At 46.0% G+C, this 141363-nt stretch overlaps 7 protein-coding genes across 9 annotated transcripts in view; 3 read left to right on the top strand and 4 right to left on the bottom strand.

Annotated features, from left to right (window-relative positions):
- Nucleotides 1-1480: 1480 nt before the first annotated feature.
- Nucleotides 1481-10881, top strand: LOC308663034 (uncharacterized protein; the record flags this gene model as incomplete). Its single annotated transcript, XM_081319177.1, has 4 exons — nucleotides 1481-1894; nucleotides 5551-5661; nucleotides 6654-6780; nucleotides 7605-10881. The coding sequence occupies 4 exons, from the start codon at nucleotides 1481-1483 to the stop codon at nucleotides 9302-9304; spliced, it is 2352 nt and encodes a 783-aa protein (XP_081175303.1). The 3' UTR covers nucleotides 9305-10881.
- Nucleotides 10882-37305: 26424 nt separating this feature from the next.
- Nucleotides 37306-64836, bottom strand: TAP2 (transporter 2, ATP binding cassette subfamily B member). The gene is made up of 12 exons (XM_081316006.1): nucleotides 64649-64836; nucleotides 62764-63261; nucleotides 61775-61889; nucleotides 59663-59793; nucleotides 56884-57089; nucleotides 52787-52984; nucleotides 48426-48554; nucleotides 44823-45011; nucleotides 43526-43699; nucleotides 41151-41310; nucleotides 39312-39448; nucleotides 37306-37934 (listed from the first exon to the last, which is right to left on the bottom strand). Exons 2-12 carry the CDS (start codon nucleotides 63245-63247, stop codon nucleotides 37743-37745), a joined length of 2115 nt encoding a protein of 704 aa, XP_081172132.1. The 5' UTR covers nucleotides 63248-63261; nucleotides 64649-64836; the 3' UTR covers nucleotides 37306-37742.
- A 2500-nt stretch (nucleotides 64837-67336) lies between these two features.
- On the bottom strand, nucleotides 67337-74470 carry PSMB8 (proteasome 20S subunit beta 8). Its single transcript, XM_081316160.1, has 6 exons — nucleotides 74175-74470; nucleotides 73148-73289; nucleotides 71618-71729; nucleotides 69622-69751; nucleotides 67653-67857; nucleotides 67337-67543 (listed from the first exon to the last, which is right to left on the bottom strand). The coding sequence occupies exons 1-6, from the start codon at nucleotides 74322-74324 to the stop codon at nucleotides 67455-67457; spliced, it is 828 nt and encodes a 275-aa protein (XP_081172286.1). The 5' UTR covers nucleotides 74325-74470; the 3' UTR covers nucleotides 67337-67454.
- Nucleotides 74471-78023: 3553 nt separating this feature from the next.
- TAP1 (transporter 1, ATP binding cassette subfamily B member) lies at nucleotides 78024-106181 on the bottom strand. 2 transcript variants are annotated; one of them, XM_081316023.1, is made up of 11 exons: nucleotides 106018-106181; nucleotides 97901-98015; nucleotides 96464-96594; nucleotides 95434-95639; nucleotides 94002-94199; nucleotides 91934-92062; nucleotides 91614-91802; nucleotides 88772-88945; nucleotides 85813-85972; nucleotides 82704-82840; nucleotides 78024-80326 (listed from the first exon to the last, which is right to left on the bottom strand). In XM_081316023.1, the coding sequence occupies exons 1-11, from the start codon at nucleotides 106154-106156 to the stop codon at nucleotides 80081-80083; spliced, it is 1824 nt and encodes a 607-aa protein (XP_081172149.1). In that variant the 5' UTR covers nucleotides 106157-106181; the 3' UTR covers nucleotides 78024-80080. The 2 variants fall into 2 exon arrangements, with proteins under 2 accessions (XP_081172149.1, XP_081172148.1); XM_081316022.1 differs by lacking the exons at nucleotides 96464-96594; nucleotides 97901-98015; nucleotides 106018-106181 and having other exon boundaries at nucleotides 95434-96314.
- LOC308663033 (uncharacterized protein) lies at nucleotides 106156-107740 on the bottom strand (the record flags this gene model as incomplete). Its single annotated transcript, XM_081319176.1, has 4 exons — nucleotides 106156-106199; nucleotides 106265-106591; nucleotides 106698-106929; nucleotides 107669-107740. The coding sequence occupies 4 exons, from the start codon at nucleotides 107738-107740 to the stop codon at nucleotides 106156-106158; spliced, it is 675 nt and encodes a 224-aa protein (XP_081175302.1).
- A 1720-nt stretch (nucleotides 107741-109460) lies between these two features.
- PSMB9 (proteasome 20S subunit beta 9) lies at nucleotides 109461-131651 on the top strand. The gene is made up of 6 exons (XM_081316163.1): nucleotides 109461-109530; nucleotides 117804-117871; nucleotides 119173-119304; nucleotides 123311-123437; nucleotides 126659-126800; nucleotides 131502-131651. Exons 1-6 carry the CDS (start codon nucleotides 109495-109497, stop codon nucleotides 131627-131629), a joined length of 633 nt encoding a protein of 210 aa, XP_081172289.1. The 5' UTR covers nucleotides 109461-109494; the 3' UTR covers nucleotides 131630-131651.
- Nucleotides 131652-133519: 1868 nt separating this feature from the next.
- LOC308661228 (class I histocompatibility antigen, F10 alpha chain-like) overlaps nucleotides 133520-141363 on the top strand; it is an 11077-nt gene continuing 3233 nt past the window's right edge. Inside the window, exons 1-6 of one of the 2 annotated variants that reach the window (XM_081316127.1) lie at nucleotides 133520-133673; nucleotides 134969-135244; nucleotides 136835-137110; nucleotides 137488-137769; nucleotides 139370-139456; nucleotides 141211-141285. In XM_081316127.1, coding sequence (XP_081172253.1) covers nucleotides 133604-133673; nucleotides 134969-135244; nucleotides 136835-137110; nucleotides 137488-137769; nucleotides 139370-139456; nucleotides 141211-141285 — 1066 coding nt within the window. In that variant the 5' untranslated portion in view covers nucleotides 133520-133603. The remainder of the gene's footprint in view (nucleotides 133674-134968; nucleotides 135245-136834; nucleotides 137111-137487; nucleotides 137770-139369; nucleotides 139457-141210; nucleotides 141286-141363) is intronic. The other variant, XM_081316128.1, reaches the window with a different exon arrangement.

The following is a 141363-nucleotide window of genomic DNA, read 5'->3' as shown; positions in this document are numbered from 1 at the left end:
ACAAAATAGTGTTCGTGTTTCTCCCCTTTCTTTAGCTAAAGCAGGGCTCTTCAAACTTGGCCCTTTTATGACTTGTGGACTTCCAACTCCCAGAATTCCTCAGCTAGGCACTTTGGCTGAGGAATTCTGGGACTTGAAGTCCACAAGTAGTAAAAGGACCAGGTTTGAAGAGCCCTGAGCTAAAGAAATCTTGTCATTTCCTTTTGCTATCTTCTGACCAGGAGAAGTTGAAGGAGATCAGCCCCCAAAATGACTGCATACTTTTGAGCAGTTGCCAAGACAATTCTCCACCGCTTGAGATTCCCAACACATTTTGGAGAAGAAACTCTTTATACTCTTGGAACCTTATTAATAAACTCTTATGACGTGTAATTCTCCCGTCTCCTGTGTATCCTTAGAACCACTATCTGACCCAGTTGTTAACGGCCAACGATATGGAGGCCCATATTTGAGTCCACCTAAGAGGACAAACCCACTTCAGGAAGCCAATTTCTGGGATTTTTTTTAAGGTAATGCAGCTCCTTGAAACCAACTTTTTAAGAATCAGTCAGCCAGGAAAGATCAAGCAGAAAAGATGAATTAAAAAAAGTCAAGACTTCAACAGAACATAAATAGCAACTTAAAAGATGTGGAGCAGATTGTAGAAAAAAAAAGGGGGGGAGGGAATTCCTTCATTGAAGGTCACCACAGGAATACAGACAACAGAGCGGACAAATACACAGGCCTGAAGGAATCCCCATGCTTATATATTTAATAATATATAAATACATTTACCGTACTGGCTGGATGCCTACCATGGGGCTCTTTCCATTTCTCACATTTGCACTGCCCTTCCTCAAGTCTCCTCTCCTCCCCCTCCCCCATTTCTTCCACCTGTCCCAGGAACGCATCTACATTTTCCAAGAGGATTGCCGGGGGGGGGGTTTGGAGAAGAAAAATCCCGGGTGCCCAGAAGCAGCGATCAAACTAGGTTTCCTCCAAAGACGCTTTGTTCATTTGTGCCCAGCTCAATCCCCACCGCACCCATCATTCTAGGCCGCCTATTGCGCTTCTCCACACTCGCATCCCCCGCCACTCCCGACTGGATCCTCCCCCAGCAACTAAACTCGGGCGTCCTTTAAGCGGCATCAGGGAAACAGGGCATGCGCAGGGGATCTTAGCCAACCCTCGAAGCACAGGGCAGTTGCCGTAGGAGAAGCTCTAGGCGGGAGCAGTAAACGAAGGACGGGGGGGGGCGGGGCTACGGCCTTTCCCTTCTCTAGGATGCGGCACTCTCTGACTGAGATTCTGAGGGGATAGGAGGGCGCGGGAACCTGAGGCGGGAGCGACTCGCAGCTGCTTTTCTTCGCCTCAGAAGCTCTGAGGAAGCGGAGCCCCGCCCCTTCTCGCCCCCCCTAAAACCGCGAGAGGGGAGGGGTGGGCGGGGCCGCGGTGACCGAGGGCCGCCTCAGAGGGAGCTTCCCCCTTTTGGGCTTTGCCGATGGAGGCCCCGGGGTCTCCGTGGGCGGGAGCAGCAACAGCCCCCGCGGCTCTTCAGGCGGGGAGCGGCGGCGGCGGCCCGAAAGGCCTCCCCGAGGGGCCCCGCAACTCCGAGGCCGAGCGCCGGCGCTTCCGCAGCTGCCGCCCCCGGGAGGACGAGGGGCCCCGAGCGCTCTGCAGCCGCCTGCACCGGCTGTGCCGCGGGTGGCTGCGGCCCGAGCGGAGCGGCAAAGCCGAGATGCTGGACCGGGTGGTGCTGGAGCAGCTGCTGGCCCTGCTGCCCCCGGAGCTGGCGGGCTGGCTGCGGGAGTGCGGGGCGGAGAGCTGCGCCCAGGCGGTGGCCCTGGCCGAGGGCTTCCTGCTCAGCCCGCCGACCTCCTCCGCCCCCCGGGAGCCCCCCGGAGAGGCCCGGAAGGTGAGAGAGAATTTCAGCCTCTTTTACGCCTCTCTTTTCTTTACAGTCAGAAAAGGCATCCAGAGAACACGTGTTGGCAGGGTGCAATACCGGTAGTATGTGGAAATAACTTTGGGAGATGGGAATATGTCATCGACTGGACAGTAATAATTTTTAAAAGACATCTCAGTTTCCACATGGAGGTGGAGGGGTGAGGGAAGAAAACTCATAAAACTCTTCCTAGTTTTGCTGCAAGGAAAAGGGGAGGATGGGAACAATACTTTCAGAATTGCAATATTCTATTTAAAGTGGCTTTACAATAAAGGTAGAGCTCATATTCATTGTCATGGTTTTTGTCTGGACTACCTCTAAGGCAGAGGTCCACAACTTTTTGGGCACCAAGGTCCAGTTCTGTGGAGAAAGGTTTTTCCCACGGACTGGAGAGTTCATGGTTTTGTGTGCTGCCTGCTTTGCTTGTTTGTGGGGACACAGTTGCTGGCATGCTGCGGCCTGGTACCGGTTCACGGATAGGGGTGTGTGTGGGGGGAACCCTGATCTAAGGATTGGGAAATGGTTCCTCCAATCAGGATTCCCAGATCAGAAACACAGACCCCAATCCTGAATCTAAGAGGGCTCCTGTATCCAACAAAAGTTCTTCCACAAAAATCCCACCTTAAATGTATATATCAATTGGATCATCCCAGTTCTCTGGTTCTTTTAGAAATCTTGGTCAGTACCATTAGCAGTGAACTTAAGATAAGTGAATCCTCTTTCTCATAAACAGGACCTGTTAACCGATTTTGGAAACTTAATGTTTCTTCTTCTAGATGTAGATAATATGTTTGGTAAGAAGCAGGAAAACGAATTCCCATCGCCCAGTACGCTCACACAGAGAAGGCCGCCTCAGGGTACCATTGGCTAAACAATGTCGGCTGGCGACCCCCAGGGGGAGGGCCTTCTCTGTGGGAGCGCCAGCCCTGTGGAACCAGCTCCCCCATTAGCTTTGGATGGCCCAAGATCTCCGGTCCTTTTCCACCTGGCTGACCTGGACTGACAGGGATTTTATTTATTTATTTATTTATTTATTTATTTATTTATTTATTTATTTATTTATTAATGGGACTTATATCCCGCCCTATCTCCCGAAGGACTCAGGGCGGCTAACAACAATGACATATAACAGAAATTAAGATAAAATTAAAATTAAAGTCATATGTGCAATAAATTAAAATTAAAAATTAAAAATAAATTAAAAATTGTAAACATAATTAAAATGCCTGTCAGTCCAGGTCAGCCAGGTGGAAAAGGAGTGTTTTGAGGCCGCGGCGAAAGGACCGGAGATCTTGGGCCATCCTAAGCTCAGGGGGGAGCTGATTCCATAGGACTGGCTGAGAAGGCCCTTCCCCTGGGGTTCGCCAGCCGACATTGTCTAGCCGACGGTACCCTGAGGAGGCTTTCTCTGTGTGAGCGTACTGGGCGATGGGAATTCATTCCCGGTAGCAGATGGTCCTGCAAGTATCCCGGGCCTAAGCCATGTAGGGCTTTAAAGGTAAGTACCAGCACCTTAAATCTCACCCGGAGGGCAACCAGTAAACAATGCAGCTCATGGAGCAGAGGTGTTATATGGGAGTATCGGGGAGCTCCCATCACTACCCGTGCAGCCACATTCTGCACCAGCTGAAGCCTCCGGGTGGTTTTCAAGGGCAGCCCCATGTAGAGAGCATTGCAGTAGTCTATACGGGAGGTAACGAGAGCGTGGGTGACTGTACGTAGGGCATCTCGGTCCAGAAAGGGGCGCAATTGGTATATTAGGCGAATCTGGGCAAATGCCCCCCTAGCTACGACTCCAATATGATCTTCAAAACTGAGTCGTGAATCTAGGAGGATGCCCAGATTGCGTGCTCTATCAACGGGAGGTAACATCTCTCCTCCTATAATCAAAGATGGAACCTCTTGGACTAAACGAGATGACGGTATGTAAAGCCACTCAGTCTTGGCCGGGTTGAGCCGAAGCCTGTTCTTTCCCATCCAAATCTGTACCACTTCCAGGCAACGGGACATCACATCGAGGGCATCACTGGGTTGGTTCGGGGTGGAGATGAAAAGCTGGGTATCATCAGCATATTGATGATACTTCACCTCGAAGCCACGGATGATCTCTCCCAGCGGCTTCATATAGATGTTGAACAGGAGGGGCGAGAGCACCGACCCCTGAGGCACTCCACAACTAAGGGGCCTAGGGCTAACACCGTCTGCGAACGGCCCGAGAGGTAGGAGGAGAACCACCGCAGAACGGTGCCTCCCACTCCCAACCCCTCAAGACGACGCAGTAAGATACCGTGGTCGATGGTATCAAAAGCCGCTGAGAGATCTAATAGGACCAGGACAGAGGAATAACCTCTATCTCGGGCCCGCCAGAGATCATTCACCAGTGCGACCAATGCCGTCTCCGTGCTATACCCGGGTCTGAAACCCGATTGGTACGGATCCAGATACCTATTATATTTTTAATTTTTAACTCTATCTTTTAATTTATTTTAATTTTAATTTTAATTTATTGTACAGAGGCCTTTAATTTTAATTTTTATCTTAACTTCTGTATTTATTATATGTTACTGTTGTTAGCCGCCCTGAGTCCTTCGGGAGATAGGGCGGCATATAAGTCCCAATAATAAATAAATAAATAAATAAATTAAAATAAAAGCAAAGAGATTTCACACGGCTGCAAATTAGTACGAGGAGTGGACAGAGGATTATAAAAAGTTATGAAATAAAACATGAAAATTGTGTGGACCAAACAGCGCTTAGGTTGCATATCTCAAACCCTATGTTTGCTGTTAGAAGGCAGAAGTACAGGAACCACTTTTCCCCTCTCCCCAAGCTTTTTTGCTGTAATGAGCACAATCACCCTTGAAAGCAGTGGTATTCAGTAAAATAATTTACCAAATCAGTATGAGTATAATTACCATTTTTACATTGCTTAGTTTCAGCAAAAATAAGTAGAGATGCAGATCCCAAACCTACATGTTTTCCCCAATTAATGTAAGTGGAAAGATTGTGTGGGCAGGTTTTGGTTATGAAAGTTCCTGTCATGATTTTTATTACTAATTCTAGTATGATCTATTCCCAGTTTGTGGCATATCATTCTTTTAGTCCATTTTGGGATATTATTGCTCTCTGTATATCTCTGTGCTTTGATATGGAGAACATATTCATTAAAGTTGAATACCCTTCAAAATCATATTGCAAAAATGGTTTATTGGGCAAATCTGCCAGAAGGTTACATTCCATTCCAACAGAGATTCTCCCTAGTTCAGCTTTTGTTTTCTATATTTTGTCTTAATTGTCTTAATTCTTAATTTCTCATTACAAGTTAGACCTGACTAGGAATTGGTGGTGAGAAAGAATGAATTATTCAAATTTCTTTTTAATGGCAGTCAGTGTTTTCAGGGGGTGCATTTTACCCCTGAAAGCATCTCTATTTTTATTCCAAGGTCTATTCCTGAACTGCTTGATTGGTGGTCTTCCTACTGGAAGGAGAACACCATAGAGCTGGAGTTTTCAAGTTTGATGACTTGGATTGGGGATGTACAAGTGAAGAGAAAAAAAGTAAAGCATGTGAACTAATATGGTTACAGTCATTTGAAAATGGATCATAAACCAGGTTGTTCTTTCAGTTGCAGGAGCCATTCATGGGAGATATCTCAGCAGAGCTTCAGGGAACAGGAGATCCATCCAGTCCTTCTAAAGAGCTTTTCAGAAGAATCCAAATGGGACCACCTTGCCAAGTAAGTGTGGGTTTCTTGTGAAAAGTTTAAATTCCTTCCATTCATGAGCTGCTATTACAACCAAATGCTGAGTCTGTGTGCATTTGAACATGGGGTCTCCCCAGAATGGCCTGTGTCTGTGCAGGCAGCCAACTCTCCGTCTAGTTGACCACCTCCCCCCATGCCTGAGGGACCCAGGATAGCATCATCCTCAGCCCCTGGCATGCCTCCCCTGACGTCCGGTCCCAGCTCCAACTCTTCCTCCTCCAAACGGGCCTCTGAAGGCCCATGACATTAAGGAGAAATTTCCTAGCATTGAGAACAATTAACCAGTGAAGAACTTGCCTTCAGAAGTTGTGGGTGCTCCATCATTGGAGACTTGAGAAGAGACTGGACAGCCACTTGTCTGGAATTATATTGTGTCTCCTGTTTGAGCAGGTGGTTGGATTAGAAGATCTCCTTCCAACTCTGTTATTAAGAAATGTAATAGGAATAGGAAATATAATAGGAAATGTAATTTATGAGTTGGAAGAGTTTCATCTTTCTTAATGGTCTTCAAAACACTTTTCAAAACAAGTTAAAAAATAAAAACCATGAAATGAAACAATATCAATTAGATTAAAACTGCTGCAGAGATATATCCATTAAAAATGTGTTATAGTCCCCTATCCTATTTTCTAAGGAATCTGCTGAACTAGACAGGTGAGGCCAGGGATACTCTCTCCCCAACCTCCTTGTTGAATTATTTTGTACTAGGGAGAGGCTGCCCAGTGAGAGCAATGTTGTCATTATATTACTTAGATACACTTAAGCCAAGATTGTTGCAGCCAAAGCAACAGCCTGAACTTGGAGCTTCACAGCGACAAGGATTATGGGGAGAAGTAGACTTAAGCCTGCTTTTCCATAAAATCTCCATTTGGTGTTTTGCAAATCTCTGTTTTCTGGTTTGTGCCCAAAACATACAAGTGTTTCCTGGGATTGTCTACTAATGAATATGTTGTTTCTCTTTCTAGAGCTCTGCTCCTTTTGAGGAGGTGGCTGTGGACTTCACAGAGGAGGAGTGGGCACTGCTGGATTCTGGCCAGAAGGCCTTGTGCAGGGAGGTCATGCTGGATGTTTCCAGTAATATGGCTACTCTTGGTAAGGACCCTCTTTGCTCTGGGTTCCATTCATTGGGAAAGGTGTTTTCACTGGGAGGTAAACAGGGAAGATGCCTTCACTCATTTGCTTAGGGTGGTGAGGACTCTACCTGGCCACCATCTGAATAATAGCACATCTTTGAAACCTTTCCTAATTTCAAGAAAACAATCAGGGTGACATGTTTCATAATTAGCAAATATCCATGGAAAAGCAACTGCAGGAAATAGCCATATCCACTTCTCCTTTATTCCCTTCAACTGCCAGGATGCTGCTGGATAACAATTCAAGGGCAAAGACAAATCAGGGTTAATTTTGTCCAAGGTTCTCGTCACAGCCAAGGCCTTGGCAGAAACGCTGACCATAGTTTTGGGAAAGGCCTTAGATACTCCATGGAAATGCCTGGGCAGAATAACAGGTCAGATGGACTCCCAACTAAAAATTCCTTGGATTCCATTAAAATTCCTAGATAACATCTTCCACTCAACATCTCCAAACTAGCAAACCATGTTTTTGAGAAAAGGAATTGCCTGTCCTTAACATTTGTAATGTAGCAGAGGACCAGGCTGTGCCCAAGGGAGGGATCAAACGTGTCATCAGTCATGAGTCCCCTTGAGCCCACAAGAGACTTAAGTCCAGGTCATCTTGAATTCCTTCAACTGTTATCTACTGCCAATTTGCTTTAGTCGTTAGTAGTTCAGGTTCTTGTAGAGAGCTTAAGTTTGCAAGAAATCTTTATACCCATTTGAACTGCCTGGATCTTCTGATTTCCCTGGTGCTTGACATTTAAATTCTAATAGGAATTTCTATTTTCTTTTCTTCACCAGGTGATGGGCTGGAGAATGAGAATGACAAGCAGCCAAGGTTAATGCCAATGCAAAGAACAAAGCATGAAGTGGAAGAAATGATGTTTGGCCATCAAGGGGACCCACAAATGCATGCAAGAAGCCCCTCAGAAGATGGAGAGGAGATGTCCTCCATTTCTCTCCCTATTGAATTCCATGGATTCCTTACTCAGCCCGGTCAGAGAGAGAAGAGAAAAGGAAAATATGGCAAAATAGAGCAAAATGAATTTGATTTAGAGGAATCTGGCAGAAGTCAGACTACAGGAAAAGAGTATGTCTCCAAACAGTGTGAAAAATATGTTAACCAGTTCTTCTCTCTTGCTTTACATACAAAACTCTATGGGAAACACAAAGCACATACCTTTGTCAAATTTGGGAGAGATTTTGTATTGAGCAGAAAGATAAAACTATGCATGAGGTGTGGAAAGAGCTTCAGTAGCAAGAGTAATCTCAATCGCCATCAGAGGGTCCACACCGGTGATAAACCACATAAATGCACAGAGTGTGGAAAGCAGTTCAGTCAGAAAGGACACCTTACTCATCACAGAAGGATTCACACAGGGGAGAAGCCCTATACGTGCACAGAATGCGGAAAGAGCTTTGCTCAAAAAGGGCAACTTAGCTCTCATAGAAGGATCCACACAGGCGAGAGATTATATAAATGCATAGAGTGTGGAAAGAGGTTTATTGAGAACAGAGACCTTACTTGCCGTGAAAGGATCAATATAGACCGGAGTCGATATAGGTGCGTCGAGTGTGAAAAAAACTTTACTGACAATTTTACCCTTCATGAAAGGATCCTCCCTATAGAGACTCCATACAAATGCATATTGTGTGGAAAAGGATTTACTCAGAAAGGACATCTGACTCGTCATGAACGAATCCATACAGGGGAGAGACCATATAAATGCAGAGAATGTGGAAAGAGCTTTGCTGAGGAAGGACGACTTAATTCTCATAAAAGGATCCACACAGGTGAAAGACCATACAAATGCATAGAGTGTGGAAAGAGCTTTACTCAGAAAGAGCATCTTACTTGTCATGAAAGGGTCCACACAGGAGAGAAACCTTACAAGTGCACAGAGTGTGGAAAGGGCTTCAGTAGAAATTCTTATCTGAACCGTCATCAGAGGATCCACACAGGTGAAAAGCCATACAGCTGCAGGGAATGTGGAAAAAGATTCATTGAGAATAGAGAGCTAACTTCCCATCAAAGGGTCCACACAGGAAAGAGATCGTATACATGCCTGGAGTGCGGAAAGAGCTTTTTCGGCAACAAAGATCTTATTCGTCACCAAATGACTCACACAGAGGATAAGCCCTACAAATGCCTGGAGTGTGGAAAGAGCTTTACTGAGAAAGGAAAACTTATTTCTCATAAAAGTATCCATTCAGGAGAGAGACCATATAAGTGCCCGGAGTGTGGAAAGAGCTTTACTCAAAAAGGAAAACTTAATTCTCATAAAAGGATCCATAAGGGGGAGGGACCATATAAATGTATGGCGTGCGAAGACAGCTTTATTGACAACAAAGACCTCATTCGGCACCAAAGGATCCACACAGGAGAGAATCCTTATAAATGCAGTGAGGATGAGAAAACCTTTTTAATGACTACGGGACCTTTATTTGTCATGAAGAGATCTACACAGGAGGAAATTATAAATGCATGGAATGTGGAATAAACTTCATTGAGAATAGTGCACTTCTCACACAAAAAGAGGTATATGGTAAAAACCATATACAGATAGTTCTCGACTTTCAACAGTTCATTTAGCGATTGTTCAAAGTTACAATGGCACTGAAAAAAGTGAGTTATGACCAGTTTTCACACAACCATTGTTGCATCCCTGCAGTTATGTGATCAAGTCAGACATTTGGTAATTAACTCATATTTATGATGGATGTAGTCAGTGCTTTTTTTGTAAAAGAAAAAGGTGCCGGAACTCACACATGTCATACAACCCACCTTGCCTACCCTACAAGGTTCCATCCAAAAAAGGTGCCGGAACTCCGTTCTGAGTGTTCTATGAGAAAAAGAGCCCTGGATGTAGTGTCCTGGGGTCATGTGATCCCCTTTTGTGACCTGGCAACGTCAGGGGAAACCAGATTCACTTAACAGTTTGACTAATTTTAACACCTACAGCGATTCATTTAACTGTGGCAAGAAAGGTCATAAAATGGGGCAAACTCACTTAATAAATGTTTCATTTTAGCAACAGAAATTTTGGGCTCAATAGTGGTTAGTTGAGGACTACCTGCAACTCCATGAAATGTCAATTTTTTCATCAAAGAATGCAGACATAGGAGGAATTTTTTTATCGCATGGAACCAGCAGAGACTTTTTGTTTGTATAAATTATATAAATTAATTTGTTCCATGATTTCTCAAACGCATTCAGGTACTTCCTCTATCCTTGGTAGTTGATTAGAAAAAGAATCAGGAATTCAGATTGGAAGAGAAAGGAGATATTAACTATCTCTAGGAATAAGGATAGGATGGGATAGAAAATAGAACAGAAAATAGGAGTTGGAAGGGATCTTGGAGGTCTTCTAGTCCAGCCCCCCGCTCAAGCACAAAAATTATTCTATACCATCTCAGACAAGTGACTGTTCAGTCTCTTCTTAAAAACCTCCAGTGATGGAGCACCCATGGTTTCTGAAGGCAAGCTGTTCCACTGGTTAATTGTCCTCACTGTTAGGAACTCTCCTTAATTCCAGGTTGCTTCTCTCTCTGATCAGTTTCCAACCATTGTTTCTTGTCCTGCCCTCTGGTGCTTTGGACAATAATTTGACCCCCCTCTTCTTTGTGGCTGTCTCAAATATTGGAATACTGCTATCATATCACCCCTATTCATTTCTTTAGACAAGCCAAACCCAAGTCCTGCAGCCATTCTTCATGTTTTCGTTTCCAGGCCTTTGATCATCTTAGTTGCTCTTCTCTGAACTTTTTCCAAGGTCTCAACATTTTTGTAGTATGGTGACCAAAATTGGTTGCAGTATTCCAGGTGGGGTTTTATAAAGTGGTACTAATTCTTCACGTGATCTTGATTCTATGCCTGTTTATGGAACCCAGGATTGTATTAGATTTTTTGGCTGCTGCTGCACACTGCTGGCTCATAGTCAAGTGATCGTCCACTAGGACTCCAAGGTCCCTCTCACAGTTACTGTTTTTCAGCCAGGTCTCGCCCAATCTGTATTTGTACCTGATTTTTCCTGCCTAAATGTAAAACACTGCATTTCTCCATATTAAAACTCGTTTTATTGAATAGGGCCCATTGTTCCAGTTTGTCAAGAACTTTTTGAATCCTGAGCTTGTCTCCTGGGGTGTTGGCTGTTTCTGCCAGTTTAGTGTCATCTGCAAATTTGATGAGTTCCCCTTCTATTCTCTCATCTAAGTCATTCTAGCAAGGTTTTCTCCATGCAATCACTGGATGCTCCCTGGAAAGCCTCTAACCCAGACATGTCAAACTCACGACGTCACGTGACACGCGACGTATCGGAGCTTTTTCCCCATTGCCGACGATGGGGTGGGCGCGGTTTTGTTGTGATGCGTCCGGCCCATGGGCCGGCAGTTTGACATCCCTGCTCTAACCTGCAGCCCCATAAAGTTCAAACTGCACACAGACTGGGGATTAAGCAAGACAATCCCCATCTGAACCGCTGTGCTAAGCAAACCTTGCCAGAACACAAGGTAAAAACATTTGTGCTTGGGTGTTGATACTCCTAAGCTCAGAGAATTCCAAATAGGGTCTTGTCAAGGAGACTTTCTTCTGTTTTTTCTTATTTTCCTCTTTTTTTGGCCCCATCTTTTTCTGTTTCTCCTGCCTTCCTTTCTGTGCAGATGCCTTCCGAGTTACTCAATCTAATTTTGAGGGGTTGCACAACCTGGACCAAAATTTGCTGCTGAGCTGGGTTTGCCCATTAGTTGCACTTAAACATGGTTAGTTGGGATCTTTGGAAAGAATATGAGGTTTCATAGATCAAAAAGCAAGTCTGAGATTGGGAAATAAAAGATGTATAGTGCAGTGTAGGAAGTTCAGATAAATTCTCTGCATGATAAAACAAGAACCCAAATGAGAGATCCATAAGAATTGATTACGGAAGATTTTAGGTGGAGATCCATCAGAATTGAATGTGGAAGATTCTAGGTGTGTAACACATATCAGTCTAGATAAAATACACACCTGTAATTGTTAGTGGATTCTCACCAAAGGGCTTTGAGGAGGGGAAGAAAAGAAGCAGGAACAAAAGGGAGAAGGCAGAGATTTCCATGCTGTCAGCTTCTCACACAGACAATTGATGGGAAAGCCAGCAGAAAATCCAAAATTGCTTTCTCCCATTGATATGCTGACTTCCACTGGCCCATTCTTTCTCCGTTTACCGTTTAGGTAAAGAAATATCTTTGATATTTAACCCAAAGCTTCACAGGCTGTCTAGTTTAATAATAAACAAATCTACTGCCTGGGTGCCTGCTCTTCTCTCTCTCCATTTGTCACATTAGCGGCGTCCTCCGTCAGATCAACCCATATTTCTTCCACCTGTCCCAAGATCATATACACATTCCCAAGATGACTTCGAGACACAGAAATCCCAGGTGTAGAACAAGCTGTAATTAAACCAATTTCCACCTAAGGCCGCTTTCTTCATTCCAGACCCCGATCGGCCTCCGTCGGGTCCATCATCCCCGCCCTCCCACCTTCTGCCGTCCACCGCCCGTTCAGGAATAGTTCCAACGGCCGGCAACGAACGGAGCACGCGCAGAAAATCCCTGACAGCACTCGCTGCCCCGGAGAGGCGGTGGCTTGCAACGCAGCGGCTCTCTCGCCAAGGGCAGGAGACGAGGGTCGCGTGCAGCGTTGTGCCTCTCTAGGGATCAGCGCTCTGTGACCCCGGCTCCGGAGGGGGCCGTCAAGGCGCTGGAAGTTTTGGCGGGAACGATTTGTAGCTGAGGCGCAAAAGCCCTGAGGAAGCGGAGCTCCCCCTGAAACCAGGAAAGGGGCGGGGCAAAGGGAGGCGGGGGAGGGTCCGCCGTGACCAAGGGCTGCTTCGAAGGGAGCTTTACCCCGTTCGGGCTGCGCTGAAGTGGGAGACCGAATGGAGGCCCCGGGGGCGGCAGCAGCAGCAGCACCCGCGGCCCTTCAGGCGGGGAGCGGTGGCTGCGCAAGAGGCCTCCCCGAGGGGCCCCGCAGCTCCGAGCGCCGGCTCTTCCGCAGCTGTCGCCCCCGGGAGGTCGAGGGGCCACGGGCCCTCTGCAGCCGCCTGCACCGGCTGTGCCGCGGGTGGTTGAAGCCTGAGCGGAGCAGCAAAGCCGAAATGGTGGACCGGGTGGTGCTGGAGCAGCTGCTGGCCCTGCTGCCCCCGGAGCTGGCGGGCTGGCTGCGGGAGTGCGGGGCGGAGAGCAGAAGAGGGCCGGCAGGTGAGGCAAGTTGACCGTGTGGGATGCCTGGGGGGGCGCCGATGGATTGCGCATCCTCTCTAAGAAATCACAGATATGAAGGAAGAGTCAGCACAAGGTTTTCAGCAGCTCCTGATATTTTGGAACTCGTATCCTCTTGAGGCAAATCCTTCTGTTTCACAGTGCTAAAAATTCCATGGGAGGAATTAGTTCCGATGTCCTCTAGTTTTTTTTTTAAGAAGCAGGAAACGAGGTAGCACAGATATATTAATTACACAGCTGCTATATTGCACAAAGACATAATAACCAATGAGAAAAAAGTTATTAAGTAAAAGATAAAAAGTTATATTTAGATGGTCAAGGAGGAAACCCAGCCCCTTGCTCGACCGGTTAAGTGTGTAGGGCTGGGTCATAAATTCTTGCTTCTCTGTTGTGTCTCAGCCACCTCACGCAAAAGCAGCAGAAAAGTTCACAAGAACTTTTGGAAGGGACCCATCTTCATTCTGGTGCACCTTCTCCTCTTCGCAAAGACGCCAACGGCATATTGGAAAGCACGCTGCACCCCTCTTCATGGATTTATTAGATTCTTTTTAACCCGGATTTATTCGTTTATAAGTAATACAAAGTGGCAAACATGCCTAATATTCCTTCTTCCTTCCCCCCTCCATGACCAACAACCCTGTGAGGTGGGATAGGCTGGGAGACAGACGGACTAGCTCAAAGTCTCCCAATTGGCTTTCATATGTTCTAAGGCAGGACTAGAACTCACCATCTCCTGGTGACTGGCCCAAAGTCACCCAGCCGGCTTCCATGCCTAAGGCGGGGCTAGAACTCACAGTCTCCCAATTGATAGACCAGCAACTTAACCACTAGACCAGACTCCTATGCCCAAAGCACCTTTAAGGAGCCACTCCTGGGTCGGAGTCTTCTGCTGAGCCAGCTCTCCCGTTTTTCCAATGCTTCTTCCCACGGTCAGAATTCTCAAATATTTGAAATATTGGATTGCTGGTTTTAGAGCCTGCCTTGTTATGGAGACGGCAGAAACGTTGAAGCCGGTTTTTTTTCCATCCGGCGTGTCCTTCTGTCCCGAGAGAACGTTCCAGGTTGCCTGGTTTCCCAATCCGAAGAAAGGAGCGAAGGTCGGGCGCCATCCGGAGCTCAACCGGTAGCTGATTCCATAGCTCCGGGGCGCCCACAGAGAAGGATCTCCCCCTGGGGGCCACCAGTCGACATTCTCTGACCGGTGGCACCCTGAGGAGGCCCTCTCTGGGAACGCACAGGGCGGAGGGAAGTCGATGCCGGCAGCAGGTGTTCCCTAAGGTACTCTGGACCCCTGCCATGTAGGGCTTTGAACACCATTACTAGTACCTTGAATCTCACCCGGAAGGCAACTGGCAACCAATGCAGCTCACGGAGCAAAGGTGTAACGTGGGAGTATCGGGAGACTCCCAACACAACTCTCGCGGCTGCATTCTGTACCAGTTGGAGCTTCCGGGTGGTCCTCAAGGGCAGCTCCATGTAGAGAGCGTTGCAGTAGTCTAGTCGAGAGGTCACGAGCGCATGAGTGACCGTGCATAGATCATCCCGGCTTAGATAGGGCCGCAACTGGCGCACCAGGCGAACCTGGGCGAAAGCCCCCTTAGTCACAGCTCCTATGTGGTCTTCCAGGGTGAGCCGTGAATCTAGGAGGACTCCCAAGTTGCGAGCCCTATCTACGGGGGGTAAAAATTCACCCCCCATAGAAAGAAGTGGAATATTCTGAATATCCCGGGATGAAGGTATGCAAAGCCACTTGGTCTTGTCGGGGTTGAGTTGAAGTCTGTTCCTCCCCATCCAGACCCGAACCGCCTCCAGGCAACGGGACATCACGTTGAGGGCATCACTGGGGTGGTTTGGGGTCGAAAGGAAAAGCTGGGTATCATCAGCATACTGATGATACCCAACTCCAAAACCACGAATGATCTCACCCAGCGGTTTCATATAGATGTTGAACAGGAGAGGCGAGAGGACCGACCCCTGAGGAACTCCACAAACGAGAGACCTCGCGGTCGACCTCTGCCCTCCTGCCAACACCGACTGCGAACGTCCCTGGAGATAGGAGGAGAACCACTGTAAGACCGTGCCTCCCACTCCCAATCCCCTGAGACGCCGCAGTAAGATACCATGGTCGATGGTATCGAAAGCCGCTGAGAGGTCTAATAGGACCAGAACAGAGGAATGCCCCCTGTCTCGAGCCCTCCAGAGATCATTCACCAGCGCGACCAATGCCGTCTCCGTGCTGTGCCCGGGCCTGAAACCTGATTGGTACGGGTCTAGATAATCCGCTTCATCCAGGACCAGAGGGAGCTGATGTGCCACCACGCTCTCAACAACCTTCGCCAGAAAGCGAAGGTTGGAGACAGGATGAAAGTTGTTCAATACAGCTGGGTCCAAGGCAGGCTTCTTGAGGAGAGGCCTCACCACCGCCTCTTTCAAGACGGCGGGGAAGCTACCCTCACTCAGAGAAGCCGATATAACTGCCTGGAACCAGCTGCGTGTCCTCTCCCGGGCTGCATAGACCAGCCAGGAAGGGCACGGGTCCAATAAACATGTGGTGGTGCTCAGCCTCCCCATGATCCTGTCCACTTCCTCCGGAGTCACAGAATCAAACTCCTCCCAGGTGATATCGACAAGACCGCCCGCGTCCTGCTCGACAGACTCTGCCCAGTCAGAGTCCAAACCGGTCCGAATCCGAGCAATTTTATCCGACAGATGCTGGTTAAACTCCTCGGCACGACCCTGCAAGGGTTCCTCCCTCACCTCCTGATTCAGGAGGGAGCGAGTCACCCTAAACAGGGCGGCCGGGCGATTATCTGCGGACGCGATAAGGGTGGCGAAGTGGTTAGACCTCGCCTCCCTTATCGCAGCGAGATAAGACCTAGTATAGGTTCTTAGTCGCAATCGGTCGGATTCGGATCGGCTGGATCTCCAACCGCTCTCTAGGCCCCGTCTCCGACGCTTCATCTCCCGGAGCTCCGCGGAGAACCATGGAGCTCGACGGGATCTGCACCGGGTCAGGGGCCGCAGGGGTACAACTCGGTCAAGAGCCTCAGTGGCTGCCCTTTCCCAGGCTTCCACTAAGGCGTCTGCCGAGCTGTGAGCAAGGGAGGCAGGTGGGGACCCCAGCGATGCCTGGAACCTCTGGGGATCCATTAAGCGTCTGGGGTGGTACCATTTAATTGGTTTCACGCACCCACGGCGGGGGGTGGCAAAATGGAAGACCAGCCGCAGGAGATGATGATCGGTCCATGACAGGGGCATAACAATTGGGGAGCCCCCACCAAGATCACCTAACCACCGTCCAGATAAGAAAAGAAAACTAAGTCAAGGGTGTGGCCTCCCTCATGAGTCGGTCCCGAAATTACTTGTGTCAGGTCCATGGCCGTCATGGAAGCCATGAACTCCCGAGCCAACTCAGATGATCCTCCCAGCGATGGTAGATTGAAGTCCCCCAAAACTATAAGTTTCGGGAACTAAATCACCAACCCAGAGAGGACATCGAGAAGCTCAGGCAGGGCTGCTGCTATGTGACTAGGCGAAAGGTACACCAGCAGCAAGCCCAACTGCGCACCAGGGCCGCATCTCAAAAAGAGAGACTCACACCCGACTATCTGGGGAACGGTGGCCTCCCGCGGACCCAAGGTCTCCCTCATGACAACAGCCACACCCCCACCCCTACCCTGAGCCCGAGGCCGGTGTAGCACCCGGAAACCTGGTGGGCAAAGGTCGACCAGAGGAATCCCTCCCTCTGGGCCCAACCAAGTCTCCGTGATGCAAGCCAGGTCCGCCTGCTCACCCTCGACCAAGTCACGGACGAGAGGAGCTTTATTAGCGACAGACCTGGCATTCAAGTACACCAGCTGCACATCCTCACTCCCAGAGCCTCAGGGCAGAGCCAGAGGGTCGGAGTGCCCCACCGCTTTTAAGCAGCGGAGAGGCCTTCCCTGAGAACGATACGGCCCTCTGCTCCTGCACCTGCTGCCATTCCCTAACGTCGTGGGAATAGGTATTCCCACGACCAGCCCTGGAGCCCCGGAGGCAACCGACCCCCGCTCCTCCCCCCCGCGATCTACCTTGGCACTGGCCTGAACAGAGGTTGTTGGACTGCCCCCCTTGTCCAAACAACCAAAAAGAGTACCCTCCCCCCTCCCTAGCCCCCTAAAAAATTTAGAAAGAAAACTAACCAGGGGCCTCCTATTGGGTTTCCGTCGAAGGCCCCTACCCGTGCCCAGCCATCTCTCGGGGTCCCAATAGATGGGCCCCTCCTCGAGATTGTAAGCGGCTAGAAAGGCGGGTCGCACCCAGGAAGGGGGAGCACCCCTGAGGGCGAGCAAGTCCGTGCAAGAATATTTAAGGAAAGGCATAAGGAGTAGTCCAAATAGAAGGCAGTCCATAGTTGATGATCAGTCAGTAAGGAGGATCTAACAGAGGATAAATAGGTGTCCCAGACCTCCGCCCAGCTGCTGCCACTCAGCTGGGTAAACCCCCCGGGCAGGCCGACCACCGTCCTCTCACGACGGCCGCAGAGCCAATTCCCGGGGGGGGAGGTGGTGGTCTGAAACAACCACTCCGGATATAGCATGCCCCCTAGAGCTCTCACCTCTAGGGGCAGCAGGTGTAAGTTCAAGCCACCCTCTCACGGTGGCTAATACCCAGGATCCTCTGAGTCCTTTGGGGATGATGTGTAAAAGGCAAGCCATCATAGTCATGTCAGCTAACGACGAGGTCCCCCGCTGCTCCGCCATTCCAGAAGGATGTACCTGACCACAACTCCATGGGCCCTCAGTTCTATAGTCATTGGGGCCTTCCAGAGTGTGATCAATAAAGTCTGATTCCCCCACGTCTACTGATTTCCCCAGAGCCCCCTCAAAATCCAGCAGCACCAACCAGATCCCAACAGGTGCGATGGAGAGCATAGATCTTCCAGGATCCTCCGGACTAACCAGGATCCACTGGGCTCCACTGGGCTCCACCGGGGTTAACCGGCTAACCCAGGAGCTTTCGGGGCCACCAGGAACGATGGGGATGCCAGGCCATCTGGAGCATGCGGAACAGACAGAGGAGAAGGCAGGTCGGCCAGCACCCCCGCCGAGCCATCGGGGCCGCTGCCATTGCCGGAGCGCCGCTACAGACGCCACCGCCACCATCACGGCTACCACCAGGGCGCTGCCAAGCCACAAGCGATCTAGAAGAGGCCATCGCCGCCGCGGATGGAAAACGGGCCGAAAAGGCCCAGGCGGCCGAGGGACAAACGGCCCAAGCAAAGCCGGCCAGACCGCAACAGTCGATGACAAAGTGGCCCAGAACGGCCCGGGAGCAATGCTGCCGCCGCCGGCGTCGCCATCGCCATCAAAATGGGCCGAAGCGCCGTCGCCGACAAAGTCAAGAGCAGAGCCAGGCCGGTCCAAGGAACGGCCCAAAACAACTCGCAAATGCCTCCGTCGAAGCCAGCAACAGTCGGGAGCCATCCAAAGACGCCAGCTCCGTCGCCGCCGAAAAACACCGCCGCCGGCTGCCGAGAACGCCAAACGCCGCTGAAAAAAGCTCGGAGGCCGCCGACGCAGCGGAGAAATGCCGCGAGTATCCAGCCCGGCTTGTAGCAGGCCAGCAGCCCAGCGGAACGCCGACCAGGTTAGTAGGTTAGTTAGTTCGGTCTCATGTCTCTCATCTTTCTCTTGGCAATGCCCCATAGATTCTCTATGGCAGACATGTCAAACACAAGGCCCGTGGGCCACAAACGGCCCGCCATATGATTGAATCTGGCCTGCACAACTCTCCTGGAAATTACAAAGGTCTGGCCCCCACCACCTTGGAGCCACCTTGGCGCTGCCAAGGGTGAGCGGAGGCACCCGGCCCGGATCCTGCAACGCCCCGGCTGAGATGCACCCCCAGCAGCGGAGCCGCTCCGTCTTTTCTGCTGGGCGCTGCTGAGGGCGAGCGGAGGTGCCTGGCCCGGATCCTGCAACGCCCTGGCCGAGACACGCCCCCAGCAGCGGAGCCGCTCTGTCTCCTCTGCCAGGCGCTGCCAAGGGTGGGCGGAGGCACCCGGCCCGGATCCTGCAACGCCCTGGCTGAGATGCACCCCCAGGAGCAGAGCCACTCTGTCTCCTGTGCCGGGCGAGGGTGAGCGGAGGCGCTCGGCTGGCCCAGATCCTGCAATGCTTTGGCGCAAGATCCAGGTTGAGTGGCACTGCCTGCTTCAAGTGCACCTACCTACGAGGGTAACCCTGGTGTGATTGCTTGATTTGCTGGTATAGTAGAGCTGAGCGCTAAAAACTATTTTTGCCACCCTGCCTGCCCCTCAGGGGCACTGCTGCCAACTTTCAGCAGGAGTCACACTGGGGAATCCCCAGATGCTCCTTTGTTCCCCAACTGTTCCAGAGTAGGTGCCACCCTTGGCTCTGTGAACACCACAGCCCTGGGCCTTGGTGGGCTGGGAATGTCTCCAGATTTGTGTGGAGGAGAAAACCTGCTGACCTGGGGCTGCGGAGGGTTGGGAGGGGGTGAGGCAGAATGCTGGGCAGCCCTTTGGGGCCACAAGAGTGAAGCAGCAGCCGCCCTCCTGCAATCTTGGGCAGTGCCCAGACTGGCTCCATCCCTCTGTCCTGGAGTTGCTTCCTCCCCTCCCCCGCATGTTCCCAGCCTGAATCACATGCTGCTGGCCTCCTTTTCTGCGGGCCATCCCTGCCAGTGCCCCCAGGAGCCCCATGCCCTTGCCCCCTGGGTCCTCAAACCTCATTATGCTCAGTCTGATTCTTGGTGGAAAATATGTTGAAATCAATGGAGAGGTGCTTTGGGTCTCCCCCAAAGGACAGACTGACAGACCTTGAGAGAACTAACCAGCATTGCTTGCAAAAGCTAAATTTTGGGTGGATATTTCAGGGATTTTGAACTCTATTTCTGGCCTTCATGGACTTAGAAGAGTTGTTGGGGAAAAATGGAGCAAGGGCTTCCTTGTTTCCTATTTGGGAAAGCAGGATGTGTCTTGATTCCCCCCCCTTGCAATCAGAGACTGGAAGGCAGCCCTGAAAATATCAGAATCTGATCAGAAGTGGAGGCTGAGTAGTCCTTGTGGCTGTTAGACCAGCTTCTGAGTGATGGTGGATTGCTGATTTTTTCCTCCATCCATACAGGATCTCTCCTGCATAAAACATAATTTCAATTGTATCAAAGAGGGCTGCTTTCTTGCTTTCTCTCCACAGATACTGTTATGTTGCTAAACCTACTCCAAACATCTGGACTTGCAGCATCCTACTGAGCCAGCAGAGTGGATACCTAGTGTGCTCACAACTGTTTGCCTCACACAGTACCTGAGACTTTGAGCTTTCTGTTCAGTCTCATCCATATATACATCTGCAGGGAAGAAGACCTGTGTGCCGATATTTAAACCCCCCAAAATGGCCAAACGGAAAGTGGACTTTGAAAAAAGATGCTTTCAAAAGAGGTGGGAGCCAGAGTACCTGTTTGTGGACATTGAAGATAAGGCTGTGTGCCTTGTTTGTGGAGCTACTGTGGCTGTATTTAAAGAGTATAACTTGAGACGGCACTATGAGACAAAGCATCAGGACAAGTACAAAAATTTGAACATGGAGCAGAAAGCACAGAAGGTGGAAGACTTGAAAAAGAGCCTGATGTCACGGCAGCATATGTTCAGAAAAGCAAAATCACAAAGTGAAGCTGCTGGGAAAGCTAGTTTTATAGTGGCAGAAGAGATAGCCAAATCAGCCCGGCCATTTACAGAGAGGGAGTTTTTGAAGCGTTGCATGATTAAAGTGTGAGAAATCATGTGTCCAGACCAAAAGCAAGCTTTTTCGAACATAAGCCTAAGCAGAAATACTGTTGTTGATCGGATATGTGAGCTTGCCACTGATTTGAAAGTACAATTGGTTGAAAAGGGAAAAGAATTTATTGCTTATTCCCTTGCTGTGGATGAGAGCACTGATGTCTCTGACACAGCACAGCTGACAATCTTCATCCGTGGAGTGGACTCAGGTTTATGCATTACGGAGGAGCTTCTGGATATAAAATCACTGCATGGCACTACCACGGGGAAGGACATATTTGAAGCAGTATCCAAAAGCATACATGACATGAAACTACCCTGCGACAAACTTATAGGACTCCCAACAGATGGAGCACCTTCAATGTGCGGGGGAAAGAGTGGACTAGTAGGAAGGATGCGAGACAAAATGAAGAGTGAGAATTGCACAGGTGAGCTGACAGCATATCACTGCATTATACATTAAGAAACACTGTGGCAAACCCCTGAAAATGGACCATGTGATGCACACTGTAACAAAGACAGTTAACTTTATAAGAGCCAAAAGTAAATCACCGTCAATTTAAGACTTTGGCTAAGTCGACGGAAAGTGCTCAATAGATTTTTTGAATTACGCATGGAAATTTGTCAGTTTATTGAAAGCAAAGGAAAAGACTGCACGGAATTGAAGGATGAAAAGTGGCTGTGTGAATTAGCATTTTTATGTGACATTACTAATTATCTCAGTGGATTAAACCTACAGCTTCAGGGACGGGACCGTGTGATCACAGACATGTACAATGCTGTGAAAGCTTTTCAAGTAAAGCTGCGACTGTGGGAGACTCGCAGCAAGGAAACTTGAGTCACTTTCCCAGTTGCCAAACAATAAAAAACCAAGTATCCAATGTAATAGCACGCTGAAGGGAAAGTACGAATCTGTAGGACCTGCACAGTTCACCAGGTTCATCCCTGAAACAATGCTCCAACTCCACCTTCAAGCTGCTCAAATGCTCTCCATGTTTGGGAGTACATACCTCTGTGAGCAACTTCTCCGTCATGAGGGTGAACAAAAGCGCACACAGAAGTCAGCTCACGGATGCACACCTCCACTCTATCCTGAGAGTATCCACCACTCAAAACCTATCCCCAAACATGGATGAACTTGTAAAGATGCCAAACATCCAGTTCGGACAAAATGGCATGAGAACTAAAAAGCTTGTGTTTGTTTTAAATGTGTTTTTGCAGATTTATTTGAAATAAATAATTTATTTGTTCATATTTGAAATTTTACTCCTTTTTTCCCCACTCTTAGACATAATACACTTCTGAACTAATATGATACAATAGTTCTACATGCAACTGGCCCTTTGAAGGCAACCATAATGCTGATGTGGTGAAAATTTCCAGGAAGCAGTTTCCTCCAACTTCTTCTGTGAGATGATCTCATGAGGTCGATGGATCGTTAAGGTGCTTCCAAGTAAAAGGCATCACGCAGAGATGCAATCATATGAAGTTTATTCAATGATAGATTAAAGAGAAAGAATTACTTGGCATGAAGGCATTCATGCCTGCATGTGGGAGAGAACAAAAGAAAAGAAAGCAAGCTAGCATAGCATAACTGGAACAGAAGAAGAACAAAACTGAAGAGAGACTAGAACAAAGAGCAGCCCCTTGTGCAGAGGTATTTATGGGGGGTCTGGGCCCCTCCCTAACCATAAAACTCTCTCGCCAATGGGGCTGTAGGGGTCTGAGACCCCTGACTCATCAGTGGAAGCAAAGAAGCCTCTTTGCCTCCATCTGATGACCCTTTTGGGGAACTGCCATGGCTGGCACTAAACATCTAACAATTCCCCTTCTTGCCAGCCAATGACAGGGACCAGTGAATGTGTGTGAGGGGGCAAGCGGGTGTCATAGACATGCATAAAAACATTCAGAAGGCCAAACACAAACGCTTACACAGAAGGTTGTGCCGGTCAATGGGAACAGGTTTGGTGAACAGATCAGGTATCTGGTCAGCTGTGTTACAGTGCTCTACATGTATGAAACCCTCTTTGGCAAGCTGCCTGACATTTTTATAGCGTATGTCTATGTGGCGAGACCTAGATCCCACAGCATGTGCCCCCGAGATTGTAATCGCGGCCGTGTTGTCCTCTAGAATTTGGATGGGCAGAGGAGGAGAGGCCCAGATGCTTGTTATCAGAATATTGAACCAAATCAAATTATTGGCCGTGTCTGACAGGCTGGCATATTCAACCTCGGCCGTGGAGCAAGAAATAAATTTTTGCTGCCTAACATGCCAATGTATTGGACAGCCATTTAGCAATATGAGGAAACCAGAGGTGCTCCGTCTACTCTCGGTGTTGCCAGCCCAGTCTGTGTCTGAGTAAGCGGAGAGCTGGGCCGTCTTCCCCTTCTCTGGTTCCAGCACAAGGAGGGCATCAGCCGTGCCCCTAAGGTATCTAAGTACCCTTTTAACAGCAGTCCAGTGGAATTCCTTTGGGTGTTCCACGTGCCTGGACAATAGATTCACAGCTAAAGCTATGTCAGGCCTGCTCCAATTGCTGATGTATAGCAAGGAGCCAATCACAGATCTGTAAAGCGTGTTATCTGTGAACTCAGGACCATCCTTGTGGGTGTGGTTGTAAAAGTCGCTTTGCATTGGGCTATGCGTAGGGTTAGATTCTGCCAGTTTGCATTTGGCCAATAACTCCTCTATCTTTTCTTTTTGAGATAGAGCGAACCCCCCCCCTTAGTGGCCAAAATATGCACACCCAAGTACTTGTCAACCCGCCCCAAAGACTTCAGAGTAAACTTTTCTTCCAGGGCCTTGGCAAATTCATCACACCCTTCCTTGTCAGGTCCTACATACAGTAGGTCGTCCACATAAACTAACACCTGTTCTGTGGTACCCTTGGAGTTGCGTGTGAAGACACATTCATCTGCATGGGATGCAGTGAAACCAACTCGTTCTAAACCTTTTCTAAGACAGTCATACCATAATTTCCCTGACTGTTTGAGGCCATATAACCCTTTGTGGAGCAACCATGTATTTCCCCCTTCTTGCTGGTAGCCAGGAGGAGCCCTCACGTAGATCTGCCGGTCCAAGTTGGCGTGGAGGTAAGCCGTCTGAATGTCGAACTGGAAGACTTCCTCTCCCAGAGCGGCTGCAGTCACGAGGGCGGCCTTGACGCTCTCTGCCCGGACGGTTGGAGAGTAGGTCTCCGAGTAGTCTTCCATGTAGCGCTGAGCGAAGCCCTGGGCTACCAAACGGGCCTTATACAGGTAGAGGCCATTGGCAAGTGGTTTGGCCTTGTAAACCCACCTTGTGCCAATGACTTTCCTCTCCTTTGGTGGTTGCTGGGGGGTGAAGACTTTGAGTTTCTTTAAGCTCTGCATCTCCTTCTCCATCGCGAGCTGCCATTTCTCCTGTTCTTCGATGGGCAGCTCCTGGATGTCAGAGAAGGATTTTGGGTTGACCACAACGCTGTTGACGGACGCGATGTGGCCAATGTCAATTCTCTTTGGTGGGATTCCTTTGTTGGACCGCTTTGACCTCCTTACCTTCTGCCACTCACCGCCCTTTTCTTCCGCGGGTCTCTGAGGCGTCGCTGGGAGTGAGGACGGCGTGTCTTCCTCCATGGGACTGGACGCATCTTCGTCTTGTTTCTCACTTTCGTCGGTGGCAGGGTATGTGGTCGTCTCAGGTGATGTTGTGATCGGTGTGTCCTTGCTGGGTCGGTTGGCATATGGGCTCAGATCATTCGAGTGGATCTGGGTCCAATTGGAGTCCTCTTCGAAAGAGGCAGATTGGGAAGTCACAGGCCTGCCCCCTTCTCCCAGGAAACGATAGGCCTTGGAGCCAGGAGCATAGCCCAAGAACCTTAGTCTCTGGGAGACAGATCTCCCCTTCTTCCGCAGCTGCTTGGGGATGTGCACCCATGCGTAGGAACCAAACACACGTAAATGTCCCAGATTTGGTTTCCTACCGTGAACCAGGAAATATGGGGTCTGGTTCACAACACTGCTCCAGGTGCGGTTTAAGGTGTAATTGGCATAGTGCACTGCTTCTGCCCAGTATGATTCTGCGACTCCAGCGTCTGCAATCAGACTACGCATCATGGTTTGCAGGATTCCATTTCTTTTCTCAGCTACGCCATTCTGAGAGGGGGTGAATGGTGCAGTAAGAAAATGGCGGATGCCCTTACGCCTTACCCAGTCCTGGAACTTTTGGGACATGAACTCAGCCCCGCGATCACTCTGCAGTTGTGCGATCTTGGTCTTATACTGGGTCTCTACAAAGTTGTACAGTGACTTTATGGCGTCAAAGGCTTCGGATTTTTCTGTGAGGGTAATACACGTGGCCGTATCGTGAAAAATCATCAACGGCAGTGAGAAAATACTGTCTTTTCCCTAGGGATGGTGTGAACGGCCCAACCAAATCAACATGTACTAGTTGGTACGGGTATTGAGCCTTACGCAATGACACCTTTGGGATAGGGGCAGCCTTCCTCTTTGTTTTTTTGCAAATGGCACAGTCCAGAAACACCTCACAGTCCTTGAGCTGGACTCCCTCAGCAAACTCTCCCATCTTTTTAACTACAGGGAAGCTTGCATGACCTAATCTTCTGTGTAAGAGATGGGCAGACTTATCGTGGAGCGGCTTCCCCACTGACACCCTTTTGGCTCTAGTTGTTTTGAGTGGTGCTGTAGGTGCCTGCTGAGATTCAGGCTTCTTGCCCACACTGCCTTTGGAAAGCCTTGGGGCAGGCTGTGGGGGCTTGGGTGCAACTGCTTCAGCCTTGCGCTCTTTAAACAGCCTTGGGGCTGGCTGTGGGGCCCCTTCTGAGGTGGGTGGGCTCTCAGGGGAGAAATATGGCAAACCATTTATGATGGCAATATTTCCAATGACCCTCTGGTTCCGGGTGACATGACCTCCCCCTTTGCGAAATAAAACTTCCACCTTGTCATCGTCACATAATTTGATAATGCTTAATAGGTTGTTGGCAATGGAGGGAGCGTGTAACACCCCTTCAACTTTTCCAAGTCCAGGTACAGAAACAATGCCCTCAACAACAACTAAAGCTTTATCACCATTGGTCACTTTGACAGATGAGTTAATTTTCTTTAACCTTTTAAAACCTTGACTCATATTAGTAATGTGAGATGAGGCTCCAGAGTCCAGTAACCATAAGTCAGTGGAGTTATCAGCCTTTGTTATGGGGGTGAGGGAACAAGTATGCAGAAAATTGCCCTTGGTATTTCCTTTGCCCCCGCCATGCCCCCTTCCTTGCCCCTTGCCCCTTACTTGATTGGGACCACGTTTAGGGGCTTGTTGATGAGGGCAGTCTTTCTTGAGGTGCTCCTCAGAGCCACAGATGAAACACTTAAGTAGTGCATTAATTTGCTCTGAGTTGTGGCGCCCCCTTCTGGCTTGCTGAGTGGTGACTCTGGCGTATTCTCCTGCATCTCTTCTCCTCCTATCTTCCTCGATGAGTCTCCCTGTGAGGTAGGACAGATTTATGTCTTCCCTCCTGGCCCCTTCCAGTGAAACAATGAAATTGCTCCAACTCCTGTCCAGGGAAGCCAGAATGACAGCGACCATGTTCGCATCAGTTACTGGGTAGTTTCTGGACATCAGTTCTGCCCTGAGTGCCTTTAATTTTGCAAGATGTTCAGGCATGCTGGCACCAAACCTCAGTCTGGTTGTGTAAAACTCAGTTGTGTGTCTGGTGATTGAACCAATGGTGTCGCTGTTGAATAAATTGTATAATAACTGCCAAAGCTCACCAGCTTTGAGTCCATCTGGAATGCTGGAGTACAAGTTGCCATCCAGTGAGGTCAGCAGAGTAGTGTACGCTTGCCTGTGATGCCACTCTTCTCGGGGTCCCCAGGGTAAAGGGGGTGTTTTCAGAACCATCTCTAGAGTCCCATTCCTTAAGAGACATACCTGCACGCCTCTATTCCAACTGTCGTAATTCTCCCCCCCAAGTTGTAGTTTTTTAAAGTCGCTTGGAAGATTAGATGCTGGGGAAAAATCCTTTTCAGTTCCGTTAGCATACATTTCAGAGCTGTCCATTGAGATAAAAGGGAAAGGGATCCCTCTAGTGGTCGAGGAGGGAATTTTTCCTTGATTATTTGTTAAATCCATCTGGGCATGCTCGGGATTCTTCTCTTCCCATGAGGCATGGGGGGGGGTGGAGCCCAGATTTGCCGGCCTGCTGGGGCTCCAAAGATTTTTCCTGAGGATTGCAAAATGCCTCCCGGCAGGATGGAGGCTGGATGGCACGTGGATTGCCTGGATTGCCTGATTTGCCTTGAGAAGCCCATCGCTGGTCCTGAAGACTTGAAGAGAAGGTGGGAGGCCGTGGGGGTTGATTGTTAGGAGGCTCCAGGCTGGACCCCTCCTGGCAGTTGGGCCCTGGGGAGAGGGTAGGAGGCCTTGGAGGGGGGCTGGCTATCCCCGACGCTAGAGCTGCTGTCTTTGGCCTCTAGGGTTGCAGCCAGGACCTGGATGGCTGTCTCAAGTGCTGCTGTATCAGCCTCGGCTGGACAGGCCTCATTGCCATCATAGGACTTTAGGCTTTGTGGTGGGGAGGACCCAGGAGATTGCATGCTGCTTCGGCTGAATGTCAGGGATTGCATGCTAGTTTGGCTGTATGCCAGGGATTGCTGGGCCTCCAGGCTTAGTTGAGGCCTGTCTTTATTAGACCATGTGGGGTTACTGGGGGCCGCCATCTTGTTTCCTGTGCCAGGCCATGTGGACGCTCTGGGGGGGCCATCTTGTTTCCGGTTGCCCCAGGAAGCTGTAGCTCACAGTTAGGCGGGGAACTTCGTGCCAAAAGCCCTGGGGTCCCGGGGTCGCTAAGGGTGGCGGGCGCCATATTTGGGGGCCTCATGGTCGCTTGGGAAACACTCACCAGGTGTTCAGAGGCTTCCTGCGCGGCTTCCTGGGCTGGGGTCCCCCTCTTTTGCATTGTAAGGAGCTTTACAAGCAGCTCTTCACGTTCCTGTGCAGTCATCTCGCTCATGCGGCGTTTGGCTTCAGCCAGGTCTGTTTCTGCAGCATCTGAGCAGTCTTGGGCAGTCTGCAAGCCTTCCATGCTTTCCTCTGTGGCGTTCAGGGGTGGGGAGACATGCGAAGCTCTGCTGGATCCTCTGAGGGAATGGAGGTCATCTGTGCTCTCACCTGCAGCGGAGTTTGCTTCAGGGGCTGGAGGCTTGGCTGTAGGCAGGGATGCCGTCTTTGATTGAAGACTTCTGGTCACAATCGGAATTTCCTGCCATCTTTTTTAAATGGATTTGTGCTGGATCTTCCAGACATCTTGTAGTATAGCCGCTGGCTGGCTTGGAAGCGTTCCCTTAAACCATTCTCTTGCTTCCAACTTGTGAGATGATCTCATGAGGTCGATGGATTGTTAAGGTGCTTCCAAGTAAAAGGCATCACGCAGAGATGCAATCATATGAAGTTTATTCAATGATAGATTAAAGAGAAAGAATTACTTGGCATGAAGGCATTCATGCCTGCATGTGGGAGAGAACAAAAGAAAAGAAAGCAAGCTAGCATAGCATAACTGGAACAGAAGAAGAACAAAACTGAAGAGAGACTAGAACAAAGAGCAGCCCCTTGTGCAGAGGTATTTATGGGGGGTCTGGGCCCCTCCCTAACCATAAAACTCTCTCGCCAATGGGGCTGTAGGGGTCTGAGACCCCTGACTCATCAGTGGAAGCAAAGAAGCCTCTTTGCCTCCATCTGATGACCCTTTTGGGGAACTGCCATGGCTGGCACTAAACATATAACATCTTCTGCCTTGAAAGATCTCTGGAGAGGAGCAGAAGGTGGCAGGGAAGCCGCATGAGGGAAGGCTGCTCCAACAAGCCAGCATCCTTACCATGCATAATTAGAAATGGGGATTCCCTTTCAAGAAGGGCCAGCCTCCCTCATGCAGGACTGGGAAGTGCTGCTCCCCTGCCTCCTCTTGCTCTCCAGAGATCTGTCAAGGCAGAAGAAGGAAACCACACACACACACAGACACTCCAAGCTTGGAGACTAGGAGGCTATCTACATCTGAGCTAACAAACTACCAATCATGCCTGGGCTTGGGAAGAAGGCCCTTTCCATCCTCTGTGGATAAAAGCCCCTAAACGTGGAATATTGTGCATGTGCACATGCTTGGCTGCAGAAGTTTGGGGAGGTGAAGAGCTTGTGGGGCAATGAGATGTCCCCACATCAAATTAGCCGGTGCAACTTGTTTTCTCCTGACACAGGTATCTCGAGTCAGCTGCGCTGAGTGAGCAGCATTGAGCTGGCCACGCCCAACCAGCCATGCCCACTTGGCCACGCCTACCCGGCCACACCCACCAGCCCCCCCCAAGGGCAACCATAATGCTGATGTGGCCCTCAATGAAATTGAATTTGGCACCCCTTCTCTATGGGGTTCAGGTCAGGCGAGTTTGCTGGCCAATCAAGCACAGTAATCCCACGGTCATTGAACCAGGTTTTGGTGCTTTTGGCAGCGTGGGCAGGTGCCAAGTCCTGCTGGAAAATGAAGTCAGCATCCCCATAAAGCTCCTCTGTGGAAGGAAGCATGAAGTGCTCCAAAATCTCCTGGTAGACGGATGCGTTGACCCTGGACTTAATGAAGCACAGTGGACCAACACCAGCAGATGACATGGCTCCCCAAATGAACACAGACTGTGAAAACTTCAGACTGGACTTCAAGCATCTTGCAGTGTGTGCCTCTCCATTCTTCCTACAGACTCTGGGTCCTTGGTTTCCAAATGAGATGCAAAAGTTGCTCTCTTCAGAAAAGAGGACTTTGGACTACTGAGCAACAGACCAGGTCTGTTTTTCTTTAGCCCAGGTAAGATGCTTCTGATGTTGGTTGTTGTTCAGGAGCGGCTTGAGAAGAGGAATCCGACATTGGAAGCCCATGTCCAGGATCCGTCTGTGTGTCGTGGCTGTTGATGCACTGACTCCAGCCTCAGTCCACTCCTTGTGAAAGTCCCCAACACTTTTGAATGGCCTTTTCCTGACAATCCTCTCCAGGCTCCATCTCTGCTGCTTGTGCATCTTTTTCTTCCACACTTTTCCCTTCCACATAACTTTCTATTAATGTGCTTTGATACGGCACTTTGGGAACATCCAACTTCTTTTGCAATTACCTTTTGAGGCTTTCCCTCCTTATGGAGGTTGTCAATGATGGTTTTCTGCACAACTGTCAGGTCAGCAATCTTCCCCATGATTGTGATTCCTACTGAACCAGACTGAGAGACCATTTAAAGGCTCAGGAACCCTTTGCAGGTGTTATGGCTTAATTAGCTGATTAGAGTGGGACACTTTGAGCCTAGAATATTGCACCTTTTCACAATATTCTAATTTTCTGAGATTGTGGATTTGGGGTTTTCATGAGCTGTACACTATAATCATCACAATTATGACAAATCACGGCTTGAACTATCTTGCTTTGCATGTAATGAGTCTATCTCATATATTAGTTTCCCCTTTTAAGTCGCATTACTGAAATAAATGAACTTTTGCACAATATTCTAATTTTTCGAGTTTTACCTGTACATGTATTATGTGTGAAAAAAGCTTTAGTGTGTACAGGTCCTTTTCTTGTCTTAAAGGGATCCACTAAGGAAAACATAATTCATAGAATGTCGAACAAGCTTCATTCAGTATAATCTACTTCTTATAATAAGCTGTATGCAGGAAAATCTGTATAAATCCATGGAATGAGCTTAATTCAGAACAATCAATTTACTCATCAGAAGAGATCCAAACATGGGAGGATGCTTATCATTTCGTGGAATGTGTAAAGTTCTTTGGTTTGAGCTGGAATCTTATTTACCATCCAAACATCTACATAGGAAAAATCCTATTAGCACTCAAGTGTGTAAAAAGCTTAAGGGAGTAGTAGCCTTATCTGTCATACAATGATAGACATGGAGTTACCATAGAAATGTAAGATATTGGGCAAGTCAATACACCAGTATCTGACTCATCATACATTTTTATCACATTTTTGCAGACACTGGGAACATAGCATCTCTTTGGAAGATTGAAAGCAGAGGGTCTTACTTGCCACCATATCAATATGTGCAATTTGTAAAAGCTTCACTGAGTATAATTCGCTTAAAAGGATGCACAGAGGAGAAACTATATATATTTGGAATGACCTTAGTTTGAAACATTCAAGTTACTCATCAAAAGATCCAGACATGGCAAGAAGCTTATTAATGTATGCAATGGGCAAAGATGTTTGGTTTTATTTTATTTATTAAATTTATATGCTGCCTATCTCACCGATAAACTGAGTCTGCTTAAGGTGGAATTGACCATCCATACAGGAGAAATGTTTCAATTGTTCAAATATGGAAAGAATTGAAGGTGGATCTGTGACCTTACTTGTCATAGGATGACCCATACAGGTAAGTTGCCTTCAAAGTGTATGAGACAATGGGCTAATCAGTAAAATGCATCATTGTCTCAGTCATCTGACACTTGATGCATATACTATATATCCCAGATATGGGTGAACATATCTCTTTGAAAGGTAGTTACCTCAGTAGGGCTTAAACACCAGGTTTGTGATCAAAGGAAGTTAGGACAGAACACAATCTGTCAGCTGTGGAAGGTAGAAAAAGAAAAGGAGAAGTAATTGATCAGTTAAAGAAAGAAGGGAGGTGAAAAGGGGATACATTATTTTTTTTGCATTCATCATGCAAAAGGCAGGTATTTTTTGCATTTATCATGCTAAAAGGCAGATTCAGGTGATTGTTTAGGAGTTATTTCTGACAAAATATGGCTTGGGCTGCAATGTAAAAACAGGTTTGTACATTGTAAAAATGTATGTTTAACCCCAAGTTGCATTGTCCAAACCGTAGTCCCACTGATTTTACACTTTTACTTACTATATAAATGAATTTTTCCCCATAACTTCTCAAAACTCTCAGTTTTGGGCAATCCCCAATCAAAGAAAAGGAATAGTTATTAGAAAATAAATGACTTCCTTGAGTTCCCTCTTAATTTACCTAAAAACTATATGAAACAGATACCAAATTTTTAAAGTTTATAAAGCATTTGAATCTGAAGAGTTAATTTCTATCATAGATGGGAACTATGGGAAGACCATGTAAGTTGTGGAAAGAATGTAATTAGAACCAGTAGGTTTACTCCAGCAGCTCCCAACCTTTTCTATACATCGCACCCCTAAAACACTTGTGATATATTCTCGCATCCCTTACAAACATTCAAAATAATGGCAACAAATTATGCATCTACACTATAATTTTGAAAACTCAAGTTTTCACACCCCCTGGAATATTATCTCGCACCCCTGGTTGGGAACCCCTGGTTTACTCACAAGCAAAGATGAGAAACCATGCAAATACTCTTTCGTTCCAAGAATAACTTACCCTACTGCTGAAAGACTTTCTGTGCAATCTGGGGTACTCTTAGATTCCCAACTCCTGCTCAAAGCTCAAGTGGCAGATGTGTCTAAGAGAGTTTTTGCACAGCTAGTTCGTGTGTGTCAGTTTGCCCATTCTTGGATCAGCAGGCTCTGCTTACAGTCTAATACTTTGGACACCTCCCAGATGAAATACTGTAATGTGCTCTACATGAGGCTGCCCTTGAGTAAATGAAAACTTCAGCTGATACAAAAGGCAGGAATGTGTCAGTTATGTGAAGTCGAAAAGCATATGTTATACCTTGATTGAATCCCTCTGTTAATGCAATTTAGGACTGCTTTGACTTTTTTGGCTGCCACCACACAGTTTGCTCATATTGATTGTCCACTAAGACTCCAAGATCCCTCTCACAGTTACTGCTATTAAGCCTGGTTTCACCCAATCTATGTCTGTACTTTTGGTTTTTCTTGCCTAAGTGTAATGCTTTCCTTTTCTTTACATTGAATTTCACTTTGTTGGATAGGACCCAGCATTCAAGTTGGTCAAGATCCATCTGGATCTTGAGCCTATGTGTTGGCTATTCCTGCCAGCTTAGTATCATCTGCAAATTTGACAAGTTCCCCTTCTATTCCCTCATCTAAGTCGTTTATGAAGATGTTGAAGATAGAACCTTGTGGTACCCTCCTGCTTACTTCCCTTCATGTAGACATAATACCATTAAGGATTACTCATCGAGTGCGGTTTGTCAACCAGTTAAAAATCCATTTGATGGTGATGCTATCTATCCCACCTCTACTCTGTAAGCTGCATTGATTAACAGTTTGCTCCCAGATCCAGTTCAAGATGGTGCTTTTGATTTTTAAAGCCCTTAATGGTATGGAGTTAAGTAATTTGAAGGATTATCTCTTCCTAATTGCATCTGTCCATCACATCAGTTCTGGCAGGAAAGGTATATTGTGGGTCCTGCCTGTTGAGTTATATTTGGTGAGATGTACATGACTGGCCTTTTCTGCTGTGGCACCCATACTTGATACCCTTCTGGGAATCCCTCAAAGCTTCGCTGTGTTGGAGTTCAAGAAAGCTCAAGCAAGTAGTGAACTAGTGAGGGGTTGAACTGTTTACAATATTGAATCTTTTCTCCTAACATGAATGATTTTTTTAAAATCATAGAATGTTTTTAATATTGTTAATTGCTCTTTTTTATTGTATGCTATCTAAAGCAGGTCTTCAATCCTTCCAGGCTTTTGGCACTAATGGCCCCATTCACACATGCAGCATGCACTAGCTCTGTACGCATGCATAAACAGCTGCATACCCCCATGGCGACTAGCACCCTGTTCACACAAGCGCAAACAAGCTGTGCAACCCACCTGGGCTATCGGCCCTGTTCATGCATGTGCGTACAGGCTGCAGACACCTGCCCTGTGCTACAGTCTTCATTCACACCTGCACGCATGTGCAAATGGGTCCATGGGGTGCGAGTGGGGGTGAGTGCGTGCCCATTCGTGCGCACACCAGCCAGCCATTTCCATGGTGTTGGGGACCCCTGGTCTAGAGATGTTTTGGGAGCTGGGTAGCCCTATAAATATAAGGAATAAATAAATTATAAATTCACAGAGGAGAAGCCTTGTATATGCAGAGAATATGGGTGGAGCTTTCTTTTCAAGAATTGCTAGATTAAAACCTCAGGAAGCCTTGTTGCTGATGGTCCCATGCAGGAAAAGAAAATCCAAAGCAGAATTATAGTGGGAACCTAGAACATTTGAAGTGTCAACATAGAAAAGCTCAATCTGTAAAATATGAAATGGCTAACATTGACATCTTTGGCACCAGTGAATTGAGATGGACTGGGGTTGGACTCCTTTGCTTGCATGATTCCACCTTTTTATTAGGATGTGATAAAGAACCGTCATTGCTTTCATAGCCGAGAAGGTATGTTATCTCCCACCTCACACTTATCTTCTCAACTAAGAATCCACCAAGTGCTGCCCCTTTCCATCTTGGAAGAGTCACCACTGATTAATATTTTTACTGTTATTAGTTTTAAGGATAGGCTCCTTTGAGTATCCTAAAGTGATCCACAATTTAATGAACACCTCAAAAAGAGGACTGGTTACACAAAGAGTTCTACCCTTTGCTTGTCAAGTGCAGCTATTGAATGATCTGAGAAGCACCCCAGCCAGACCTTAAGGTGTTAACTGCAGATTGCTTTTGGCCCTCCAGGGGCTTAGCAAGGTTAAAAAAAACTTGTCATTTCCTTTTGTTACCTTCCTATGGGGTGGGAGGAGGAGGGAGGGAATAGAAGATCAGCCCCATAAAGGCAATAACGTTTTGTTTGAGCAGTTGCCCTGGCAATTGTTCCTTATCACTTCTGCTTAAGAGGACATTTCAAGGAACAAAATCCTCAAACTTGCAATCTTGGGAGTTTATTAATAAATTATTAACTGTAATCCTGGTTTGCTTTGTGTATTCCCTTTCTGGTATCTGAACCCAACCACCATGGTCAGCCCAGCCAGGGGGACAAACAGCTCAGGGGGTCAACATCTGGAAGGGGTTTTTTAGGTTGTGCAGCCTCTTGAAACCCAATCAACTCTTAAAAGACTCAACCAAGCACAAAAGGCAAAGAAAAAGTTAAGAGGATCAACATAGGGGAGAAATGTGATAGATGCAGCGTGGAAAGGGCTTCAGTGCAAACTTCTCACTTGCCATCAAAGGATCCATACAGGGAAGAAATGGTATAAATGTCTGGAATGTGGGAAGAACTTTACTCAGAAAGGACAACTTAATTTTCCTAAAAGGAATCCATACTGGAGAGTGACCATATAAATGTATGAATACTGGGAAGTTAACTTACAGGTGATGAAATGGATCCATGCAGGAGAAACCATGTAAATCCATGCAATTAACTTAATTCAAAACAAGTTAACTCATCTTTAAAGGATTCAAACATGAGGAAAAGCTTATTGTGTGGACCAAAGATTTACGGTTTGAGCTGGAATTTTATTTACCATCCAAGTATTAATTACTCGAGACATGGTTAATGATAAGTTGGGATCTTTAGAAAGTAAATATTTGAGTCTGATTAGATTAGATAGCAAGTCGGTAAAAGACTATAGTTAACTGATGTAGAAAAATCAGATAAATTCTCCCTGCTTGTTTTATAAAACAAGAACCCAAATGAGGGATCCACTCGAATTAAATGTGGAAGATCCTTGACACTCATTTACTTGTCAAAACACAGTTACATTAAAATGGGTTTGGCTGACTAATACCATAGCAGCTGCCAGAATTGAAGATTTGCCGTATTCTCTGGCAGGGACAGAATGAAGCTGAAAGATGCAGACAACCATATTTTGCTGTGTTTCTTATTTTTTACTCCAATGCAGGTTTCAGTTATTTTGTAGCCTTGCTTGCAACTACTGTATTTTCTTGATGAGTACAGTGTGTAATTAAAAGTAATTTATTGCTTTGCTCAATGTATTATTTCAACTATCCATTGTTTCATTGCCTTTGAATCCATGAATCCCTTCCTTGCTCATGGTTTGCTGCCTCAAAACTGAGCTTGACTGGTAAGCTGAAAACCTCTGCAAGGGGTAATGGTTACCCCATTTTCATGTTGCTGAGAAAAACTGCTGTTTAGATTATCTATTCTATTGTAGAGATGTTTGACTGATGACTGAGTGCCCTCAAGTCAGTGTCAAGTCTTAGCATCCAAGTATCTACCCCAGACATGTCAAACACAAGGCCCGGGGGCCAGATCCGGCCCACGAAGTGGTTTCATGTGGCCCACGAAGCCATCCTGGAAACAGTGAGGGAACGGCCCCCACTGCCTTGGCCCTGGCCCAGAGACTCTCCTTCTGCCAGAGACCCTCAGATCTGTCCCACTCCTGCCCAGGCCCCCATAGGCACCCTTGATGCAAATGATGTAGAGCTGGCCACACCCACCCAGTAGGCCATACACACTCTAGCCACGCCCACCCTGGCCACGCCCACCCTGGCCACGCCCACCCGGCCCCCTGAGGGCAACCGCAATGCTGATGCGGCCCTCAATGAAATTGAGTTTGACACCCCTGATCTACCCGGATCTTTAGGATTTCCCATCACTTCAGTAACTGAATCCATTCGCCTTGCTTTGGTCATCCACTTCTCTTGCCTTCTGCCTTTCTTTCCCAGCATTAGATCCTTCTCTAGAGAGCTGGCTCTTTGCGTAATATGTTCAATATCACTTCCAGTAGTACAAATTCAAATATTGCAGCCATTTTGTGGGATTCTCTAACCCAGGTGGCACCTGGCAGGTGGTACTCAACCATCCTAGAATAGTGGTGGGGGAGGGGAATGAGCTGAACCGGTGGCAGCACCGCACAAGCCTGAGCGAGAGATGACTGGAACTGCAGGGCTGTCGGCTCAGCGGAAGCGCCAGGATCAACGCTTCTTCAGGACTGTCAGGGCTCAGTGGAAGCGCCAGAATCAACACCAGGCTCCAGCTGGAGCTTGGCGCTAATCCTGGCACTTCTGAGCTCAGAAGCGCCGATCAGTTGGAATGTTGCAGCATCTCCAAGGTCTTGTGATTTACATTCAGATGCTTGGCAACTCATTCATATTTGATGGTCACAGTGTCCCAGGGTCATGTGAAGTGACCAAAACCTGCTACAACCACCCAGCAGATTGGGGGAATAAAAACCAAACACCCCCTGCACCCCACCCCCGTTGCCAATCCTCAACAGAAATGCTCACAACAATGAAAACCTCGGACAGGAGGAAGACTGCTGCCAGGCAGGCAGGTAGGTGTCTTGCTCGGCTGTGGCTTGCGGGCCACTTTTCAGTGCCATTGTAACTTCGAACAGTCACTAAGTGAACTGTTGTAAGTTGAAGACTACCTGTGCTTCATCACTTTTTTCCTTTTTTTTGGATCATCAAGTTTTTGACACCTTGCTAGGCGACTGGTGGTACTCGGACGTTGCCATATCCTAAAAGTGGTACAATGGGTGAAAAGGTTAAAAAGCCCTCCTATAACCATACTAATTGAGACCTACTTATATGACTTCCATCCACAAGCAGATTTGCCAGAACTAAAAGGGATCACATGCAGGCTTTATTTTGTTAAATAAACAAGAAGTCAAATTATGCAACCAATATTAAAAAGTGTGGCAAAAAAAGCAGGTTGTACAAAAAAAAAGTCTTGCACGCTAAATTTAAACAGGAAATACGGGTATTGTATGTTTGCTAAACAAAACAGTTGTTTGAAACAGGATTAGGCATCTTTCATCACAGAGTTTCCGGGGTCCATGTTGCTACTTAACACCACATGAATTGTGTCCAGATGAGAAAGACAACCTCCTCTTCCAAATGGCTGCAGTTCGTCAACTCTTGACTAGTCAAGAGCTGATGGGCAGGCCGCCTTCTGGGTCACTTTCCGTAGGAGGGCGCTGTTGTCTATCTCCCTGGCCAATCATGCATTTGGCATCTACAAAAGCAGTGGATCCTGTGGCCGAGCATCTCCGTTGCAATGCCGGAAGTCACTCCGCCAGGGTCCTTTCCACCAGTCTGTAGTAGTGGCCTTTCCGGTTCATCAGTTCCGTGTGAGTCCCCTGCTCCACAACCTCCCCGCCTTCCAGCACCACAATCTTGTCTGCCTTTTCCACCGTCTGCATCCTGTGAGCAATCACCAGAATGGTCCGGGCTCCACTTTTCTTCAGAGATTGCTGAATCTGGAAAAGGAAGCAGTGATCCAAAAGAAATCCTTAGTTCCTTAGAATCACTAGATAGAATCTCTCTCACATTTCCACTGAAAAGGGTTTCTCCAGCTCTGGAATAAGAGTTCAACCCCAAATATTTTGCACTCTGGAAAACAATAAAAGCCACCTGAATGAAGGCAAATATGTGTGTCCCAGGATAATGTTGCAAGACCCAATCTAGGTCGGTTGCCAGGACCAGAGGTTTAGTCTTATGAGCTTTCAGACTCATGTTGGAGCCCATCCTGAGGGAACTTCTCTCTCACCAGAATGTAAGTAGCACAGAGGAGAAGTTGCCCACCATTTTCACTTCCCTTCCTAGCATCACAATCCAGCGAGAATCACTGGTGCAAATTAATTCAAACATTTTATTTTCTCCTGTAATACCTGTGCTCATTTGTCATAGCACTGGCCTTTTAAATACCTTTTTGTATAATGTAAATTGTGTGGGTGTTATTTGTCCGGATGTTGCTGAGTAATGGTCTGATCGGGGCAAAATCCAGACAAACAGCATCCACACCAATTTACATTACACAAAAAGGTATTGAAAGGTCAGTGCTCTGACAGATGAGCACAATTCATAATGCACTGAAGTTGCCTCTCCAAATGGAGACGAAACGTTTGCAGCCAAGCTCGGGGATCAAACCAACAGCCCAACTACCAACCCAAGCTACTAATATTCAAACACAACTCAAACATTTAGATCCATATAGCAATAGCACTTACGCTTATATACCCGCTTCACAGTGCTTTACAGCCCTCTCTAAATGGTTTACAGAGTCAGCATATTGCCCCCAACAATTTTACCAACCTCCGAAGGATGGATGGTTGAGTCAACTGCGAGCCAGTGAGAATAGAACTGCCAAACTGCCAGCAGCCAGGTGTCAGCAGAAGTAGCCTGCAGTACTGCATGCGGTACTGCGTTCTAACCACTGCACCATGGCTCATATCTGCTTAAACTTCTATTGTTAAATATACTGCTCACAAAAATAAAGGGAACACTTAAACAACACAATGGATATGTTTGTGTTCCCTTTATTTTTTTGAGCAGTATAGTTTTCACAGTACATAAGCCAGCAGCCCTCTCAGGACTTAAGATTCGAATCATAATAACCCCCAGAAGACAAGCTGATAAAAGAGAAGACAATGTAAAACTCTAAATTTATCATATTGGGATGGCACCAGATTTTTTATCACCTAAATAAACTAGGAAGAAATTATGACACTTCCAGGCAAATAAGCCCAGTTTTCCTATGCTGTCACCACAAAAAATTCAGATTAAGCCCTACAGGGTCCCTGAACTAATCCAGCCAAGGTCCACCCCCAGCCCCCTCACAGATCCCTTGCACTCACTGCATCTTCACTCGTGGGATCCAGGGCACTCGTAGCTTCATCCAGTACCAATACCTTCGGATTACGGATCAGGGCCCGGGCGATGGCCAATCGTTGCTTCTGCCCAATGGAGAGCTGCCCTCCCTTCTCCCCCACCTCTGCAGGAAGACAAGAAAGACAGAGGCAATCAAGAGCAAAGTCAAGGTTGACCAAAGATTGTAATCATGATTTATCACTCGTTGCTTGTATGTACACCAAAAGCTTATGCACTGGAGACAAATTCCTTGAGTGTCCAATCACACTTGGCCAATAAAGAATTCTACTCTACTCTACTCTACTCTACTCTACTCTACTCTACTCTACTCTACACTACACTCCTCTTTCTCTACTCCACTCCATACACTCTACTCTATCTGCACTCCACACACCACATCTTCGCTCCTTTCGTCGCGATCTCAAGACGTTTTTGTTTGTACAAGCCGGCCTAGCCTGATGGGGGATTGGTGGGGTTTTTTATTCTTGTATTCTTAATATTATCTTTGGGGTTTTATAATTGTAATATATTAATTGTTTTAAAATCGGGCAATTATTTAATTTTCTTTTAATATTTGTAACTTTGTATTTTATTCTTGCCCTGTGAACCGCCCTGAGTCCTCAGGGAGAAGGGCGGTATAGAAATATTATTAAATTAAATTAAATTAAATCATTCCTACTCCTATTCATCTTTTGCCCCAAGGGGTGGCAAAGCAATGAGCTGCAGAACAAGGCAAACCCTGAAGCCTGACATTCTCTGAAGTGGGAGGGGGAAACTGCAATCCAGACAGCTGGCTCTCTTATGGTATTTTCAGTGTAAAAGGCCCCCTGCACTTTTAACAACGGCAAAAGGGATTTTGGGACTCGCGATTTTGGATGCGGCACAAGAGTGCAATCAGCTCTTGGAACGCTCTTTCCTATCTTAGTCTTTCAATTACATTGTTACAATTGGAGCCGTCCATGTAACCCGGAGCTTTACAAGTAGGTCTCAGGTTACACAAGCGGGACTGGGGTTTCTGTTACTAAGCAAGTGACAAATGCAGCATCACATGACCGCCTTGCTTGGTGAAGGCAATCCATGCATTCAGTCCGAATTGCCATTAACTTAACCCCACTGGTCATTAGGCTAGGATCCCCCTGCCATTACTTGCTGGCTTCTCACAAGCAAAGTCAGGGGGTGTTGGCTACAGGAATTTGAAAATCCCAGGAGGCTCACAAGAAGGCTGGCAGGCAATAAGTGACTGATGTCAGGAGACAAGGGTGTGTGGGTGAGGCTTTTTGGATGCGGGGGTTGGTGTGGGAAGGTACATAGGCAGCCTCAGAGATGTGCTACATTTTTTGGGTCCCAGAGTGTCAAGAGAGAGTGGGTGTCGGAGCAGAACATGCCTATCTTTGCAGATACTGGCTACTGGAGTAGCTCCTGCCAGGTGGGAGAGACTTATCCCAGCGACTCGTCACCTAGTTTGCGGGTTCCCCACTGGCTTTGCTTGTGGGAAGCTGGCAAGGAAGGTTGCAAATGGCACTCACTTGACTGTGGGGCACTGCAGGTGTTCTAAGTGCAATGGTGGCCAAGCACCCAGATTGCGATCCCATGCCTGCAGGAGAGGGGCAAAGTCAAGGACTAGTGGTCGCACTCTCGGTTTTTTTCCCCAGCATCACTGTAATTTGGAACAATGGAATGGTCCTAACACAAGGACTACTATATATATTGCGGCAAAGTAAGGCAGATTTCACTTTACAAAAGCCAATAATCAGGACCGGTGGGTTTTCTGGGAGGAAAGTGGGGTTTTCTGGGATGAATTGAAGGGGGGAGTGAATTTTGCTCACCTGCAGTGAAACCTCCTTCCAGCTCATGGATGAATCCCAGGGCATCAGCTTCTTTCGCTGCTCTGCTCACGTCTTCTTCACTGCAGCCTTGCAGGCCGTAGGTGATATTGTCCCAGATGGATCCAGAGAATAGGACGGGCTCCTGGCCCACCAGGGCCACCTGCAATTGGACAGGGAGGCCTATCAGGACAGGGCTGGGCTGAAGGAGAAACTATTGATTTTCCTCATCAAGCACCTTTCCAGGTGGGGCTGATTGATGCTCAAGGTTGATGCTCAATGTGCAGAATTCAGAATAACAGAGTCCAACCCCCTGCTCAGGCAGGAAGCCTCTATTGCCATTTCAGACAAATGGTTTCCCAATCTCTTCCTAAAAACTTCCAGTGTTGGAACATGCACAACTTCTGGAGGCATGTTGTTCCACTGATTAACTGCTCTCACTGTCAGGAAATTTCTCCTTAATTCTAGGTTGGTTCTCTTCTTGGCTAGTTTCCATCCATTGTTTCTTGTCCTGCCTTCAGATGCTTTGGAGAAAAGCTTGACCACCTCTTCTTTGTGGCAGCCCCTGAGGTATTGGAACACTGCTATCATGTCACTCCAAGTCTTTCTTGTAGTGAATCTTACGTGCAGATGTATGATTCAATACATCTCCCAACTGTAGACCTTGTGCTGTTCTCTACTCTTTTTAATTTGGAGGCAAAGTGACGGCACCCAGCCAACCTCACCTGATTTTGAAAAGCTAAGTAGAATCAAACTGTGTTGGCACCTGGATGAATTCCAGGTCACCAAAACATATCACAACCTTTACACTGTTGCCAGAGCAATGGTGCAGCCACAATCATAGATCAAAGGAGATTCTAATCTTTTATCTCAGGATATGAACCACATGTGCAGAATTTCCTGAATGCAGCACCTTTTTACCTATCGAGGAACATAAGAAATCAAAAGCCTTTCATTCCAGGCATCTTTTACTATCTTCTGCACTAGAGCAGATCTGAGCAACTTTGCACATTCCAAGCCCCAATTTTGTGGCTTCCAAAATTGCCTTACTGGCACTGCATTCATTTTTCTCTATGGGAATTGTAGATGTCAGTCACACAATTTCTGAAAATCAGAGTCTCTTCCCACTTTTTTGAGGAAGAAACGGCATAAAAATGCTGTGTATGCTATAAAAATTAGCATTTTAAAACAAGCACACAAAGAAAATATGCAATGCATGTGATGAGATAGATGACTCTATCTATCTATCTATCTATCTATCATCTATCTATCTATCTATCTATCTATCTATCTATCTATCTATCTATCTATCTATCTATCTATCTATCATCTATCAGCTGTCTATCTAGCAATAGCAATAGTACTTATATAACGCTTCCCAGTGCTTTACAGCCCTCTCTAAGCAGTTTACAGAGCCAGCATATTGCCCCCACAATCTGGGTCCTCATTTTACCAACCTCAGAAGGATGGAAGGCTGAATCAACCATGAGCCAGTGAGACTCGAACTGCTGACAGCCGGGAGTTAGCAGAAGTAGCCTGCAGTACTGCGTTCTAACCACTGCTTTTAGCTTATCTATCTATCTATCTATCTATCTATCTATCTATCTATCTATCTATCTATCTATCTATCTATCTATCTATCTATCTATCTATCATCTATCTATCATCTATCTATCTATCTATCTATCTATCTATCTATCTATCTATCATCTATCTATCTATCTATCTATCCATCCATCTATCTATCTATCTATCTATCTATCTATCTATCTATCTATCTATCTATCTATCTATCTATCTATCTATCTATCTATCTACCTACCTACCTACCTACCTACCTATCCACCTATCATTATCCACATCTATCATCTATCTATCTGTCTGTCTGTCTGTCTGTCTATCTATATCTATATCCAGTGCTTTTTTTGTAAAAGAAAAAGGTGCTGGAACTCACACATGTCGTACAACCCGCCTTGCCTACCCTACAAGGTTCCATCCAAAAAAGGTGCTGGAACTATCATATCCAGTGGAACAACCTGCCTCCAGAAGCGGTGAATGCTCCAGCACTGGAAGTTTTTAAGAAGAGACTGGACAGTCATTTGCCTGAAATGGTATAGGGTTTCCTGCCTGAGCAGGGGGTTGGACTAGATGACCTCCAAGGTCCCTTCCAACTTTATATCATCATCATCATCATCATTAGACAATAGATGAATGGATATAGATGTTCTTAAAGCCCAGACAATTCCAACCATATCATCCTAATATCATGTGGTCCTGCCCATTCTGCATCATCCCCCTTCCCAAAGCCTCTCCAACTGTAACCCTTCAACCACCAAAGAGACCTAGGCCTCTTCCTGCAGGTGATAGTCCTATCTCACCTGCTTATGGAGATACTTGTGTTCATATTTCCCAACTGGGTCTTCGTCCAGCAGGACCACCCCAGTCTGGGGTTCATAGAAGTGCTCCAGGAGGGCGACACAGCTGCTCTTTCCGCTGCCATTCGCGCCCACCAGCGCCGTCACTTTCCCAGGGGGGAGCTCAAAGGAGACATTCTAGGGCAAAGAGATGCAAATGTATGTGAAATGAAGCAGGAATATGCAGTATTAATGAATGTTATACTTAGATCCCATAGTTTCAGTCTTGTATAGTACAGGTAGTCCTCAGCTTACAATCAGAGTTGAGCCCCAAATATTTGCCAGTAAGTGAGCCTATTGTTAAGTGACTTTTGCACTATTTTACGACCTTTCTTGCCACAGTTATTAAGTGAGTCACTGCAGCTGTTCAGTTAATAACATGGTTGTTAAGTGAATCTTGCTTCCCCATTGACTTTTCTCGGAAGGCTGCAAAAGGGGATCACATGAGCCCGGGATGCTACAACCGTCATAAATATGAGCTGGTCACCAAGTGTCTGAACACCTGACTATAGGGAATGCTGAAACGGTCGTAAGCATGATAAATTGTCTCAAGTCCCCTTTTTCACTGCTGTTATAACTCTGAACAGTCACGAAGCAAGCTCTTGTAAGTTAAGGGGTACCCATAGAGAAACTTGCTTTGTCTTCCTAAAGACCTTTAAAGTCTCAACAATCTTCTTTCCAATGTTCTTAATGTCAATGCTGCTAACATTGGATGTTTTTGCTTTAACAACAGATAGAGATGCAACCATTTCTTCTTTTACTTTTGCTCTTAGATTTAGAGTTAAAGTTAGATGATGCTGGGGGGAGGAATGTACATGAGAGTTTAGCTAGACATAACAATACTGAACCTAGTGTGAGAACCAAGGTTATTGAAATAAGGGATGATAAGAATTGGCAGGCTGGAGAGCTGTAGGGAAAGCCTGTATTTCAAACTAAATTGGGGAATGTGATTTATGACTGTTAATTGGGGGAGGGAATTGTGCTTTGTGCTTTGATACTATGTGCTCAGGGGAGGGGAACTCAGTTTTTGGCTTTGATTATGTTAGGGCCGATGCTGTGCTACTCAAATAAAGATTCTTTAAGGTAAACAATGCCTCGAAGTTCTTTGAAGAGTTTCATCTGATTTAATTTCATCAAAATTATAGAACACGCAACCAACTTAACTGAGTTACTTAAAGCTTTAGCAACTGCATTTGAGCAATGTACTGTTAGGGTGGTCATGCAAAGCAACCCGGCTGCTTTCCAGCTTCCCATAAGGTACCTTCAGGACCTGGATCTCGGGGCGGGAAGGATAGCAGAAGGAAACATTTTGGAAGGAGACTCGTCCGGAGGTGGATTCTGGAGTCAGTGTCCCTTCTGTGCTGACAGATGGTTTCCGATCAAGGTATTCAAAGACTTTCTCCGCAGCGCCCACATTGCTCAGGGCATCCCCATAAGTGTAAATCAGAGTCTGTGGAAAGAAAAGGAAGGGGCAACAATGTTAAGACATAAGAACATCTGCAAAGGGAGGAATAGAGCTGGCTACTGTGTTTTGAGCATCGATAATAGGATTCCCGTATTTGAGGGGCTGCCACAAAGAGGAGGAGGTCAACTTATTTTCCATAGCATTGTTGTGATCCCTCACCAGTGCTTCATCTCTGGAGGTTTTTAAGAAGAGTCTGAACAGCCATTTGTCTGAAATGATATAGGGCAGGAGTGTCAAACTCACTAAGTCCCATGACAGGTCACAACATATCACAACTTTTTTTCCATTGCCGGCAATGGGGTGAGTGCGGTTTCGCTATGATGCATCCGGCCCTTGGGTCGACAGATTGACACCCCTGATATAGGGTCTCCTTCTTGAGCAGGGGGCTGGACTAGCAGACCTCCAAGGTCCATTCCAGCTCTATTCTGACTGGTTGTCTAAAGCAACACTCAAAAAGTCCAGTTTAGTGGGAGGTTTGTAGGACTTCCCAGTCCAGTTCACTACCTCGGGATCCCTAGGTGGTCTCCTATCCAACTAACCAGGCCAGCCCCTGCTTTCTGAACCCACAGAGCACATGCAGCCTCCTGCTGGGTGAGAAAGTCCAGGAAGAAAAGAGGGGGGAGGAAAAAAGTTTTTTTTTTCCATAGTGTATCTCATGGCTGTTTCAAGCACTTTCTGAAAGCAACCAAATTGTACAAAATAATTGCTTTGCTGCTGTTTTCAGCTTGCAACTTTGTGCAAATTACTGGTTTCTGTTCCCAATGGCTTAAAGTGGCAATAAATTCCTTTTAAAAGAAATCTGATTTGAAATTTGGAACGTCTTCCACAACTTATAGAGATTCCAAAAACAATTAATCCCCATGTAGGTGCCCCCCCCACCCCCAAAGTGCTATTTTTGGAAAAACAGCATTTCTGAGGACAAGTAACTTAAAGGGATGGAAATAATTTGGGCAAGACTAATAATTTAGGCCAGAGTTCCCCAACCAGTCAGGGTTGGTGGCCCGGGAGGGGGGGGGAAGGGGGGGTGATTTTGTGGAAGGGGCAGGCGCGTGTGCGTGACGCACCCATGAAGCTTGTGCGACTGAGGCCCCAAGTGCCCACAACGCTCATGAGTGGGGCTGCGCATGCACATGCACCAGCCAGCTGCTCACGTGGCCCAGTTGCAGATAGGTCACAGACCGGTAGTGGGCTGTGGCCCACAGATTGGGGACCCCTGATGTAGGCAGTCATTTTCTCAAAGAAAAAGCAAAAAAATGTTTCTAAATGCGGTCGTTTGTTTTTTTTTGTTTCCACTTATTTGCCACTTGTTGATTTCTGCATAATGCAAAGCTTTCTGCAAAAAAAGGAGGAGCGGGACTCAGTTGGTAAAACAGAAACAGAGATCTGTGCTAATTGTGGCAACCTTGGAAGTTCCTATCCTCAGTAAGCTTTATCAAAATTCCTACGGCAGTGTTACTGATCTGTTTCTATTTTAGACAATTATTCTTTCTTGAAGACCGTGGCAGGAGAAGGACAGGAAGTAACATGGGTTTCCTAATTATGAACACCTACGCTCATATCATCCTTTACTGAAGAAGATGTCTATTATTTTCTCCTTCTTTTCTGAAATCTATAAACACGAGCACATCCTTTTGACTGTAGGATTTTTCCCATTTGCAATAGGGGTGAATATCTGTAGCTCGGGGGTAGGATGAGGGGGAAGGCTTGTTCCCTGAGCTTGTGAAATGGTTTTTGAGCATTTTGTTACCAGGATAGGTAACACCTTCAGAATCCAAATCAACCACAGCCAGCCAGAGACAGCACCGACCCTCAACCAAGCCAGCAAACCCTCTCCCCCCAACAGTTCATCTCTCAATGACCCTGACCTGATGTAACCTCCCCATCACAAGCCCCATGACAAGCCCCTCACTCGACACACCCACACCTGAAACCCTTATAAACAGAACACTGACATAGACATCCCCTAAACCACAGGCCCCCAACCTTTTAAGCACCAGGGACTGGCTCTGCGTGGAGAGGTTTTTCCACGGACCATATCCTGCCTGCATCCCATAGATGGGGCTTCGCTTGTTTGCACGGCCCAGTTTCTGTCATGCCATGGCCCGGTGCTGGTCCAAAGACTGGAGGTTGGGGACCTCTGCCCTAATTGCTGCTGAACATGTTTCCTAACCCGGTAATGAAACGTTTGGAAAGCAACCCACAAACTTAGAGAATGAGCTTCACCCTTATTCCTCCCATTATTCTCTGGGGGGAATTCCTCCATTGCCCACTGTTTAATAATGATAATGATGATGATGATGATGATGATGATGATAATTTGGAAGGGACCTTGGAGGTCATCTAGTCCAATCCCCTGCTCAGGCAGGAAACCCTATACCAGGGATGTCAGACAAGCAAGTCACATGACATGCCGCGATGTATCACGACTTTTTCTCCATTGCTGGAGCTGGGATGGGCACAGTTTCGGCATGATGCATCTGGTCCATGGGCCGGCAGTTTGACACTCCTGCCCTATACCATTTCAGACAAATGGCTGTCCATTCTGTTCTTAAAAACTTCCAGTGTTGGAGCATTCACAGCTTCTGGAGGCAGGTTGTTCTACTGGTTAATTGTTCTCACTGTCAGGAAATGTCTCGTTAGTTCTAGGTTGCTTCTCTCTCTGATTAATTTCCATCCGTTGCTTCTTGTCCTGCCCTCAGATGCTTTGGGGAATAGTTTGACTTCCTCTTCTTTGGGGGCAGCCCCTGAGATATTGGAACACTGCTATCATGTCACCCCTCGTCCTTCTCTTCATTAAATTAGACATACCCAATTCCAGCAATCGTTCCTTATATGTTTTAGCCTCCAGTCCCCTAGTCGACAATTAAATAAATTCTAAAGAGAGTATTGATGACTAGTGGCTTTTGTGTTCTGCATTTGATGGGGACTGGAGGCTAAAACATATAAGGAACAGCAACCTGGAACTAAGGAGAAACTTCCTGACAGTTAGAACAATTAACCAGTGGAACAACCTGCCTCCAGAAGTGGTGAATGCTCCAACACTGGAAGTTTTTAAGAAGAGACTGGACAGCCATTTGCCTGAAATGGTATAGGGTTTCCTGCCTGAGCATGGGGGGTTGGCTTCCTTCCAACTTTATCATCATCATCGTTGTTATTATTGTTGTTGTTGTTGTTGTTGTTGTTGGCTTCCTTCCAACTTTATCATCATCATCGTTGTTATTATTGTTGTTGTTGTTGTTGTTGTTGTTGTTGTTGTTATTATTATTATTATTATTATTATTATTATTATTATTATTATTATTATTATTATTATTATTATTATTATTATTTTCATAAAAGCCACCAAAGAACCCAAAGTGCGACAGAGGAAAAAAATTTCAAATCTGTATGTTTACCAACCTGCACGTACCACCCCACATTTGCCTGGTAGAGGATGAAGGACACCAGGTTTCCTCTGGTCATGAGGCCGTTGCAGATCTGCTGGTAGCCACAGTAAAGCAGGATCAGCTTCAGGCTCAACTGGAGGACCTGGAGTGGGAGAAACGGTAGCGCAGCCATGAATGGAAAAGGTATTCAAATGCCATGGTGCCTTTAGACGTATGAAGATTGTGAAGGCTTAGTATTCCCTGTGATGCTCTATGGAAGTGAAAGTTGGATTTTAAAGAGGAAGAATAGGAAGAGTATTGACAATTTGTAACTTTGGGGTTACAGAAGACTTCTGTGAATATCACAGTCAAGAAAACAAACCGATGGGTCACTGAATAAATGAAACCAGTGTTCTCACTCAAGGCACAAATGACAGATGCAAATTATCCTACTTCAGACAAATTATGTGGGCACCCTGCTTCCTGACAAAGGCTCCAATGCCAGGAAAGGTGGAAGAGGATGACCAGCAGCAAGGTAAATGGATTCAGTTACAGAATAGTGAATAAAATAGAAATAGAAATAATAGAAATGGAAATGGAAATGGAAATAGAATAGAATAGAATAGGTCATAACTAGCAGCCAGCACAGGTTTGTTAAAAACAGATCATGGCAGACCAATCTAATCTCATTCTTTGATAAAGTAACTAAGCTAGTAGACCAGCGAAATGCAGTGGATGTAGTATATCTAGATTTCAGCAAGGCATTTGATAAGGTAGACCACAACCTACTCCTTGGTAAACTAGAAAAAGGTGGAATAGACAACATCACCACCAGATAGATCTGTAGCTGGCTGACAAACCATACTCAATGAATAGTCCTCAATAGCACTACATCCACATGGAGAAAAGTTAGCAGTGGGGTACCACAAGGTTCAGTCTTAGGCCCAGGACTCTTCAATATCTTCATAAATGACTTAGATGAGGGAATTGAAGGGGAACTGATCAAATTCGCAGATGACACCAAACTGTCAAGAGTAGCCAACACCCCAGAAGACAAACTCAGGATCCAAAAAAATCTTGATAAACTCAAACAATGGGCCCTATCCAAGAAAATGAGTTTCAATGTGGAGAAAAGCAAAGTCTTACACTTAGGCAGGAAAAACCAAAGGAACAAATACAGATTGGGCGAGGCCTGGCTTGGAGGTAGTAACTGTGAGAGGGACCTTGGAGTCCTGGTGGACGATCAGTTAACTATGAGCCAGCAGTTTGCGGTGGCAAGCTAATACAATCTTGGGTTGTATAAACAGAGGCATAGAATTAAGATCATGTGAAGTATTAGTGTTGTTGTTAGTTGCGAAGTCGTGTCCGACCCATCGCGACCCTATGGACAATGTTCCTCCAGGCCTTCCTGTCCTCTACCATCTTCTGGAGTCCATCTAAGCTCACGCCTACTGCTTCAGTGACTCCATCCAGCCACCTCATTCTCTGTCATCCCCTTCTTCTATTGCCCTCAATCTTTCCCAGCATTAGGCTCTTCTCCAGTGAGTCCTTCCTTCTCATTAGGTGGCCAAAGTATTTGAGTTTTAGCTTCAGGATCTGGCCTTCTAAAGAGCAGTCAGGGTTGATCTCCTCTAGGACTGACCGGTTTGATCGCCTTGCAGTCCAAGGAACTCGCAGGAGTCTTCTCCAGCACCATAGTTCAAAGGCTTCAATTCTTTGGCGCTCAGCCTTTCTTATGGTCCAGCTTTCACTGCCATACATTGCAACTGGGAAGACCATAGCCTTGACTATACGGATTTTTGTTGACAGGGTGATGTCTCTACTTTTTAGTGTGCTGTCTAGATTTGCCATGGCTTTCCTCCCAAGGAGCAAGCGTCTTTTAATTTCTTGGCTACAGTCCCCATCTGCAGTGATCTTGGAGCCAAGGAAAATAAAATCTGTCACTACCTCCATTTCTTCCCCATCTATTTGCCAGGAATTGAGAAGGCCAGATGCCATGATCTTGGTTTTCTTAATGTTTAGTTTCAACCCAAGTTTTGCACTCTCCTTCTTCACCCACAACACCAGGCTCTTTAGTTCTTCTTCACTTTCTGCCATTAGAGTGGTATCATCTGCATATCTTAGGTTGTTGATGTTTCTTCCGGCAATCTTAATTCCAACTTTTGATTCATCTAGCCCTGCCTTTCTCATGATGTGCTCTGCATATAAGTTAAATAGGCAAGGCGACAGTATACAGCCTTGCCGGACTCCTTTCCCAATTTTGAACCAATCAGTGGTTCCGTGTCCAGTTCTCACTGTTGCTTCTTGGCCCGCATATAGATTTCTCAAGAGACAAATAAGATGGTCTGGTATGCCCATCTCTTTAAGGACTTGCCACAGTTTGTTATGATCCACACAATCAAAGGCTTTAGCATAGTCAATGAAGCAGAAGTAGATGTTTTTCTGGAACTCTCTAGCTTTCTCCATGATCCAGCGTATGTTAGCAATTTGATCTCTAGTTCCTCTGCCTCTTCGAAATCCTGCCTGTACTTCTGGTAGTTCTCGATCCACATACTGCTGGAGTCTAGCTTGTAGAATTTTAAGCATAACTTTACTAGCATGAGAAATGAGTGCAATGGTGTGATAGTTTGAACATTCTTTGGCACTGCCTTTCTTTGGAATTGGAATGTAAACTGATCTTTTCCAATCCTGTGGCCACTGTTGAGTTTTCCAAATTTGCTGGCAAATTGAGTGTAGCACTTTTACTGCATCATCTTTTAAGATTTTGAATAGCTCAGCTGGAATACTGTCACCTCCACTAGCTTTGTTGTTGCTCAGCTTTTCTAAGGCCCACTTCACTTCACATTCTAGGATGTCTGGCTCGAGGTCAGTGACCACCTCATTGTGATTATCAGGGACGTTAAGCTCATTCTTGTATAATTCTTCTGTGTAATTTTGCCACCTCTTCTTAATCTCTTCTGCCTCTGTTAGGTCCCTGCCATTTTGGTCCTTTATCATGCCCATTTTTGCATGAAACGTTCCTTTCATCTCTCCAATTTTCTTGAAAAGATCTCTGGTCCTCCCTATTCTATTGTTTTCTTCTATTTCTTTGCATTGTTCATTTAAGAAGGCATTCTTATCTCTTCTAGCTATTCTTTGGAATTCTGCATTCAATTGGGCATATCTTTCTTTTTCTCCCTTGCCTTTCGCTTCCCTCCTTTCCTCAGCTATTTGCAAAGCTTCCTCAGACAGCCATTTTGCTTTCTTGCATTTCTTTTTCTTTGGGATGGTTTTGGTTGCTACCTGTTGTACAATGTTGCGAACCTCTGTCCATAGTTCTTCAGGCACTCTGTCTATCAGATCTAATTCCTTAAATCTATTTGTCACCTCTACTGTATATTCAACAGGGATATGATTTAATTCATACCTGACTGGCCTAGCGCTTTTCCCTACTTTCTTTAATTTAAGCCTAAACTTTGCAACAAGAAGCTCATGGTCTGAGCCACAGTCAGCTCCTGGTCTTGTTTTTACTGACTGTATAGAGCTTCTCCATCTTTGGCTGCAGAGCATATAGTCAATCTGATTTCTGTGTTGACCACTTCTGTGGTCAACACAGAAGTATTAGTACCACTTTATAAAACCCTAGTAAGACCACACCTCGAATACTGCAGCCAATTTTGGTCACCATATCACAAAAAAGATGTTGAGAGTCTGGGAAAAAATCAGAGAAGAACAACTAAGATGATCAAAGATCTGAAGACCAAAACGTATGAAGATCGGCTGCAGAACTTGGGTATGGCCAGTCTAAAGAAAAGAAGAAATAGGGGAGACATGATAACAGTATTCTGGTATCTGAGGGGCTGCCACAAAGAAAAGGGGGCCAGGTTATTCACCAGAGCACCAGAGGGAAGGAGGAGAAACAATGTTTGGAAGCTGATCAAAAAGAGAAGCAACATGTGATTAAGGAGAAACTTCCTGACAGTGAGGACAATCAACCAGTGGAACAGCTTGCCTCCAGAAATCCTGGGCGCTCCATAGCTGGAAGTTTTTAAAAAGAGACTGGACAATCACCCGTCTGAGATGGTATAGGTCCTCCTGCTTGAGCAGGGGGCTGGACTAGAAGACCTCCAACATCCCTTCCAGTTCTATTCATAGAATAGAATAGAAATAGAAATAGAAATGGAAATGGAAATGGTACCATTTCAGACAAATGGTGATGAATGCACCATTAGGAGACTTGAAAGAACAGGCTAGAGATAGATCATCCTGGAGAAACTTTATGTGGTTGCTAGGATTCAAAAAAACCTTGGCAACATTAAGACTTGACTGCAACTCCCAGAATTCTTCAGTCAACCATACAGTCCACAAGTCTTAAAGCTGCCACAGTTGGAGACCTCTGAGTCCTAGAGAACTTACCCGTACAGCAAAAAAGTAAATGATCCTTTCCAAGTCCCTTTGCTTCTTCAGCCGGCAGGTGTCTTCCAAGGATGCCTCGTAGCGCTGCGACTCCTTCTCCTCAGTGGCAAAGCTGCGCACGGTCTGCACGGACGAGATTACCTCATGCACTACCTCCTCTGAGCGGGCCACCGAGTCCTGGATCGCCTTCAGTAAAGCCTGGATGGACCATGAAGGAAGCGGCAAAGTGAGCCTCCTGAAAGCTACCTTGGATCAGGCATCTTGCTGCTGGTGGGATACCCAAACCAAAATCTAGTGTCCTCATTTGGAGGGGAGAGACACCAAAAATGCTTTGCTCCACTTCCTTCTATTTTATTTCAATTATTTCTCACTTGCAGGCAACTGGATGCCAGAGTGCAAGCCAGAATGTCAAGGTTCCAACTGATGAACCCAACAGAGTATGCACCGATGAGACAATCCAATCTCTTAGTGCAAAACTTTATTGAGTACAACGTTTCGGCACAAATGAAAGCAAAACCAGCTCTGGTTACTTCGCGCGCAAACCACTATAAGTAGAATATAGAATTCTGCCTCCCCCTATTTGTGCAGCTCATACTGTCCAAGCAATTGTGAAAATATTGTTATGAGAAAGTGTCCTTGTGGGTTGGCCAACACCTGCTGAAATGTCCGTGATTCACACAGCTTGACTTCTTGTCTGGAGCCTGCATTGCATACCCCCTCTCCTCCCCCCTAGTGCATTGGCAAGCTGAGAAGCAGTAATGATAGCAATATCACACACATGCTTCAGGCTTGACACAGAGAAGGAAGTATACCCTCCCATTATTATTTCTGGAGAGGGGTGATTTCATTTATTCTAATTAAAAGTTGGGTTGTCTGTGGAGATTCTCAATCATCCAGGTGACAGCTGTCTCAAAGGTGCTTTTTTCGAAAAGGCAACTGGACTTTCTTGTGGTGTTTTTTTCCTTTGAAAATATTTCATTTCTCATCTAAAGAGCTAAAAAAACGCAAGAAAGTCCAATCGCCTTTTGGAAAAAGCATCTCCGAGATAAGAGTTGGGTTGAACCAAGAGTCAAACAAATTAAGCATCATCAATTTTCCCCACTTTGTGTCCCTTCAGCAAGAGGAAAATTTTTATTACAATTTATTAGTTATATATTATTTATTGCCTTTACAAATAAAAAAAATGCAGTCCTGCTCATTTTACAGCCCTGTCTATTTCTAAGAAACTTTGTTCTACATCTTATTTCTGGATCCCTATAATTCATCTATTTAAGCAACTCTTGTCCTATGACTCAATTTTAAGCTTCCCTGGTTTCACCACAGAGCTAACATTCGATCTTTCTTTCGTGACTATTTTCTCAGAACTATTTATGTAATCCTACTGTAGGTAGCCCTCAACTTAACACCCATCGGTTAATGATTGGTCAAAGCCATAGTAGCTTTGGAAACGGTGCTTCCTGCCTTTAAAGCAGGGATCTCCAACCTTGGCAAGTTGACAACTTGTGGACTTCAACCCCCAAAATTCCTCAGCCACCGTGGCTGACTGAGGAATTCTGGGAGCTGAAGTCCACAAGTTGTCAAGTTGCCAAGGTTGGAGACCCCTGCTTTAAAGAATTTCTGGCTGTCATAAAACATTGCTCCCCACCTCTGATCACATGACTACATTTGTGGCAGGTGTCAACCAGCTCACATTTACAACTGGTTGTCAAAGTTCCCATGATCGTGTGTGTAATGTATTGGGCTTTGTCTTGCTAAGGAATATCACATGGGGTTAATTGTTGGTAGGTTGCTCAAGCAGAGAAGCTGGCTGAAGACTCCCAGCTCCTCAGACAACCTATCTCCAGCGCCGCCATTGGCTGCCTCTAGGGTGGCAATAGGTTGCTTTAAACCTATTGGCCGCCACCTAGAGGCCAGGGTATAAATTGCTGCATTTGCAGCCCTGTTTCTCAGTTCAGTTCCTGCAACCAAATTCATAATAATCATAATCATAATCATAATCATAATCACAATCATAACAATAACAATAACAATAACAAGAAGAAGAAGAAGAAGAAGAAGAAGAAGAAGAAGAAGAAGAAGAAGAAGAAGAAGAAGAAGAAGAAGAAGAAGAAGAAGAAGAAGAAGAAGAAGAAGAAGAAGTTGGAAGGGACCTTGGAGGTCATCTAGTCCAACCCCCTGCTAAGGCAGGAAACCCTATACCATTTCAGACAAATGGCTGTCCAGTCTCTTCTTAAAAACTTCCAGTGTTGGAGCATTCACCACTTCTGGAGGCAGATTGTTCCACTGGTTAGTTGTTCTAACTGTCAGGAAGTTTCTCCTTAGTTCTAGGTTGCTTCTCTCCTTAACTAGTTTCCATCCATTGCTTCTTGTCCTGCTTTCAGGGGCTTTGGAGAATAGCTTGGCTCCCTCTTCTTTGTGGCAGCCCCTGAGATATTGGAACACTGCTATCATGTCACCCCTCACCCTTCTGTTCATTAAACTACACATACCCAATTCCAGCAACCGTTCCCTATATGTTTTAGCCTCCAGTCCCCCAATCATCTTTGTTGCTCTTCTCTGTACTCTTTCTAGAGTCTCGACATCTTTTTTACATCGTGGTGACCAAAACTGGATGCAGTATTCCAGGTGTGGCCTTACCAAGGCATTGTAAAGTGCTATTAGTACTTCACGTGATCTTGATTCTATCCCTCTGTTAATGCAGCCTAGCACTGTGTTGGCTTTTTTGGCAGCTGCAGCACACTGCTGGCTCATATTTAAGTGATTGTCCATTAGGACTCCAAGATCTCTCTCACAGTTACTACTATCGAGCAAGGTACCACCTATACTATACCTATGCATTTGATTTTTCCTGCCTAAATGTAGAACCTTACTTTTTTCACCATTGAATTTCATTTTGTTAGATAGCGCCCAGTGTTCGAGTCTGTCCAGATCCTCCTGTATCTTAAGCCTATCTTCTGGAGTATTGGCTATTCCTGCCAGCTTGGTGTCATCTGCAAATTTTATGAGTTCCCCATCTATCCCCTCATCCAAATCGTTGATGAAGATGTTGAAGAGTACTGGGCCCAGAACAGAGCCCTGGGGCACCCCACTACACACTTCCCAAGAATGATTCTTGCTGAACTCACTCGCCTCGTCTCGTCAATCACGCAACGAACCCAGTATCTAATAGTGTGATCACCATTTGAGAACTTCTCTGCCAACTTTGGCAGAAAACTGCAAAAATGGGGAACCAGCAAGAAAGGTTGCAAGTGAAATCCTAAAGATTTCAGTTCTGTTCCTGCAGGCCACTGAAGAAATTTCCCCTCCATGCATGGAGGGCAGCTGAAATTCTTCAGTGGGCTGCAGGAGCATGTGAGAATGAAAGGGCTGCCTGCCAGGAAGATTTCAGCTCCGCACAAAGGTCTGCACACATTTCAGCTACAGTATGCAGCATTTTTGCTCCGTCCTCTTAATGACCTGGGAAATCGCTTAATGACCACAACCGGGAATGCCAGGATTGCAGACATAATCAAAAATAATCATGTGGGCATCTTGCTTAAAGACCACTTCACTCAATGACCAAGATTCTAGTCCCAACTGTGATCACAAGTTGAGGATAAATTGCAGGATTTCCCTCTGCTTTTTCTCTGTATTTTTGTCTCAGCCTTCTTTCTCTTTGTCTTTCCCCAACTCCTTCTCTGTCTGTCCTTGTAGCTGCCAGCAGGTGGTGCTCTCATCCTCCCTCTTTTCACCTGAAGACAAGGCCAGGGACACACAAACACACACAATCTCTTCTCTTTCAGCCCAGGAAAAGAGGAAACCAGGCCACACAACCAACAACCAATCCTTCTGTATAAGCCACACAGACAATGGATTTTGATTACATGGCTGCCATCTTGCCTTTTCTGACCCTCTGGAAACAGCACTGTGTTCTACACTGCTCAGCTCCCTTGAAGTTTTTTCCTTCCCCTCTCTGGCTTGTTTTTCCTTTCTCTGAGCTGGCCTATTCCCTCCTCCCTCACCCAAGTTGGGATTCCTTCCCCACATGCAATTGGTCTCAGAAACCCAGAAGTGACCGCCATTCCTTCTAGGACACCATCTGCCTCCATGATCCCTACCTGATGACGGACATTGTAGATCTTCTGGACGGCCATCATGAGCGGGGTCTCAATCAGCATTAGCAGCGTCAGGCGCCAGGACAGGCCAATCATGAATGCGTAGAGCCCAACGGCCTTGATCACAGTGCGCAGGAAGACGTTGATGTTGAGTGGCACCGAGCGGCTCATCATAGTTGTGTCTTTGGAAAGGCGGGAGGCCAGAGCTCCTGTGGGCAAAGAGATTATCACTTGGCAAATGCCACTGGCAACAGGCACTCTAAATGGCTAGAAGTTATACCAACTGCAAACATGACTACTGCTAGGACCATCCAGGTGCTTAGGAAACTCTTTGCCATACACGGGCTGCCAGACGTCATAGTGTCCGATAATGGGGCCCAATTTACTGTGGCAGAATTTCAGGCGTTCCTGAGAGCAAATCTCATTAGGCATGCGACCTCAGCCCCCTTTCACCCATCTACTAATGGTCAAGCCGAACGCATGATCTGCACCACAAAAGAGTCACTGAGGCGTATAGTGACTGGGGACTGGCACCACAGACTGGCCGTTTTTTTACTTTGCCAACATTCCACGCCATGCACAGCGACTGGAAAAAGCCCAGCAGAGCTGTGCTGGGGGAGGTGATTGATCACGAAACTGGACAGGTTGCACCCAGACTGGGTGGCAGCAGAAGCCTCTCACCCAAAACCCCCGAGGGGGCTGCAAGTGGGTGACGGGGTGTGGGCCAGAAACTATGGGCATGGGAACTTGTGGGTGCCAGGAAAAATCACTAAAACGTCAGGTCCTCTCTCATACGAAGTGGGCCTAGAGGGTGGGTGAATTGTCCATCACCATATCGATCAGCTTAGGAAGCATTTCCAAGAACGGCCACAAAGCAAGGACTTCGTCATAAGTCCTTACCAAGGGTCGCAAACCGGCAGCCAGGCCGATCCATGCATAGACTCTGAAGGCTCAAACAGCCAAAGCAACAGGGAGCTAGTCATAGGGGAGGGAAGCCCAGAAGTGCAACATGGGTCCCCTGATGGAGAAAGCCAACTGGAGTTCTACAGCCACTGTGCTAACTCTGCTGAACAAACTGACTCTGGGGTGGGCCAACCTGGAAAGGCCAGCCAAAGTGCGCCGAGCCATCCTGAATCGCTTGAACTAAGAGACACTGGCCTACCCAGCCCGGCGGGCAAGCTAGTAGGCCAGGAAGTGCCTGGGTTCCCCAGGCGTTCCACAAGGGCTCGCAAACCTCCTGCTTATCTGCAAGATTTTGTCCTGAAATAATAAAGCTATAATGTTGTATGTACCTTATTGTACTGCCTGCTTATCTGCAAGATTGTTTTAAATAATGAAGCAATACTGTGTAAGTACCTTATTGAGCTGCTAGTCAGGAAACACCTGTATTAGCTAAGAGGAAACCTGTTTTCTCACACCATTGTTAGACCTTTTGTAAATTTATATTGCTGTAATTACTTTCTGTTGTTGCTATGTTTGTTCATTCTAGGGGGGACGGGTGTAATGTATTTGGCTTGCTTTTGTTAAGGGAACACCACGTGGTAATTGCTGGAAGGCTGCTTGAGCAGGGAAGCTAGCTAACAGCTCCCAGCTCTTCAGACAACCCGTCTCCAGCGGGGCTATTGGTTGCTTCTAGGGCGGCAATAGGTTGCTTTAAACTTATTGGCCGCCGCCTAGGGGCCAGGGTATAAATTGCTGCATCTGCGGCCCTGTTCAGATCCTGCAAGCAATAAACCATGATCTTTGCTGAACTCACTCGCCTCGTCTTCATTCCTGCGCAACGAACCCAGTACACAACACCCACCATCACCATTCTCTCAGAATTTATCATCCCCCCACACTATTAATCTCAACTGTCAATCACTGTCCTTCCATCTCCAACAACATTCCATACATCTAATGAAGCTTCCAGGATAGGAAGTGAAACCTCTCGTTTTTCCTCAAAACAAACAAAAAACAACAACACCCCAGTCCAGTTGCCTTTTCCAAATAATAACAGAGTTGGAAGGGACCTTGGAGGTCTTCTAGTCCAACCCCCTGCTCAGGCAGAAAACCCTATACCATTTCAGACAAATCCATTTCAGTCCACTCTCTTCTCACACACCTCCAGTGTTGGAGCACCCACAACTTCCGGAGGTAAGTTGTCCCACTGACAACTGAGCTTCGGTGTTTGTTTGTTTTTAAAATCAGCCAAAGGTTGCATTCTCTTGATAGGTTAAAAACTCCCTCCCAGCCAACTTCTGCCAATCTTAAAAAAAGCTGATGAAGCCTAAATCTGATTAGTACTTGAATGGGAGGCCACTAGGAGAGCAGACTGAATTGAAAAGGTAGGAGAAAAAAAGAATACCCCAGAAGAAAGTCAAATGGCCTGCAAAGAAAAAAACACGGTTGCAACCATGTTGTCCCCAGGAGCAGAGCTTATCCCAAAGCAAAGCCCAGCTATGGCATTAGTTCTGCTTGAAAAGCTAAGATGAGACCTGACTGATAAATGGATGGGAGGCCACCAGCAAATCCCAAGTGTGTGTGTGTGTGTGTGTGTGTGTGTGTGTGTGTGTGTGTGAGAGAGAGAGAGAGAGAGAGAGAGAGAGAGAGAGAGAGAGAGAGAGAGAGAGAGAGAGAGAGAGAGAGAGAGAGAGAAGAAAGTGGCACTGGTAAAGCACTTCCATCTTTTCCCCCAAAATATTAAATTAATGGTCTAACTAGTCATCAGTCAACCTTCACTTGAGAGACTCTTTCCCTTTAGACAGTTCCAGAAACAGCGGCTGCCTGTTTGGGCCCTCACCTGTTTTCACCTCCTGGAAGAAGGCCAGGTCTTGCCACACCAGAGAAGAGAAGAGTAAGTTGCGAGTCCGGATAATCATCCGTGAGATCGTGAACATGAAGAGCCCCCCACGGCAGCTGGCAAACGCGGAGCTAGAAAAGAAAATCAGCAAGCGGGGTTGGCTCCTGCTTCACCCATGGAAACTGAGTCACAGCTCCACGCATGAGCACGTACCGGATTTGACCCGGGTGGGTGCAAAGAGAACGAAATGTTCCCATGGACAAACCTATCCCACTGTTGTGAGATTAAATTACTTCGGACTGATGCTCTTCCCCCCATTTTGAAACTGCTTTCATTTTCCTGTTGAATTTAAATCAGCAACAAGATCCCTTATACCAGCCAAGAACGGATGTTCCTTTAGAAAGCTTTTTTTCCCCCCAGATTTGTATTCAAGTGAAAGCTAGGGATACATCACAAGTTTTAACTGGTTTGACTTCTGCCAGGTTGCAAAACAAGCAGCTAAGAGGAAAACAAGGACTAAGGTTTGCTTCAGGAGGACTCCAGAGAGTAACCTAATTTTCAGATCTTTCTTGAAGAAGTAATAATAATAATAATAATAATAATAATAATAATAATAATAATAATAATAATAATAATAATAATATGGAAGGGACCTTGGAGGTCATCTAGTCCAACCCCCTGCTCAGGCAGGAAACCTTATACCATTTCAGACAAATGAGTGTCCAGTCTCTTCTTAAAAACGTCCAGTGTTGGAGCATTCCCCACTTCTGGAGGCAGGTTGTTAATAATAATAATAATAATAATGTTGGAAGGGACCTTGGAGGTCATCTAGTCCAACCCCCTGCTCAGGCAGGAAACCCTATACCATTTCAGACAAATGGCTGTCCAGTCTCTTCTTAAAAACTTCCAGTGTTGGACCATTCACCGCCTCTGGAGGCAGGTGGTTCCACTGGTTAATTGTTCTAACTGTCAGGAAGTTTCTCCTTAGTTCTAGGTTGCTTCTCTCCTTGACTAGTTTCCATCCGTTGCTTCTTGTCCTGCTTTCAGGTGCTTTGGAGAGTAGCTTGACTCCCTCTTCTTTGTGGCAGCCCCTGAGATATTGGAACACTGCTATCATGTCACACCTCATCCTTCTCTTCGTTAAACTACACATACCCAATTCCAGCAACTGTTCCCTATATGTTTTAGCCTCCAGCCCCCTAATCATCTTTGTTGCTCTTCTCTGTACCCTTTCTAGAGTCTCAACATCTTTTTTACATCGTGGTGATCAAAACTGGATGCAGTATTCCAGGTGTGGCCTTACCAAAGCATTGTAAAGTGGTATTAGTACTTCACTTGATCTTGATTCTATCCCTCTGTTAATGCAGCCTAGCACTGTGTTGGCTTTTTTGGCCGCTGCAGCACACTGCTGGCTCATATTGAAGTGATTGTCTACTAGGACTCAGAGATCCCTCTCACAGTTACTACTGTTGAGCAAGGTACCACCTATACTATACCTGTGCATTTGATTTTTCCTGCCTAAATGTAGAACCTTACTTTTTTCACCATTGAATTTCATTTTGTTAGATAGCGCCCAGTGTTCAAGTCTGTCCAGATCCTCCTGTATCTTAAGCCTATCTTGTGGAGTATTGGCTATTCCTGCCATTGAGTGGGTTCAGTTCTTTTAGGTCTCACTCAGCTTTTCACTGGCAGGCCAGAAGGAAAAAGGCACGTCCCCTGGAGTAAGCGGTTCTGGGACCAAAAAACTGCCGAAGCCAAGATCAAAACCACATTTGTAGCAGGGATCTGGCTGACCTCAGCTGATCTCAAAAAGACAAGCGGCATCAAAGCTGGCTGGCATTTGGACAGGAAGCAAATGGAAATCCCAGAGCAGAGGTTACACTAGGAAGTTTAAAAAAAATCCCCAAAGAAAGCAACAGTCAACAGCTTCCTTACAGCTGGCAAGAGGGGAAAAAATGCCCCGGTATCTCCACGAAGGCAACCTCATCCAACGTGATCGCCCCTTGTACTGCCTTGTGAACAAGATGCTGGGCGACAACAGAACCATAATCCTGGGTATGTATTTCAGGGCAGCTGCAGCAAAAGTGCTGGTGGGGCCTGGAATAAGCTCACCTTCCAAACGAAACCAGGAAGAGTAGAGAGATTGCTGTGGAAAAGGCTTCTGCGTCATATTTGGTGCCCAGGATGTCAATCAAACGCCCGGTGTAATGGGGCAGGAACATTTCACCTGCAAAGGGGGGGGGGGAGCAAGAGCAGAGGAGGTGATGTAGGACCTCTGTCAGGAAAGGCACCCCACACACACACACATACACAAACACAGTAAATTGTATGTCTGTTTTGTGAAATGGAAGGAAACTTGAGCTTTTTGCTCCAGGGTTCCTGCCCCAACTATGGAAAGAATGGGGCAGCCCGTCAGGATGGGAGAAAAGATGCTCAAATTGGACACCGAAAGGGCTGAATGGAGAGTTTGGAAGATCCTGTCTGTATCGCTTTTCATCCTGGAAAACAGGACACAAACCCTGGTGAAAGCAAGTCCAGAGCCAACGGCCGAAGCCTGCAGAATTCCACATTTTATCTGGGCAGGAACTGCTCCGTGTCATGAGGCAACCAAGAAGGGAATCAAGAGGGATTCAGGGAGAACGTCAAAAGGAGCAGCAGAACTTCAAAGACTGAGGCCAGGTCTATTGGTGACCATCTTGCAACTGAGTTACTTTATTTTCTTTAGTGTACGGTGTGATTGCAGTCCTGGTGTCTCACAAGATTCGTGTTTCTCGCCATGCACATGTAGACATAACCCAAACTAGGCTGTTGTTTCCCTGTGTCATATAATATATGTGGGTCTATGCATAATTCTTCCTTCCTTCCTTCCTTCCTTCCTTCCTTCCTTCCTTCCTTCCTTCCTTCCTTCCTTCCTTCCTTCCTTCCTTCATGGCATATTTATGTAGTGTATATCAGAGGTGTGACTCTTTGAGAGCTGTATACAATGAAATTTCATTTTAATGATTGCCGATTAGTGTACACTCAAGGTGACAATAAAGGTATTATTCTGTTCTATCCATTTACCCTGCAACAGAGAATGATTTCATCCAGTACCAACTCACCAATCACCGCCAGGATGAGGAACAAGAAAGCGCCAGCGAGATACAGCTTGTCTGGGCGGAAAAGCTGGAGCATCTTCCAAAGGGTGGCCTTGTCTTCTTTCCGGGACTCCTTTGTGTTGGGCCCTTCTGCCAGGATCCCCCAGAGGAGCTGGGAGAAGCCCACCGCCCCGTAGATTGCCAGCCACCAAGACCAGGCAGCGGAAGAGACCAGGAGGGGAGGGTCCCCAAACCAGTGTCCCACCAATAGGTACAAAGGGGGCAGGATGCTGACTGTGGCCACCGTGGAAAAGGACATCGGGGAGGTCCGACCCATGGAGAGCAGCCCCCTGACCGCACAGAGAACCAGCAGTCGGAGAGCGGCCTCCAGCCAAGCCGCTGAGACCCCCAGGGGGACCAAGGAGGGGCTCCATCCATTCAGCAAGGAGAGCAGGATCCGGTCGCAGAGAAGCAGGAGAACTGCCTGAAACACGACAAGGACCGGCATCTTGCTGATGGGCTCTGGGGGGAGAGAGGGAAGGGTTACTGCTTATGGGAATCAGGAGGTTATGGATTTAAGAGGAGGATCACTGCAGAAGACCTTTGAGGGGGAAAGGGGGAAGGAGGAGGAGGAGGAAAAGAAGAGGAGGAGGAGGAGGCAGAGGTGGAGGAGGAGGGAAAGAAGAGGAGGAGGGAATGAGGAGGAGGAGAAGGAGAAAGAGAACTAAACTGTCTCCCAATAGCGTACCACCCAAGATCTTGCATCTAATCAGCTGACTTCCCAGCAACAGATTCCTTGGCCTAAATATTTATTGAGTGCAGCAGGTCACGTGGCAACTTTGGGAAAGATCAAATTCACAATCATTCAGGTTTCTTTGGTTACGTGACACTGTTCCGCTCTGCCCCACGTGCTCCGTTCCCACGGGCACCCCAGCACTGCTCATGAAGGCTGAAATCAGAATAACAGAGTTGGAAGGGACCTCGGAGGCCATCTAGTCCAACCCCCTGCTCAAGCAGGACACCCTATACACCAGACATGTCAAACACAAGGCCCCGGGGCCGAATTCGGCCCACAAAGTGGTTTCATGTGGCCCACGAAGCCATCCTGGAAACAGTGAGGGAATGGCCCCCTCTGCCTTGGCCCTGGCCCAGAGACCCTCCTTTTGCCAGAGACCCTCAGATCTGTCCCACTCCTGCCCAGGCCCCCATAGGCACCCTTGATGCCAACGATGTAGAGCTGGCCACGCCCACCTAGTAGGCCATACGCACTCTAGACACGCCCACCCAGTAGGCCACGCCCACCCTGGCCATACCCACCCGGCTCCTTGAGGGCAACCGCAATGCTGATGCGGCCCTCAATGAAATTGAGTTTGACACCCCTGCTATACACCATTCCAGGCAAGTGACTGCCCAGTCTCTTCTTAAAAACCTCCCGTGATGATGGAGCACCCACAACTTCCGAAGGCAAGCCATTCCGTTAGGTTAATTGTTCCCACCGTTAGGAAAATTCTCCATAATTCTAGATTGCTTCTTTGTTCAGTTTCCTTGGCAAGAAACCCAGAACTGTAAGAGAAGCGTTTGAATATCCATCCAGGTCGGTTCGTTTAGGCTAGTAAGGATCTGAATCCCGCTCCCATCCTCCGGAGTAGAGGCGCGACGCAACAGAAGACCCCCAAATGTTTAGCTTCCCGAGCAAAGCAGGACGAAACGCGGCCGGGTTAGTTCTTAAGAAGGAAGGAAATCGGAGGTGACTACGCAGCTACTTAAGTGGACTGCGTCCCCCGTAACCCGAAGCCAACAATGAGCAGCCGTGCTGGATGGGAACAATGGGGAGTGGAGTCCCCCGCACCTTCGCAACCGCTCAGTCGTCCAGATCAATGCAACCCTCCGCTTTTTCCCAGCCTCTCACCTTCCTGCCGTGGCCGGGAAAGCCCTTCCGTCGCGGGCGTTTGGTCCTTCTCGATCCGAAGCCTCGTTTCAGCCGAGCCGGGCTGAACTTCTCTCTCTGTGTCCCCAAAATTCGCCGGACCCGCCGCCGCCTCCGCAGAGCAGAAAATCCCCCAACGCGGCGCTTTTGCTTTCGATTTCGAAAGGGAAATCCACTTTCCTCCCCGCTTCTTCCAGCCCGGTGACCGCCAGATGGCGCCCGCGTTCCGCTGTGCAGGCCTAGTAAACGCCCGATCTGTCTCGCTTCGATTTTATTTTACAGTAACTGAACGATAAGTTCCCTCCTTCCCACTCGTGATTTGTTGAATCGGAGTTGGTTGAATAAGGCACATCTGGGTTTTCTTTAAGTATCATATTCAGCCTTCAACCCTGACTGTGGCTGATTCGTGCATTGCTATGTTACAGGGAGTCCTCGACTTACGACCCCAGTTGAGCCCAGATTTTCTGTTGCTAAGTGAGACATTTGTTAAGTGAACCTGATCCCATTTTATGACTTTTCTTGCCACGGTTGTTAAGTGGATCACTGTGGTGGTTAAGTTAACAATGCGGTGAAGTGTAAATGACTTCCCCGTTGACTTTGCTTGTCAAGAAGGTCGCAAAAGGGGATCACGTGACCGTGGCATGTTGCAACCGTCGTAAATATAAGTCAATTGCTAAGTGTATGAATTTTGATCACATGACCCTGGGGATGTTGCAATGGTCATAAGGGTGAAAAATGGTTGTGCTGCCACCACGTGGCTGTTTTTGGGAAATTATAATATGTTAATTGGGTCTGCCGGTACCTTTCCCCTTTGTGATGTATTTCCTATCTTGCTCATGATGCTGTACTAGGATCCACCCCTTCTGGGTTGGACTTCCCCCTTCTCCTGGTTCCTCTGTGTTCCATCCTCCATTGTAACATCTGAACACAAGCCATGCGGACAGTAATCCCGTTACTGTCTTTTGACCTTAAAGTACTGTCCAGAACACACAAAAAAAACCAACCAACTTGATGGGGCTTACATAACACACTGACAAATGTCCTTCCTCTCAGCTTCAATACATGACATCAGTAACTGAATCCTACTGTGATCTGATGGCTCATTATTTTTTTTATTTATTTATTTTAATTCCATTTATATCCCGCCCTTCTCCGAAGACTCAGGGTGGCTTACAAGCTTAGCAGTAGCCTTCATTCTATGTATATGCCTGCTTATTAGGGCTTTCACACACACCCCCAAGCGGCATTATTACAAAGTCAGCTTAATTGCCCCCAACAATCTGGGTCCTCATTTTACCTACCTCAGAAGGATGGAAGGCTGAGTCAACCTTGAGCCTGGTGGGATGCGAACCTGCACTAATTGCAGGCAGCTGGTGTTATTTAAGGAGGCATTAGCCCACTGCTCCACCAAGGCTCTTTCCACCAAGGCTCATTACCAAAACAAGGTGACACCTGATTGGCTCTCTAAACACTCGTGCTGATTGGCTACAATCAGATGAAGGAAAGCTACCTGATACCAAGCTAAGCAAATTCTGCTTCCTTTTTCTGGTTATTTGGCTATAGATTTTCATAGAATACGGTACAGATAATTGAACAAACTTTGTTGCATTACCTTCTTGATTAAATTACCTTTCCATTGATATATAATTTTATGGTACTACTCCAAAAAAAAAGGTGGTATTATTAGCCATCAAAGCTCAAAAATACACTTTCCCCAAAAGGTTTCCACAATTTTGGCCACTACTGTGCGGTAGGAATAAAACCTGAGTTCCCTCTAAAGCAGGGGTCCCCAACCCCCAGGCTGTGGACCGGCATCGATCCGCAGCATACCAGAAACCGGCCTGTGCAGTTTGGATACAGGCAGCAAGTGAAATTCTGCTTCCTCAGCTCCAGGGAGAAACCTCTTCACAGTACCGGACCCTGGTGCCCCTAAGGTTGGGGGGTCAGTGCTCTAAAGCAGAGATCCCCAACCTTTCCAGGTTGGTAGCCTGGAGGGGGGGAGGGGGGAAAGAGGGGATGGATTTCTGGGAGGGGCAGGTGCAGTGCACAGGCATCTATTGCTCATGCGAGTGGGGCCAAGCGCACCCACACTGCTTGCATAAATGAGGCCTCAAGCGAGCACCCGTGACGCAGGAGTGAGGCCCCGAGCACCCACGACACTTGCGCAAATGGGGCCGCGAGTGCCTGTGACGCTCACGCGAATGAAGCCCCAAGCGCTCGTGGAAGTCCCAAGTGGTGTCATGAGTCCTCAAGCACCCACGATGATCACATGAGGCCCCAGCACCCGCGACGCTCACAAGAGTGAGGCCCCAAATGCGTGTGATGCTCACACGAGTGGCGCTCTGAGCACCCCCGACCTTTGTGTGAAGGAGCCCCCGAGCACCCCCAATGCTCATGTGAGTGGGGTTGCAAGCACCCAGAAAGCTTGCATGAGTGGGGTTGTGCCCCTGCATGTGTGTGCACCACTCACCACTCGTGCATCCTGGTTGCATATAGGACACAGACTGTGTAGTGGGATGAAGCCCAGAGGTTGGGGACCCCTGTTCTAAAGATTCAAAATAGGAGTTTCCAATAGTGCCAATTTTATTTTCCACCCTCAAAGTGATGTATTCTTGTTCAGACTGCCAGACAATTTTTCAATTACAAATCGGAGCCAAAAGAAAAACAAGCCATAAGAAAAACGGTTTAATTGTTGCCCCGTGAAAAGACAGGGGGGACAGTCCCCCATCCCTTTCCTCTCTGTCAGCCCTGAGTGTCAGAAGATCTGTCTTGTGGTCATCCACCCATCTCATTTCTTCTCCTCCGAATACTGGTGGAGCAGGTCGCTGACGTCCGTCCGCCCGACATGGATCCAGCCATCTTCCTTCATGTGATACACTGGAGAATTGAGATACCGGCAGGAGGTCAGTAAGGGACAGAGCAGAACTAGCCTCTGCCCCCCCTCCCCCATGCCTAAAGAACCCAGTGGCTGCTTGGGGAAACGTACTGTTTACCACCCCGCCTGAATAGGAGTCACGATGGGTGGCATAGCAGATGGCCCTTCGGCCGAGCTCGTAGGCCTCCTCCACACTAAGATCGGGCCGGTGGCCACTGTCCAGGATTCCATAGGCATACGTGTTTCCGCTTCCCGTGGAAAAAAGGGGGCCTTTCAGCCGGGCTCCTCTGTCGTCAATGTAGTAGAGACCAGGGCCCTGAAAAGGGAGGAAATCGTGACACTCTGCAGCTCTGCCTTCCTTTACCTTCCCTGTAGGATTGTGTGGCCCAGCCCTGTACGGAGCGCAGCAGCCTCACTCATTGCTCCAGGGTGTGGTTGAGGGTTACACTCCAGACATGGGCAGGACACAACTCAGTTCCAGAGTAACCCATTACAGTGCCTGGTCAATCTAGGCTGATGCAGTTAGATCCAATTAGTTCTGGATGGGAGACCACCAAGAAATTCCCAGGCTAGTCTAAGAAGTAAAAGTCAAAGCAGAGCCAGTTTGATCTAGTGGGAAAGACACCAGGCTAGAAACCAGGAGAATGTGAGTTCTAGTCCTGCCTCAGCCATGAAAGCCAGCTGGGTGATTTTGAGCTGGTCGCTCTCTCTCAGCCGGACCCACCTCACAGGGTTGTTGTTGTGAGGAAAATAGGAGAAGAAAGGAGTATTAGGTAGGTTTTCCACCTTAAGTTATCTATAAAAATAATAAAGGTGGGATAAACATTCTAAAAAAGAAAAAGAGTTAAAAAAAACCCATTGCAAACCGTTTCTGTACTGCTGCCAAGACAGCTACCTGGACAAGCAATCTTATCCTTCTAAAAAAAACCCCTGTAACCCTCCCCCCTCCTAAAACTGAAAAGGCTCACCCTTTCACTCCAGGGCCCATAAGGGGTGATCACTCAATTTCATTGAGGGCCACATCAGCATTGCGGTTGCCTTCAGGGGGCCGGGTGGGTATAGCCAGGGTGGGCGTGGCCTACTGGGTGGGCGTGGCTAGAGTGCGTATGGCCTACTGGATGGGCATGGCCAGCTCTACATTGTTCGCATCAAAGGTGCCTATGGGGGCCTGGGCAGGAGTGGGACAGATCTGAGGGTCTCTGGCAGAAGGAGGGTCTCTGGGCCAGGGCCAAGGCAGTGGGGGCCGTTCCCTCACTGTTTCCAGGATGGCTTCGTGGGCCACATGAAACCACTTCGCGGACCGCATCCGGCCCCCGGGCCTTGTGTTTGACATGTCTGACTTAGGCTGTGTGTGGGCCACACTTTTGGCAACTCTACCAGATAACCTTCAACCCTCTCTTCCAAAGCTGATGCCCAAACACCCAACCTTCTTCTTTTTGATTTTCTGCTAGAATAGCTATCCTTCTGCCTTCTTCTCTTCTTTCTCTTCTCGTCCCCTCCCCTCACTGCCTCCCCTCCCCTCCCCTCTCCCTTGCGCCTCCTCTTGCCATGCCTTGCCCTCTCCTACTTCTCTTGTCTCCTTTTCTCTTATCTTCTTGTCCCCTTCCCTCCTCCCCTCCCTGCCTCTCCTCCCCTCCCCTCTCCCTTCCCCCTCCTCTTGCCATACCTTGCCCTCTTCTTCTCTTTTCTTCTCATCCTCTTCCACCCTCCCCCTCCCCTCCCCCTCCTCTCTTGCCATGCCTTGCCCTCCCCTCCTTCTTTTCTATTCTCTTCCCCTCGCCTCTTCTCCTCCCCTCTTACCCTGCCTTGTTCTCCCCCTCTTCTTTTCTCTTCTCTTCTCTTCTCTTCTCTTCTCTTCTCTTCTCTTCTCTTCTCTTCTCTTCTCTTCTCTTCTCTTCTCTTCTCTTCTCTTCTCTTCTCTTCTCTTCTCTTCTTTCTCTTCTCTTCTCTTCTCTTCTCTTCTCTTCTCTTCTCTTCTCTTCTCTTCTCTTCTCTTCTCTTCTTTTCTCTCCTCCCCTTCCCCTCCCCAAGTCCCCCTGGCCCATCTGTTCTCCCTCCTTTTCTCCCAGCCAGCCATTACCTTCTTGTCCCATCCACACACCATGCTGCCCACCGAGAGCCCCATGCCCCGGTATTCGGCCAGCATGTTGGCCAAGAGCTTAGAGGCGGCTGAGACGCTGATCCGTTCCTTGTTCCGAAGGAAGTAGAGCCTGCATTGGGAGAGCAGAAGGAAGGCGAGGTCAGAGGAAGAGGGTCCACCTTCCTACTCCACATCCCCAGATATTTCCCTCTCTCCCCAGTTTTCCATCTCTGCCTGACCACAATGGACCCATCGGATTCCCTGTATAAGGGGAAGGGTCCCAGGATCCCTTTGGCTTTAGGTTGAGCCAACCTCTTGTCTGAGATGGTATAGGTCAGGGGTAGACAACCTCGGTTCTTTTTATGACTCGTGGACTTCAACTCCCAGAATTCCTGAGCCAGCCATGTTGTCCACGAGTCATAAAAGAGCCAAGGTTGCCTAGGTTCTCCTGCTTGAGCAAGGGGCTGGACTAGAAGACCTCCAAGGTCCCTTCCAGCTCTATTCTATTCAGGATTGCCCAAAGAGAGACATACAGCTTTGATGGGTCTTCAGGGCCCCCCTAAATGTTCCCATCAAATTTTCACCTTCAGTTGAATGGAAGGGAAAATGTTTCAAGGCAATGGGGGTCACCAGATCAAAGGAACCTGCTTTAAACTCAAATATGTACAGCACTTCAAGCTAATTGGGGAATGTGATTTATGACTGTGAATTGGAGGAGGGAATTGCGCTTTGATACTATGTGCCCAGGGGAGGGGAATTTAGTTTTTGGCTTCAATTGTGTAAGTGCTAATATTATGCTACTCAAGGTAAACAATGCCACGAAGTTCTTTTGAAGAGTTTCATCTGTCAGAACCATGACAGCATCTTTGGGAAAACTATGACCTGCATGAATGAGAATCTCTATAGACCCCTCTGTCAATGCTGTGAGAATGGATGCCAATGCTGTGACTACTGAGAATCAGCAGCCATTTTACTTTTGCTTTTAACGTGCCTTTTCTGTTCTTCTAGAGTAAATGCTAGAGGATTTAGCTAGCCATAACAATGCAGAAGTTTGGGAACTCAAGGACATTATCTGATAAGGTTTTGCCGGGCCAGTTTTGCGCTAATGGGTGAATGTGATTTATGACAGCTTTTGGGGGTGGGAAATACAGCTTGTTACTTTGTATCTGGGGAGGGGGAGGAAATCTCAGTCTTGGGTTCAACTAGGTAAGTGCCGATACTTTGTTTCCTGAATAAAATCTTCTTAAAGGAAGAAATCCTTGCCTTGCAAGTTCTTTTAATTGGTTTCATCTATTGCAAGGGTAAGGGACGCGGTGGCTCAGTGGGTTAGGACGCTGAGCTTGTTGATCAGAAGGTCAGCAGTTTGGCAGGTCAAATCCTAAGTGCCGCGTAACAGAGTGAGCGCCTGTTACTCGTCCCAGCTTCTGCCAACCTAGCAGTTCGAAAGCACGTAAAAATGCAAGTAGAAAAATAGGGACCACTACGGTGGGAAGGTAACAGCATTCCATGCGCCTTTGGCATCTAGTCATGCCAGCCACATGACCACGGAGACGTCCTCGGACAAGCGCTGACTCTTTGGCTTTGAAACGGAGATGAGCACCGGCCCCTAGAGTTGGAAACGACTAGCACGCATGTGCGGGGGAACCTTTACCTTTTATTGCAAGGGTAGGCAACCTTGGCTCTTTTATGACTCGTGGACTTCAATTCCCAGAATTCCTGAGCCAGGATGGCTCAGCTTGGTTGGCTCAGGAATTCTGGGAGTTGAAGTCCCCGAGTCATAAAAGAGCCAAGGTTGCCTGCCCCGGATCTATCGGAACCATGACACCCTCGTTGGAAAATTCAGCTTATCGCTTCTGATTGTCTGCCCAGTTTTTACTTGTGCTGCTGACTGTGCTCGATTTCCTTAACTTGATCTCGTCACCAATGACCCAAAGGAAGGTGGCAAGGGATTATTGGCAGGCCCAGCCAATCAAGCCACCAGCATCGGATCCCTTACCTGCAGTATTTGGCCAGGAGTCGCTCCCAATATTGGCAATCGGCTGCACATCCAGACATGGTGCCCAGCAGGTAAGGGTTGATCTCAATCACCTTGTTGCACTGGAATGTACCTTTGTACGAAAAGGAAAGGAGACAAGAAGACCTATTCAGCCAGTTGGCACAGCTGCCGGGCAACTTTAACCAAAGATTTTACACCCACCATAGATCAGAAGGAAGCTGAGAGCCACTTTCTAGACAAACAGATTTTATAAAAAAGGCATTTATCTGCTTTTGGCAACTGCATCTGGAATAATTGGGTATGTCTAGTTTACTGAAGAGAAGGACGAGGAGGGACATGATAGCAGTGTTCCAATATCTCAGGGGCTGCCACAAAGAAGAGGGAGTCAAGCTATTCTCCAAAGCACCTGAAGGCAGGACAAGAAACGATGGATGGAAACTAGTCAAGGAGAGAAGCAACCTAGAACTAAGGAGAAACTTCCTGACAGTTGGAACAATTAACCAGTGGAACAACCTGCCTTCAGAGGTGGTGAATGCTCCAACACTGGAAGTTTTTAAGAAGAGACTGGACAGCCATTTGCCTGAAATGGTATAGGGTTTCCTGCCTGAGCAGGGGGTTGGGCTAGATGACCTCCAAGGTCCCTTCCAATCTTTATGATGATGATGATGATATGATTATGATTATAGTTAGGCTGCATCGGAGGTAGTGAGCTGCAGGGGTGCAAAGGCTGAAGCCTTTTTGTTAGCCTGAAAAAAACTCTACCAGACTAAAGGTGCTTTTTTAAAAGGTAACCTGGACTTATAATAATAATAAAGTTGGAAGGGACCTTGGAGGTCATCTAGTCCAACCCTCTGCTCAGGCAGGAAACCCTATACCATTTCAGACAAATGGCTGTCCAGTCTCTTCTTAAAAACTTCCAGTGTTGGAGCATTCACAGCTTCTGGAGGCAGGTTGTTCCACTGGTTAATTGTTCTAACTGTCAGGAAGTTTCTCCTTAGTTCCAGGTTGCTTTGTTTTTCCTTGAAGATGTTTTGCTTCTTATCCAAGAAGCTTCTTCAATTCTAACTGGATGGTGGAGGAATACTTCAGTGCTTCAGTTTTTCTTCAGGTCTTCTTCAGCCAGAACAAATTTACGAAGACATTTACGACCTTTGCCTCATCCGCATGATCATGTGATCAAAAGTCAGATGCTCGGCAACTGACTCATATTTATGATGGTCGTAGAGTCCTGGCCTCATGTGATCCCTTCTTGTGGCCTTCGGACAAGCAAAGTCAATGGTGAAGCCAGATTCACTTAACCACCAGGTTGCTCAGTTGTCAACTTCAGGGATTCACTTAACCCAAGGGGTCTTCAAACTTGGCCCTCGTGGACTTCAGCTCCCAGAATTCCTCAAGAATTCCTCAAGGAATTCCTCAAGGAATTCTGGGAGTTGAAGTTCACGAGTCATTAAAAGGGCCAGGTTTGAAGAGCCCTAACTTAACCACTGCGGCAAGGAAGACAGAATTGCAGCAAACCACAGAATTGCTCACAGATGTAGTTGCCAGCCGATGCCCGGGAATCGGTAGCCACGATGACCCCATGCTGGAAGGTGAAGGCCAAGGTGGTGGTGCCATGGACCGGCTGGACCTGGGAACCTCCACTCTCAGAGAGGCTGTTGAGGACCTCAGAGGGCTGTGGGGAGGGAAGGCGAAACAGGTGAGGAAGGGTCTTGATGAGGATGGAGAGTGGAGCCAGGGGAACCCTTCACTGCTCCATTTTACCAGTGGGAAGAGCTAGAAATAGAAGAGCGGCTTCTTCTGGCACTGGCACACAGACACACACACACACAAAAAACTTGAGCCAAGTTCGGCACTTCCTTTGCCTTCCAGCGGGGAGGCAGCCAAGCAAAGGCCTCCCCAGGGCTCAGAATCGGGCCCAAGTCCCCCCCTCCCTCCTTCGACCCAACGTCATCCGGACACTAAAAGGTTTTTTTGGGTGTGTGTGTGTGAAAATTTGCTGCCCCAAGAAGTTAATGTCCCGTTCTGGGCAGCGGCCCAAAGAATGCATTGTTTTGGGGGGGGGGGAATGGGCGGGGAGGACACTCTGCACACACTCAGATGCACTTTGCCGCGTTTCTCCAAAGGTGCGCCCGCCCTCCCTCCTTCTTTCCCCCCCCCCCCGCCCGCACTCCGGCCGCACAAATCACAGACACACAAACACGCGCAACCACACAGACATACCGCCCCGGTCCCAAACCTGCGCCAAGTTCAGCCCTCCCCGGGGCTCGGAATCGGGCCCAAGACCCCCACCCCCTCCCCACCCCATTTCGCCCCACCGTGATGCGGCAAGCTAAAAGTTTTCGGGGATGGAGAATTTCTCTCCGGAGAAAATTCTAGGCACTAAGCCAAACAATGCAACGGAAGGGGTTGGGGGGAGGGGAAAGAGGGGGAGACACTCTGCGTATGCTCAGATGCACTTTGCCGCAGGTCTCCGCTGCCACTCCCTGGGTGCGTCCCTCCCTCCTTCCCTCTTCCGCACGGCCGCCTCCAAGCCCGGCACTTTCCGCGCTCCCCCCACCTGCATCCCAGGGAGCACCGCCATCTGGGGCTCCCGAACCCCGAAAGCGTAGTGCGAGAGGCCTTGGCGGGGCCCGGCGGCGGCGACCCCTCCGGGCAGAGGCCAATCCCAGTCCCCGCGGGACCGTCCGCAGACATCCAGGAGAGCCATCGCCGCTTCTTCCTCTCCGGCGCGGTGAAAGCGAAAGTGGCGCTTGTTTCCCCCCCCCCCCGCGCGCGCCTCTTTCCAACGGGCGGGGCTAGGAGGGGAAGGGCCCTCTTTGCCCCCCCCACCCCAACGTGGCCCTTGGGGGACAGGGCTGGCCACGCCCACAAGCAGAAATGAGCCGGGGGGGGGGTCGAGGGAACTAAAGTGAGGGGTTCCCGGGGGGGGGGGGAAAGAGCTGTGAACCCATTGCCTCCCATGCCCGCATTCTGGGCAGATCCTCACATCTGTCCATTCCTGCGTGTCCCAAAGGTGCTTTTTTTCCCCCAGGAGCCAAACTGGACTTTCTTGGTGGTTTTTGTTTTTTTTTTGAAGACATTTCGCTTCTCATCCAAGGAGCTTCATCAACTCTGACTGGGATGGTGGGTGGAAGGACTTACGCTCCTTGCAGACAGTTGGTCGTTTGCCTTCTTTTTGGAGAGTCGTTGAGGCCACCATCCAGTCAGAGCTGAAGAAGCTTCTTGGGTGAGAAACGAAAGGTCTTCAAAGAAAAAAAAATCAAGAAAGTCCAGTTTTGCCTGGGGGGGGGGGGACGGGAAAGCACCTTTGGCAAAACCGTGACCCAGATGATTTGAGAATCTCCAGAGACGTTCCTGCATGTCAGGAGTCAGTCCTGAAGACGTTCCAGGAGGGCGATAGGAATGTGTGATTCTGCCCTGGCAGCGCACCATGGACCTTGTGGTCCGACCCCTCTGGAAATGGCTGTTGTAGGCTTTAGCCAAAGAACTTAATTTTGACAAAGGGGTGCCTGGCTGGTTTCCTACAGCCCTGGATCCTTCCCGGCCCCGCGGCCGGTTAAGCTTTGCTTGTTGTGGAAAAGCAAGAAACTTTGTCGTTCACACGAAGCGCCACGATCAGAGTTGATAACTCACAAATCCTCCATCGCTTTAAACTGGGGGCGATTATCTTGGGGGGGGGCGAAGAGCGAGGGGGCGTCTATTCTCCAGTCTCCGTCACAAAGCAGGGGATCGATTGAGGGATCAATCAGAATAGAGCTGGAAAGGGACCTTGGAGGTCTTCTAGTCCAACCCTATGCTCAAGCAGGAGATCCTATCCCCTTCCAGAGAGGTTGACTGTCCAGTCTTTTCTTAAAAACCTCCACTGATGAAGCACCCACAACTTCTGAAGGCAAAGCGGTTCCACTGATCAATCAATAGATGGGTATCTATCAATAGATTCTACTATTATCAGCAGATAGATTAATTGATTGTGTGCTATCAAGTCAATATCAACTCTATGGGCCACACAGAGTTTATCCAGGACGATCTGTCCCTCGCCTAGTGCTTCAACTCTTCCCACGACGCCCCCAATTGCCACTGAGTCCATCCCCCTTGCTTGATGTTGGTCCTCTTTTCCTGGAAAAAGCCGAGATTCCCGCCACTACCGCTTGGTTGCATCTCTCCACCTCCAGGGGGCGCCCCTACTCTTCTCCATAGCTGCCAGGGGAAACCCCGCTAGCTGCAGCCCTCCGTAACTAAAGCCGCTTAGCAACTGCTGATGCAAAGACATTCTCTTCTGCCGTTGGCTGGGGGATCCAATACTTGAGATTGGCTGTTTTTTCCCGGTGCCAGCGGTCGCAGCGGAAGAGGTTTGTGTTCAAACTTGGAGGAAGAGACAACAATAGTCTGCGCTAGGCTGATAACGCTAGCCTGATAGCCAAAAGGGCGAATGATCGGCGAGTTCCAGTAATAAAAGTCAAGGTCAAAGCCAATACGCTGGGTGGAAAAAAAAGATTAAATGTATAAAGAGCATCAAACTAATAACAACAGTTGAGGCAGCCCGCCTTAGAATGAATAAGGAAGATATTGAAGGAATGAGCAGTTTCTGATTTTTATGATCAATTATCAAGAGCAGGGGGTCGTCAAACGTGGCCCTTTTATCACTTGTGGACTTCAACTCCCAGAATTCCTGCCTGGCTGAGGAATTCTGGGAGTTGAAGTCCATAGAATCAAGAATACGTGAAGTATTAATACCACTTTACAATGCCCTGGTAAGGCCACACTTGGAATACTGCATCCAGTTTTGGTCACTACTGCGTAAAAAAGATGTTGAGACTCTAGAAAGAGTACAGAGAAAAGCAACAAAGATGATTAGGGGACTGGAGGCTGAAACATATAAGGAACAGTTGCTGGAATTGGGTATGTCTAGTTTAATGAAGCATTAAGGGTGACATGAAAGCAGCATTCCAATATCTCAGGGGCTGCCGCAAAGAAGAGGGAGTCAAGCTATTCTCCAAAGCCCCTGAAGGCAGGACAAGAAGCAATGGATGGAAACTAATCACGGAGAGAAGCAACCTGGAATTGGTGATCGCCAATAGTGAAAGCAGATAGCTTGAGGGGCTCTTTGAGGATACTGCTTCTAATGTACAGTATTTGGGTGGATTATCTGGCTAGAGAAACCATATAATCCAGGGGTCCCCCAGCCACAGCCTATTGGCTACCAGGCTGACTGAGTCGCTGGCTTGCACGCACAGCTCCACTTATGTGAGGGTCGCCCAATTTGCTCAATCTTCACAGGTGTTTGCGGCCCATCACGTGAGCTTCATGGGCATTTACAGCCCCACTTGCAAGAGCTTCGTGGGCTTTCGCAGTCCCACACGCCTGAGCTTTGTGGGCTTTTGCGGCCCCACTCACACAAACCTTGCATGGGTTTGTGACTCCACTTGCCTGAGCTTTCTGGACATTTGCAAACCCATTTGTGCAAGCCTTGTGGGCGTTCATGGCCCCACTTGTGCAAGCTTCATGGGCGTTCGCGGCCCCACTTTTGCAGGCATCACCACGAGAATCATAGATGTTTGTTGTTGTGATTCCTCGCCAGCCAGTGGATCCAGCAGCTGAGGAATCAGATGAGGAGGAAGGGCCTGGAGTGACATTAGAGTCAGAGGAAAGCTCTGAGGAGCTCCAAGACTTACAGTCTGACAAGCCTGGCCCCTCTACTTGCACTCAGGCTGAGACACAGCTGTGCTGGGAGTCTGAGTTGGACAGTGACAAAGCGCAGCTGGGAAATATTCAGGATGCATGACAGTGCTGGCAAGAAGAGCGCAGGACAGAGGAATGCAATGGGGTGGCTCCAAAGGCAAAGGAGAAGGCACTAGGAACCCATGCCTTGGCTGAAATATAAAAGGGAAGGTGTGAGAGGTGCTGGTTGCCAAAGGCAACCATTCATGTTGAGGATCGAGTTTCTGTGAACTGTGCTTGCCTTGGACATTGACTCAGGTCTGTGAATAATAAAAGGGGTTGGTTTTTCTTGCGGTTCCTGCCTGCTTGCTGGAAGAGGGGTTTCTACTTGTGAGCGTAACAAGGACTCATATAGGCTGGGACAGAACATTTGTAGCCCCACTCATACGAGCGTCACCTTGAGCTCCGCAGGCATTCACGGCCTCACTCGCGTGAGCTTCACAGGCATTTGGAGCCCGACACGTGCGAGAGTCACCACAAGCACCATGGGCGTTTGTGGTGCCATTCACGCGAGCGCTCACAGCCCTACTCGCGTGAGCAATGTGTATTCATGCACGCACATGTGTTCATCGCCCAACAACACCATCCCTTCTTTCCCCTTTCCCAGGGCCACCTAATCCCGAAAGGTTGGGGAACTCTGATATAATCGTCCTATTAGTGTGAAAAAAACAATGTATTGAATGATAGATGCAGTTTTAAAAAAAAACAGCAAATGTTAGATATGCATTTATTTTTATATATACAAATACATTTGTTTGTGCACCAGAAAACTATTGTGAACCAGTTGGTTTAAGTCTGAGCCCAGCCTCTACCCAAGTGTCTTTCAAAATTTGGACCCTTCCCCAATCTGGGTTACAACTGTCACGTGAGCCACAAATTAGAAGGTCCCAAAATATGAATTTGTGATCTGGTCAGCTAGGAGAGGAAGAAAGCAAAGTTAAAAATAATGGAATCTAAACTGTTTTACAACTTCAGGCAAAGAAAAGATGCGGACTAACTCTGAAGATGGTAGTCCGATTTAATAAGTTCAGCATCGGCATCTTCTGCTAGAGCTGAAGGTGGCAGAGGAGGAGCTGTGCCCAGGTTTACTGGCATCCATGCCAAAAAAAAAAAAAAAAAAAGAGAGAGAGAGAGAAGGAGAGAGAGAGGACAGGCTTCAAATGCGTGAATGCCATCTTGCCTGTTTTAATCCTTTCTGCCTGGCTTGACAGCAAAGTCCTCTAACATTTGACTTGCTAAATCTTTTAGATCAGGAAGCTGCTGATCACTCCGTAGTAGAGGCAGCCCTGAACTAGAGGCAAGCCCACAAAAGGGGGAGCTGGGCTGGCATCCTCCCAGAAGACATCCAATGTCCGAGCTGGTCTCAAGGAAGCATTTACCTCTGAAGGTCATAGCAACAAAGAACAGAGAAGAGTAAAGTGAAGAGCAACAAAGATGATCAGGGGACTGGAGGCTAAAACATATAAGGAACAGTTGCTGGAATTGGGTATGTCTAGTTTAACAAAGAGAAGAGTGAGGGGTGATATGATAGCAGTATTCCAATATCTCAGGGGCTGCCACAAAGAAGAGGCAGTCAAGCTATTCTCCAAAGCGCCTGAAGGCAGGACAAGAAGCAATGGATGGAAACTAAGGAGAAACTTCCTGACAGGACAATTAACCAGTGGAACAACCTGCCTCCAGAAGCTGTGAATGCTCCAACACTGGAAGTTTTTAAGAAGAGACTGGACAGCCATTTGTCTGAAACGGTATAGGGTTTCCTGCCTGAGCAGGGGGCTGGACTAGACCTCCAAGGCCCTTTCCAACTTTATTATAAACAAGGTCTCCTCACTAAGGCAGCGTTGTCCAACCTTGGCAATTTTAAGATTTGTGGACTTCAACTCCCAGATCCCAAAGATGGTTTTTCAGAGGCAACTGGACTTTTTCCTTTGAATAAATTTCGCTTCTCATTCAAGCCAAAACTTGAAGAAGCTTCTTGGATGAGAAGCGAAACATCTTCAAGGAAAAACCAAGGAAGTCCAGTTGCCTTTTGAAAAAGCACCTTTGGGACATCTGAGCACAATCCATTATTGTTGTTGTTAGTTGCGAAGTCGTGTCTGACCCTTCATGACCCCATGGACAACGTTCCTCCAGGCCTTCCTGTCCTCTACCATCTTCTGGAGTCCATCTGGTTTTATTCATTCGTTCAGCCATTCATTTGTTCATCCATTCACTTACTCACCCATCATTCATTTGTTCACTCACTCACTGACTCACATTCATTGGTAGTTAATTATATCCCATTTATAAATACCGGTAACTCAAAATGGCAATCACACACAAATATCCCTCTTCCTGGTTTTTCCCACAACAACCCTGTGAGGTGGGTCAGACTGAGAAAGACTGACATCCCTTAAAAAAAGTACTTACAGTATTTTAAAGAGCAGCCTTCTATGTGATTCCCTGTGGGATCATCCGAAACCCTCCATTTTACTTTGGTTTCGGCAAGGCCAGCTAACAAGCTGCCATCTACTTAAACTGTGAATATCTTTTCCGCACACACACCTAAAAAAAATGTTTCCTGCTGCCACAACATTTAAACCGTGACTTCTAAACAGCAGCTTTAGAATTTTCGGAATGACCAACTGTCAAATCAACGAGAGTGTCGTGTTGCTGAGTCTTCTCTCCATTGTACCAAGCTCGCAGGTGAGCGATAGGTGCTGCTTTGGGCTCCAGACCGGAACACCTGCCTGTTTTCACATCCAGTTATCAATCCCTATTGTTCCCATTGGGGCTGCTGCTCCTGTTCCCCTCTGCCCCATTTGGCTGCTTCTGCAGCAGTTGCCAGTAGAGCCCCTTCTTCTCGACCAGCTCCAGGTGGGTCCCCTTCTCACGGATCTCCCCGTCTTCCATGACCAGGATGAGATCAGCCTGCTCCACGTCGCAAAGCCGGTGCGAGATCAGGAGAACAGAGCGGCTGTGGCGAGCTTCTCCCTTGTAGATTTCTTGCTCCAGCTACGTGAGGCCAAACATGGGGCGTCCGAAAGAGAAGAAAAGTTAGAAAGGCAGGGGGGAAAAAAGGGGGGGGGAACCACAAGGCCGGGTCAGAGAGAAAGTAAATAAGTTGGGCATCGGGGAAAATAAAATAAAATAAAAAAATAAAAAAAATAAAAAAATACCTCACCCGCCATTAACTACAACTTCCATGCTTGCTTCATCACCTTTCCTGCTAAGTGTTTCTCCCATCTTGGCAGCCTGAAGGGGGTGGACCGCCATCTTAGCTGGGGAATTCTGGGAGCTGAAGTCCACCCAACCGCAAGCTGCCAAGGTGGACGCCTGAAGTTCTCAGCTTAGAACAGTTTGTTTTAGTGACCGTTTTGAAGTTACAACGGCACTGGAAAAAAGTGACCTCTGACAGTTTTCATATTTATGACCGTTACAGCATCTCCATGGTCAGGAGTAGGCCACCTTGGCTCTTTTATGACTCGTGGACTTCAACTCCCAGAATTCCTGAGCCAGCATGGCTCAGCTTGGAAACCTCTCCCTTTCCCCTCAGCATGGCTGGCTCAGGAATTCTGGGAGTTGAAGTCCACGAGTCATAAAGCAGCCTAGGGCAGGGGTAGGCCACCTTGGCTCTTTTATGACTCGTGGACTTCAACTCCCAGAATTCCTGAGCCAGCATGGCTCAGCTTGGAAACCTCTCCCTTTCCCCTCAGCATGGGTGGCTCAGGAATTCTGGGAGTTGAAGTCCACGAGTCATAAAAGAGCCAAGGATGCCTACCCCTGTTCATGGTCATGTGATAAAAATTCAGACGCTTGGCAACCGATTCATATTTATGAAGGTTGCAGGGTCCCCAGATCACGTGATCCCCTCTTGTGACCTTCTGAGAAGCAAAGTCAATGGGGAACCCTAACCTTAACAACCATTTGACTAACTTAACGGCAGTGATTCACTTGCCACCATTATGGCAAGAAAGGTCATAAAATGGAGTAGAACTCACTGAACAACTTTCTCACTTAGCAACAGAAATTTTGGCCTCAGTTGTATATAGAAGGACCCTGAGAAAAGGCAGCCATGAAGGAGGATAGGCAGTCTAGCTTTCCTATAGGAAGTAAGCTGTCACTCTTCTGATATAAAGAAAATCAAGATTTACTCTATCTGTGTATCATCTCTCTCTCTCTCATCTGTCTCTCTCATCTATCTATATCACTATCTATCTCTATCATCTCTCTTTTCTCATCTCTGTCATGTATCATCTATCACTCTCTATCATCTATCTATCTATCTATCTATCTATCTATCTATCTATCTATCTATCTATCATCTATCATCTATCTATCTATATCATATATCTCATCTTCTATCTCATCTCTATCATCCATAACCATCATTTCTCTTCTTTTCTCTATCATCTCTTACTCTGTCAATCTCTCTCTTTCATCTCTCATCTGTCTCATTCTATCATCTTTCTATCCTCTCATCTATCTGTATCATCTATCGCTATCTCTATCATCTCTCTTTTCTCTCTCATCTCTCTCTCATGTATCATCTCTATCTTTCTATTTTTCTATCATCTATCACTTATCTATCTCTAATCTATCACATATCTCTCATCTATCTCATCTCTCTATCATCCATCACCATCTATCATCTTTTCTCTATCATCTCTTACTCTATCAATCTCTCTCATCTGTGTCATCCTCTCTATCATCTATCTTTCTATCATCTATCCTCTATCCATCTGTTTGTCTATCATCTATCACTATCTCTCTGATCTATCTTTTCTCTCTCATCTCTCTCATGTATCATCGCTATCTATCTTTCTATCTTATCTATCTATCTATCATCTATCTTATCTATCTATCTATCATCTATCTATCTATCTATCTATCTATCTATCTATCTATCTATCTATCTATCTATCTATCTATCTATCTATCTATCCAATCTCATCTCTCTCTCTCTCTCTCTCTCTCTCTCTCTCTCTCTCTCTCTCTCTCTCTCTCTCTCTCCTGCTTTTATTATTTATTATTAAGATACAGCAAACATATCTAAGATACTTCTTCCTCCTGTTTTCAGGGTTGTTTGGGGCCACTAACCCTCCAATACCCCCCACCCTTCCCTCCACCCCCAATATAGACTTCCAGTGGAAACTGGAGGGGAGGGGAAGGGAGGGTCTGTCTCTCTCTCTCTCAGTTCCACCTGCTACCCTAACCCCAGCTGGGCCAAGCAGAAAGCCTTCTCCTGTTCGAAAATCTCACTGTGGTTTAACGGAAACCCCACAGAATTCTTCTGAACGTTAGGCCACTTCCTCTTTCCTTTGCTGCTTAAATTCTGCCCATAATTCGCCTTCTCAGAACATTTCTGCCCCCTGGTGCCCAGCATTCTCACCTGCTTCTGGTTTGCCGTGTCCAGGGCGCTGGTGGCATCATCTAGAATCAGGACGGTGGGGTTTCGGATCAAAGCTCGGGCGAGAGCGATCCCTTGCTTCTGCCCCCCGGATATCTGCTTGCCTGCTTCCCCAGCACCTGCAGGAAGAGACAGAAATGGAGGCGTTCTGCGGTCAGACCCTCCCAAGCTTCTTGCTTGTCCATTTTCATTCTAAGAACTGCTTCGTTGATCCCCTAATGCAGGGGTCTTCAAACTTGGCCCTTCTATGACTTGTGGACCAACTCCCAGAATTCCCCCAACCAGCACATGGAGAATATGCTTTAAGTCAGGGGTCTTCAAACTTGACCCTTCTGTGACTTGTGGACTTCAACTCCCAGAATTCCCCCAACCAGCACATGGAGAATATGCTTTAAGTCAGGGGTCTTCAAACTTGACCCTTCTGTGACTTGTGGACTTCAACTCCCAGAATTCCTCAGCCAGCGTGCCTGGCTGAGGAATTCTGGGAGTTGAAGTCCACAAGTCATAGAAGGCCCAATTTTGAAGACCCCTGCTTGTGGACTTCCATTCCCAGAGTTCTTCAGCCAGGCACGCTGGCTGAGGAATTATGGGAGTTGAAGCCCACAAGTCATAAAAGGGCCAAGTTTGAAGACACCTGTTTGTGGACTTCAACTCCCAGAATTTCTCAGCCAGGCATGCTGGCTGAGGAATTCTGGGAGTTGAAGTCCACAAGTCATAAAAGGGCCAAGTTTGAAGACCCCCTGCCCTAATAGCTTAATTCTGGAATAATGACCCCCTTTTTACATCACATCCGGTGCAATCTTTTTTCCTTTTTTAATGTTTTATTGATTTTCTAATTTTACATTTAAGTATTTAAAAAGCAATGTGGCGGCTGAGTTAATCGATAATTCAATGACATCTTTAGTCCCGGTCTCAAAGTACCCCATGAAACATTTCCTCTCTTTTCCCCTTAGTTTTTCCTGTCTCAGGTTTAAACTAATACGATACTTATTATATCAATTAAATAAAAAAGAACAGTCTTGCATTTATCAATAATTTTTAGCTTATACATTATCCTGGTTATTTTAACATTCAGTCTTTATAGACAATCAGTGTCCTAATTAGTTTTTCCCAATTTTTAGTTTCCCATTAATATTTAAATTTAACATTTAATATTTGTAATTTCGAAGTTTTAAGTAATCAAAGTTCCCCTTTATCACAATTCATCACAAAATCTAATATTCAGGATACACGTCTTATCTATTTGACTATATTCTATTTCTCACCATCTTCCATCATCTAATTAATAATACAGTATAACATTTTTATTTTCTATTATTTTCCAAACGTCTTAGTCACCAAAGTTTCTCTTGTTTCAACATCAAATACCACCTCTCTTTTTCTCTTAATATCTACTATCTCATTTTTAAGCTAGTACAGTTCTTATTATGTCACCTAAGTAAAAACAAGTTTATTACATTTATCAGTATAAAAAGGTAAAGGTTCCCCTGCACATGTGTGCTAATCGTTTCCAACTCTAGGGGCCGGTGCTCATCTCCGTTTCAAAGCCGAAGAGCCAGCGCTTGTCCGAGGACATCTCCGTGGTCATGTGGCCGGCATGACTAGACGCCAAAGGTGCACAGAACGCTGTTACCTTCCCACCGGAGCGGTCCCTATTTTTCTACTTGCATTTTTACATGCTTTCGAACTGCTAGGTTGGCAGAAGCTGGGACGAGTAACAGGCGCTCACTCTGCTATGCGGCACTCGGGATTCGACCCGCCAAACTGCCCACCTTCTGATCGACAAGCTCAGCGTCCTAACCCACTGAGCCACTGCGTTGCTTCTCTTAGCTTTTTTATATGTATCTTATTTACTTTTACGTTCAACCTTTATAAACAAATCAATATTCAAATTTAAGTTTTAATAGTGATACTTCCAAGTTTTAAATGACCAAAGTTTTCTTTATCTCAGTTCATAACGAAATCTAATATTCAAAGTACACATCATGTCTATTTGAGTCTTATTCTATTTTAATCCTCACTAATAAGTCAAAACCTCAATTTTCTTCAGCCTTATGCTAGTTTTCTTCCAATCTTTTCGCCATCCTGTCCGATAGCTGTCAGGGTGGTGGAACATGGCAACTCATCAGGCCTAGTCCTGCCTCTTCCTTGGGGTCAAAGCTCCACAGAGCCACAGACAGATGTTTTTTTCCCCCCAATAAAGGAAAACATCTGTGGGAAAGGATTGAAATGGGGGGGGGTTGTCCTGGGTACACTTGGAGCACGGCTGTTTTCTTGCAGATGTTTCCATACCTGCCCTACACACCGTCCTCAACCTAAGGCCACAATTGAGCCCAACATATTTGTTGCTAAGTGAGACAGTTGTTAAATGAGTTCTGTTCCATTTTATGACCTTTCTCGCCAGAGTGGTTAAGTGGATTGCTGCAGCTGCCAAGGTAGCAACGTGGTTGTCCATGGGATCTGTCTCCCCCACTGACTTTGCTTGTCGGGAGGCCATGAAAGGGGATCACATGAACCCGGGACACGGCGACCATCACAGCCAAAGCACTTAAGACGTATACACTGCTTCGTAATGCTTTGCAGCCCTCTGGTTTACAGAGTCAGCATATTGGGTTTGCAGCCTGCTGGTTTACAGAGTCAGCCTATCTGCCTGCAACAAACTGATCCTCATTTTTACCAACCTCGAAAAGGACGGGAGGCTGAGTCAACCTTGAGCCGGTCAGGATTGAACTGCTGGCTGTGGACAGAGCCACCAGGGCTCTTCATAAAATACAAGTATGAATATGAGCCGGTTGCCAAGCAGTCTGAATTTTGATCACGTGACCGTGGGGAGGCTCCAAAAGGTGGCAAGTGTGGGAAATGGTCCTAAGTCACTTTTTTCCTGTCTCGCCATAACTTCAAACAGTCACTAAACAAACTTGTAAGTCAAGGACTACCGTAATTTGGGTGATGAGACATCTGCAAGAAAACAACCTTGCTTGGAAAGCACCTCAGATGTTTTCTGCTCCTTGATAACTGCCCTGTGACCCTCTTTAATCAGCCCCGGACACCCTGCGGCCAACCCCTTGCCAGAGACACGTGGGACCCCTACTTGTGTCATAGCCGTGGCTCATCGTGGAGATGAATTGATGGACTCCCACTCGCTGACTAGCCTGGATCACCTTCTCTTGACTTTGGTTTTCCAAACCGTAGGCAACGTTGGCATGCAAGGATCGAGCGAAGAGGGTGGGATTTTGGCTCACCAGCGCCACCTACCGGGAGGGGAAAATAACAGGGTGTTTGATTATTCCAAGCAGTTTGGAAGCAGGACCTCCAGATTCAGTCCCAATAATAATAATAATAATTAATAATAATAATAATAATAATAATAATAATAATAATAATAATAATAATAATAATAATAATGATGATGATGACGATGATGATGACAACAACAACAATAAAAGTTGGAAGGGACCTTGGAGGTCATCTAGTCCAACCCCTGCTCAGGCAGAAAACCCTATACCATTTTGGACAAATGGCTGTCCAGTCTTTTCTTAAAAACTTCCAGTGTTGGAGCATTCACCGCTTCTGGAGGCAGGTTGTTCCACTGGTTCATTGTTTTAACAGTCAGGCAGTTTCTCCTTAGTTCTAGGTTGCTTCTCTCCTTGACTAGCTTCCATCCATTGCTTCCTGTCCTGCCCTCAGGTGCTTTGGAGAATAGCTTGACTCCCTCTTCGTTGGGGCAACTTCGGAGATATTGGAACACTGCTATCATGACCTCCCTTGTCCTTCTCTTCATTAAAGTAGACATACACAATTCCAGCAACCGTTCCTTATATTTTTTAGCCTCCAGTCCCCTAATCATCTCTGTTGCTCTTCTCTGTACTCTTTCTAGAGTCTCGACATCTTTTTTACATCGTGGTGACCAAAACTGGATGAGGTATTCCAAGAGTGGCCTTACCAAGGCATTGTAAAGTGGTATTAATACCTCATGTGATCTTGATTCTATCCCTCTGTTAATGCAGCCTAGCACTCTGTTGGCTTTTTTGGCAGCTGCAGCACATTGCAACACAATCTTTTGTGTGTGTGTGTGTGTGTGTGTGTGTGTGTAGGTCTTGGCGTATTCAGGTCTTTTCCCGTGTAAGATTGATAGTGTCTTGGTGACGTTTCGACGAGCTCCCACTCGTCATCTTCAGGCTGGTGTCTTAAGCTAACAAAGAGAGAGAGAGAGCCTGTGGCCTAGGGGTTAAAACAACTGCTTAAGATGCAGGTTCGAATCTCAGAAGGGTATGGCTGACTGATGAGAACAAATAAGTTTGAAATGATCATATCTGTCTCCCTTTATTCTTTGTTAGCAAGCCAAAAAATTTTTTACACAAATATGAGCTGCCACTGCTGTGGCTACTGCCTGTAGATGGCCTTGGGTTAGGCTGAAACAGGAAATAAGATTTGTCCCGTGTTTGGGACTTAACAACTGCATTCTAAATACTTAACAAACATTTAACACATATCTCCCTTGCTTCTCAGCTAACAAAGAGAGAGCGAGAGCCTGTGGCCTAAGGGTTAAAACAACTGCTTAAGTTCAGTTGGCCCAGGTTCGAATCTCAGAAGGGTATGGCTGACTGATGAGAACAAATAAGTTTGAAATGATCATATCTGTCTCCCTTTATTCTTTGTTAGCAAGCCAAAAAACAAAATTTACACACACACACAAACACACACACACACACACACATAGAGAGCATGTGTATATTTGTGTTGTTATTTATGTGTACACTTTTGAGAGTAGGCAACAGTATTTCATTTTTAATGTGTGCCAGGGTGCCTACAGTGAAAAAACTCCCCACAATAAATGTTATTTTATCTAGTTTATGGGGATCCCAAACAAAGCAACACCCATTCCCCCAACTTTGGAAACTGTAATACAGGTAGTTCTCAAATTAGAAATATTTGTTTACTGACTGAAGTTACAACAGCACTGAAAAAAATGACTTATGGCTAATTTTCACACTTATGGCCACTGTGGTATTCCCCCCCCCCCATGGTCACGTGATCAAAATCCAGGTGCTTGACAACTTGCATGTATTATGACAGTTGCACTGTCCTGGGGTCATGTGATCATCATTTTTAACCTTCTCAGCCAGGTTCTGACAAGATAAGATAGGCAGCCTGCATACTGCATACTAGGCAGCTGTATTAACCTCTAGGCCACTGGCTCTCCTCCCCTTTTGTCAGCCAGACCAAGGTAATATATGTATAAGTTTTTTCCAGTCAGACCGTAAAACTGCTATATTGCACTTCTATTATTATGATTAGTATGCAGGCTGCCTAGGTTCGAATCCCACAAAGGGTATGGCTCTAGCTGATGAGAGCAAAGACGCTCGAAATAGCTATTCTAGTCTCCCATTTAACTCTTTAACTCTTTGTCAGCAAAAAGAAATTCGAATACACAATGTATTGCAGTAGCAACTTGAGCCCCGCTTAACGCTCCTAGGTTGGAGCTGCAAGGCAAAAGAAATCATAATAATAGAACTGCAATATAGCAAGTTCAAAAACCTAAAGGTGCATCGATCAAACCAATCTGAATGGAAAAAACTTACACACACACACACACACACGTACACACACACACAAACACACACAAACACACACACTGTGTTTCCCTGAGTCTGAGTCTTAGATTCATTTTTGCTCCACAAGATGCGTTAGGGCTTATTTTGCGGTTAGGGCTTATATTCTGGAAAATATAGTACTAAATGCCTCGGTCTGGCTGACTATCTTAACTGGGGCTTATTTTGGGGAGGGCTTCGATTATGAGCGCTAGGGATTTTCCAGTTGGGCCTTATTTTCAAGGACGCACGGTATATACCTACCCAAAGCAAAGGCAATGGGGGGAGCCCACTTTACTTAACGACTGCATGATTCACTTAGCGATGGCGGCAAAAAAAGGTCGTAAAATGGAGCGCCAACTGCCTAGCTTAGTGGCAAAAATGCTGGGCTCAGTTGGGGTCATAAGAACAAGGACCAGCTGTCTAGGCCACTTGTCTTTACTAGATCGCATCCCTTACCTTTTGATGCAGGAAGTGATGCTCGTATTCGCTCAGCTCTTTTTTGTCCAGAAACACCTGCCCTTGCTTGGGCTCGTAAAATCTCTGGAGCAAGGCCACCACCGTGCTCTTCCCGCACCCGGAAGGACCCACCAAGGCAGTCACAGTACCATGACGCAGTTCTAGAGACACTCCCTGGAAGAAGAGAACACCGAGTATCAATTCTATCCAACTATCTGTTGCTTCTTGTCCTGCCTTCAGGGGCTTTGGAGAATACCTTGACTCCCTCTTCTTTGTGGCAGCCCCCGAGATATTGGAACACTGCTATCATGTCTCCCTTTGTCCTTCTCTTCATTAAACTAGACATACCCAATTCCAGCAACTGTTCCTTATATGATTTAGCCTCCAGTCCCCTAATCCAGGGCTTTTCAACCTTTTCACCCATTGTACCATTTTTATGATATGGCAACATCCGAGTACCACCAGTTGCCGAGCAAGGTGTCAAAAACTTGATGAACAAAAAAAGAAGGAAAAAGTAATGAACTACAGGTAGTCTTCGACTTACAACAGTTCGCTTAGTAACTGTTTGAAATTACAATGGCACTGAAAAAAGTGCCCCCCAAGCCACAGTCGAGCAAGACACCTGCCTGCCCACCCGGCGGCACTCTTCCTGCTGTCCGAGGTTTTCCTTGTTGTGAGCATTTCTGTTGAGTATTGGCAGTGGGGGGTGGGGTGGGAGGTGTTTGGTTTTTATTCCCCCCCCCGTTTGCTGGGTGGTTGCAGCAAGTTTGGGTCACTTCACATGACCCTGGGACACTGTGACCATCATAAATATGAATCAGTTGCCAAGTATCTGAATGTAAATCACAAGACCCTGGAGGTGCTGCAACGTTCCAGCTGATTGGCGCTTCTTCTGGTCTCAGAAGCGCCAGGATCCTGGCGCTTCCGCTGAGCCTTGACAGCCCCAAAGAAGCGCTGATCCTGGTGCTTCCACTGAGCCCTGACAGCCCTGTAGCTCCAGCCGTCTTTCACTCAGCTCATTCCCCTCCCCCGCTACCATTTTTCTAGGATGGTCGCGTACCACCTGCCAGGTGCCAATGTACCACAGGTGGTACCCGTACCACTGGTTGAAAAGCCCTGGACTAATCATCTTTGTTGCTCTTCTCTGTACTCTTTCCAGAGTCTCAACATCTTTTTTACATTGTGGCGACCAAAACTGGATGTAGTATTCCAAGTGTGGCCTTACCAAGGCATTGTAAAGTGGTATTAATACTTCACTTATTCATTCTGCAGTTTTGGTTTCACCGTTGGCCGGGATGGGATGGGACGGTACTGCAGCAAGCTCACGGTAGGGCCCCATCGTCGAACAGTTCTCCTCACCTTTGCTGGGCTGCCTATTGGCTTATTTCTTCCTCTGAGCAGAAACTATTAACAAGGAGAGGACTAAAATCTCTTCCTCCTCCCCCTTTGCTTCCTAAGTTACTTTTCGGCCTTGATATGTATTGCTGGATGCTCTCTCCTTTGGCCAGCACTGACAACGGCGTCAATTGGCTAGCATCTGAACATGGAGATGAGTAAGACTACAAAATGGCCTTGGGTTCCCAGATTGGGCATGGAGCATCTCTGACCATTGAAACTGAATTAAATCCCATTAAGCCAAGTTAGACCTAAGGCTGCCTTGGCTGACCTCAAAAAGCTAATCTAGGTTGGGTCTGGCCAATACCTGGACGGGAGACCACTAGGAAATCCAAGGGCTGTAGGCTAGACTGGAATGTTGACAAAGCATCCCACATTGTTGCCAAGATAACAATACAAATGCATCTTTAAAATCACTGTGAGTTGTCTTGAAGGAAGCTTTATTTTTTTTTACAGACCTTACAGGTTTCCATACAGGTTTCACCGACTATCCTGGAGAGAAATAATGGGAGTTTCACCTCCTGACCTCAGCTACATTTTGATTTTTCTGGCTGCATTCACACAACACACTTGACCAAGTCAATGTATGACCCACAAGACGAAAACCTTGGGTTACCTTTAAACCTGGCTTAGTAAGTTGTGTGAATTCAACCCATTTGACTAGTTTGTAAATTCATCTTGTCCTCCAGAAGTTGTGGGGGCTCCATCAATGATTTTTAAGAAGAGATTGGACAACCATTAGTTTGAAATGGTTTAGGGCAGGGGTAGGCAACTTTCCCTGGACTGCAAGGCAATCAAACCGGTCAGTCCTAGAGGAGATCAACCCTGACTGCTCTTTAGAATGCGATATCCTGAAGTTGAAACTCAAAATACTTTGGTCACCTAGTGAGAAGGAAGGACTCACTGGAGAAGAGCCTAATGCTGGGGAAGGTTGAGGGCAAGAGAAGAAGGGGACGACAGAGAATGAGGTGGCTGGATGGAGTCACTGAAGCAGTAGGTGTGAGCTTAAATGGACTCCAGAAGATGGTAGAGGACAGGAAGGCCTGGAGAAATGTTGTCCATGGGGTCACGATGGGTCGGACACGACTTTGCAACTAACAACAACAACAGGCAACCTTGGCTCTTTTATGACTCGTGGACTTGAATTCCTCAGGAATTCTGGGAGTTGAAGTCCACGAGTCATAAAAGAGCCAAGGTTGCCTACCCCTGGTATAGGATCTCCTGCTTGAGCAGGGGGTTGGACTAGAAGACCTCCACGGCCTGTTCCAGTTCTGTTATTCTGTTAAGAATTGGCCTAACCCAGATTATCAGGGTTATTCAGTAACAAGAGTTAAGTGATCACAGGATGGTAGGGACTTGATCTTAGGTAGTTCTCTTCATATCCATTCTTGGTCCCACACCCAAGGTATTGTGATTCCCTTCTCAGAATCCAGTCCCCATCACCAACCTTCAGCACTGGAGAGTTGCCATTGTTAGGGTAGGAGAACCAAACATTTTCGAGCTTCATGTCTCCTTTTAAATTGGCGGGCGCCAAAGTTCCTGAGGGCTTGATTTGGGGTGTCCGGTCCATATATTCAAAAGCCTTTTCTGATGAACCTACGGCTTTTTGCAAAGAGGGGTAAGAAGAAACGAGGACCTAGGAGACACAGGAAACAAGCGTGGTGAGATGAGGGACACATTTTGAGGGGGGGTGTCTTCACACCTTTCTGGGCTTCCAGGCCGAGGCTGAGTTTCTTCCCCCAGTGCTGGGCCAGTCACAAAACTTACCCGCATCACTGTGGAAAGCTCACCCTCCTGTAGGACAAAGGTGACAAGAGCACCACCACTCAGCTTCCCTTGAGTGACCAGGTGTCCTCCGTAATAGAGAATCCCCACTTTGAGGATCAGTTGTAAGATCTGGAGGAGAAAAAAAATTGGGGATTAGCATGGAACTCCTTGGGGTGCTCTGAGCTGGGTTGTTTTCCTGCAGACGTCTCATTACCCAACTAGGTGGCATCATCAGTACTAGAAGGGAGTGGGGTGTGCAGAGAGGAGGGGGAGAAGGAGGTGGTGGAGGAGGAGGTAGTGGAGGAGGAAGACTGTGGGGTCCTTGGTGCTCTCTGAGCTGGCTTGTTTTCTTGCAGACGTTTCATTAGCCAAACCAGGTGACATCATCAGTACTAGCACTGAACACTAGAACTGATGATGTTACTCAGTTGGGCAACGAAACATCTGCAAGAAAACAACCCAGCTCAGAGAGCACCAGGGACCCCTCATTTCAACCTGAGCTACAAATATTCTCCTTTATTAGTGTGAAACTCTCTCCTACGTCCTCAGGGAAGCAAATGCATGTCAGCATGCTGCCTGCTTCCATTATCTACCCAGGCTCCTACAGTTGTAAGATTTTTTTGTGTATTTGAATCAGTCTTAATTCCTGGCAACTAACAAGCTCCAGATGTCTTCTTTGCCATTGCCTGCTTCTTCTCTGTGCTGAGAGAGACGGCCTGGCCCAACTGTGGCTTCAGGCAGGACTAACACTCACAGTTTCCTAATTTTTCTACCCCAGTATCTTAATCCCCTATACCAGAAGTCTCCAACCTTGGCAACTTTTAAGACTTGTGGACTTCAACTCCCAGAATTCCTCAGCTAGCCATGTTGGCTGAGGAATTCTGGGTGATAAAGTCCACAAGTCTTAAAGCTACCAGGTTTGGGGACCCCTGCCCTACATCAGAGACAGTGCCAGAGATTTTAGCATAGCTCGGTGTTGTTATTCAGTGTCAGCCTGTGCTCCTAGCAGCTGAGTCCGAGGAATCTGAGGGGGAGGAGGAATTTGGAGAGACTTCCGTGTCGGAGGGAGGCTCTGATGCACTGCAAGACTCTCAGCCTGGCCCCTCAAGTCGTGTTCCTCATGAGGCTCAGCTGTGTGAGGAGGAGGTGTTGGATTCAGAGGAGTCACAGCTGAATCTGTTCAGAGATGCTAGAAGCAGAAGGCAATCCAGCAGACCAGAGTAGAGAAAATCAATGAGGCAACTCAGTGCAAAGAGGAGAAGGCATTGAGAAGCCACGCCTTGGGACAGATAATAAAAGGGGAAGGTGTGGGTGGTGCTGGTTGCTGAAGGAAACCATTCATGGACATTCAAAGAGAACCCTGGTGTGTTCTTGCTAATCTGTTTGACTCTTGTTTGTTGTTTGACTCTTTTTTGATGTTTTGAATCATTTATTGAAGAAAATATTCTGCTGCTTTTTTTGTTTGAAAGACTTTATCATTTTGGAACTGTAAATAAATTTGGTTTGGGTTTTTTCCAGCCTATTGATATGTCAAAAGAAAAAAGGGGTTGTCCCTGTCATATAAACAGGGCCGGTCATAGGTTGGAACAGAACACCCGGTAGGTTTAAGAGGGAAAGTAAAAATAAAAATAAATAAAGTAAGTGCCTTAATTAAATCCTCTCTCTGTCTCTCTCTCTCTGTCTCTCACACACACACACACACACATACAGAGGTAGATAGATGATAGATAGATGATAGAAAGAGAGGTAGATAGATAGATATAGATTATACATAGATACTTCAATAGAGAGAGAAAGAGAGACAGACAGACAGATATAGGTAGATAGATGATAGATATAGATGATAGATAGATAAATGGATGGTAGATCTAAATCTAAATCTAAATCTAAATCTAAATCTATCCAAAATACTCAGCCCCACTCGCTCTGGAGGCACAAATCTCCCACGTGTCACACAAAATCTGGCATCATCCTTTGGGTGACCGAAGTTGTGCAACCCGCGCCACCTCACCCTCCAAGGAGCCCCAAGCGTTGCTCCCAGCCTCTCCACCCAGGTCTGCATCTTTACCTCAGGAACCCCTAGGGAGACAGCGTAGGCCAAGGCCTCCTTCTTGTTGAGCCTGTAGGTCTCTTGCAACTTCTTTTCGTAGCGGTCAGCCGCTCCGTCCTCGTTGGCAAAGCTGCGAACGGTGGAGATGGCCTGGAAGGTCTCCATTGCAACTTCGTTAGCCTTGGCTAAGGATTCCTGGACCTGCGTGGCCAAACTCTGGAAGGAGAGAGAAATAGAGAAAAGAGAAAGAGGAAAGATAACAAAGTATGTCCAAAATGGATTAGGTTAAAGGTGCTCAATGTGAACCTCCAAACTTTGTAATCAACTCTATTGAAACTTTGGAAGTGAGTAAATGGGAAAATTAATGAAACTATCCCAAAGATGCTTTTTCCAGGAGGCAACTGGACTTTCTTGTTCTTCTTTGAAGACGTTTTGCTTCTCATTCCATGAAGCTTCTTCAATTCTGACTGGTTGGTGGGGAATGAAAGGATTTATACTCCTTGCAGACAGCCATTCTTTCGCATTCTTTCAGTGAGTTAAGTTACCTGGAGGCTTCTCCGTGTCTCCAGGGTCACCTGAGTAGTGCAAATGGGTGTGGAGCCTTCTTGGAACTGTTGAAAGGGCTGTGTTGTAGACTGGAGATAGATGACGTCGTATCCCTCCCCCTCTGTTGAGAGAGGGCTGTTCAGTTTTGACAAAGATGGCCTCTTTGACCCCTCTTTCATGGGTCTTTGAAAGAGGCCATCTTTGTCAAAACTGGACAGCCCTCTCTCAACAGAGGAGGAGGCATCCGACAAACTACAGCCCCAAACCCACTTATACATCTTCGGGTGCCGGGTGGATGTGGCCCATTGGGTGGGTGTGGCACATTGGGTGGGTGTGGCTGCGGTGGTAATGGCAAACTCAGTGGGACTAAAAAATTCAATGAATCAATTCCAACTTTGTGAGATCTTTTTTTTCCCCGTGAGAAGTTGAAATTAATTGATTGATTGAACTTTTTTGGGTTTTTTGCACACAGCAGTGGAGGCCTAAAGCAAAAAGGTTTTATAAAACCCAGCTGAAGGCCTAGGACTGGAGTGACAGCACACATGCCCACAGAGAGACTTCTGCGTGCCACCTGTGGCACGCATGCCATAGGTTCCCCACCACGGGACTAGCCAAACCCAAGTTCCGCAGCCGTCCTTCGTATGTTTTAGTCTCTAGGCCTTGGATCATCTTAGTTGCTTTTCTCTGAATTTTTTTCAAAGTCTCAACATCTGTTTTGTGACATGGTGACCAAAATTGGCTGCAGTATTCCAGTTGTGGCCTTACTAGGGTTTTAATAGAAATAAACAGTATTTCTACCGCCCTCCTCAGCAGCCTCTGGGGAACTGGCCCATGGGCCTCTCCCCCACAGCACCCCTTGAGTGAGGCTGGAAGGGACCTTTGAATCACCCCACCCTTTGGTCACCTGGTAGAAGTCCCCCGTGAGTTTCGGCAACAGCAGGATGAAGAGCAGGGCCATAGTGGCAAATAAGGTCAAAGGCACAGAGATCCACAGCATCATGGCGTAGTAGCAGACGCCTCGGAGCAGGTACCACATCAAAAGGCTGAGATCTTGCGAGAGGGCTTCGCTCATGGTATCGATGCCGGACGAGATGTGGGAAGTGATGTCACCTGAGACGCCAAGAAGAACAAGCCCATCGGAAAAGCTGTCAGTTGGGGAAGGCCCGCACGAGCTGCGGCCTTTGCCTCTCCTGTTCGTTTTGGTGCCCATCTGTGGGACTGACTGCCCCATCCCTTCTTCCTTCCTTCCTTCCTTCCTTCCTTCCTTCCTTCCTTCCTTCCTTCCTTCCTTCCTCTTTCTTTCTCTCTCTCTCTCTGTGCCTCCCCGTCTCTCTCTCTCCTTCTCTTTTTCTTGCAAATGCTCAGACTTTAATTGATCAGGTAGTGGGAGCAGTTTAAAACCTATACAGTTCTCTCTGTAGTAGAAGGGGAAGTAGTACTTTTTCCCTAAGACAATTCCCCTTCGTGCAAAATCTGTGTAATATTGGGCATCCTTTTTTAAAGGATTTTTTAAAATATACATTTTACTATTACAACTTAAAAAAGAAGAGAAAAACTTATACAAACTAATAAAGGAGAAAAAAGAAAAGGAAAGCAAGGGGAGAGCAAAAAGGGAAAGGAAAGAAAAAAAAAGTTTAAAAACGGAAAAAAGGAAAAAAAAAGGATACCAAGCAGCTTCTGATATTCTTCAAAGCGGTTACATGTACAAAGTCCTTTTCTTTCAAATTGCTTTCGAAAAGAGATTTATGCCCTGACTCACAGCTAGAGCAGGTGAATTGTATTATAACGCACAGTATCTTTAAATTATTTACCGAAGTGTTATAGGTGATAGCATTTTTATTCCTGTATTTTTGGCTTGCAGCCTTGAGTGAAAGTTGGATCAGAAAGGCAGCTTCTAAGTAGAGAAACAACGAAGGGAACTGCGGATTCTCTACCTGTTCGATTAGCGCTGAAGAAGCCGATCTCCTGGCGCAGGACGGACCTGAAGACGGAGCCCTGGAAACGGGTGTGAAATCGGTTCATAACCGTATTGTACAGGAAGTCGCAGAGAAACTCTGTTGTAGCACTGAGAGGAATAAAAAAAAATCCATATCCATCATGACTCCATCTTTAGCTCTCTCCATTTTTTTTCTTCTACCTGCCTCATTTTCACCTCTTTCCCCCCTTATATGGGTTAGGGTTGGGGTTTTAAATATGTTTTAATTATTGTTTTAACCTTGGGCATTTATTTAATCGTTTTTAACTTTCGTATCCTGTTTTGTATTTATTGCCCTGTACACCGCCCTGAGTCCTTCGGGAGAAGGGCGGTATAAAAATATAATAAATAAATAAATAAATAAATATATCTCCCCTCCCCATTACCCATTTTATCCCCTGCTGTAGTCAAGAGACGGACAGCCTTGGTTTGCCTTTTTTTTTCTTTTGGCAATCCCAGGGTCGCCGTTTTGCAAAATTTTGCAAAATTCAAAATTCATCACAGAGATCATTACCTCAGGATACATGTTCTTTTACCTGTCACGGTTTTTATTGGTCCATCAAAATATAAAATACAAAGAGAAATTCAAAAAGAATAATAGAAAACTAGGAGGAGGGCGAGGAAGAGCAAGGGAAAAAAAATGGTGTAGACAAGAAAAAGACACCAACTTCCGGCTCTCTTTAGCACAGCAGAAGATAAGCAACGTTACAACCGCAACTTTTTTATTTTTATACAACAGCACGTACAAGCCATTTCTATAAAAATAAAGGTAAAGGTAAAGGTTCCCCCGCACATGCGTGCTAGTCGTTTCTGACTCCAGGGGCTGGGGCTCATCTCCGTTTCAAAGCCGAAGAGCCAGCGCTTGTCCGAGGACGTCTCCGTGGTCATGTGGCCGGCATGACTAGACGCCAAAGGCGCACGGAACACTGTTACCTTCCCACCGTAGTGGTCCCTATTTTTCTACTTGCATTTTTACGTGCTTTCGAACTGCTAGGTTGGCAGAAGCTTGGACGAGTAACAGGCGCTCACTCTGCTACGCGGCACTCAGGATTCGACCCGCCAAACTGCCGACCTTCTGATCGACAAGCTCAGCACCCTAACCCACTGAGCCACCGTGTCCCTTCTATAAAAATAATCCTAGCTAATTAGGAAAAACAAAATCAAAGTTGCATATATATATATTTTTAATTCCAAGCACAAAATCCGGAAGCAATGAGAACATTTCCAAATGTATTCGTTTGTGATCCAACTTTTCCCTGCTATTGTGACTAAAATGCATTGCAAAATTTGCTAATTTCCAACCATACTGCAGATTGATTCGTGCAGTGGTTAGAAATAGGCAGAAATAGTTTGGTGCAAATTTGCATTGGGAAAAAACCCCCAAACCCCATCATACCTGGCCAGAGTGAAAAAAGTCATCATGTACAGAGCATCCATGAAGGCCGAGGCTCCTTTCTTGCTTATGAGCAAGTCCGTCACTTGCCCAGTATAATATGGAATTGCCATCTCCCCTGAAAGACAGAGATTGAGAGAGATTGAGTGATTGTGTGTAGGTGTGTGTGTGAGAGAAAGAGAGAGAGGAGAGAAGAGACAGAGGAGAGGAGAGGAGAGAGAGAGAGAGAGAAAGAGAGAGAGAGAGAGAAAGAAGAGAGAAGAGAGAGAGAAGAGAGTAGCTAATTTTTTGTTGCCCAGGCCCAGAATGGACTTCTGGAAACGGCATCCAGACAGGGAACCAGCTGTTCACATATTTGAATCCCACCACTAAACACAGGAAGTCCTTGACTTATGACCGCAATGAAGCCCAACATTCCCATTGCAAGCGTCATAAATATGAGTCAGTTGCCAAGAATCGGAATTTTGATCACGTGACACTGGGGAACGGTGCAACGGTCATAAGTGTCCAAAATGGTAGTAAATCATTTTTTTTCAGTGCCGTTGTAACTTTGAGCGGTCACTAAATGAATTCTCATAAGCTGAGGACTACCGGTATTTGTAAAGGACCATGAAAGCTGCAGTTGGGTGAAGAAAGGAGAAGAGAATTGCAAGCAAGTACATTTTTCCTAGCAGGCCTTCTCATCAACATGAGCAGCCAAGTTAAATGTCTATGGTATATAGGGTGCCTGAGCAGGGGGTTGGACTAGATGACCTCCAAGGTCCCTTCCAACTTTTGTTGTTGTTGTTGTTGTTATATTATATTATTATTATTATTATTATTATTATTATTATTATTATTATCATCATCATCATCATCATCATCATCATCATCATCATCATCAAATCTGCCAGGTCATGGTTGTCCCAAAGGTGCTTTTTTCTTGTTTTTCCTTGATGATCTTTTGTTTGAAGACTTTTCGACATTTAGCTGTGCACTTTGGGACGAGTCTCCTTTGAACGGTGCAGGAATATGAATGGATTTCCAGAAAACACTGCAGACTACAGAAACCATTTGCGTTTCATTTTGAGATCCAGACAACACAGACGCATCCCCAACAGCCTGTGCCCAGTCTTCAAAAGGGAAGGGACCCAGGGCAGAAAACATCCTCCAGCCAAGAATATTTGTACTATTCAGGTGACCCTGAGAACATAGATAAACCTCCAAGTGGCCTCAATGGCTCTCTAAAAGAAGGCAAAAGACCGGCTGTCTGCAAGGAGTATAAATCCTTCCGTTTCCCACCATCCAGTCAAGAGCTGAAGAAGCTTCTTGGATGAGAAGCGAAATGTCTTCAAAGAAAAAAAACAAAAAAGTCCAGTTGCCTCCTGAAAAAAAGCACCTTTTTGGGAGCAGCCAAGTTATATATATTTTTTTTTAAAAAGGAAAAATTCTGTGGGCCTCTCACAGTTTCAGGCTTTCCTTTATTAAAGCAAGGGGTAATTTTTCAGAAACCTTGTCCCCGATTTAAGAGTCCTGTTCAATGTATTCCTTTATTTATTTAATGTATTCCTATTCCGCAGCAATCCAAAAGATTCTTGGTTCCCTTAAACAAAATAAACAACCCACACAGTATATATATAAAAAAACACAGCAATCCTGAATAAAGACAATATTAAGCAAAGACTAAGGAATGAATTGTGTGGGCGTCTGAAAACAACTACACTCTGGCTTTCGGTGTTGTGCAGTGGCAGGGTCAAAAGTAACAGGCTGCTTTAATTAATAGCAAAATTCTGCTGGCTTCATCCACATTATGAGTTTCAAAGCATTTTAAAAATACTTTTTGAAATGTGCACCAGGTAAGTAAATTCCTACCGTCTTGGTATGGATACTTGGAAATTTTTACTGCTATTTTTATTAATTTATTTTGCTCAAACTAAAATCACATTTCCTTTCTTTTTCCCAAGCAGAAATAAATCCAGGAAAAAATCCCATTTCCCCCCCCCCTACGGATGCTTTCAATTGTTACTTTGAAAGAATTTTTTTTTTAAAAAAAATTGGAGGCCCTATCTAGACATCCAAAATCACATTCCCAAAACTCCGGTTGTATTTATAAAAAGGAAATCAGAAATAGCTCAACTCTTGTGCAAACCGTTCAGGAGTAATGTGATATAGGAAAAATGCCTGCAATTAGAGGACATCTGTCAATTTTTGAATTGACAAATTCAGAGGAGGTGGGGGAGTGACAGAAAAATTAAAACAAAGATGCTGGGACGGCAGCTGAAAGAAAGCGGAGAAGAGAGAAGCTCTGAAGTAGGAAAGTTCCTGTAGGAAAGTTCTTTTGCTTTACAAAACCCTGATTATTCTTTACAAAGTCCTCGTTTTCCGCGAGAGCCATTTTAGCAAATTGCCTTTGCTGTTCCAAAGTTTCTGCCTCCGTTTCAACCATCCGTGCCTTGGAATGTGGAAACGAGGCCTGTCTGTGCAAGCATGCCACAGCTCTTTTCCTGAGCCTAATTTCGGTTGAGAATGAGGTCAGAAATAGCAAAGGGCACACAACACTGCAAGTCAACAGACAGCCGCCGTTAGAAGCGTCCTTGAATGATTTCTGCAATGTGTTAGAATTTTCCTGGAAACTTTGAACACCAGATTTTGTTATGAAGTGAGACAAAGAAAGCTTTGGTTATTTTAAAATTTTGAAGTATAAACATTAAAACTTAAATTTGAATATTGATTTGTTTGTAAAGGTTAAATGTAAAGCTAATTAAGATATACTTAAGCTAAAAATATATTGATAAACGTAATAAACATGTTTTTACTTAGCTGGCATAATAAAAACTGCATTAGCTTAAACACGAGATAATAGATATTAAGAGAAAAAGAGAGGAAGTATTTGACGCTGAAGCAAGAGAAAATTTGGTTACTAAATTCAAGATGTTTGGAAATTAATAGGAAATAAGAATGCTACATCGTATTATTAATTAGTTGATGTAAGATGGTGAGAAATATATGTTCAAATAGATATGTATTCTGAATATTAGACTGTGATGTATTGCGATAATGGGAGTTTTGGTTACTTAAAACCTGGAAACTACCGTATTTTCCGGCGTATAAGACAAAAAACCTTGAAAAACTTCTTAAAAGTAGGGGGTCGTCTTATACGCCGGAAAATACCGTAGAAATATTAAATGTTAAGTTAAATATTAATGGGAAATTAAAAACTGGGGAAAATAATTAGGACATTGATTGTCTATAAAGTGAATGTTAAAATAATAATTATTGATAAATGTAAGAATGTCATTTGTATCTAATTGAATTAATAAGAATGGTATTAGTTTAAATAGGAGACAGTAAATACAAAGGGGAAAAGAGAGGAAAAATGTAATGTAACAGCTTGAGATTTGCACTAAAGATACTTGCATGTCGTGGTATTATCGATTAACCCAGCCGCCATGCGGCTTTTCAAATACTTAAATGTAAAATTAGAAAACCAATAAAAGTTTTTTTTCTAAAAAAGAATTTTCGGTTTTGCTACGCCTAAAAAACACCATTTCCCCCATTCGACGCAACGAAAGCTGTCTTTTCAATACCACATTTCAAGTTTCTGCATACACAGGTGGTTCCTTGAATTGCAAGGGTTCATTTAGTGACCATTCAAATTTACAACAGCCCTAAAAAAAACCACCCTGACTTTCGAACCATTTTTCAGTTACAGCTTTTACAGCATCCCCAACGGTCCTGCTTGATCCCCTTTTGCAACTTTCTGACCAGCAAAGTGAATGGGGAAACCAGATTCACTTCAACAAAATCGGGTTTCTAACTTAACAACTGCAGCAATTCATGTAACAACTGTGCAAAAAATGTCGTAAAAGGAGGCAAAACTCACTTCACAAATGTCTCACTTAACAACAGAAACTTTGGACTCGATTGTGGTCGTAAGTCAAGGACTACCTTTAGGTGCAGGAATGCATGTAAAATGTGGTTTTAAAAAAATAAAAAAATGATCACACCATCGCGGCGTGTTTTTGTTCCAACGTGTAAAAAGAGAAAAACGATTTTCTATTATCTTTATCTTAACTTTGCCCGACTGTAGAAACCAGTTCTGCAGCCACAACTCTCTCTGGCTGTTTTTACTGGGTTTTGGATTAAAGTCCTCCATAAAATAAAAACGAAAAAACAGCTATGGATTCTGGGAACAGTTGCCTCCATAAGTTCGGAAATCCCCATGTAGGATAAGCAAAGAGGAGAGGAAGAATTAAATACTAAACTTACCGCTAAAATTGAGCCAGGAATTTGGGTCACAAGCTATGATTGTTAGATGGGTCTCGTGATGACCTCTCGTGATGATTTAGCCAATGTTAGTGCTTAGTCAATCTTTTGTGATGATTTATTAAGTGAATTATGTGGTTATTAAATGAACTGTGTGGTTGTATAAATCTAGCATAGATAATGGGAGTTTTTCCCCCAAAAAACATGTAGCAAATGGCAAACATGTGACTATGGGATGCTGCAACCAGTTGGACCCGTATTGCCCTGAAAATAAGTCCGGGTCTTATATTAATTTTTGCTCCAAAGGACGCATTAGGGCTTATTTCCTGGTTAAGGTTTATATTCAGGGAAATACGGTACTAAATGCATACATCTGGCTGACAATCTTAACCGGGGTTTATTTTTGGGGTGGGGCTTGTGTTACGAGCATCCTGAAAAAATCATGCTAGGGCTTATTTTCTGGTTGGGTCATTTTAAGAAGAGATTGGGCCACCATTTGTCTGAAATGGCACAGGGCATGGGTGTCAAACTCGCCGCATCATGTGATGTGTCGCGAAATATCGTTGAGGTTTTTTTTTTGCATTGTTGGAGCTGGGGTGGGCGTGGCCTATGTATGATGAAACCGGCCTGCGGGGCGGCAGTTTGACACCCCTGGTATAGGGTGTCCTGCTTAAGCAGGGGTTTGGACTAGATACGGTGCCCCCCCTAACCTTTTGGGCAGCAGCAACCTGTTGGTGGAAAGAGGTTTTCCTGCAGACCAGGAAGGAGCGTGGTTTTGTGTGCTGCTTGCATCCTGCTCATGGGGCTTCACTTGTTTGTGTGGACCAGTTTCTGGAATCCCGTAGCCCGGTACTGGTGCATGAACCTGGGGTTGGGGATGCCTGGATTAGAAGATGTCCAAGGTCTCTTCCAACTCTGTTATTGTCTAGTTGTTAAGCAAAACCTAAAAGTAACATTGCATTGTCACAACGGAAGTAGGTGCATGATGACATCACCTCCATGAGTGAAATGGGTGGGGCTTGGGCTGCAATGAAGCATCAATGTTTTTCTCATTTCGATGAGATATTTCTGCCGAGAACCAGGGCGATAATTTTTGTACGCTAGCTACTTCCGAGTGGGACTGTAGAATTTTGCTGTTTCTTTTCTCTCCCAAATCCCACCTCTAAATGTTATTTACTTATTTATGAAGCCATGTTTATCTGGCTGCTCAGGTCCCTAGGCCGGGGGTCCCCAACCCCCAGTCCGTGGACTGGTACTGGGCCGCGGCATGCCTGAAAGTGGGCCGACACAAACAATCAAAGCCCCATCCGCAGGATGCAGGCAGCACACGAAATCACACCCCCTCCGGTCCATGGACAAATCTCTCTCCACGTAACTGGTCCCTGGTGTCCAAAAGGATGGGGACCTCTGCCCTACGCAATCAAGATAAAAACGAAAGAAATTCAAAATCCATTATAGTACAGGAGAAAAAAAAATCAAGACAAGGGCCTAAAAAGCCACAATAACAATAGGACACCTCTACCTTCACCTCAGGCTCCATTAACTCTCTGCCCCCCCCCCTTTTTTTTTTGAAAGAAGCCATTTCAATTTTGGACATTCTTAAATATCAACAGAAGGAGCTTTTTAGATTGCTCGGTTACAACAGAACGGTTTAAAAGATGGAAAATTCAAGTTGAACACCTTCATAATTGGATAGAACCCCTTGGGGAGTTGCCTAGAGGCTCAGAGGAGGATTTGGAGAGTTTTAAATAGATGAAGCACTAACATTGGCTAAATGTTAAAATGAGGGTTTTATCCTGGGGGCAAAGATATTTACTGTGAATGTGCCCCTTATTAAAACAACTATCTTATCTTGTAGAGTGGCCCCCCCGGGACCGACATGCACACTGAAAGAAGACTTGCTGGTTGGAAATCTCCCTGGGATCAATGTACGGAACCTTGGCTCTTTTATGATTTGTGGACTTCAATTCCCAGAATTCCTTGTGGACTTCATTTCCCAGCATGGCTGGCTCAGGAATTCTGGGAGTTGAAGTCCACAAGTCAGAAAAGAGTCAAGCTCTACCCCTGGGCTAGAGCTATATCAGGGGTAGGCAACCTTGGCTCTTTTATGTCTCGTAGACTTCAACTCCCAGAATTCCTGAGCCAGCATGGCTCAGCATGGAAACCTCTCCCTTTCTCCTCAGCATGGCTGGCTCAGGAATTCTGGGAGTTGAAGTCCATGAGTCATAAGAGAGCCAAGGTTGCCTGCCCCTGAGCTATATCAATCTATGTTGTTATTAAGTTGAAAAAATCTTTTTTAAATTTAAATTAATAATTTCCCCCTTTCTAGTTCCTGCATGTCTGACACAGGATGAGATGAGAAACAGAAAAAAGGCATCTATGTGTATTAGGACACCTGCTTCTTTATTTTTTATTTTTTTGAAAAACAAAATATAACTCTCCCAAATGCAGCCATATAACAGAAGACTGGTTGGAATCAATTTAGAGTAGAATTTTTGGGTTGGTTCTGTGTGTGTGTGTGTGTGTGTGTGTGTGTGTGTGAATGACTGCATTGGGATGTCTTTGTTTTTTCCCCCCATTAGAATTTTAAGTAGATATTTAATGCAAGCAGAGTCAAAAAAGACCACAACACTAACTCTTTTTCATAGATGCTCTTCATGCAATTAAAAAATGGAGAGGGCAGGACTCTGATCATATATTGCTTGCCGCCATTTTGACTTTTTTTTTTTTACTCTCCCTGCAACAAATCCTTAACACAGGTAGTCCTAGTTTTACAGGCACAACAGGGACCAGAATTTCCATTTCTAAGCAAGGTGTGGTTAAATGAGTCACTCACGCCATATTTTACCGGCCTGGTTGTTAAGCAAATCACTGCATTTGTTAAATGAATCGCAGTGCTTAAATGCATCCTGTTTCTGCTGCTGACTTTGCTTTTTCCGAAGCTGGCTGGGAAGGTAATATAATGATGATCAAATGACCCCAGGATGCTGCAGTCACTGTTAATACAGGCTGAATCAGAATCAGAATCAGCATAGAGCTGGAAGGGAGCTTGGAGGTCTTCTAGTCCAGCCCGCTGCTCAAATAGGAGACCCTATAGCAGACATGTCAAACACAAGGCCCGCAAAGTGGTTTCATGCGGCCTGCAAAGCCATCCTGGAAACAGTGAGGGAACGGCCCCCACTGCCTTGGCCCTGGCCTAGAGACCCTCCTTCTGCCAGAGACCCTCAGATCTGTCCCACTCCTGCCCAGGGCCCTATAGGCACCCTTGATGTGAACGATGTAGAGCTGGCCATGCCCACCCAGTAGGCCATACGCACTCTAGCCATGCCCACCCAGTAGGCCACACCCTCCCAGGCCACACCCACACGGCCCCCTGAGGGCAAGCCCAATGCTGATGCGGCCCTCAATGAAATTGAGTTTGACACCCCTGCCCTATAGTACCAAGGGTAGGCAAACTTGGCTCTTTTACGACTTGTGGACTTCAACTCCCAGAATTCCTGAGTCAGCACGGCTGGTTCAGGAATTCTGGGTATTGAAGTCCACAAGTCCTAAAAGAGCCAAGGTTGCCTACCCCTGCTCTGTACCACTTCAGACAAGTGGCTGCCAGGTCTCTTCTTAGAAACTTCTAGCGATGAAGCACCCACAACGTCTGGTTGACAGGCACCCAGATTTTGACTTAGGGTTGTTGCGACGGTCGGAAGTGCGAGGACCGGCTGCTAAAGTCACTTTTTTTCAGTGCTATTTGCAACTTCAAATGTTCGCCAAATGAAGAACTGTAATTCGAGGACTATCGACATAAGGCCTTGTCGAAACTCTCTGTCGATTGTGAAGGTGAGGGTAAGGATCACATCTGCCCCCTCCAAAGGTCCACTTACCCATGCAGGAGATCACCATAAGCACCATCATGGCCACAAACCACAGCGCCTCTGGCCTCAGGCAGGCGATGAGGCGCCCAAAGGAGGCCGAGGTCCTCTGTTCTGTTCCTCTGGGCCCCCAAGGGAAGAGGAGCAGCATCACCAACCCCAACACCAGGTAGTTGAGGGCAAGGATGTCGCTCCTGCCCCAGCAGTAGGCCAGCTCCAGGGCGCCCCCTTCCGGCTGGTAGAGGTACTGCAGGCTGACGTAGCCGGGCATCTGGAAGGAGAGGACCAAGGCGCCTTGCAGCAACAGCTTCCAGGGAAGCTTGGCCTCTCCGGAGCGGGCGAGGGTGCCCCCTGCGAGGGCAAGCGACACGCAGCGCCCCACGGCGAGGGCCCATAAGAAAGCCAGAGGGTTCCCCGAAGGCGAGGGCCTCCACCTCCAAGCCGAGTGGAGGGCCAGGAAATCCAGCAGCATCCCTAGGGCGACCCAGGACCACAAGGCCGGCTTCATCGCGCCGGTTCTTAGACGGGCAAAAACGGAGCTTGCCGCAAATTCGCTCGAGCAGCGCCTCGGGTGCTGGAAGAAGCCCTGGCGAGAAAGGGAAGGAAAGAAAACAAATGAGAGCAACGGAGAGAGAGGAGCGAAGCGGAAAGAAGGAGTGGGGGGCCCCCGGCTTTGCTAAGGACCGACTTACGGGCCGTTTGGAAGCGCTTCTCGCGGAGTCCAGCCGCCGCCGCCCGGCGCTTCCCGGTTTGCTGAGCTGCCTGTGGAGAAAGCGCGAGTGACTCGAGAAAAGGATATAAGAGAGCTCCTCCGCGGACGGCAGCCGCCTCAAACTGAACCGACTTACGGGCCGTTTGGAAGCGCTTCTCGCGGAGTCCAGCCGCCGCCGCCGCCGCCCGGCGCTTCCCGGTTTGCAGAGCTGCCTGTGGAGAAAGCGCGAGTGACTCGAGAAACGGATATAAGAGAGCTCCTCCGCGCACGGCAGCCGCGTCAAACTGAACGGAGGGGGCGGGCGGCCGGTGGCCGAAAGGCGACCCTTGGCGTATCTCCCGGACGGCTCTGGAAACCACCCCGGCCGCGGCGCTTCGCTTAGAAGCAGCTGCTTTCTCGGAAGCCGAAAGTGAAAGTAAAAAAATCGGAGAAAACAAAGCCAGACATCCGCGGGCGGAGAGAGGCGGTGAGGAGAACGGGGGAGATGTTAGGGGATTTCCAGAGAAGGCTGGCTCCAGGCAGGCCGGTTGCTCCACAGGTGTAGCTTCGTCCCACTAAAAATAGGTTAGGCAAAGAGTAAAAGCGATGCAGGAATGCGGTCGAGGAAAAATGGGGAGGGGAGGGGTGGGAGAGGGAGAGGATGCTGCCGCTCAGTGTTTCTCAAACTTGACACGCAACTTCCTCTCCCAGCCCTGGCCTTTTCGTGCAGAGCTTGAGCCCCGCGGTGTCTTGTTCCGCGCATACACACGTGCCCACGCGTATCAGATCTTGGCCCGCTATCCGCGCCCTCTTACTTGGAAGCGCGCTGGCCGCCGTCCCGGTTCCTCCCAACTTTCCGGGTCGAGTCCTCGGTAAGGGATTTGTGTGCCCTCTGTAGCAGTTCAGAGACACTCTTGCCTTCCTGCATCGACAGAAGAGTTAGACGGGATGTCTTTAAAAACAAAAGCTAACCAGCACGTTGGCTTCGAAGAAGAAAAAGCCTCCGTTGAAAAAAGGCGAAGTTTCGAAAGGCGAGGCCGCCATTTTGACTCTTTTGACCGCCCCTCAAGGACATCCCCGCCCCCGCCACAGTTCCCAGTTACACGGGATCTTTGTTAGGATCCAAAGAAGTGACGAGAACCAGTTTGTAGTGGTTAAGGCACCTGATAGGAAGTGGGGTCTCTGAAGTCTAATCCAGCCTTAGGGAGGAAGCCAGCTATGCGATCTTGGGCCAGTCACTCTCTCTCAGCCCTAGGAAGGAGGCAATGGCAAACCCCTTCTGGAAAACTGCAAGGACTAGGCTTCCTAGTCCTCAGGAATTAACACTTTTCGAAGGCAAAAAAACCCAAAAACCTGCAAGAAAAGAGGGAGCTACCCTTATGCAAAGAAAGGAGGAAAGATGAGGAAAAATGTAATGTGGAGAAATGTAGCCAGGAGGGTGTCAAATTTGCAATGTTACGTGACGTGACGCGATGTATCGTGACTTTTTTTCTATTGCCGGCAATGGGGTGGGCGCGGTTTTGCTATGATGCATCCGGCCCGCAGTTTGACACCCCTGCCCAAGAAGGAGGCCAAATCCGAATGAGCTTCTGCCAAGTGAGCAAGAATTACATCACGGTCTCATTCACACAACAAGTCGGATAAAGATCATTAATGTTGTGGTTGTGTGTCCACAAACCAGCAAAAAGTATGGTGCTGTACTGAGGTTCATCCTTTGGGGGGGGGGGGCTCAGTGTATTCAAACTCTCGTTTTAACAAAGTGTTAAATCGCCAATCGGGTACACGGGTTGTGCGAACGCGGCCGATGCTGATTGCTGGCTCGCATCCTTGGCAATCGGGATCCCAGAAACTGCACGCCCGACATGGGGGTGATGCTGATCATCCAATATCAGTACAGGTAGTCCTCGACTCATGGCCAAAATTGAGCCCAGAATTCATGTTGCTAAGTGAGACATTGAAGCGAGCTTTGCCCCATTTTACGACCTTTCTTATGAATCACTGCAGTTGTTAGTCACCCGGTTGTTAAGGGAATCTGGCTTTCCCCCCTTGACTTTGCTCGTCAGAAGGTGGCAAAAGACGATCCCATGATCCCGGGAAACTGCGACCGTCATAAATGTGAACCAGTGGCCAAGCCTCCAAATTTTGAACATGGGGATGCCGCAACGTAACTGTGAGAAAAGGGTGCATAAGTCGCTTTTTTCAGTGCCCTTGTAACTTTGAACGGTCACTAAACGAACCGTTGTAAGTCGAGGAATACCTGTACCCTTGTGCAGGAAGCAAGACGTGTAGTCAGGGCTTTTTTTCTCATAGAACGCTCAGAACGGAGTTCCAACACCTTTTTTGGATGGAACCTTGTAGGGTAGGCAAGGCGGGTTTGTATGATATGTGTGAGTTCCAGCACCTTTTTCTTTTACAAAAAAAACACTGCGTGTAGTATTTCCTAGTGGTTGGAAAGCACTCCCTAGCTCATGCTCCTTTCCTGCGTCTGAAAGGCCGCCTTGGCAAGGAACCAGCTTCCAACGCCGATCCTGGCCAGAAGCGGATTCCCGCGCGTGGGGAAGCCGCGTGGGGAAGCGACGCCGAGCCCTCTTCCCTCGGGCTAATTGGCTAGGGATAATAGTGGCTGTAGTCCAAGTCCCTCTCTGCGGACATCGTCCCGGGGCTTCTTCCTGGACTGATTGACAGGTCGGGGCGCCCTCTGGTGTCCGCGGGAGGCCCTGCGCCCGGAGAATCTCCGCTATCACTTTCGATCTCGGGGCCGGGATTTTCGCGGAAGCGCTTCGTGGACAGGAGCCGCTATGGACCACCGCGGGGTAACCAAGATCAGCACCGGGGTGAGTGGCTCTGCAGAGGGGGAGGGGAGGGGTTCAGCCTCAAGTACTCCCCCCCCCAAAAAAAACACGTTGCAACGGGAGGAGGAGGAGGAGGAGGTGGGGCGTCGGAGAGGAAGGGGCTCGCCGGCCAAAGAAGGAAGTTGCGTCGGGGAGACGGTTTGAATTCAAGAGACCTGAAAGGCTGGCTTTCTACTTGCAAGGAGGAATCTGGCCTGAAAGCAAACCTTGGCTGGGCCATCGCCCGCCAGTCACAGCTGCTCCCGATTTTTGTGCACTGGTTACAGCAACACCTTGGTGGGCAAGCTGAGAAAGACAGAGGCAGAGAGAGAAAAAGAGAGGGGTAGGTAGATGAGAGAGATGATAGAGTGATAGATAGCCTTAAGATAGATAGATAGATAGATAGATAGATAGATAGATAGATAGATAGATGATAGATAGATAGATAGATAGATAGATAGATAGATAGATAGATAGATAGATAGATAGATAGACAGACAGACAGACAGACAGACACAGATGCTAGATATAGATCAATAGATAGGTGGATGGATGGATGGATAGATATAAATTACATCTGCCTGCCTGCCTGCCTGCCTGCCTACCCATCCATCCATCCATCCATCCATCCATCCATCCATCCATCCATCCATCCATCCATCCATCCATCCATCCATCTATCTATCTATCTATCTATCTATCTATCTATCTATCTATCTATCTATCTATCTATCTATCTATCTATCTATCTATCTATCTTATCCAAAATAGTCAACCCCACTCGCTCTGGAAGCACAAAGCTCCAGGTGTCACACAAAATCTGGCATTATCCGATAGATAGATAGATAGATAGATAGATCGATAGATAGATAGATAGATAGATAGATAGATAGATAGATAGATAGATAGATAGATAAATAGATAAATAGATAAATAGATAGATAGATAGATAAATAGATAGATATAGACAGACAGACAGACAGAAAGACAGATATAGATAGATAGATAGATAGATAGATAGATAGATAGACAGAAAGACAGATATAGATAGATGATAGATAGATAGATAGATAGATAGATAGATAGATAGATAGATAGATAGATAGATAGATAGATAGATAGATAGATAACAGACAGACAGACAGGCAGGCAGATAGACTTTATTGTCACTTTAGATGTACACTATTCGGCATACATTAAAATGAAATGGGAGACCATCAGGAAATCCCAGACTGAGGCATTGAAAAAAGAAAAAAAGCAGTTTCTTTCTGCTTCTGCCCCAAAAAGAGGACTGACATGTCCGTGAAGTAACCAGGAGACTCCATTTGCTGATGGAGAAACTGAGGCTGGAAGACGGGCAGCCCACCCTTGCCGTGTTTGTCCATCCCCCCCCCCCCGAGGCCTTCTAATGGGAAGGAGCAAGACTCCCTCACTAAAGATGTCACACCCAGTTACAAATCAGCACCATCTGGGCAGAACTGAATTTGGCCCTCCAGGGAGAACAGTCAGATTGAGAAACACCGATCTAAACATACCAGTGCTTTAAGCGTGTTAAGTGTAAATTATGCAAATAAAACAATACAGGTAATCCTCGGCTTAACAAACCGCTCGTTTAGTGACCGTTCAAAGTTGGAACGGCACGGATAACAGTGACTTACAGCCAGCTTTCACACTTAACGACCGTTGCAGCACCCCCAGGGTCACATGATCAAAATTCAGCCGCTTGGAAACTGACTTGTATTTGTGACGGTCGCAGTGTCCCTGGGTCACGCGATCCCCTTTTGCGACCTTCTGACCAGCAATGTGGATGGGGAAGCCAGATTCGCTGAACAAACCGTGTGACTCATTTAACAACTAACAACGATTCACTTAACAACCATGGCAATTGTGGTCGTAAGTTTGAGGACTACCTATATTGTGTTTATTTAAGATATCTCCTCAGCGCTGGTGGCCGGTTAGGTCCATCTTTCTGCCTTGGTTGAGCTCCATTTCTGCAGGGTCAAAATGTTCTCAATCCATTCCCCTCACAACAATCCTATAAGGTAGGCCAGCTGGTTGACAGCAGCTGAAACCTGAAGAAAATAGACAAGGAGCAGTTGGCCGGGACTTTGAGGACTACCTGTATCAAAATTTGCCTTTGTGATGGTGGACAGTGAGCAGGCTGCTAATATTTGATATCCTTGCTGGGAGGGAGTTCCCTGTATGCGTATGTGTGGGGGGTGATTCTTGCCTGGGTGTGTGTGATTCTGTTTGCGTAATTTGTTTCCGTGTAGGATCCCCATAACTAGGTATGGAAGATGTAGTTTTGAATACAATAGATCAGAGGCCCGCAAAGGGAGGCAGGCACCACTACGTGCGTCTGCGCAAATGGGCTGTGCCCGTGCATGCGCAAAAATGAGCCCCGTGTGTGTGTGCACAAATGGGGCACACATGAATGCATGCACGCACACAAATGGCTGCGTGCGAGCGCATGGGCACATGCAAACAGCCGCACGTGAGCGCATGCGCCCATGCAAATGGGGCGCGGGCGTGAGTGCTGCAAATGGGGCAGGGCTAGCACCGGTGGGATGCTCAGGGTGGCACTAGCACCAGTGGGATGCTCGGGGTAGCGCTAGCGCAAGTGTGTGGGGGATGAGTGCACACATCCCTTCATGTGGCTCAGTTGCCAAGCAGCCACGGCCTGGTAGTGGGCTGTGGCCCACAAGTTGGGGACCCCTGCAGTAGATCTAAGCCTCTTCCTTTGGGGTCCTCTCCTGCTTCTTTGCTCAGCATGAAGCTCTTATTGGGGATTCCACTTCCATGAAAGCCTGGAAAAAAGAGTAGGGGAGATGCTGAAGGAGGGGAGGAAGCACCACCCAGAAATGCATGCAATTCTCCTGTCACTCAAACGCTCTGCCCTGGTTATCACAAGCGGCTCTCTGCAAGGACAGGTTGCCCTCGACTTAACTACACTTCATTTAGTGACCATTCAAAGTTACGACAGCACTGGAGAAAAAAGAAATGACACGACAATTTTTCAAACATACGACCGCTGCAGCATTCCCCACCATCTCATGATCAAAATTCAGACGCTCGGCAACTGACTCACGTTTATGACGGCTGCAGTGTCCCGGGATCATGTAATCCCCTTTTGTGACCTTCTGACCCGCCAAGTCAATGGGGAAATTGGACTTAACAGCCATGTCACTAACTTAACAACTGCAAAGATTCATTTAACTGGGGCAAAATTCACTTCATAAATATCTCACTAAATTTGGGACTCAATTGTGGTCAAGGACTGCCTGTGCTAACTTAACAACTGCAGTAATTCGCTTAGCAATTGGGACATTAGACCTAAAAGGGAAAAGAAAATTAATTATTATGAAGATGTTTGATTTATTGATTAACCCAGGTATTATATATATATAATGGTTTTGATTTATTAAAGGGGGCATTGTATTATTAAGTAGATGGTTTAATATGGCGGGAAATAGATAAATTTTAGGAAACAGAACAAGATTACATTCAAATAGATAAAATGTGTATCCTGGATATTATATTTTGTTATGAAGTAAGACAAGGGAAATCTTGCTTACCCAAACCCTGGAAATTATAAATATCAAAAGTTAAATTGGAATATTGATGAGGAATCAAAAATTGGGTAAAAATTAATGACAGGATATGGATTGTTTATGAAGATTGAACCTAATTAAGATACATATAAGCCAAAAAATTATTGATGAATGTAATAATGATGTTTTTATTGAGTTGACACAATTAGAGCTGAACACGAGCTTGAATACGAGACAGTAAATCTTAAGGGAAAAAGAGAACAAATACCTGATGTTGTAACCTGAGATTTGCACTAAAGGTTTTGTCTGATTAACCCAGTCACCACGTTGCATTTTTAAATAAGGTTTATTTGAAGGTAAAGGTTCCTCCACACATGTGTGCTAGTCGTTTCCAACTCTAGGGGCTGGTGCTCATCTCCGTTTCAAAGCTGAAGAGCCAGTGTTTGTCTGAGGATGTCTCCGTGGTCATGTGGCCGGCATGACTAGATGCCAAAGGCGCTCGGAACGCTGTTACTTTCCCACCGTAGTGATCCCTATTTTTCTACTTGCATTTTTATGTGCTTTAGAACTGCTAGGTTAGCAGAAGCTGGGACGAGTAACAGGTGCTCACTCTGCTACACGGCACTCGGGATTCGACCCGCCAAACTGCCGACCTTCTGATCGACAAGCTCAGCGTCCTAACCCACTGAGCGTTTTTAAACACTCAAATGTAAAATTGGAAAATTAATAAAATATTTTTAAAAAACAAACAATTGGGGCATGGGAGGTGGTAAAATGAGGCAAAACTCGCTGAACAACTGTCTCACTTAGCAAGGGAAATTTTGGGGGTCAGTTACGGTCATTAGCCGAGGACTGGTATTACTGCTGGTTTTTTCTCTATGAACAGTTTCAGCGGGTGGATGTGTTGGCCATAAGGAAGCTGGCGTCCTCCAATCCAGCTGCAAAGTCACCGATAACGCTGATCTTTGGACCTTCTTCCACCAGCCTGGCATGGGGAAGGCTCTTCCTTCCTTGCACACTGTAAAACTTCCTGCAAAGCCCCAACAGGCACGGAGAGACTTTTGCTGTGCTGCATGCCAAGCTTGGCACAGGGAAGGGCCTCGGGGCTCTCTGCCAGCCCAAATTCCCCTTAGCTGGAAAAATGACTCACGTTCAGCAGTTGGATTTCCCAGCTCCGATTAGATAGCAAGGCAGGTGTCAACGCTGCTAACATCGGATGCTTTTGCATTGACAACAGATGGAAATGTAGCCATCTTTTTACCTTTTGCTTTTAGAGTTAGATGATGCTGGGAGTGGGGGATGTGAATGAGAATCCAGCTAGGCATAACAACACTAAAATGTAGCGTGAGAATCAAGGTTATTGTAACCAGAGCTGATAAGGAGTTGGCAGGCTGGAGAGCTGGAGAGGAAGCCCGTGCTTCAAGCAAATTGGGGAATGTGATTTAGGACTGTTAATTGGAGGAGGGAATTGTGCTTTGATACTATGTGCTCAGGGGAGGGGAATTCAGTTTTTGGCTTTGATTATGCAGTGCCAATATTACGGTACTCAAAATAAAGATTCTTTTAAGGTAAACAATGCCTCAAAGTTCTTTTGAAGAGTTTCATCTGTCGGAACCATGACAGCAGGAGACACACCTTTGCCTGGATATTTGGCTTGGTTTTGTTTTCAGGCTGCTGGCAGCTACACACAACCGAGTGGCAATCAACTGCACAGATCTTTTCAATGGAGTTTTCGATTGATTAAACTAAACTCCCTTTTGTAGTCCTGTAATCTCTTAATTCGGGTTAGAGTTGGGGGCAACTGGATGGAGCTGAGCGTTTGCTGGTCGGACGCCCTTCCTGACACCACGCCGAGTTCACAGCAGGCGTTTTCAATTGATTATGTTCCAGTAAGTTTATTCTCCAAAGCACCAAATGGCAGGACAAGGAACAAGGGACAGAAACTAACCAAGGAGAGAAGCAACCTGGAATTAAGGAGAAACCTCCTAACAGTGAGGACAATCAACCAGTGGAACAGCTTGCCTTCAGACCTTGCGGGTGTTTCATCACTGGAGGTTTTAAAGAAGAGGCTGGACAGCCACTTGTCTGAAATGGTATATAGGGTCTCCTGCTTGAGCAGGGAGCTGGACTAGAAGACCTCCAGGGTCCCTTCTAGCTCTAATTTGATTCTGATTCGAGTCATTTTCGTCTCCTAGTGACGGCCCGGTTTTCTCCAGGATCCTTTAACACAGGCATTAAATTTGACCCCACTACCCTGCACCCATTAGCAATCCACCTGTACATTTTGCACCTGTTAAATGTCAAGGCTTGCCTCACTTGGGGCCTGATGCAGGGGTTGAGATTTAACCAGCCCAGGAAAGGAGGTGTCTGGGACATCAGCCTCATGAAGCCCAGGGGAATGCAGACACAGCTGCCCGCCTGACCTCTGTGACAGCTGAGCATGGAGGCATGTCCCAGGCTCTTTTTCACCCTGTCATGCAGCTGCAGCCTCTCTAGGATGCTGTTGGCTTCCCATGCCAGGACACAACATCAAGATAACGCAACTGGAGTCTCTGTTTCTTTGTTTATAACGGTGGGTAGCCCACAACCAGCCTGGTATTATTGCATGCTAACTTCCATTATCATTCATTCATTCATAAAATTTATTAGCCGCCCATCCTACAGCATGGTAACGCTGAGAGGCTTACAATGTTAAAAGACAGAACTGTATAAAACCTCATAATCCTTCATCACTGGTCATTATACCTCCCATTTTTCTCTGGCTGTGGCTGATGGAACTCAACCATATCTGTGCAATCATCAGTTGTCTCTCCGGCTTGGGGACGAAAGACCAAGTAGGAACCAAGTGCGTGCGAGGTCTTGCTTGGACGACACAAGAAGTTTGACACAGGCTGCACCAGATGCTGGGAAAACAAGAGAGAACTTTTCCCTGGTGGGGTAAGGTGTCTCTCATCCACTCCCCTCTTGAAGAAAGTAAAGAGATGATGAAGAGAGGGAAGAATAGTTCCCAAGTCAGCAAAAAAGGAAACAAAAGACGTCCATTTCTCATAGAATAGAATAGAAGGGAATGGAATAGAATAGAATAGAATAGAATAGAATAGAATAGAATAGAATAGAATAGAATAGAATAGAATAGAATAGAATAGAATAGAATAGAATAGAATAGAAAATAGAATAGAAAATAGAATAGAAAATAGAATAGAAAATAGAATAGAATAGAATAGAATAGGAAATAGAATAGAATAGAATAGAATAGAATAGAATAGAAAATAGAATAGAAAATAGAATAGAAAATAGAATAGAATAGAATAGAATAGAATAGAAAATAGAATAGAAAATAGAATAGAATAGGAAATAGAATAGAATAGAATAGAATAGAATAGAATAGAATAGAATAGAAAATAGAATAGAAAATAGAATAGAATAGAATAGAATAGGAAATAGAATAGAATAGAATAGAATAGAATAGAATAGAATAGAATAGAATAGAATAGGAAATAGAATAGAATAGAATAGAATAGAATAGAATAGAATAGAATAGAATAGAAAATAGAATAGAAAATAGAATAGAAAGTAGAATAGAAAATAGAATAGAAAATAGAATAGAATAGGAAATAGAATAGAATAGAATAGAATAGAATAGAATAGAATAGAATAGAATAGAATAGAATAGAATAGAAAATAGAATAGAAAATAGAATAGAAAATAGAATAGAATAGAATAGAATAGGAAATAGAATAGAATAGAATAGAATAGAATAGAATAGGAAATAGAATAGAATAGAATAGAATAGAATAGAATAGAATAGAATAGAATAGAAAATAGAATAGAAAATAGAATAGAAAATAGAATAGAAAATAGAATAGAATAGAATAGGAAATAGAATAGAATAGAATAGAATAGGAAATAGAATAGAATAGAATAGAATAGAATAGAATAGAATAGAATAGAATAGAATAGAAAATAGAATAGAAAATAGAATAGAAAATAGAATAGAATAGAATAGAATAGAATAGGAAATAGAATAGAATAGAATAGAATAGGAAATAGAATAGAATAGAATAGAATAGAATAGAATAGAATAGAATAGAATAGAATGATAGAATAGAATGATAGAATAGAAATAGAATAGAATAGAACAGAACAGAACAGAAAACAGAATAGAATAGAAAATAGAATAGGAAATAGAATGGAATAGAATAGAATAGGAAATAGAACAGAATAGAATAGAATAGTTGGAAGGCATCTTGGAGGTCATCTAGTCCAACCCCCTGCTCAGGCAGGAAACCTTATACCATTTCAGGCAAATGGCTGTCCAGTCTCTTCTTAAAAACCTCCAGTGTTGGAGCATTCACCACCTCTGGAGGCAGGTTGTTCCACTGGTTAATTGTTCTAACTGTCAGGAAGTTTCTCCTTAGTTCTAGGTTGCTTCTCTCCTTGACTAGTTTCCATCCATTGCTTCTTGTCCTGCTTTCAGGTGCTTTGGAGAATAGCTTGGCTCCCTCTTCTTTGTGGCAGCCCCTGAGATACTGGAACACTGCTATCATGTCACCCCTCACCCTTCTCTTCATTAAACTACGCATACCCAATTCCAGCAACCGTTCTTCATATGTTTTACCCTCCAGTCCCCTGATCATCTTTGTTGCTCTGCACTAGGAACTGCCTCGTAGTGCTGATATTTCTCTTCCGTTCTACAAATAACACTTGTTCTCTTCTCCTCTACAGACCACCATCATGGCTGTGGAGTTTGATGGTGGGGTCGTCCTGGGCTCTGACTCCCGGGTTTCTGCAGGGTAAGGTCTGCAGGAATGTGTGTCTGAATGAAAGTGAGGAAAGGTCTAATGTCTTTCATTGCCCAGAAGGATAGGTCAACTCTTGGAATTATTCTTTGAGATAATCAAGAGGTCCTTTGCTCTTGCCTTATTCCAGGGTGTTTTTTCAACCACGCAGCCTAATCCTCCTCCATGGGATTTCCTAGTGGTCCCCCATCCAAGTATTAAGCAAAATCTTTCCAGATCAGCCAAAGTTGGCTTGGTGCTACCATGTGATGAAACTAGGTGAGATTTAAGGAAGCATCTTAAAGCAGGGGTCTTCAAACCTGGCCCTTTTATGACTTCTGGACTTCAACTCCCAGAATTCCTCAGCCAGGCATGGTGGTTGAGGAATTCTGGGAGTTGAAGTCCACAAGTCATAAAGGGCCAAGTTTGAAGACCCCTGAACTTAAACCGTATTCCCCGTGTGCTGGTTGGGAGAATTCTGGGAGTTGAATTCCGCAAGTCTTCAGGTTGTCAGGTTTGATTTAACCAAAGAGAAATGAAGTGCCCACGCAGGTCAGGTGATCTTGCTGGCATGTGAATTTTATGCGCAGCTGTTGCCACGGAAGGGGAGAAACCTGCTTTGCAAAGGAGGGGGAGGCAGGAAGAAGCCTTTTTAGGCTGACCAGCCCAGACTTGCTGGCTGCGTGAAGTATGGGAAGTGCACCACGGCAGAAGTGTGGTAAAATGAGCGTGTCAAGGACCTTGTTCTCCCTTTGTCTCTTACGATTTACATTAATTGTTTTATTTAGTATCCTACTATGATTTAGCTTGATTGCTTATTTAGTATCCTATGACTATCACTGTGTTGTATCTTATGATTTCTGATGAATGTGTTTTTATGATGATTATGATCATGATTTATCACTTGCTGCTTGTATGTACACCGAGAGCTTATGCACCGGAGACAAATTCCTTGTTTGTCCAATCACAGTTCACCAATAAAGAATTCTGTTCTGTTCTGTTCCGTTAGGTTCAATTTGATTCGATTCCATTTGATTGTATTCAATTCGATTCAATTCGATTCTATATTCTATATTCTATATTCTATATTCTATATTCTATATTCTATATTCTATATTCTATATTCTATATTCTATATTCTATATTCTATATTCTCTCTTCTCTTCTCTTCTCTTCTCTTCTCTTCTCTTCTCTTCTCTTCTCTTCTCTTCTCTTCTCTTCTCTTCTCTTCCCTTCCCTTCCCTTCCCTTCCCTTCCCTTCCCTTCCATTCCATTCTGTCCCGACTGCTTTCAACATCTTGTCTTCCTCTTTCCAGGGATTCGGTGGTCAATTGCTTCTTCAACAAGCTAGAGCCCCTGCATGACCGGATTTACTGCGCGCTCTCCGGCTCCGCAGCTGATGCTCAGGCCATAGCTGATCTGATCAATTACCAGCTGGAGCTCCACAGGTGAGGAAGTCTAAGGAGCTGCTCAACGGAGCCCACCAGGGTCGTCCTCCTTCATGGAAACCCAACCTCAGAGTATCCAGCTCTGCCCATCTTCTGATCCTTGAAAGGAAAGCACATTCAAGGGGCACCAACTGGCAGGTCGCAGATCCTGTAGGGGCCTAGAGGGGAGGGGTTGATACAAAATGAGAAGGAGGAAGATATATCAGCAGAGCACAAAGGAGGATCTTCTAGATCAAGGATCTTCAAGTTTGGCAACTTTAAGACTGGTGGACTTCAACTCCCAGAATTCCTCAGCCAGCCAGGACTGGCTGAGGAATTCTGGGAGCTGAAGTCCAGAAGCCTTAAAGATGCCAAGTTTGAAGACCCTTGATCAAGATAGCGCAAGCGTGATGCACTTCTGATCAGTGGTGATCAGGGTTGAACAGGCAAAGAGAGGGGGAGAGTGGAAATTAGCCATCAAGGCTGTCATTGGACAATATATTCCTCACCTTCATGAGGTGAGGTCTGTAGGGGTGGGGTCAAAAAAGTCAAGATGGTGTCCCAAAACCTGTGATTAAAGCTTAGAACTTCCCAATGTACATAAAACAGAACAGGCTTTTGATTCACAAGGTTGTAGTCACCATCTTGACTTTTGGGACCCCAACTCTGTGCCCAGCCCTGCTTCTCCATTGTTCAGTGAACACAAAAGTCTCCTTTATTTAGAGGATCATTTTCAGGGGATCTTTGTGAGTTTTGTATCTTTTCAGAGACTCCTTTCTGAAAGTCAGGAAGTACACTCTACGAAGCCTGAAAATGTGTGTGTTTGTGTGTGTGTAACATTTAAAAATCTCCCAAATCTCAAGGTGCAGCAGTTTTTCTACCCGTGAACTTTGTGAGTTTTTGGTGCAAAAACAAAGCGATCTCTGTGCTCAAAGTAATCAAGGAGGGAAGCAACCTAGAACTAAGGAGACATTTCCTGACCGTTACAACAATTAATCAGTGGAACAACCTGCCTCCAGAAGTTGTGAATGCTCCAACCCTGGAAGAGATTGGACAACCATTTGTCTGATAGGGTTTCCTGCCTGAGCAGCGGGTTGGACTAGAAGACCTCCAAGGTCCCTTCTAACTCTGTTGTTCTATTCTATTCTATTCTATTCTATTCTATTCTATTCTATTCTATTCTATTCTATTCTATTCTATTCTATTCTATTCTATTCTATTCTATTCTATTCTATTCTATTCTATTCTATTCTATTCTATTCTATTCTATTCTATTCTATTGCCATGCCATACCACGCCACGCCATGCCACGCCACGCCACGCCACTCTATTCTCATCTTCTATCATAAGTTTAATTAATCAGAATAGATCTGGAAGAGACCATGGAGGTCTTCTAGTCCAACCCCCTGCTCAAGCAGGAGAACCTACACCATTTTTACTTTCTGAGGAAACTGAGGAAGTCACAGCTTCCACCACACATCCTCACAATCTTCTACAGAGGGAATATTGAGAGCACCCTGAGCAGTTGCATTACTGCCTGGTTTGGAAACTGCACCGTTTCGGGTCGCAAAACCCTACAGCGAATAGTGAGGATGGCAGAGAAGATCATCGGGGTTGCTCTTCCCTCTGTCATGGACATTTACATCACACGTTGCATCCGTAAAGCCAGAAACATTGTGGCTGATTACACACACACCTCATACACACTCTTCACTCTTTTGCCATCTGGAAAGAATTACAGGAGCAGGTTGTGTAACAGTTTCTTCCTACAAGCCATTAGAATTCTCAACACGAAGAAACTGGAACTATAAATACTTGTATTTGTAGTTTTTTTAAAGTTTTTAGTTTAGAGTTACAGTATGTGTAGTTTGTGTTGTGTTCTTTTTTTGATTCGTAGCACCTTGGTCCTGGGGAAACGTTTCCTTTCACTGTGTACTGTACTGTATATTGTTGAAATGACAATAAAGTCGTCTACTACTACTACTACTACTACTAATAGTAGTACTACTACTAGTGCTACTACATTTGAGAAAAAGTGACTGTCCGGTTTCTTCTTAAAAACCTCCAGTGATGAAGCACATACAACCTCTGATAGCAAGTTGCTCCACTGGTTAATTGTCCTCACTGTTAGGAAATTTCTCCTTAATTCCAGGTTGCTTCTCTCCTTGATTAGTTTCCATCCATCATTTATTCTGCCTCAGGAGCTGAGCCTCATGTCAGAAAAGTGAAAGAGAAATCTTTTTCCCTGGGCCTCTGGGAACAAGAAAGCCTTCTCTCCTTCCCCTCTGAACAAGGAAAAATATGCCTCAAGCAATCCTTGTATCAGTAAACCCAATGATTTATTCATTCTTTGGTGCATCTCTGACAGAGTCAAACATTCCAGCACACCCTGTCCTTGGCGGGGAAAAAACTTTAATGATGCAGCATCGCCCCCTGGTGGCCATTATAAAAAAATGGTGCTTCTTTTCTACCACTTGATTTCCCAGAAAGGGCAACATCGCCCCCTGGTAACCATTATAAAAATGGTGCTTCTTTTCTACCACTTGATTTCCCAGAAAAGGCAGCCGCCGAACAGTGGATCCCATTGGCTCCAATCAGGGCATCAAAAGCTCCCTGTAGCAGGAGTTGGAAAGTACCGGCAAAGGAGGCCAGGAACCCTGTAGTTATCTTGGGCGTTGCCTGCAGACCTTTCCCTTCCAAAGTCTGCTTCTTTATTTTCAGATTGCCATTTGCAAGGCAATGCTATGTCCATCTGAGTTCAGGGGATTTTTCTCCCAAGCGAGCGGGAGAACAGTTGCAGTCTGAGTGGTGCCAATTGCTTTGTGGTTTTGTTTTTTTAGAGGGAAGCATAAATAGACTTACTGCATCTCTGTAGTGATGATTATACGCATTTTACAGATGGGGAAGACAGAAAACCTAACCTTCTCCTCTACACTTTCCTCACCATCCCTAGCCACAATTTCTTAAACTTCTTAAATGTGATTAAAACCCATCCCTCAATTTATTTTTACTAATCCAGGAGAGCCAAAAAAATTGTTTTTTTTTTAAAAAAAATAATAATCCACATGCACTCACTTTGAGTCGTCAGGAAACAAATGGGAAAATCCACAGAAATTAGGACCTAATGATGGGTAGAAGAATCTGGTCCTTTATACACACTAGGACAGGGGTGTCAAACTCAATTTCATTGAGGGCCACATCAGCATTGTGGTTGCCCTCAGGGGGCCGGGTGGGTGTGGCCAGGGTGGGCATGGCCTACTGGGTGGGCATGGCTAGAGTGCGTATGGCCTACTGGGTGGGCGTGGCCAGCTCTACATGGTTCGCATCAAAGGTGCCTATGGGGGCCTGGGCAGGAGTGGGACAGATCTGAGGGTCTCTGGCAGGAGGAGGGTCTCTGGTCCAGGGCCAAGGCAGTGGGGGCCGTTCCCTCACTGTTTCCAGGATGGCTTCGCGGGCCGCATGAAAGCACTTCGCGGGCCGGATCCGGCCCCCGGGCCTTGTGTTTGACATGTCTGCACTAGGAATTAAATCCCCTTGCAGATAACACTTCCTTCTGAGTTGATATACAGTAGTCCTCTATTTACGAGCACAATTAAGTCCCAAATGTACGTTGTTCAGTGAGACATTTGTTAAGTGAGTTCTACCCCATTTTGCTACCTTTCTTGCCGAATTTCTTAACAAACCTCTCACTTAGCCAAATAAATTTGGGGCTACCTGTGTTCAATTTTAGCCAGGGTTACTTGGGTATGAGCTTAGCATGGCATGCAAATCCAGCCTCTTTGTTGTACAAAGGACAAAGCCCAGAAAATGGGTTAACTCAACATCCAGGTTAAAAGCGTTGTGTGAATGATCCTTGGCTAAAATGTCCCAGAAACTGGAATCGCAGCTTACCTCACAAATGATCAGAGAGGAAAGTCCAAGATCTTCAGGAGATCCACTTTGGACCTGCTCTTCCAAACTGCAAAACAGAGAGAGAGAAACTTGAGGCACAACTGAGCACGCTCAGCCTTTTCCCTTCTCCCCACAGCCTGGAGATAGAGGCGCAGCCACGGGTCCTGACTGCAGCCACCTTGGTGAAAGCCGTCAGCTACAAGCACCCGGAGCTCTCGGCCCACCTGTTGGTGGCTGGCTGGGACCCCCAGAAGGGGGGACAGGTAGGTCTAGCGGGGGGGGTGTCTTTTGAGAAGAGTCTGCTCGGTGGTGAAATATTGATCAATCTATTGATAGAGCTGGAAGGGACCTTGGAGGTCTTCTACTCCAACCCCCTACGTAAGCAGGAGATCTTATATCATTTCAGTCAAGTGGCTGTCCAGTCTCTTCTTTAAAACCTTGGGTGATGAAGCACCCACGACGTCTGAAGGCAAAGCTGTTCCACTGGTTGATTGTCCTCACTTTTAGGAAGTTTCTCCGTAATTCCAGGTTGCTTCTCTCCTTGATTAGTTTCTGTCCATTCTTTTTTTTTTTTTGTCTTGCCTTCTGGTGTTTCGGAAAATAGGTTGACCCTCCCCCTCTTCTTTGTGGCAGTCCCTCAGATATGAAACACTGCTATCATGTCGCCCCCTAGTCTTTCTTTTCACTAGACAAACCCAATTTAAGTTTAAGTTTATTGAATTTATATACCGCCCTTTTCCCGTAGGACTCAGGGCGGTTTACAAGGAATTTAAAAACATCAGTACAATATAAAAGTTAAAAACAATTAAAAATAATTAAATTTGATCCCTGAAAAATATAAAACCCCAATTAAAAAACTCTCAGCCTGGGCCGGAAAGCTCAAAGAGCCAGGTCTTCAGGTCCCGGCGGAATGACCGAAGGTCGGGGGCAGTCCTAAGCTCCACGGGCAGCTGGTTTCAAAGGGCAGGCGCACCCACTGAGAAGGCCCTCCCCCTGGGTGTTATCCGCCGGCAGTCTTTTACCGCCGGCACCCTGAGAAGGCCTTCCATGTGAGAGCGCACAGGACGAAGGCAACCTGATGCCGGCAGCAAGTGTTCCCTCAGATATCCCGGACCCAAGCCATTTAGGGCTTTATAGGTCATCACCAGCACCTTGAATTTCCGCAACCATTCTTCATATGTTGTAACCTCCAATCTCCTCATAACCTTTGCTATAAATTTTAAGAGCTCTTTCCATCTTTTTATAATTTTATAATATGGTGATCAAAACTGGATGCAGTATTCCAATCAAGTCCAGCTGATAATCTATTAAGAACCACCACCACCCCTACTGTGTTTCCCTGAAAATAAGACTGGGTCTTATATTATTTTTTGCTCCAAAAGATGCATCAGGACTTATTTTCCGGTTAGGTCTTATTTGGGGGAAAATACAATACTAAATGCGTCTGTCTGGCTGACAATCTTAACCGGGGTTTATTTTGAGGGTAGGGCATATATTACTAGCATCCTGAAAAATCATGCTAGGGCTTATTTTCCAGTTGGCTCTTATTTTCGGGAAAATGCGGTAGTTCCTTCTCATACACAATGACACTTAGCCACCACCATCTTCTTCTTCTTCTTCTTCTTCTTCTTCTTCTTCTTCTTCTTCTTCTTCTTCTTCTTCTTCTTCTTCTTCTTCTTCTTCTTCTTCTTCTTCTTCTTCTTCTTCTTTCCTCCTCCTCCTCCTCCTCTTTCCTTTTCTTCTCCTCCTCCTCCTCCTCCTCCTCCTCCTCCTCCTCCTCCTCCTCCTCCTCCTCCTCCTCCTCCTCCTCCTCCATCTCTTGAAGCCTGCCTGGGCAAGTCCCTGCAGTTTTCTTGGCAAGATTTTTCAGAAGTGGCTTGCCACTGCTTCCTTCCTAGTCTGAGAGAAACTGACCATTCCAAGGCCACGCAGCTGGCTTTGTGCCTAAGCCAGGCCTAGAAGACTAGCCTAGCCTAATGCTTTAACGAGTACACGACAATGCTTCTCACCTAGGCAGCTGCTTCTGGTTTCAATACAGGTGGGGAGAATTTGATGTTAGAAACCTTCGGTTTCTTTGACAACATCACATTTCTCAGGATAATTACAGATAGTACTCTAGTTACGACCACAGCTAAGCCCAAAATTCATGTTGCTACTTAGTGAAACACTTGTTAAGTGAGTTTGCCCCACGTTACGACTTTTCTTGCCACAATTGTTAAGGGAATCACTGCATTTATGAAGTTAACAACTAAAGGGTTGTTAAGTGAACCTGGATTTTCCCATTAACTTTGCTTGTCGGAAAGTCACAAAAGGTGACCAGATGGCTCCAGGACGCTGCAACCCGTCATAAATATGAACCACTTGCCAAGTCCTTCGGGAGAAGGGCGGTATATAAATAAAATTATTATTATTATTATTATTAAGTGGCCGAATTTTGATCGTGTGACCACGGGGATACTGCCATGGTCATAAGTGTGAAAAACGGGCATAAGTCACTAAAAGAGCTGTTCTAAATCAAAGACTATCTGAATTCAGAAGTTATATGGCTGCTTATATTATATATAATATTGATGGCTCACAACATGTCATAAAAAGGAGCAGAACTCCACAACATCAGATATTTCATTCAGAAGGATGTTGTTCCTATTGACTAGGAAGTTTTATCCAGCTTCACAATAAGAAAGGTCCTGTTCCTTCCCTCAAAATAATACTATTACAAAAAAGGGAGTTGAGCTATTCTCCAAAGCACCCAAAGACAAGAGAAGAAGCAATGGATGGAAATTCATCAAGGAGAGAAGCAACCTAGAACTAAGGAGAAACTTCCTGACAGAACAATTAACCAGTGGAACAACCTGCCTCCAGAAGCGGTGAATGCTCCAACACTGGAAGTTTTTAAGAGGAGACTGGCCAGTCATTTGTCTGAAATGGTAGGGTTTCCTGCCTGAGCAGGGAGTTGGACTAGATGACCTCCAAGGTCCCTTCCAACTCTGTTATTCTATTCTAACCTTACAATTTATATTGTTCTATTTAGTATCCTAGAATGATTTATGTTGTTTGCTTAGCTAGTATCCTATGTCTATCACTAAGCGTTGCGTACTATGATTTATGATGAATGTATTTTTATGTTGATTAGGATCATGATTTATTACTATTGCTTGTATGTACACTGAGAGTTTCTGCATGGGGGACAAATTCCTTGTGTGTCCAACCAAACTTGGCCAATAAAGAATTCTATTCTATTCTATTCTATTCTATTCTATTCTATTCTATTCTATTCTATTCTATTCTATTCTATTCTATTCTATTCCATTCCATTCCATTCCATTCCATTCCATTCCATTCCATTCCATTCCATTCTCTATTCTGTTCTGTTCTGTTCTGTTCTGTTCTAATGCATGGTGAATATGTTCTAGCCCCAATAATGTTTCAATTTGCTGAGTTTGCCCTACAAAGCAGGATTCATCCTTTCCTTCCATTCTGACAGGTTTACAGTACGCTGGGAGGAATGTTGAACCGGCAGCCCTTTTCCATTGGGGGGTCAGGAAGTACCTTCATTTACGGTTATGTGGATTCTGCGTACAAATCCGGCATGAGTCGTGAAGAATGTCGTCAGTTCACCAAAAACGGTATCTATTCTTTGCAATCAAAGCTCTTTCCTAGAAAAAGCCGAGATTCCCGCCACTGCCGCTCGTTGCATCTCTCCACCTCCAGGGGGCGCCAGCAAGCTGCTCCACAGTTGGCAGGGCAATCCCCACTTGCTATAAACCTACTTAGCGACTGCTGACTCAAAGACAATCTCTTCAGCCATTGGCTGAGTGATCTAATACTTGTGTTTTGCTGTTTTCTCCGGTGGCTACGCTCACTCCCAGTGGAAGAAGGGGGGTTCAAATTTGGAGGAAGAATTCAGAAATAGAATAGAGCTGGAAAAGAGTCCATGTGTATATATTTGTTTGCTCCATTTATATGGAATGGAATGGAATGGAATGGAATGGAATGGAATGGAATGGAATGGAATAGAATAGAATGGAATGGAATAGAATAGAATAGAATAGAATAGAATAGAATAGAATAGAATAGAATAGAATAGAATAGAATAGAATAGAATAGAATAGAATAGAATAGAATAGAATAGAATAGAATAGAATAGAATAGCAGACTTGGGAGGGACCTTGGAGGTCTTCTAGTCCAACCCCCTGCTCAGGCAGGAAACCCTATACCATTTCAAATAGCAAACTTCCCAGTCATGTTGAAAAGTTCAAGAAATTCAATCCAGGATCCATGCACATCTATGTAAAACTCCCATGAGGCAAACAGGACCCAAAGAGGCCTCACTGGAGAGAAAGCCATTAGGAGCTCTAAGGTGGCTTTCATGAATAACAAAATAATAGAATTGGAAGGGCTCTTGGAGGTCTTCTAGTCCAACCCCCTGCTCAGGCAGGAAATTCTATAACATTTCAGACAAACGGTTGTCTAAGCTCTTCTTAAAAACTTCCAGTGTTGGATCATTCACAACTTCTGGAGGCAAGTTGTTCCATAATCTAAATTGGGGGCAGTTGTTCCAATATCTCAGGGGTTGCCACAAAGAAGAGGGAGTCAACCTAAAGCAGCCGAAGACAGGCCAAGAAACAATGGGTGGAAACTAATCAAGGAGAAAAGCAGTCTAGAACAGGGGTGTCAAACTGCCGGCCCATGGGCCAGATTAATTAATTAATTAATTGATTAATTAATTAATTAATTAATTAATTATATTTTTATACCGCCCTTCTCCCGAAGGACTCAGGGCGGTGTACAGGGCAATAAATATAAAAACAGAATACAAAAGTTAAAAAACCATTAAATATAATGCCCAGATGCATCATACTGAAACCGTGCCCACCCCATTGCTGTCAATGGGAAAAAAAAGTCGCGATATGTCACAACACATCACGTGACGTTGCGAGTTTGACACTCCTCATCTAGAACTAAGGAGAAATTTGCTCACAGTGAGAACAATTAATCAGTGGAACAACCTGCCTTCAGACATTGCGAATGCTCTAACACTGGAAGTTTTTAAGAAGAAATTGGATCACATGACCCCGGGACTCTGCAACTGTCATAAAGATGAGTCAGTTGACAAGTGTCTGAATTTTGATCACATGACCATGGGTCTTAAGTGTGAAACATGGTCATAAGTCCCTATTTTCACTGCTGTTGTAACTATGAATGGTCACTAAATGAACTTGTAAGTCAAGGACTGCCTGTAATTCGGAAGAGAGAGAGAGAGAGAGAGAGAGAGAGAGAGAGAGAGAGAGAGAGAGGGATAATCTCATAGTGACTTTAGGCGGCCAACAACATCTCTTAAGAGGTGGAATCAAAGTTTCTGTGTTGGGAAATGAAATACATTTGTTATTGGACGGGGAATTTTTGAAAACAAATAAACACCTTGAGCATATCATAAAACATTCTAAGGTGATGGACCCAGATCAGAGAGAGCAAGTTCAGTTCCCCGTTTAACATGGAGAAGCTTCAAGTCAACCATTCCCTCTCGGCCCAGCTGAATTCACGGGCTTGTTGTGATTCAGGGTCAGCCTGTGGGTTCGGCAGTTGGGTCGGACGACTCAGAGGAGGAGGAGGAGGGGGGTGTTGAAGAGCTTGCTGAGGGGATTGGACAGCTTGATGAGAGCCCTCAGCCAGGCCCCTCTCATCTGGTCACGACGCAGACCCACCTGTGTGAGCCTGACAGTGTGGATGAAGATGACCCACAGCTGGCCCTGTTCAAGGACGCCCGACGCAGGAGGCAGTCAATCAGGAGTAAACAGAGGAAGGCAATGGGGCTCCTCGGAAGGAGGCAGAGAGAAGCCACGCCCTGAACTGTATTTAAGGGGGAATGCGTGGGAGGGCTGGTTTGCTGAAGGCAACCGCTTGAAAAGCTCCTGTTTCTTGGTTTGTGTCTTGTTCTATTTGTTTTTGTAGCAATAAATTTGGCAGGCATAATTCCAGCCTCTTGCCTTCTTGTAAAAGGGGTTGTCCCTGCCTTTTCTGCAGGGCCGGTAGCAGGCTGGTACAGAACAGGGCTACTGCTGCTGTGATAAAATAAAGATGTCAGCATCCAGAGTTTGAAGCTCACGAAGGAAAAGTCATAATGACAGGAAGATAAATTCTTGCTTGGTGCAGCAGTAAAAGGACCCCAGCACTGGCCTGTCTAGCCTCTCTTAAAAATGCAATACTGTAAACAACCATATACTAACAACTATAAATTCTAAAATCCATCACTCTCTAGCTTATATAGGATAAAACAAACCTTAGCAATATTAAATATATATAAAAAACTAGAATAAAAAAAGAAAAAAAACGAAAGAAGACTTATTCGAATGCTACATAAAACTTCTTAACCCTATACTTGTTCTGGATAAACTCAATCCATTTTCTCCATTCCATAATATAACGTTCTTGCGAATGATCTTTCAAATAGGCCGAAATCTTCGCCATCTCTGCCAGGTCGGAAACCTTTAAAGTCCACTCTTCTATAGTCGGCAGTTCCTCTTTCTTCCAATATTGACCTATCAAAAGTCTTGCTGCCGTAACTAAGTTCAACATCAACTTAGAGTCCACAACTGTAGCGTCAACAATTATTCCCAACAAAAAAAATTGCGGACAAAACTTTATCCTCTGTTTAAAAATCTTCTGCATATTCCACCAGACTTTTATCCAAAAAGCCTTAACCTTTTTACAAGTCCACCATATGTGAAAATATGTTGCGTCTTCATCACCACACCTCCAACATTTAGGCTGGTAATTCGGATACATACTTGCAAGCTTTTTAGGATCTAATTGCCATCTATAAAACATTTTGTAAAAGTTCTCTCTTAGATTTTGAGCTTGAGTAAATTTCACGTTCCTCACCCAGATCTTTTCCCACGTGTCCATTGTGATAACTTCCTGGATGTTTTGGGCCCATTTTATCATACAATCCTTAACAAGCTCTGTTTCTGAGTCAATCTCTATCAATGCAAGATATATCCGTTTGATATGTGCTGGTCCCTGATTTCTAATTTGCTTTATCAAATTTTCATCAGTCATTGTAAATCCATTTTTCTGGTCTTCTTTCCACCTGGCCCGTAACTGAGTATATTGAAACCAATTTTGAACAACCTTCTCTTCTCGCAAGAGGCTATATGATTTCAAACACCAAACATTTCTTTCCAAGCTGAGGATCTCCTTGTACGTAGTCACATCATGTTTAAAGCCAGCATGTATATTTTCTATTGCGTGTTTTGGAATTGCCCACAATGGTATCTTGCAACTTAACTTATGTCTATACTTCTTCCAAACTCTCAGCAATGCCTGCCTTAAAATATGCACCCTAAACACAGTATCTACCTTCTTATCATACAACAAATATGCATGCCAGCCAAACAACAAATCATGGCCCTCAAGATTTAATAACCTCGGTTGCGTTAAATTGGTCCAATCGCTTATTCCTACTAATGCAGCAGCTTCATAATATAATTTAAAATTAGGCAATTTAAGGCCACCTCTCTCACGAGTATCCTGCATAATCTTAAGTTTAACTCGTGGCTTTTTCCCTGCCCACACAAATTTATTGATACCACGCTGCCATTCCTCCAGGTTAGAATCTTTCTTAAGAATCGGTATCATTTGAAATAAAAATAAAAATTTGGGCAGGATTATGATTGCTTTTTTATATATATATACCTTGTATTTAGCTCTGGGAAGTCGGGGGGGGGGAGGGGGGGAGGTAGGGGGGGAGGAGGGAGGGGGGGAGGTGGGGGGGAGGTAGGGGGGGGAGCAGGGAGGGGGAAGGGGGTTTTTTTAAAGGAAAACTGTATTTTAAAACTTTTCAATAAAAAAAAATGCAATACTGTAATAATTTTTTTAAAAAATCAAAATCCAGTTTTGATATTCTAAGACAGGGGTCTTCAAACCTGGCCCTTTTATGACTTGTGGACTTCAACTCGCAGAGTTCCTCAGCCAGCGGGCCTGGCTGAGGAATTCTGGGAGTTGAAGTCCACAAGTCATAAACAGGCCAAGTTTGAAGACCCCTGTTCTAAGAAAACATGTTGGCCTTTGGAAACAAAACTGACAGGAACTGAGACAGCGGCAAAATTCCAGCTTCCTCTTTTGAGAAGGACAAGAATTTGTTTGTTTCTCGGATGAAGTCAGGACATGTGGTGGGTGGGCACTTAGCTGATTGGAGAATGTTCACCTCTGGAAAGAGCCAAGCTATTTTCTCTTGAATGTGATTGGTGTAGCTCTGCCTCATCTCTTTACTTTGGTCCAATCGACTGCTCGGTGGCTGATTTTAACCCTTTTCTTCCCTTCTCCAGCTATTGCCTTGGCAATGGTCCGGGATGGTTCCAGTGGGGGCATCATCTACCTTGTCACCATCACCAAAGACGGCGTCAAGGAAGAAGCCATTTTAGGAGATGACCTCCCCAAATTTTACAATGAATGAATTTACTTCTCAACCTTCTCCATTTCACTCTTTTTTTAAAAAAAATCATTAAAGGATAAGTGGAAACTATGTGTTGAATTCTTAGGTTTTCGTGAATTGACACTCACAGTGTATAACACAATAACAGAGTTGGAAGGGACCTGGAGGTCTTCTAGTCCAGGGGTCTGCAACCTTGACAACTTTAAGTCTTATGGACTTCAGCTCCCAGAATTCCTCAGCCAGCATAGCATAGCTGGCTAAGGGATTCTGGGAGCTGAAGTCCACAAGTCTTAAAGTTGTCAAGGTTGTAGACTCCAGTTCTAGTCCAACCCCTTGCTCAGGCAGGAAACTCTATACCAGGGGTAGGCAACCTTTGCTCTTTTGTGATTCGTGGACTTCAACTCCCAGAATTCCTGAGCCAGCCACACTCAGAAATTCTGGGAGTTGAGGCCTAATGCATCCAAAGGGCCCCAGGTTGCAGCTGAATTTCTTTTTTTTACCTCAGTTTAAAAAGTCTCCCTGGTTGCAACTCTTAATGGCAGGACTAGTGGAACATGTTTGTGTGAAGCATAAAAGTATTATTTCCAGACTATTCACTGGGGAATTTTGCATAGGAATTTCTGCTTCACTACAGGCAGGATACTGAAGGCAGGACAAGCAGCAACGGATGGAAACTAACCAAGGACAGAAGCAACCTGGAACTAAGGAGAAATTTCCTGACTGTTAGAACAATTAATCCGTGGAACAACCTGCTTCCAGAAGGTGTGAATGCTCCAACACAGGAAGTTTTTAAGAAGAGATTGAACAGCCATTTGTCCGAAATGGTATAGAGCAGGGGTAGGCAACCTTGGCTCTTTTATGACTTGCGGACTTCAACTCCCAGAATTCCTGAACCAGCATGGCTCAGCTTGGAAACCTCTCCCTTCCTCTCAGCATGGCTGGCTCAGGAGTTCTGGGAGTTGAAGTCCACGAGTCACAAAAGAGCCAAGGTTGACTACCCCTGCAGTCACTTGTCTGAGATGGTATAAGTTCTTCTGCTTGAGCAGGGGGCTGGACTAGAAGACCTCCAACGTCCCTCACAGCTCTGCTTCTATTCTAATTTAAATTCTTAAATTAGTAACACGGTTGTTACGTGAATCCAGTTTGCCCGTTGACTTTGCTCGTCAGAAAGTCGCAAAAGGGGATCACGTGAACCCCCCCCTTTGGGACACGGCGACGGTCATAAAATGTGAGCCGGTTGTCAAGCATCCCAATGACCGTGGGCACGTTGCAAACGGTCATAAGTGTGAAAAATGGTCACGTCACTTTTTCAGTGGCGTTGTAACTTCAAACGGCCACTAAATGAGCTGTTGTGAGTTGAGGACCACCTGTATTGTTGGCAGGGCTTTTTTTTCTCATAGAAGGCTCAGAAGGGAGTTCCGGCACCTTTTTTGGATGGAACCTTGTAGGGTAGGCAAGGCGGGTTGTGTGACATGTGTGAGTTCCAGCACTTTTTTCTTTTACAAAAAAAGCACTGATTGTTGGAGTCTCAGAAGGGCTGCCAAAAGAAGGGACAGCCGTCTAAATTTATTGCTTCTTTCTCACCTCCTCACACTGTTTGTGTGCGTGTGTGTGTGTGTGTGTGTGTGTGTGTGTGTGTGTGTGTGTGTGTGTGTGTGTCGGGGTTGCATGGGGTCTGAAAGGGACACGCACCCCCCCTCCCCCCAGGCACAGATAACCCTCCCGCTTTTCCGAGCCCCCCATTTCTGCCCTTCCCCCCAAGAGGCCGAATGCCACGAAGGGGATTTCCTGATGGAACTTTCGCTTTCCTTTCCCCGCCTGTCTATCCGGTTGCGCCCGGACGTCTGCCTAGCAACAATGACGACACGGGAATACATTTTTTTTCTACTGGTTGAGCCTGGCCAATCACCAGCTTCTGCTCCGGATTGTTGCCTTGTTGATCACGCAGAGAGCGTCTGTTTAAAAAAGGGGACCAAGTTGGGGATCCCGGCCAGGATGGCTCTGCGCTCTGCGCCCCTCTTGCTCCTGGTGTTGGTGGCGGTCGCTCTGCGGGACAGCTGCTTCGGTGAGTCCCTTTCGGGGGCGCTTTTCTACTTGGGGGGGGGGAGGGGAATCAATTCAGGAAGTTTCTTTCGCTCCGCCCTGTAAAGCTTTCCTGATTCGGTCCTCTTTCTCGTCCGCTCCCCCAGGGTCCCTCTCAGAAGGGACCCCAAAGCGTGGATGGGACTCTGCTGCCTCTTTCTCTCCTCCCCCCTCTTCCCCCCCCCCCCCAGGAGAGGCTCTCTGGAAACAGGAGACAGGTGGCCAGTGCTTTTTTTCTTAAAAAAAAAAGGTGCCGGAACTCTCAGCTTGTTAATCTTTTGTTTATATAATTTTATTTATATGTTTATTTATATAATTATATATATATATATATATATATATATATATATATATATATATATATATATATATATATATATATATATATATATATATATATATATATATATATATATATATTCAATTCTTAATATATATATATATATATATTAATATATATATTCGGGAGAAGGGCGGTATACAAATAAAATTAATAATAATAATAAATTAATAATAATAACGCATCTTTCAGGCATTCAGCACATAAACTAGAATGTGTTGTGAGCATCTCCTTAAATACAAGCAGCTCATAAGCCGGACCTACCTGTATTAGCAACCACATTATTGATGGCTTGTACACACCATTTGAAAGATAGGATCACATTGGTTCAAGTGAATGAGATGCTCCTATAACCCAAAATGCATGCTATTCATTCATCCCTGCCAAAATAGTTATTTTCATCAGACTTAGTTCACGATGAACTTAGAACAGTAAGTTCTGTTTTATCAAATTCGTCATGAAGACAGCATAGTAGGCTGCCGTAGGGGTGAAAAATTGTGGGATAGCTCCTCCATGTTTATATACTGCAGGTGGGTATAGTAAAAATGGACCCCAAAGCGTGGATGGGACTCTGCTGACTCTTTCTCTCCTCCCCCCTCTTCCCCCCCCCAGGAGAGGCCCTCTGGAAACAGGACAAAGGTGGCCCCTCCAGATGTCAGTCAAGTCTACAGGGGGTGCCCCCAAGCGCAGTTCTTTCCCTCCCTCAAAGTGGAGGTTGTCGGAAAGCGGCATTTTACACTTGAACAGGATCAATTCGGGAACCTCCCGGCTGCTTTCACACGACCCCCCTCCTCTTTGGGGTCGTACTTAACTACTTTGGGCAAGGCTTGGTGGCTCTTTCTGGCTTCTGGTGCTGGGAGGATCCGGCTTGTTTCTCCACTCAGACCCGGAAGCTGTAGCCTCATCTGAACCCCAATAACCCTCTGGGTCTCTTCCAGGCTCCTCCCCGCATTCTCTGAAGTATTTCTTCTCCTCTATCTCGGAGCCCAGTCAGGGGCAGCCCCACTTTGTCTCTGTGGGGTACGTGGACGATCAGGTCTTTGTTCACTACGACAGCCACAGCCGGAGGATGGAGCCTCGAGTCTCCTGGATGGAGAAGGTGGGGAAGGAGGATCCCCGTTACTGGGACAAAGAGACCCAGAGAGAACGTGGCAATGAGGATTTGTTCAGAGAAAACCTGGAGATTCTGAGGACTCGCTACAATCACAGTGAAGGTGAACGATGGGTTAGGTGGTTCCTTCTGCCTCCTCCCCCCTCCCCCGGAGCACGAGAGAGGAGAAAAGATCCGTCCCAGAGGAAAGGCTGCTGCCATATTTTTTAAAAAATTTTTTTTAAAAAAATACGTTTATTCTTTTTTAAATAATTAATGTAAGTTTATCCTTGGCCCATAACTAAAGTTCTCTGTGCAGTTTACAGCTACTAAAACATTTTAAAATTCCAAAGGGAGATTTGCCAGCTGTCTTTTTTCTGGTGATGTGCAGGGAATAGAATAGAATGGAATAGAATAGGAATAGGAATAGGAATGGAATTAGAATTAGAATTAGAGCAAGAACAAAAACAGAACTAGAATAGAGTTAGAATAGAATTAGAATTAGAATTAGAATAGAATAGAATAGAATTAAAATAAGAACTAGAATAGAATTATAATTGGAATAGAATGATAATAGAATACAATTATAACAGAATAGAAAAGAATAGATTAGAAATAGAATAGAATTAGAATAGAATAGAATTAAAATTAGAATAGAATTAGAATAGAATAGAATTAGAATAGATGTCAGAATCCATTTATATCATATTCATAAATGGAATGTTTCAAACATTATTCCATGGAATTCTGCCATCTCCCGAAGAGAAGAGGATAGATGTGTATTGAACCGGTATTAGGCATTTCAAAGGAAAGGAGAAGCCTTTTGAACTGGGGAAACAAAAGGGGGGGCTAGCATCTGGCTTTGTCACGGAAGACAGCAATAAACATGAAAGGTCCTAAGTTCCTTTTTCCCACGAGATGGATGATACGAGAGAAAGGATGGGGACTGACCAAATGGGGTTAAGGGGGGTTAAACTGGGAACTCTTTATAAGGGTTTACTTCATGGGATAATATTAAGTCCTGTCTCGTTTCCTACAACCAAGCATGTCATAGTAAAGATTCTTTTTGGAATAGATTTGACTCCAAGAATTTTGTCTTCCTAAGATGTGGTTTGGGGTGGGTCCTGACAATAGATTAGAAATAGAATAGATTATAACTAGAATAGAATTAGAACAAGAACAGAACTAGAATAGAATAGAATTAGAATAATAATTAGAGTAGAATTAGAATTAGAACAGAACTAGAATTAGAATAGAATTAGAATAGATTACAATAGAATTAGAATTTCAATATAATAGAATTAGAATAGATTAGAAAGAATAGAATAGGATTAGAATAGGTTACAATAGAATTAGAATTTCAATAGAATAGAATAAGAACAGAACAGAACAGAACAGAATAGAATAGAATAGAATAGAATAGAATAGTTGGAAGGGACCCTGGAGGTCTTCTAGTCCAGCCCCCTGCTCAATCAGGAGAACCTACCCCACCTCAGACAAATGACTGTCCAGCCTCTTCTTAGAAACCTCCAGTGATGGAGTGCCCACGATTTCTGAAATGTATTTCTTTCCTTTCCCAACCATTTATATCCCTTTTCTCGCTCTGTTCCTCCTGTCTCACTGTCCTGGCTGTGGTTGTGTGTGTGTTTGTGTGTGTGCACCCTTTTGTCTACCCTGAGGACTCCTCAAACCATCTTCCTATCCCTCTTTTCAGGCCTTCACACACTCCAGGTGATGTATGGCTGTGAGCTCTACGAAGACGGAACCAAGGAAGGCTTTGATCAGTTTGGATACAATGGGAGGACCTTCCTTGCCTTCGACAAGGAGACCCTCACCTGGGTGGCTCTCAGCCCCCAGGCCCAGATCACCCAGAGGAAATGGGACGCTATTCCAGGAAATAATCGGAGATATAAGGCCTACCTGGAGGAAGAATGCATTGAGTGGCTGAAGAAGTACCTGTCTTACAAGCAGGAGATGCCGCAGACGACAGGTGAGCAACTGGGCCCAGGCTGGACTTTCCTCCGTTATGGTTGGATTTCTTACGCACATTTGGCCCCTTTGGGTCCCTGGTCTGTAGCCTGGTTATCCTGGTGGGAATCCTCCTCCTCTTCCCCCCACTTCCAGCACCTCTCCAGGACGCAGGAAGCCCTGTTTGGTTCCTATTGCCAGGCAGCCATTCAATGGACCAAGAAATGCACTTTCTGCCCTCGTGGCTGGCTAGGATCAAGGGTCTGTGTAGATCAGGCAGCAGGTGTAAAAGGTGAAGTCCTTGGCTTAAAACTAGGTCGTGGGAGATTTTCCTGCTCCTAAAAATTTTTAGATCCACTTTCCAGGCTCTAGAGGGGCTCACAGTTGGTATTTCTCCAGTGCCCCCAGAGGTGACCATGAGCAGAAAGAGGGAGGTGAAGGATGGGATGGAGACGCACGTCTGCCGCCTGGATGGCTTCTACCCCAGGGAGATCGATGCCTTCTGGATGAGGGACGGGGAAGTCTGGCTGCAGGACACCTTCCGTGGCTCTGTGGCCCCCAATGCAGATGGGACCTTCCACTTCTGGCTCAGCATCCGGATCGATCCCCAAGAGAGGGGCCGCTATCGGTGCCACGTGGAGCACGACAGCCTGCAGGAGCCTTTGGACGTGGCCCTGAAGGGTGAGAGGCTGCAGGGAGGGAAGGGCTGGTCTCTTTGGCAGGCTGGAGGGCTGTGGGAGGGAAGTCTCACCCCCAGATGTGAGCATACCTGACCTTTAAGCCATTGGTTTTTCCAGTGTTTGAAGTTGGTGAAGCTCCAGGGACCAGACCATAGAAGTGGCTTTAGGGGATTTAAGGCAGGGGTGTCAAACTTGCCACGTCACGTGACGTGTCGCAATGTATCGTGACTTTTTTGCCTTTGCCAAGAATGGGGTGGGTGTGGTTTCGCTATGGTGCATCCGGCCTGCGGGCCGGCAGTTTGACACCTCTGATTTAAGGGAAACAACAGACCTCATCACAAGAGTTGGCCAATCCTGATGCGATGCCCTTAGTTCCTCTTTTAGCCTCTGTTCCTTCCCAGTTCCTTTCCTTCCTCCACTCTTTATGGTTGCTTTGTTTTCTCACATCTGCACATGTCTCATTACATTGTACTGCATATACCACCTTGCTCTGGCTGTTGTGTCTGGCTGTTTTATTTTTATTTTATTTTTTTTAATCCCATTTATATCCCGCCCTTCTCAGAAGACTCAGGGCGGCTTACAATCTAAGAAGCACAAATCAATGTGCTTAGCAATAGCCTTCATTCTATGTATATGCCTGCTTATTAGGGCTTTCACACACACACACACACCCCAAGCGGCATTATTACAAAGTCAGCTTATTACCCCCAACAATCTGGGTCCTCATTTTACCTACCTCGGAAGGATGGAAGGCTGAGTCAACCTTGAGCCTGGTGGGATGCGAACCTGCACTAATTGCAGGCAGCTGGTGTTACTTAGGGAGGCATTAGCCCACTGCTCCACCAAGGCTCACTTATCCTTGGGGTGGCCAAGCTTCTGCCTCGAATATAAATCCTTCCGCTCCCCGCCATTCAGTCAGAGCTGAAGAAGCTTCTTGGATGAGAAGCGAAACATCGTCAAAGAAAAACAAGGAAGTCCAGTTGCCTCTTGAAAAAAGCACCTTTAGGTCACAACCTCAGAGTTTGTGGCCCGATGCCTTATACTTGCAAATTAGCTCTTGATTCCCTTTCTATATATCTTCAAAAATTTGGTGGTCCCTCTAATGTCTGAAAAGGGATATTTCGGGGCAGGAGGGGAGTCTTGGACAGGAGAGAAAGATTTTAAATTCTTCTTGCATCGGACTCACGACTTGGGATGATTGTTTGGGGATCTGCTTCAATTATCTGCTTTTTTTCTACCAATTCAGAACCAAAATCCAACGTGGGGCTCATCAGCGGCGTTGTGGCTGGTCTTGCCCTGCTGCGTGTTGGGATCTGGTATTTCAGTCACAAGATGGCAAAGGGCTGCTTTTGAGTGGAAAAGCTAAATACGAATCCAGCTGCCTTCATGCTGGGCTGGGGAGAGACGAAGGCAGCATCAGGAGGACACGTCCTCTAAGGGTGGTTAGCAAGGAGCCTTCGTGCTACCCTTAGAGGGACACGAAGAGGAACCCATAGAAGTTTTTAATTTTGGGAATTTCCAGCTTTCGCTATTTTAGGTCTCTCCCCCAATTGAGATGAGTGAGGTTCTCCTTCAATTATCTGCTTTTTCTCCCAATTCAGAACCAGAATACTACATGGGGCTCATCATCATGGTTGTGACAGGTCTTGTCCTGCTGGCTGTGATTGTTGTTGGGATCTGGTATTTCAGTAAGTACCTTTTTTTCTGGGAGATGGAAGGAAGATGGGGAGGTTCCTCCCGAGTCTCTCCCTTTGGGGAGCTTCTTCTGGGCTTCCTCCTCTCCTGTTTTCCCAGCCCTCTTGGGGAGCATCTGAGATCTCGGCCTCTTGCTGGGACTCCAGTCTTGACTTGGCTGAGTCTGAGGTTGGGACAATCCTGCCTTCTTCTGTTTTGGGAAGAAGCATCCCAGTTCTGTCCCTTTCAAAGGTTTTGGTCAAAGAGCAGCAGAGAAGGATTCCCATGAAAATCTTCCTCCCCTCCCAGCTGCTGCTGCTTCCCCCATTTCCCCCCACCCTTCTCGGAGGCAGCAGGTCTCTCTTGGGGCAAATCAGGAGATACATTTGGTTTTTGAAAATCTTTCTATCCTTATTAATGAGACAAAGTGACTGTGAAATATCTCCTGAAGGAATTCCTCCCAGAGAGGAAGAGATTAGATGATCTCTGGTGGACTCTTTTGAGCTTTCACTGATTTTTTTCCTTGCGGAGAGATGTCAAGATGAGTACAAAAAAGCACTAGGTGAGTGAATTGTCCTCTTTACATGTAATCTCCAACTTAGAGCAGGGACCAAAAGGGAACATCACTTGAGCTGTGTGTCTGTGTCTGTGTCTGTGTGTTTAAACACAAAGGAATCTCATGAAGCTGCAGAGTTCCGCTATTTCCTCCTAAAAACTAGACTGGGGTAGGAGGCCCCCTCTTCATAACAGCCAGGCTGTTCTTGGGAGTGGAGACCCCAAGGAGAAACATCTGAGACAAAGAACCCTCGAGAGGATGAGAAGACCCAGCTGGGTGGAAGATCCCTCTGATTGAAAAGCTGCTCTGTTTTCCATGAAGGTGGAAAGGAAAGGCTTGGCCATCACATAGTCAGGAAACTCTGTAAAAGTGGTGATGAAAAGGAGGCATTTTGAGAGAAAAGAGGCCTTGGTGGATGCCAGCTAGATCTCCTCTTGGTCTCCCTCCACAAGACTCTCCAGTTATGACCTGATTGGTAAAAGAGGCTTTGCAGCCCTATATTTTCATGTCAGCTCTGCCCTCTGGCTCAAGAATTGCCGAAATATCATTCTGTATAGAGATATATAAATGTGAAGAATTCTTTCCTATGTCTCTTAACTGATGTCACTTTACAATGCCGTGGTAAGGCCACACTTGGAATACTGCATCCAGTTTTGGTCACCACGATGTAAAAAAGATGAGACTCTAGAACAGGGGTCTTCAAACTTGGCCCTTTTATGACTTGTGGACTTCAACTGCCAGAATTCTGGCTGCAAAATTCTGGGAGTTGAAGTCCACAAGTCATAAAACTGCCAGGTTTGAAGACCCCTGCTCTAGAAAGAATGCAGAGAAGAGCAACAAAGATGATCAGGGGACCGGAGGCTAAAACATAGTTGGAACAATTCATCAGTGGAACAACCTGCCTCCAGAATCTGAATGCTTGAACACTGGAAGTTTTTAAGAGGAGACTGGACAGCCATTTGTCTGAAATGGTATAGGGTTTCCTGCCTGAGCAGGGGGTTGGACTAGAAGGCCTCCAAGGTCCCTTCCAACTCTGTTATTCTATTCTAAATATGCAAACTAAAGCTAAATTAGTTGAAACCCTTTGGGTGCGTTTGTGTGTGTTGGATTGTGTCTGTGGGTGGGAGGGAGGGAGCTGGAATTGGAAAGATCTGACTTTCTCCATCTCCTCCTATCAGCCAAGAGACTGATCCCCTTTTCATTCTTTTCCAGGATTTGATAGAGGAAAGTTCAGGCAAGCTGCAAGGAGCCATTCCGGAGCGAAGAAGAACAGCGAGTGGCACAATTGTGGGTTGTTTTTTTTATTATTATTCAGAAAACATGGTGTTCTCTTAGCGCTCTCTTTTTTTTTCTTGCTTCTCCTCT

The sequence above is a fragment of the Vipera berus genome (genome assembly GCF_964194415.1).
Source record: "Vipera berus genome assembly, chromosome: 2".
Taxonomy (NCBI): Eukaryota; Metazoa; Chordata; class Lepidosauria; order Squamata; family Viperidae; genus Vipera; species Vipera berus.
Note: the sequence above shows the minus strand (reverse complement) of the source record. Positions and strands in the feature narration are given on the sequence as shown.

What these genes read in the sequence shown, in the direction of transcription:
- TAP2 (XM_081316006.1), bottom strand. Translation starts at nt 63,247, where the DNA reads ATGCCGGTCCTTGTCGTGTTTCAGGCAGTTCTCCTGCTTCTCTGCGAC. An exon ending in CCTCATCCTGGCGGTGATTG is followed by an intron (nt 61,890 to 62,763) that starts GTGAGTTGGTAC and finishes CCCCCTTTGCAG; the next exon opens with GTGAAATGTTCCTGCCCCAT. An exon ending in ATGTGGGGTGGTACGTGCAG is followed by an intron (nt 45,012 to 48,425) that starts GTTGGTAAACAT and finishes TTCTTTCCACAG; the next exon opens with ACTCTGATTTACACTTATGG.
- TAP1 (XM_081316022.1), bottom strand. Translation starts at nt 96,051, where the DNA reads ATGTATATTTTAAAAAATCCTTTAAAAAAGGATGCCCAATATTACACA. An exon ending in TCTCCCTAGGGGTTCCTGAG is followed by an intron (nt 92,063 to 94,001) that starts GTAAAGATGCAG and finishes TTTCTCCTCCAG; the next exon opens with ATCTTACAACTGATCCTCAA. An exon ending in ATCACTTCCTGCATCAAAAG is followed by an intron (nt 85,973 to 88,771) that starts GTAAGGGATGCG and finishes CCCTCCCGGTAG; the next exon opens with GTGGCGCTGGTGAGCCAAAA.
- PSMB8 (XM_081316160.1), bottom strand. Translation starts at nt 74,324, where the DNA reads ATGGCTCTCCTGGATGTCTGCGGACGGTCCCGCGGGGACTGGGATTGG. An exon ending in CGGTGCTCCCTGGGATGCAG is followed by an intron (nt 73,290 to 74,174) that starts GTGGGGGGAGCG and finishes CCCTCCCCACAG; the next exon opens with CCCTCTGAGGTCCTCAACAG. An exon ending in TGTGTGGATGGGACAAGAAG is followed by an intron (nt 67,858 to 69,621) that starts GTAATGGCTGGC and finishes CTCCCTTTTCAG; the next exon opens with GGCCCTGGTCTCTACTACAT.
- PSMB9 (XM_081316163.1), top strand. Translation starts at nt 109,495, where the DNA reads ATGGACCACCGCGGGGTAACCAAGATCAGCACCGGG. An exon ending in GACTCCCGGGTTTCTGCAGG is followed by an intron (nt 117,872 to 119,172) that starts GTAAGGTCTGCA and finishes TCCTCTTTCCAG; the next exon opens with GGATTCGGTGGTCAATTGCT. An exon ending in TACCAGCTGGAGCTCCACAG is followed by an intron (nt 119,305 to 123,310) that starts GTGAGGAAGTCT and finishes TTCTCCCCACAG; the next exon opens with CCTGGAGATAGAGGCGCAGC.